Genomic DNA, 144,179 nt, shown 5'->3' with positions numbered 1-144,179 from the left:
ATTGTTTGGAATGTTGGAATACTTATGTAAAATAGTAAAATGATGAGTTTCATGTCCACAAATGTCACATTATTCATTAGTGGACGTACCTTCAAAATTGGGAAACACATGATACTAAGTATGTCCCTGGTAAGGAACACTTATGGAAACCTGTACGACTCCAGTCGTAGGTCCTGGTGGTGGTGGAGGTAGTCCCATAGGCACACTAGAAGGGTACGCACCTTATATCCTTGGGCATTCAGTAGCATGATTCCCTTCAACATGACAATTAGTGCACCATACTTGTGGATGAAAAGGTCATGCAACATGCATACCCTTCAATCTCTTTTCCAGATATGCAATTTGATGTTGTAAGCCAATAATAATAGGATCACTAGAAGTATTACTTGACTTGTACTCATGAGGGTATCCCACCATTTCCTTAATCTTCATAGCTTATTCTAACGCGTCTTGTAAGGTATCAATCTTCAGTTCTATCAAAGGAGTTCTAGTTAATGGGAATATCGCCTTAATGAACCAATATCTTTGATGATGAGGATCAATAGGATAAGTTAATTTCCCAATTGCGTCTTTAAATTTTTGCATGCACTCCCATGCAATCTGTCCCTCACACTATTTATTATCCCACAACTCTGCTAAACCATGTTGGTTTGTATGAGGATGCTTGAATTATTTAATAAACTCTCATTTAACTATATCAAGAGTTGGATTGGGATTTAAATCAGGCCACTTAATGCACCATTAGAGTGATCAATTCCACAAGTTCGTCCAAAACTCAATGATCTTAGTGGCATTTAGGGTCTGTCTATCCCTCCATATGGCTTCACGTAGACACAAATGCTGCTCTACATCTTCCTTTCCTTGGCCCAAGAATTTAGGATATCGAGTGAACAAACCTGCTACATTTCCTGCCATTCTTGTTTAAACAGGTAGAACTAATACAAAACCATGTGATCTAGGTTGAGAAAAGACTGTTGAATTTGTTTGAACACTACTACCAGAACTACCAATTCCACTAGAGCTACCAACTACGTATCTTCTATGAACTTTATGAAATTTTAAAGTTTTAACTAATTTGGAAAGAAAATTAACATGATTATGATAAAGTAGTAGGGGGAGGTTAGGGAGAGAGTTAGTTGCATTACTAATTTGCAAATTACTGCATGTGGGGACTGAATCATCTTCAAGGAATAGTTTCCTCATCATGGAGTCCATCTCTTGATGTATGGGAGTATTTCGATCGATCGTTGCAAATGGTTGTCTGGGGATTTTAGGTGTTCAAACTTGTTCTGACTCTTGGTAGGTTTCACTTCCTCTATGAAGGTCTCCTATCATATCTCATCTAGCAACTCCTATTTCACCAATATGAGATCCTTCTCCTACATCACTATTCTGCAACTTTGGGCTAGCCATTCCTCCTATCCTCAACCTAGAACTACTCAATGCTTCACCTATCCGCTGCAACTCTCTTCTCCTTCTCCTAATCTCTCACAACTTCTTTTCCTACCACTCGTCAGATATCCATTCCCTTCTAAGTGCCCTAAAATCCCATGCCTTTTGTATCTCTTTCTGCATCCATCAAAATGTCCCCTCATCTTCTACAACTGAGTAGAATCCCTCTCTTGAACCCTACTCCTAGTACCTAGGGTTTTACACTTCCATGTTGGTTTCTTGGAATGGTAATAATCTCACTTCAACCATAAGAAATTTGATCTAAAGGGGTATTTCTTTTAATAATCTCCGTCGCATCCCATACTTTAATAATGCTTGAACTTTGGAAAAGGATTAGTGGATCTCTATAACAAATTCAGAAACTTATCCTTCTAAAGTCACTTGGATCCAAAAATAAACAACTATGTCTAACTCAATGTGTAGCCGGTGCAACATAACGAAATAAATTGTGGTCCAAATTATGATTATTCAACCATGACTTCAAATTCATACCTTATGTCACCATCTACTCAACCAATTCTATAACTCGTCAAGAAACTTACACCAGGAAATACCATACTAGTCACCTATAGGTTCTGCAAATAATATCTCCTCTTTAACCCACTCTAAGTTATTTTGCCTCAACTAAGCTTGTTGTAGAATAAAATAATCACGCTTCTTGTACCATCGCTCTTGAATATCACCCTTGAGAATCCTTGACACCATGATCTATATCCCCTCAGAACACTCGGGTCTCGTAAACCAAACCATTTGTTGGCGGAATTTTTTATCAGGTAGACCTAGGGTTCGGCCACAAGTTTCCAACAAATATCTCGTTGTAGTCTAGCGTAATGCTGAAATTTGCATTCCTCCATAAGGGATAAATATCTCACCCAAGGCATGACAAGACTTCTTAGATGTTATAGGGGAGTTTAGATGGTGTTAGAATTTAGATTATTTTCATGCATTAATATTTTAATTATTTAGTCACATGGAAAGCTCAAACATTCTTGCATATAGTACACATATATACAACTTACTATCTACTAAATAATTTTAATTTTTTTAAGGAGAGATGCATAACATAAAAATATTCATTCATACAATGCACAGATATAGCCATGCAACACCTTCAAGATATTAGATTAAGAACCAAAATATCACAATACATATCTACAAAATCTATGCTAGATCTTCTCTAGATCCCATCAAAGGAATTAGAACAAGTATGGATTATAGTAACAATATATTCAAAGAGAATCAAATCTATTTATTATAGCATGTTATCCTAGCTCTTTTTCATCCTCTCTTCAGCTCGATCTATGCGTCTTTTATAGACTTCCTCCACTATCTTGATCTCGCTCACTTAATCTAGTCCAATTTGATCACTATGATAAGATCTAACCTCTTGGTCCACTTCCACTTTGATTGCTTCAAAATTAACAACTAGATCCTTCTTTCCCAACTTTGAAAAATTCCAAGATATCCCCTTTTGATCTCCACTTAGTGCTTTCTCTTCTCTATTCTCGGCTTCCAACATATTTCTCCATTTAATTTTCTTGATTCTTCCAATTACTTCCACAATTTTTTCTAGCCAAAAATTGATCAAAACTTCCCAAAAACACAAAGGACCCAACATTGGTGCTTGCACTTATTAGAGGTTGTTTCCTCTAGGAAAGTTGGTGCTTGCTAAAATTTTTAGGGGTTTGAGGCCTCCCATGAGTAGTTTCTCACAGATAATTTATGTAATCGGAGTTGGTGCTTTTGATTCACATCATAATATAAAAAAAGATTTGTTCTTTTTTCTCCTAGAAGGGTTTCAAGTTTAAACCATTGTGCTCAAGTGTTATGTGATTGTTCTTTTCTCATCTATTGCTAAACGATTTACAATTAAATGTATAATTACTTAAAGATAATAAACAAAAAATGTAAATTACTAAGTCACCCCCCCACGCTTCTCAGTAATTCTGGATTCCCAATAGATATGTGTCTCTTGTATTTGGGATTTTGGCCAGTCAAAATTTGCCATTTGTCCCTTCCACATATCACACCCTGGTGATGCCATGTCACCTTGCTAACATCAACAAATGACGTGTCATGCCATGTGTACATGAAACCTATATTATTATGCCACATGTCTAGGATGCCAAGCCACCACATCAAGCCAATCTGAGCTTTCCACATGCCAATCTAGAGGGTCCACATAATATCCTATGAAAATTTTCCAAATATCATCATTTGATTGGGCTTGTAGGACTAGTTAAATATGATGCAACTCTCAACATCATCCACCATTAAATCTCTTCATCTAGTTTTCAAATTCATTCAATCTACAAAAGATGGTTGATGTTTAGTAGTGTTAAATATCATGCATGGTTTTTGCATATCCATTGTTGACCAAATTACTATACCATGGATCCATCCAAAAGCTTCACAACCTTTAACAAATATGGTGTCAGGGGTTTTCGCGTTATAGTTTAGGTCCTTTTCTTAATGTCGATCTTCAAATGGACATAACTTCTCATTCAAGAGGGGTTTTTTACATAAGGATATATTGTTGGAAAGGTATCGATGAGACCTACGTAACCATGTCTTTTATGGGATCATTAGTGCACCATAACTACAAAAAAACTCAAATAAATTCAAGCTCCTTTAACTTCACTTAATGATATCATGTAAGATACCCAGTTGTCATACAACTTAATAGAGAGAATTTTTGCTTGCTTAGGCATCATGAATGTATTTCTAGCATCTTGGACATCCCATCTAACATAAATGACATATTGTTTTCATCAATGAAAAAAAATGTGAAAAAATTCCCTGGTTGACTCTATAACTTGAGGAGGGACCCCAAAAGACTAGAGGTAGTGCTAGGAAGAAGGGGGTGACAACCTATTACGAGGATGGATGTAGAGAGAAATAGATATCATTCATCAAGATGATATAGAATGGTGATGATGTTTGAATGTGAATCGAGGAACCCATGGGGTGCACCTATGACTGATGATCATTGAACCCACTATGAACCAATGACTTGGGAACCATGTGTATGTATTTCATGCACAAAAAACATTGGAAAGTGGGAGGATCACGAATGGAACCATAATAAGTGGTGAAAGGGTCTCCCTTTGTGTTGTGTAATCCCTTATTAGCCTTACTTTGTGATGTGAATACCTAGTTGTGTTAGATGAGGAAACCAATGAACAACCTAAGCCTAAGTTAGGTAACCCAAAAATAAGATTGTTATCTAGTTTTCTATGCATGAAATGAAATAGAAAGAGTTAGGATCATTAAGGGAACCACATGAAGTAGTGAAAGGGTTTCCCTTTGTGTTATGAAAGAACCTATTTTCCGTACTCTGTTGTGTGAATAACCCATACTCAGTGCTTGAGAGGCAACACTCCTATTTCTTATTTCCTATTTTTCATAAGTGAAGGAGAATGACCTTCATTATCTATACCATAAAATGAACCATTGGTTGAAACTCCCTAAGAGAAGCATGATTCATACATTGGATTTGGCTCAAAGGTGGCCAACTACAAGAAATTTGTAGCGTAGCTATGAATATGGTTGGATGGAGAGTGGTTGTCCCTTCTTCAACTTCCAATGATTTTAAGAGGAATAGATAAGTGCATTCCTTTCTTGCAAATGAACTATAATTTTTGTTCGATATTTTATTTCTAAATATTATGCTAGATTCACTATGTATGTGTGCAATGGTAGGATGAAAAATATGATATTGTTATATTTAATATGCATGATCAATGTGTTAAGAAATTTGTTGGCATTGATGTTGTGATGTAGCTTTGATGTTGTGATGTAGTGTGGATGATTGGCATTGATGTCAAACTGATGGCATGAGTTGTTGATATCATATGATGCAGAGGATGTGGAGTTGCTTCACCAAGTTGACAATGATGGAGATTGTCAAGTCATGTTTATCGTACTTGGTGTGTGTGTGGACGATCTTGGCTAGTATGATCAATTGCAGAGTCTCACAGGGCTTATCATTGATGATTTTATGGCTTAAGTGTTAGTGTAGCTGATGGATGGAATTCAAGTCAACTTAGTTTGACTTGTGATGATTTTGTTGATGTGGCAGTGGTTTTCTGATGTCTTGCAAAGGTTATAGTGGCTTCCTGAGAACTTACTGATGATGATTCAACTATGGAAGAAGATTGGGTAGACTTTGAGCAAAGGAAAGTTGTTTTTGGTCATCCTCTGCCCTAGTTGTTTGAATGGCAATGTTGTGGGAGAAACTAAAAGTCCCAGTCATTGGTTGGCAGTCTTATGGGAGCGATTGTAGTCGAGTTTGTTTAGGCTTGTGGGTGCAGCTGAGACTTAGAGATAAAATTTCTCTACATTCCTCATGCTCATCATATGTTTATTTGTTTTTCCAACTCATCTTCTTCGGGACTCATCATGTAAAGGTCAGAAAAAGGTTATTGAACTTCTAAAAGATGGTTAAAAGAGAATATTCATTAGTAAATGAAGTTAGTGGCTAGATTGAGTCAAGAAGCAATGAACCAAACCACTTCCAACATATGAACAAAGCTGCACTATAGAATCGGAATTAATTTATTTAATCATCTTCAGAAATTACAAATATATGGATAAAGGTTGCTAATTGGGTTGGTTCTCTTGGGTGTGAAAATTGTCATAGTGTTTTGGAGAGCCAGCGGTGAGAAGTGTGAATTTTCTATAATAGAGTGTGCATGGAGGTATAGTTTTAGTAGAGACAAAAGTATGCATGGTTGGAGACTATTTATATGTAGAAGAAAAGTGATAGGGTCGCACAGGAGTTTGCTAATGCATTTGTGATTGTAGGGGCATAATTTGTATTTGAGTTTATATATGCTGTTGATATGATTATGATAGATTGGCTATAATAGTGTCTCATGTTTTTATATGGAATTTATATATTGCATCATTGAGTTTGTGCATCTCGTTTATTTGCAAAAAATGTATTGAGGCTATGTGAGTTGAAGATGATGTATGAAAGTGAGAGATGCCTATGATTTGTTTCTGATTCAGTGATTGATGTTTTGTATTGAGAATGTTGATAATGTGCTACAAAGATCTTGTTGTTGTGATGTTCATGTTCAACGTCTCTAGGATTCCAATTTGAAAATGCATGAAAGGTGAACCACATAAAGAAGTGGGATGGGTGCTCCAACAAAAAAAGTATTGAGAACAAATTTCTTCATAAGTCCAATGGGTGTTGGGCAAGACCTGTTGATCCGATGGGTGTTTGTAGATTTGTGAGATGGAGATAAAAGTTCCTTTCAAATAGTTTCCATATTGTACTCTCTATGTAATGATTTTCTTGTCAGATAATAAAATATATTGAGTAGTGCAGCAACAACAAGGGTGGTTTTTTACCTAGAGGGGGTTTTCCACCAGAAAAATATTGTGTCCTCTTGTGCATGATTCTTTGGTTATTTCTTATGGTTCTCATGTGTTTTGATATATGATTTAATCTACTGATGGGTTAATGAATGTTGTGTTTCAATATTTGAAAAATATTTAAAAGTTAATAAATACAGTCACTACTGATTCATCCCCCCTCTATTAGTAGTGAACACTGTTATAGACATTTTTGGGCACTGCAACCCCAATCATATATGTCCATAAACCAAGGACTCCGGAGTCCCTAAAAGTGTTGTTTCATGCCCCAAAGGAACAAGGTCAGCTGATTACGTCATCTCCCAAAAGTTCCCCACAGAAAACTGCTCAGAACTGGTCAAAACTGGACCATACAAGTTGCTTAGTGCTAAGGGTGTGATGCATCTCACCTGCCCAGTGTAAAAGGTGCGATGCATACTGGAAAGCCCTTCTGTAGGGTGCGATGGGCGAGAGTGGACAAATGGCAGAGACAATTTGCGAGGTGGATGATCATGGAATCTTCTAGAAACTTCTCATGTGACACTTGCCTCTCTGAATTCGCCCAGGGATGAGTAAGAGATCATCAATCTCCAAGTGGAATCAAGAACTATCAGAGAGAAGACACTAATCAAAATCCCAGAAGCTGACTCACCTCCCTGCAATCATCTATATATGGATCCCTCATCCCAGAGATCCAGAGGCTGGAATTTTGTATCTTGTGAGGAAGTGCTGTTGGTTTCTTGGTGGAATATCATATTGTTGGGTGATCTAAGCTTTTCATGAGGTGAAGAAGGGCTTTCATGCTGGGAGGATGACGATGGGTCAGATCAATGGGTTGTAATCCTCTCTTCTAATCTTTATATCAATAAAACTATTCAAGTTTTCCTCCACATTCTTGTATGTCTGACAATATATGCATTTGTGTGGTCAATATATATCTGGTCCTATATTGTTTATGGTTGTAGATCTTTGCACTTTGAAGGTATTATGATGCTTTGACTTTACAGGTACTCTTTGAAGCGGAGTGGTCAAGGGAGAAGCAACAAAGATCTATTGGTGAGGAGAAGGAACAAGCAAAGAACCAAGCGCAAGATCGAGGTTGGTATTCTTTGGTCCTCTCTTATCTACTTCTCATAAAGGAAAATGAAAGTAACTTTAATCTGTTTGTTTCTAAGATAGCTACCCGTCTTAGTGGGACTAGCAGCTCTGCATAGACACTAGATTTCCCGATAACAAAATGGCGACTCCACTGGGGAGTGAATAGATTGTTTGCTTGTCTATACTTGTTTGCTTTATAAACTTACAGACGAAGCCTGAAGTTAAGCCAGCTAGCCTTCGAACTGCATTTGCTATGCAAGTGCAAAGTAGACCAATGCTGCTTTAGTCTATCTCCGGGTTTTGTTTATAAACTGAACAATTGATTTGGAAACATCCTAATTTCCCTAGTGGTGGCTCTAGTAACCTCATTAGATCAGCCCCTATGATTTCTATTTACTGAAAATCATTAGCTCGACCTAAATCCCTGAACTAAGTTGCAAACTGTGACCAAGAACCAAGTTGAAGTCTTGTCCCTGGACCATCGCACTTTCTCCTCTTGGGAATCTGGATGCATTGCACCTCCCGTGCATCGCACTTTGCTTGTGTTGCAGGTGCGTTGATCAGATAAGACCTCTTCTGCTTCCATATTTTGGTTTCTTTTTTCACTCTCTTCAGCTTTATTAAGGAGTTTTGCTGTCTATGATCAGTATACCACTGTGGAAACTCCATTCCTTTGCATGATTCCACCTCCATAGTACAAAGAATTGTGAATGTTTTTATGTATTGTGCGCCATTTACAGTTCTCTTTTACAAAAGTAGCATAATTAAGCTGTCGTATTTTGATTTGGAAGTGTTGCAAGTGTCGTTTTCAGTCAAAGAAAATAATTCTATTGTTCTTGATGGTCAATTATACGGTTACTCTTGTATTTAATTTGAATTAGAAGTTTTTCAAGTGTCGAAAGCAGTTTTCAATTCAAAGTCGCAAAGTGTCGTCATTATCTTCCTTTTGTTTTTGAAGAGAAATTTGTTAGTAGTGTCGCTTTGAAAAGATAATTCAGATTTGTACTTAGCATTCTTCTTGTCATTCACACATTAAGAAGGTGGAAAACAAATACATGCATGTGCATTTGCATTTAGACTGCTTGTTGGTTTGATTTAGGACTGTGCATCTAGTGTGTGCTCTCTGCTCTATGTTGAAAGAATATCATCTCTCTTTCCTTAGTAGCTAGGATTTTCATTGCAAAAAGAAGATTAAACGATTGTTTATCATCTTAGATTGCATTTTAGGAATTGTATATCTACATCACGCAGTGAACCTGAAAGGAAAATTTCTTAAGAAAGATCAACTGTAAAATAAATTCAATGAACATAAAAACGCTTTGGAACCTAACGCACAACATTTCGAAGTCTAGGCTAGAGACGTATTCCGGCATCGGAAAGCCTGGTAACTATCGCTTTCATTGCTGGTTGGGTGATTCCTTCGCTTTGAGACGACAAGTTCCAGTACAGACTTTTGCTCCCACGTATCGTCGAGTATATATTGGGAGACCACAATAGGCTATATCCTTTATCCATAGCAAGCTATGTTTTCCACCTTATCGATCACAATGCACTGAACACAACATTCGGGAAGATTGACTGCCGTACTGTAAAAAGTATTCTGCAGTTTTGCGATTGGTTTGGTAATCCCTCTGTCTAGATTTCCAGAGTAGTCCCTTTCATTCCTTTTCAGACTCCTTAAAGGAAAAGGTCCATCTGATCACTTGTCACTTCGGGCTCATTAAAAATCGAAGGCGACTAGAGTCATCTTTTGTTTTTTCTCGACTCTTAAAAATTGAAAAAACAAGTTGTGTCAAAGCGTCTAAAATTTATTTTAATCAGAATAACGTCACTATTCCTGTGTTGGTCTTAGGTTGAGGAAAATGGAGTCCACCAACCAAGGATTTCCCCTTGGGGGAAATCCTGGTCCTTTCTCCTCTTGGGGAGATGTTGGTGCACCTCATATGGCCACATTGTCACTTCCAGGATTGATGATTGGCTTGCCAATATGGCTCTTCTCGACCTCCGTCGTTCAGAACACCGTGATTCCTGAACAATCAAGTCAGCAACTAGATGATACTAAAGTTACCCCCCAACCTTCTACTTCATCCGATTCTCCCTCTCCTCCTTCCTCTTCGCTTGATGAAGCTGGTAAAGCCAAAAATCAAGTAACTAAGAAGGAGAAGAAGGGGAAGGAGAAGAAGGAAAAGAAGAAGAAGGAGCCAAAGGCAAAAAGGGGTAACCGTGCGTTGTCTAGTGAAAATCCACACACTGCACCGTCCAAGCCTAAATCTCCATGTGTCATTTGCAAAGGAGACCACTATCATTGAGATTGTCCTTGTATCCCTCGGATCTTAAGGGACTGGTCTCCTCGTTTGCACAATCCGGTGTCATCAACCTCTGAAAATCATGTTGAAAGTACACCATCAACTAGTGAAAGCGAAGCATTTGGACAGAAAAGGAAATGTAAATTTCCTTGTAAACTGTGTGAAGGTGATCACGTCGTCCACCGTTGTCCCTTCCTAGACAAAGCAAAAAGAGTCTTGGATAACCGTCCCGCTTCACCGCTGCGGCTTCCTCCTGGATACAAGAAACTCTTGTCGAGTCCATCGCTAGTTGAAAATCCGACCAACACAACTTTTTCGATCGAAGAATCTATGATTGAAGATAAACCCACTGAATCCATACCAGACGAAAGTCAAAAGGTTGAGGCGGCAGTCGACTCGGTCTTGTCTTCGGAAGGTCCATCTTCAGATGATACAATCACCGAAGAGAATGAGAATGACACCGTTCAAATTCTTTTCGTAAACACAGACTCCGATGAACATGGGGGCAATCTACCCATTCCTTTACCATAGGAAGGAAGTTCACCAGAGTCATATCCGGCCGTCTATTCGGTCCCACCTCCAAGCAACCTAGTGGTTTCCTTCGATTGGAATCTACTAGGCAGACCTTGTCTACCGTCTAATGTACCATTCTGAATCATTGTACAAGCTTACAGAATGGTCATGGTCGGTACTATCATAGATGAAGGGGCTTCTGTGAGTATCCTTTCCTCGACTGCTTGGAAAGCGCTTGGTTCGCCATCGCTTATGCCTGAGATGAGAAATCTGACAGGCTTCGACAAAGGAACCAGTCGACCGTTAGGGATCCTTCCAAATGTGCCTATAACTTTGAGAAGGAAAACCGTGTATATGAACGTAATGGTAGTCCAAGGGCCTTTAGATTACAATCTACTCCTTGGGCATGACTATATTTATTGCATGGGAGCCATTGTCTCCTCACTCTTTCGAGTAATGTGTTTTCTGCATGAAGGCAGAGTGGTCCAACTCGTAGACCAACTTTCGTTCCCCGGCTCACACATGGCAAATAGTCAAATACCATCCCTAAATGGTCTTTTCATGCAAGGAATGTCTCATTAATCTCCAGTTCGTCCACCTGAAGAATGCGAGTAATTCGGGGGTCAGACCGAAACCTAGGAGGCATGCACCCTGTTCTGCTTCGGCAGGAAAACTCTGGGTATAGGGTAGGTTTCTGCGAAGGATATATGACTAGTCTGACACCCGTCTGTATAGGAAAATGGGATTAGACCGGATAAGATACCTCCGTTAGAAGGTATGCCTTTCCTGATAGAACAAATGTTTTGTTTGCAAATTGAGGGGTAACCTGTAAAAGGTAGGCCTTTCCTGACAAAGCAAATGTTTTGTTTGCAAATTGAGGGGTAACCTCGAAACTCTACTTCACTATACCTGGGGTCATGCAAACCTTTTTGCATGCAAGTGAAGAGCGACCATTTATTTTCTTAGTTTGTAGGTTCTCAAACCCTTTAAACTCGTAGGATTGGTCGTTCCTAGCTTACATAAAGGAAGGATACGGAGCAAAGCTTTGAAAGGTGCAAGCTCCATAAAAATGGAATCTATCGATGAGATGTCCTTATTATACGACTGGAACGAGCAGTTTTTATGTGAATTTCAAGCTCGTTAAAAATTAAACCTAAGCAATGAGCAAATGTTTCCCCCAAAGTTTAAGCTCATTAAAAAATGAACCAATCTCCGGTAAATAACCATTGTGAATGCATTATCATCAGCTCCTGAGCCTTGGTCGTGTTCTCATCATTACCTCCACTCTGTTTTAGCCGATAATTCACCTCCATTTGATTATTTACCCCTTTTAGAGGAACAGCTACGAAGAGTGATCCTGTTAGCCATCCTTGCGACACTGCTGTGATTGGAAAATTCCAAACCTTACCTGGAATCAGCTGCTACCTGAAATTGTCACTCGTTCCTCAAAAAACGAGTCCCCTTTAAGCTCTTTTCGTCTGACTCGTAAAATATGAAAATATTTCCTAGCAGTTGGCCTCTCCAGCTCATTAAAGCTACCATGAGTGTTATCCCTCCTATAGATTTTAATCTTTTTGGACCTGAGGGATTATTAAACAAAAAGATCGAGTGCTTGTTTTGTTCGGCTCGTTAAAATTATCGAAAATTCATCCCTTTTGTATTATTTTATACTTTTTCAGACTTAAGGGATTATATGACGAAAAAGGATTATTGGAGTTTCCTTTACGTTCCTTTTCAGACTCTCTAAAATTGAAAAGGACCAAGTTATCTTTGTTGTTAAACTCGTTAAAACCAATAGCGACAAACTTGTCCATATAGAGAAGAACGAGTTTCACTGTCGCTAGGCTCGTTAAAACATAGCGACGGGTTTGCCCAAAGGGAAAATTATAGAACAAGCATATGTTATCCTCCTCAAGCTTGATAAAAATAAAGAGGTACTGGTCAACAATGACTGGGGAAAAATTGGGAAGAAAACTTGAAGAAACTTTATTGGTAGCAAAGTCGCTCTTGAACATGACACTTTCAATCCATGTCTGAGTCGGGTTGGGTTATTCCGTTCACCGATCATATTACCATTGGTCCACCGTACCATCCATCTTTGGGGTCAAAGCTACCAATCCATTTCAAGTGTCGCCAATATGTTCAAGAGAAGTCGATCAAAGAATTCACCAACCCATCTTGTGTCTCATCCGCTGCAATACCTTTATGCTTCATTCCTTCATGATCGCCACCCTGAACCCTATATCATCAGATCGTTTTCACCTCCAAAAATCATTTGCTCCGTTCCGTGTCATAGATGTGGGATTCATTAAGGCCTTCCTACGACGGGTCACTTCTTGTCGACATCAGTTCGTTATCTAAGAAGTTGACCTAGGAACAACCATTTTAGTACTTTGAAGCTTGCATGCCTCAATGGCAAGTTTCTCACTTTCGGCGACAGGTTTACATCAATGACCTTCGACCGAGAGATTTTGCGTGGTGTTTGACGCCAAGTCTCATTTTCACACCACGCGAATTGTACTGTCGTACCTTGAGGGTCATCATCATTATCGGTGATTCCTCTTGTGCCTGTTAACAGCTCACATCATTGGCTGGTAATTAGGCGATTTCTTTCCATGTTCGACTCTAGAACATTTTTCACATGGATCGACTTGTACTTTGGGCGAAGATTGGACGAGTTTGAAGACCCGGATCTAGTTTCATCCATCCGGGCTACGATATATTCAGGAAAATAAAGACATCAAATGTACATCATTGCTGCACAGATGATCATCCAAATCAAAGGATGATGGCTCTATCAGAATCATCAGTCTGCCACAAAGATGGTTGTCTGTCCCATCTACATGAAAATGAATTTATAAAGCTGAGCATGGGAATGTCCGCCTCAGCTAGATCATGAAAATATTATGAAGATAATGTATTGTATCTTATTACAGGTCGCCTTCCGGTTCGAAAGACCTCAGATCCTCATGATAAAGCATTTCACCCGACATCAAAAGATTAACGACCTCATGCTTTAGGGGGCAACTGTTATAGACATTTTTGGGCACTGCAACCCCAATCATATATGTCCATAAACCAAGGTATCCTGAGTCCCTAAAAGTGTTTTTTCATGCCCTAAAGGAACAAGGTCAGCTGATTACATCATCTCCCAGAAGTTCTCCACAGAAAACTACTCAGAACTGGTCAAAACTGGACCATACAAGTTGCTCAGTGCTAAGGGTGTGATGCATCTCACCTGCCCAGTGTAAAAGGTGCGATGCATACTGGAAAGCCCTTCTGTAGGGTGCAATGGGCGAGAGTGGACAAATGGCATAGATAGTTTGCGAGGTGGATGATCATGGAATCTTCTAGAAACTTCTCCTCTGACACTTGCCTCTCTGAATTCGCCCATGGATGAGTAAGAGATCATCAATCTCCAAGTGGAATCAAGAACTATCAGAGAGAAGACACTAATCAAAATCCCAGAAGCTGAGTTACCTCCCTGCAATCATCTATATATGGATCCCTCATCCCAGTGATCCAGAGGATGGAATTTTGTATCTTGTAAAGAAGTGTTGTTGGTTTCCTGGTGGAATATCATAGTGTTGGGTGATCTAAGCTTTTCATGAGGTGAAGAAGGGCTTTCATGCTGGGAGGATGACGCTGGGTCAGATCAATGGGTTGTAATCCTCTCTTCTAATATTTATATCAATAAATCTATTCAAGTTTTCCTCCACATTCTTGTATGTCTGACAATATATGCATTTGTGTGGTCAATATATATCTGGTCCTATATTGTTTATGATTGTAGATCTTTGCACTTTGAAGGTATTATGCTGCTTCGACTTTACAGGTACTCTTTGAAGCGGAGTGGTTAAGGGAGAAGCGGCAAATATCTATCGGTGAGGAGAAGGAATAAGCAAAGAACCAAGTGCAAGATCGAGGTTGGTATTCTTTGGTCCTCTCTTATCTACTTCTCATAAAGGAAAACGAAAGTAACTTTAATCTGTTTGTTTCTAAGATAGCTACCCGTCTTAGTGGGACTAGCAGCTCTGCATAGACACTAGATTTCCCGATAACAAACACATTTCCAACAATTGGTATCAGAGCAAGGTTCTCTCAGTGAAGCTTGATCGCTTGAGAGAATATAGTGGGATTATGGAAAAGAATAAGAAGAAGAAAACTAAGAAAAGGAAGAGTTGCAAACAATCCAAGAATGCTGCAAAAAATGGAGAACCTCTTATGTTGGTAAAAGTTATGGCCAATCGTATTTTCAGTCATGGACATTTTCATTGCCAATCTAGTGATGAAGGTTTTGGGCTTATTGAAGAAGTTGATGATAATTTTTTTAAGTTGATTCCTCAAGAAGTGCGGAAGGTGTATTTGCGGAAGTTGTATTTCCATTGTAGGAATCTGAAGGTGGAGATTAAAAGAATAGTGACCCTTGAAGCCAAAAATAAAGCTCAAGAAAGGTTGATTGAACAACTTAAGATGGAGAACAAAGACCTGAAGACAATTATTCAAATTCTTGAAGAGAGAGAGTATATTTTCAAAGAAGAGGTTTCTGATCTAAAAAATCAGTTGGAGAAAGTAAGGAAAATTGAAGAGGAGATTGGTAGCCAGCTTAATTCAGCCACTGTGAAAAACTAGAATTTGAATTAGGAAAAAGAATCAAGAGAAAAAATGAGGCAACAGTTAAGAGTCCAAAGCAAAAAGTTAGAGAAGCAATGAAGGAAATCGTTAGAAAATTTGATTGCCAAGTCAAGAGCCCAAAAATGTGCCAAGGAAAGATATGATAAATGTTGAGTGTTTTAGTTGTAAAAAATTTGGGCACATTTCAACGAATTGTAGGAACAATAAGATAATTCATTTCAAGAAACATAAGCAACCAAAGAAGGATCATCCTCAAAGATCAACGCCATTAGTTTTAAGCTATATACATTTCTTTTATGAGTATTGTTTCTTATGTAATGATTTTGGTCATAAAAGTATTGATTGTAGGACCTATGGAGCAAGGAGTAGAAATCAGATCAACAAAATATCTGAACATTTTCCGACATTTCTTGGTCACATTAGATGTTATGTTTGTGATAATTTTGGCCATAAGACCAAGGATTCAAACTTTCCATGTGTTTTAGGAAATCAAATGAAAGGAAGAAAGTCATGCAAATCCAATCAATCAAGAAGCCAAATAAGAATATGCATGCCAAGGATCAACCTCACAAAATTTGGAGAAGAAAGGAGCAACAAATCACTCCCACTAAAAATTGAGGCTTGCATGGTCTTAGGGGGAGCATATGGTTGCATTATGGATTGCATGCGGATCATTAAAAGTGTTGCCATATTGGAAAGTTTGAATGAGAATTAAGTTGCATGATTTTGTAGCTCTGATAGTTGTTGTTGCAGGAGATTATTTAGAGATGACACATGTGTAGGGGGAGCATCTCACATGCTTTCATTTTCTAGTGGGTTATTGATGGAATCATGGTCCATGAGATTGTTTGGAGGAGGTTGCTATGTTTCTCATGATTATATATTTATCTAACATTGGCCATTACAGGAGCTATTAGAGGTTGAGGAGAACTGCCTTGAGTTTATATGACCTATATGATTCTCCATAGTCTTGTATCAGTTGCATGTAGTTGATTATTTTCAGATTGATGGTTGTTTTGAGCATTCATGCAAAATTTCCTTTATATGAACACATTGTGTATGTTATCAGTGAGAGAGATCAACATGCATTAGTTCTAGTGATTAGAAGCCACAATATATTTGCAGATGAGATGATTTTTTTATTCAGCTATGTTGTTGGTGTTTATGCTCCATATGCATGCTTTTGGATTCTCTACTGTTGCTAGTTTTTGTTACATATGATGTGATGTTAGTGCCATCAGATATTGATCCATTGGTCACATGATCTCTCACCTATGTTCATTGCTATCATTGAGGAGATTGGTGGTTACTTGGCCTATGTTGCATTTAGTAGATCTCCTTATGGTTCATTATTGCTCCATGTTGAAGATTATTAGTTGTTGCTTAATTGTTGGCATTATGCATATATGGCTTGGTGGTTACCAGTGACATGATATGCTGGTACTTGTTGGAGGTTTTGTTGATCAGATTTATTGTTTCATGGATCTATTGTTTGTTGCCATAATAGTTTGAGGTTTATCTTATGATGTGAGATGTGTTGACTTGATTTATGCTATCTTGAGTGGTTGGTTTCCTCCTTCTGTAAATGGTGCACATATTTTTGACATGTTTATTGCTGCCACCATATAGAGTGTTGGTTGGTGCATTGTGGATGATGTGAAATTACAGTCATATGTTGGTGCTGCAAGATCATGAGCTATATTTATGTTGCTTAGTTGATGTTCATGGTTATTTGCAACGGATGCTCATTATTTCATATCTCATGATGATTGGTTACATTTGTTATCACTTCATTATCTTCTCAATGATGGTGCATTGATGTAGAGGGATATATCTTATCCATGTGAATGGTTGTATGCATGATGGGATTTATACATTGCTGATCACTCACCATCTTGTTGATTGGCCTATATCTTTGTAGTGATGGTCAAGGAGATTATTTGAGTATGTCTTGGTGAGAGGCATGAGTTTTGGTCATGTATTGAAAAATTTGAGTATCAATAATTATCTTATTTATGAATCCATGTAATCAAGTGTTCAAGTCATTGAGTTCATGTTGTCATGAGTTGGTGATAGGAAGGCTAAGAGTCATGACAAGTTTGTGTTGTCGTGAGTTGTTTCAGCCACCTTTGGGTTGTTGTATATCATGTCATAGTCATTTTGTAGCCTTGTATCTCATTATACATCCATGTACTACATTGTATTGCATATCATTTGTCATGGTCATATTGGAGAGAGAGTTTTGGTTTCTAGTATCTTTTGATGAGGGATGAACCAACCATTCATGCAGGTTGATGAGTGTTGTTTCAATCATGTATTGTATATCGGTCATTTCATGTGGTCAATCCCTTGATCCTTGAGGTGTAGCCTTCAACTAGAATTCATTGGTTTACGATGATGATAATGGTCAGGGGGAGCATGTCTAGTATTATGTTGCTAATGAGATATGGTTTGTTGTTGTTGCTGCTACACTATCTTGTTGCTAATGGTCACCATATGCTTCTCTACTATTGATGTTGATGTAGATCACATGCTTGTTACTATTGTTACTGACTATGGTATGTTGTTGCATGCGAGGATGTTGTTGCTATTTCCCAGACTATGTTATCATTGATGGTTGTAGTTTAGTACTGCTTATGATGTGTTGATTCTCATGTTATACTAGTGCGGCTAATGGTTATGCTATGCTACTGATGGAGAGAGTGTTGATACTCATGGTATTTTGTTGTTGTTTCTCATGCTACTGTTGAGTTGAGTGTTGCTTCTCTTGGTTGAGAGTTGTGTTCATGGAGAATTTTTTGCTGCTGCTTCAAGAGAGAGAGAGAGAGAGAGAGAGAGAGAGAGAGAGAGAGAGAGCTATTGCTACTATTATTTTGTTGTCATGCTGACATGAGGAGTGTTGTTTGTTGATGCATTATAAACTGACCTAGCTATTGTCTAGGGGGAGTATTGTCTATTCAGTTATGGCTACTCAAATGAGCTCAACCCTTTGCCATTGATGTCAAAGGGGGAGTGAGTGAGGAGTTTTTAGAGGCTAGTTGGATGTTTTAGCCGAGGTTTGCATCAATACCAAAGGGGGAGACTTTTGTAATTGATGTTATGATGTAGATTTGATGTTGTGATGAAGTATGGATGGTTGACATTGATGTCAACTTGACGGCATGAGTTGTTGATATCATATGATGCAAATGATGTCGAATTTCTTCACTTAGTTGACAATACTGGAAACCGTCAAGTCATGTTTATGGTACTTGGTTTGTGTGTGGATGATCTTGGCTAGTATGATTAGTTGTAGAGTCTTGCAGGGCCTATCATTGATGATTTGATGACTTAAGTGTTAGTGCAACTGATGGATGTCATTTAAGTCAATTTAGTTAGACTTGTGATGATGTTAGTGATGTGGCAGTGGTTTGCTGATGTGTTGCAGAGGTTACAATGTCTTTCTAAGGAATTAATGATGATGATTCAACTATGGAAGAAGATTGGGAAGACTCTGAGCAAAGGAAAGTTTTTTTTGGTCATCCTCTACCCCAGTTGCTTGCATGAAAATGTTGTGGGAGCGATTGAAAGTCTCAATCATTGGTTGGTAGTGTTATGGGAGCGACTATAGTCGAGTTTGTGCAGGCTTGTGTGTGCAACCTAGACTTAGAGCTAAAATTTCTCTGCATTCCTCATGCTCATCAGATGTTTATTTGTTTTTTCGGCTTGCCTTGTTCGAGACTCATCATGTAAAGGTCAAAAAAAGGTTATTGAACTTCTAGAAGATGGTTAAAAGAGAATATTCATTAGTAAATGAAGTTAGTGGCTATATTGAGTCAAGAAGGAATGAACCAAAGAACTTCCAACATATGATCAAAGCTCCACTACAAAATTGTAATTAATTGATTTAATCATCTTCAAAAATTACAAATATGTGGAGAAAGGTTGCTCATTGGATTGGTTCTCTTGGGTGAGAAAATTGTCATAGTGTTGTCAAGAGCCAGTGGTGAGGAGTGAGAATTTTCTGTAATAGAGTGTGCATGGAGGTATAGTTGTAGCAGAGATGGAGCTATGCATGGTTGATGTCTATTTATATGCAGAACAAAAGTGGCAGGGTCACAAAGGAGTTTTCTAATGCATTTGTGATTGTAGGGGCATAATTTTTATTTGAGTTTATATATGCTACAGATATGATTATGATAGATTAGTTGCATTAGTGTCTCATGTTTTTATATGGAAGTTTTACATTGCATCATTGAGTTTTTCCATCTAGTTTATTTGCAGAAAATGTATTGAGGCTATGTGATTTGAGGATGATGTATGAAAGTGAGAGATGACTACGATTTGAGTTTGATTCAGTGATTGATGTTTTTTATTAAGAATGTTGATAATGTGCTATGAAGATCTTGTTGTTGTGATGTTCATGATGAGCATCTCTGGGGTTCCATTTTGAAAATGCATGAAAGGTGAACCATAAAGAGAAGTGGGGTGGGTGCTCCGGTAAAACAAGTATTGAGAACAAATTTCTTCATAAGTCTAATGGGTGTTGGGAAAGTCTTGTTGATCAGATGGGTGTTTGTGGAGTCGTGAGCTGGATATCAGAGTTCCTTTCTGATAGTTTCCATATTGTAATCTCTATGTAATGATTTACTTAACAAATAATAAAACATATTGGGAAGTGCAACAAAAACAAGGGTCGTTTTTGACCCGGAGGGGGTTTTCCACCAGAAAAATCACATGTCCTCTTGTGAATGATTCATTAGTTATTTCTTATGGTTATCATGTGTTTTGATATATGATTTAATATATTGATGGGTTAATGAATGCTTTGTTTTAGACTGTTAGATTTTTGGTCCTAATTTTGTTTGAGTTTTTGGTAATATCCTTGTTCACTATGAGTTTGAATCAATAAGCTTATTCTTCATTGGATAGGTCAAAAGAGACCTATGTTTGAAGATAGGATGGAAAGGCCATGCTAATGATGGGACTTAAAAGAAAAATTGGAAGCCTTGATGAGAAAGGAGAGATTCAAGAAGACAAAAGTTGTCTTAGAACATTTGATGTTCATTATCAGGAAGAGTTCACCAGAAAACACATGATTTGGTGGAAGTCTAAAGGTGAAGAGCTTGAGTGGCCGAAGGAAAATTTAAGAGTTTAACCCCTTTGTTTCAAGCCATCAGGAAATATGGGGAATGAACCAATTTGCTAACTTTAATTGAAATTTTGGGGTTCAAATTAGTCCCTATTAGGTAAACTTGGTGAAATAGTAAAACTTTCTTAGTCAAAACAATGGTGGTTTTGTGTAGATGGTTTTGGTTTCTCATGGTTTTGTACCCATGGATGTAATGAAGGCTTTAAAAGGCTTGGGAAGACTTCATTGTAATATGCTAGTGAGGTGAGTAGTGAAGGCTGACTTGGATAGCTTGGTCGGGTTTTGGCCAAGGGACTAATATAATTCTATTAGTTGGTTTTTTCCCCAAATTAATATTTTCCAATATAAACATTGTGTTTATGATTTGTGATTTGTTTTTGGTTATTTTTAGTCTTATTTCAGTTAATTTATATTTTTCTCTGGTAATTTTAACATGCTATTATAGAAAATTTTTGGCTTCCAAGGGACGCTTTTGTTGTCAAGGGTTTATTTGTTCTAGTGGATGTCAAAGATCGACAATTGGTGTTGGGAAGTAGTTTCTCTATTGCAAATTAGAAATTTTGTATGAATGAATTGATTGAGACAAATGTCTGATGGGGTAAGAAGGAAGTGGTAGTTGCAGAGGGGATTGATGGGGTTTTGATCATGGGACATGTGGAAGTGCAGTAATGTTACCTTTAGAATGGATTCATACCTATAATAGATCTACAAAAATGACAATAGAAGGAGATAATGTGTTTTAGAGGCTATGTGAAAAATAACCATGACAAAAATATAGCAATAGTAATAATAAATATAAAGAAAAAAATATTATGATGGAGTTGAAAATTTTAAATTGCATGTAAATGGGCATACAATTGTAAGACTTGGTAAGGCATGAATATCTTTTGGAAATTACCAATAAAGTTTGAAGTTAGACCTAGGTGATAGGGGGGCATGCCAAATTTATTTAGGGTGAGTAGGGTTTAGAGGTGAGCGATGTTGGGTCACTTGGATGGTTTGGCCATATTTGGTCAAGGGAAACCCTAAGTCAAATTTTAAGGAGTGGTTGTTAGGTAAAATTGTCTCGGTGAAAGAGTAAAAGTTTCTTGGTTAAATAATGGTGGTTTTTGGCACATGGTTTTGATCACCCATGACATTTTTCTTATGGATTACATGTAATGCATACTTTAAAAGGCTTAGGAAAAAAACATTATAATGTGCCCAAGAGATGAGTAGTGAAGGCTCACTTGGCTAGCTTGGCCAGGGTTTGGCCAAGGGATTAATAGAATTATGTTAGCTGGTTTTTTCCTCGAATTGGGGATTTTTTAGGATAAATGTTGTGTTTATGATTTTTGATTTGTTGTTGTTTTATTTTTCATCTTCTCTCAATAAATTTATATTTCTATCCAAAAATTTTAATATCCCTATCCTTAACCGTAGTCACATGGCCCGACAAGATCTAGGACCAAGAGCTAGTCAAAAGGGAGCCACATGGATATTGGCATAATGGACCCTAGAAATTTTAGTATAGAATGTTATGGGAAAGGCCCAGTATGGCATGGCCATGGGAGATGGCCGAAAATTGCTAGAAAAATGTTCTGTTAACTAGGTGCATCTAATGATGGCCTTGAAATATTGAAAGTATTGGAGTATCTAGAGTTCGTAGAGGGTGATGTCATGATGAAATCACACATGATGATGTGTAAATGCCATGTGTATGGCACGTGTCACCTGGGTTGAGATTTTTTGTTATTTTGGTTGTACAAATATAGGTGACGTGTGGGACACATCTGTAAGTGAGACATGTTAGAGGGAATGTCAACACTTTCCAAGTGTTAGGTAGTGATAGAATGTTGGAGGATGATGTGGTAGGCTAAGTTGTCATATAGGAAGATCTACATATTGGGACTTATGATGGATTGTGCCTTGGAAAGTCATTGACATCCTAATATTATGATATACACATCAGCAATGTATATGGAACATTAGCCCTTTCTATGTGGTGGGATGTGATTGGGTGTCAGAGGTATGAGGTGAGAAGGAAAACTAGATACTGGCCTATTAACTTGTCCATGTTTTGTGAAAGTTTGTAGCTATAGAGAAATTTCCATATTTTCATTATTCCATGTTGGAGTAACACCATATTGGCATACTAAAGGGTTTAAGCCCATATCAGATTACTAGCATATCATAATTTGCAACCACAACTATACCAACACGTCAACATACATCTATACCCGAATATCAACATTCGGCTATACCATTATTTCTACATATCAAAACCCTTGGGGTTTGGATGATGCATGACTTGGGAGATTTTTGATAATTCAAAGTTATGATATAATGAGAAGTCAACATATGTGGACCTTTGTATGGAGGACATGTGGCTAAGGGTTGCCACATGATAACCACATGGTTGTATGGATGATGAAGTGACCCTTTAAAGGGGAGAAACTTCAAAGGGGCATAAATTTGTGTTTGGAGCTTAGATTGATATGCAATTTATATCATTGGATTTTTTTTAATGAGGTGAAGACCATGGAAATATCAAAAATGTGTTTTGTGATGAGAAATAAATAGTATTTTTGGATAACCCCATCTTAAAAATGTACCTTCAAGGCCAAGTGTAATTACATCCCATAACTCTAATATTGAAATGGGGTTTTGGGTGTGTTATAGAGTGGTATCAGAGATAAAACTTCATCACTAGGACTAGAGGGCCAAAATACATCAAAAAGGAAAAATTTTGAGCTTTAACGTGGAGTGATATTAGAGTTGAGGTTTCGTCCTAAAGTTGAATGGATTTAGGAAAAGTAAAGTCATGAGTAGTTGTGGTTCATATACTAGTCCTAGTGGGCTAGAGATGCACTACAAGGATGAAAGTAGTACTTTACTACAAACTAGTATCATAATGGTTCACAGAGGTACCACTATGCTACAAAATTCTATCTACTACTACTTCACTATAGAATGGTAAAATAAAAAATTTAGCAAGGGAATTGAATGGGTCAAGAAGATATAATACAAAGTAGAGTTGCTAGAGTAATAGAATAGAGGTTCCAATGCAAGCAATAGAATACTAAGGATATACAACATGGAACCAAAATAATTTGGTACAATAGAATTCTTGTATAGACCCTATCCTGTGATATTTACAGAATGGCTTTGAGACAAGAGTAACAAATATTTGTTAAGGGATTGAGGTAGGACTGCTGAATATGCAATAAAAGAAGAGATCCATTGGAATGTTGATTACCAAGGTTGTGACATAGGACACAGTGGGGATGTTGATTACATTTCCCTTAAACAACTTAATGAATTCTAAATAAAGAATAACATGGTTAAGTGATATAACCATTATTATGAAGTGGAATCTTTCAACTTATCTCTTGTTGTTTGAATTCCTTTTCTTCAAACTTTGTAAGGGCTCTAATATGTTGATAAATAAAAGAATATACATGATGACATGGCAACAGAATAAATAGCTAGACTAGATATGCATCAATAGTCATGAGGATAGAGAATTGTTAAATGCATATAGATATGTCATGGTGCATATATTAGTTGAACATACATCTCATATGATTTTGAACTTGAAGTAGTGTGTTGTCATAAGATGATTATAATGACTAACCATGAATTGGTTGATTATATGGCTAGAGAAGTTGATGAGGATGTTGTGTAGAGTTGATAATAAAGTATTAATCAAAATCTTGGTGAATAGGAGTGTAAGAACACTCCTTGAGACACTAGTTGTTCATGTAGCATTCAATAACTACTAGCAACCAAGCAGGTATGCTTAAAGTTTTGAGAGGAAATTAGGTAAGCCTTAGAAAAAAAATTAATAAAATCAACGATATGAATGCAAGTATGGCAAGTAAATCAAGAGCTTACATTAGATATTCTTGGGGGTAGTGTTAATAGTCACCTGATCACTTCATGATATTGGGATTGGATGATTATTTTTTTGTTGTTGTCTTGTGAAACAAGAAATCATGTTATACCTATGAGACATGTCATTGAACATATATAAGTTATGATAGAATAGGTTTATTTTACATTTTATGAATGTATATGATGAATGAGAAAGTTGCATGCAGTGCACAAGCATGTACATATGCATGACTCATGTATTGTTTGAATGAATGGTTGAATGCATAATCTAAATGCATGTTTTTGATTATGCATCTGAAATACGTTGGTAAGTATATGAAATAATTAGAGTTGATACTAACTCATAAAATTGATATTATCTCAGGGATGTTGGACATTGCAACTAGGGAAGGATTACATGTTGATATGATCACATGTGAATGTACTTTTAGAAATATCCAACTAAGGATACATAACTATAAATAGGAATAATAAATAAATAATGATTTATTTAAATATTCCAAGGTGATTAATTCAAAAGTGGTGAGAAATAATTATCAAATAATGATTTAATAATTATTTCTAAAGAACATTAAATAAATAATGACTTATTTAATTATTCTCATGGGATTTTTGGATTTTAATGAGAAATAATTTAGGAAAAGTGGTTTACCAAATTATTTCCTATGGTGAAAGTGGGTTTACCATGGTAAAACCTTTCCTACATGGTGTATTTCAATCAACCTAGTAAGCAATAGTTAGCTGATCATTTTTTAGATGATAACAAATTTCCCCCCAACATAAGAGTGTTAGGAGAAAATCGTATGACCGAAATACGTTATAAGTTACACCTTCATGAGACACCAGAGGTGATTCATAGAGAGAGAGAGAGAGAGAGAGAGAGAGCTGAAGCAAGGCATGGAAGGAATGAGAATGGACTGGGCAATACCTATTTAGCTGATAGAAGTCTCCTTTTATTGGTAAGTACATAATCTCAAATGAGGATTTGAGCAACAAAGTACATGATATATGATATGTCGGCATCAGTGGGACAAAACGTAATATAACGATACAATGAGTCCCATATACATAATGTGCCTGGGGAAACAAAGGTCATGACTGAATATAATAACATATGCTGATCTGAGTACACGAGACATAATGCCCCTCAAGATGACATGGTGAGGGGAGATCACAACCAAAGAAGCCTTGCTAAATAAGAAAAGGCTTTGAATATCTAAATGAACCATCTAAAGGAGATGACCATGCAGTGAGCATTGTGATCGACAGAGACCGAACCAGTCAAATCAATGGAACTACATCTAAGGCTAGATCTTGAGATGTTGAAATCCAGGCATGTGTGGGGTTACTTGAAGGGCCACCCCCTCATGAGGTCTGGAACATCTCACACACACCTAGGAAATGCTGGTACAATCTGCTGGATCACTGGACCATCAAGTGTACAATTCTCAATCATGCGATAATGAATTGGATTCAATCACATGAGAACCAAAAAAGGCAAAGGGAAATGATGATTCCCTTCGCTTGATTCGAGGCATCAAATAATTATGAAATCTTGGGACCAAGGTACACAACCCTTTATACCTCTCAACTGGAATAAATGTGTTGAAGTCGACAGACGAGGGCTCACTAGAGTTGAGGCAATGATGATTACACAACAAAGGAATGAGGGATATAGTAGTGTGACTAATAGACTAACACCAGGGATGATAATGGAGGCATAATTTGAGTGGTAGGCTGATGAATTCCCTTGTGAGAGCATATTATGCATAGTTGACATGGAAACCACTGACTCTATTCCAGAGGGGATGGTCAATTACTTAGACATAAGATTTTCAATGAAAAATCAGTATAGATGGAGGCCAAATATGAGTGAAATAGGATGAATATGACAGAAAGATGGATGATGTACTGTAACAAGACTTGATGGGACTCAGAATAGATTCCATGGATGCAAGCGTGACTCATCTTTGATGCTATGAACAAGGGTGATTGTATTATGCTTCCACATTGCAGAGGTCCAAAGGGGACCGCAAAAACATCAGTAAGTGATGGTTTCTCATGATGAAACTCAACACCTAAGTCAACAAGTCTAGGGGAAAAGTGGTTCAAGAGTACATGTAACTCATATGAAGATATTTGATTTGAATAGGCGACAAAGTGAGACCTCATGGAAAAAATGGCTCTCGAGCAAAGTTTCAAATTTACCAAAAACGAAGGGAGACCCATAATAGAGCTTGGTGAGAGATTTCCAATGGTGTTGATGGTTCTTCAAACTGAGTTATTGCTCACTCGTAATGGTCAATGAAAAAACTAGAGTTTTTATTATAAAAGGGCTTATTTCTCCCGAATCCAATTCATTTTCACATTAAGCTGTTGGAGAATTCAGAGAGGAGGAGGGGGCCCTAAATATTGGAAAGATCATAGCAGAAAAAATGATTATTAGAATATGAATCTGTGGCATTCAGGTTTATGGCCTTACTTGTCTAAAAATGGCATTACTGCTTCTTGGAAGGATGGGTCCTAGTGAAGAATCAAGCTAAGAAAGGAATACAAGAATGAACTACTAGAGAAGGTCTAGGGTCTCCCCCACCCACCAAGTCAAACATGGGGACTTGGTGATAAGTGTGGTATCACATAGAGTAGAATATTTGAAGATATGGTATCAAGCATCTATGATATGCGATGTGTATATGATCCGGATTTAAACAGGAACGCAACAAATTACAGAGATAACCATATACACAAAGATGCAGCGGAATAATACTTCATTTCATTAATGGAAAATACTGAAATATGCTTACAATCAGAAATGGAAATAAACCAGCTAGGGCGATGGTAGCTTATCTCTGAGAAGAGATGTGATGGCTACATGCCTCTGAACTGTCTTACAATGAGGCTCGAAGGCCTATTTATTGTTGAGAAACAATGGAAAACCCTTAACATTCCAAAACCTAACCCTAGGAGATGAAACACCAAACTATGGGCCCCGTTTGGGGGTAAGTTGGTACATCAACTTCCCGGGGTCGTAACTTTGGCACATGATCTCCGTTTGACGCGTACAATAGCTCATTAGAAAGATCTATCCGAGCACTATCATTGTTGGAACGGGCAACATGGGTCCATTCCATGGACCCATGTTGCTCCCAGATTCCCCAAAAAACGTCGTTTAGGGCCTCAAAACGGCTCCGGAAGTTCAGGACCCGAAAAACTGCTAAAAATAGTAAGTTGTGCTACAATGAAGGAAACTGAAAATGCTGAGAAGACAATGGTGGGGGTCCAGGTGGACTTGGAATATCCACCTGGATTAGTATATGGCTTTCCGAAGAGGTTGGTAGGACAAACTATCCAAGGAATGAAAGGATAATCGATACAAAGATTGTTGAGGTCCAGGCTAAGAATTATGTTAATTAAGTGAGAAGGTGGCTAGGGGTGTCATCATTCCCCCAAGCATGAGATATTCCCCCCCAACATATGGTTATGGAGGGGAATTTTCGGGTATTCGAAGGTGGGAATGATTCCCCTAGATGGAGGAATTTATGGAGTGCCATTGTGTTCCAAGTATTCAAATAAGGGATTCAAGCATTTGGCCATACTGGCATGATATCCTCCAGAGGATTATGAGTAGATGTAGGGCATAGGTGCCCCCCATTTTTGTATGTGTGGTTGTAGCATGTTGTGGGTGTGGAAATTCTGCAAATTCTCTACAAATCTCACTCTAAGATCATATAGAAAATCTGACTGTAGATTAACCCGATAATGCAATATACCAAAGCAAAATACTATAATCTACTTCTACTATCAATTTGCGGAAGCTTAAAGTTTGAGCAAGATCAAGCTGAACACATATAACCAGAAGAAGAAGAATAAATGCACATGAAACACAAAAAATACTTAGGGGAAAGCCTCAGCTAAAAACCCCACTATTTGTATTATCATACAAGGTGGAAATACATCAGAATTATACAAAGCCTTAGCTCTTACAGCTAGTGAACTCTCAGTACAATCCTCCTGGATGCTCACAGGAAATCAAAGCTTCTCTCAAGCCTTCCTCTCTACCCTCCAAGCTCCTATTTCCTTGTGCAATTCCTCTGGGATGATCTCCTTCACCCAGTGGAACACTGCTCTCGCACACTGCTCTAACGCACTGTCAGAACTGCGCAATCGTCAAGGAACCTTTCCTTGACTGCATGCATGAGTTTCCTTTATAGGAGAAAACATGCAACTGATAGTACACTGTCCTTGAAATTTAGCTCAACTGGGTCTTTCTCAAAATAGACATGCATGAGTTTATGATGAGGGAATCTTCAGTTATCTAGAGTACACGCATGCATGCATCAACTGACTGATAACTCACAATTAGTTCCTCAAACAGTTTGGAACTAATTTAACTGGACTTAACTCAGTAAACTGAGCTAACTAATTACAACTCAAATATAACTATTTCTTATCTCCTTAATTTAAGGGATTACTGTTGCATGACTTCAAAAAGACTTCTAACATGAATTTCTCCAACTAATTAATCCATAATGAATTAATTAATTATTTCCAAGCAGCTGGTGAGACTAAATTTGATATTAATTCACAATTTTAATTCAAGGACAAATTAAAATTGGAATTTCTGGATTCTTTTTATCATTTCTTGTTGCTATTTTCAATAGTGGGCATGCTGAATGTATTTAGAATAATGAACTCTAAACACATGCTATGGAGGTACATAATACGGTTATGCATAGTGTGGTGTTGTTGCCATTTTTTTTTTATGGATGTATTCTTATGGGAAGAATAGATAGATACAATTGGAGAAAGGAAATGGTGGATTGACAATCTTGCTTGGCACTGCATATATGAGTCAAAGGGACTGAATTTTTGGGCTCGCATACATGGTGCACCATACCAAAGAGTGGATTTGAATATAATGAATTGATGCTCACCTAGATGACACTAGGGTTGAAAACCAATAATTTCTAAGGGGCTGGGTTGTTGATAAAAGAGGCGAGAATGATTAAATGGATCATCCCCAAGGTGATATGGAGTGAAATGGGACTCTAGAGGTTCTTCAAAGCGGTGAAGAACAATGGCACTAGATTCAACACTACCAGATGCACTATGACGATTAGGTAGAATTAATTCTCCTGGACTTTCAAAAATGGATGCCCCCTTACCCAAACATTGGGTGGCAATGTCATGGCCATAAGATGGATGTGGCACGAATTTGTGGGTTCGATGTAAGGGGTGATTGAACCAATCATCATCATGGGAGGCAAGGTTCACATATGCAACGTCTTCGATGGTACACTGATGACAAGTGGATCCAAGGTCCACCGATGTTGATACTGAAGCAAACAACATAGTTACCGATTAAATGAGAAAATTACCGATTACCCGTTTTTTTGAGGTAGCAAAAAATCATCCGATTTTGAAAAGTAATGATTCAGAATACACATTTTTTTTGGAGCATATTTTTGACACTTTAAATTTTCTCAGGTATCAAGTATGAACATTTTTTTTAAATGTGAGTGATTTTCATGTGATTTTAAAAAGTGTTTATGAAACATCAACCCCCTTTTTTAGAGGGTTTATTTTTGACACTAAATTTTCTAATGTCTTCTTCTTCCCTAAGATATTTATTTTTAAATGTATTTATGTATTTGTGATTTTTTATTTTTCTTTTCAATATATGTATATATATATATATATATATATATATATATATATATATATATATATATATTATGAAATATTAATTTTTTCATAGTTAAAAAATGGGTCAATATTTTAAAGTTAGTATTTTCTATATGTTTATGTAATGTTAATTAATATTTCAATGCATATCAAATAATTGTCACTAAAAAAATAATAATTTTAAGCATTTGACAAAAAATACACATTTTCAATATAAATATAATGGAAAAAAACACATTTTGAGACCTTTTTTTTTTTGTCAAAAATGACATGTCAAAGAAACGATTTTATGGGAAAATCCTATAAAAAAAAACTTTAAAAAACATTTTTTTTTAATGAATTTTATGTTAAAAATTAATAGTAATCACAATTTTTTTACAAAAAAAAATGATTCACATAAAAATTAAAGTGAAAATCAGATAATACAAATATTGAACATATAACAACAATAATCAAATGCTCATTCTTCTCATAAAATCTCAAAGTCAAAACATTACAAGTAAAACTAATGAATATCTCTCAAAATTGAGCTTGATTTGCAAGCATAACTTAAAGTTCATCAACAATATCATATAATCCATGTTCATCATCTTCTACAACTTCATTATTTTCTTCTTCTACAATATTTTTTGCTTCAGTTTCCTCATTTTCCTCTTCTAATGGATCTTACATGTCTGCAAATCTCCCAGAGTGTCTGTTTCCAATCATTCCGTATAATGGTGGTTGAGGTTCCTTTGCCTTTTTTGCCACACATGATTCTAAAATCTCCTTTCCTCAAACCAACTTCTTGCATTGCATATGGAAGAAATTGAAGAGCATTAATTCTTTGTTGAATAAAATTACATTGTAGTGGGTCTTTTTCAATTGCAATGCAATTTATTCCTTTTTGTAGACAACATACTAGTGTTGTACCTAACTGTCAAGCACAAAAGAAATAAGTAAGTAAATTAGTATAAACACATAAAAATTAAAAAAGAAAATATTAAAATTCAATTTTATATAATAAAACTTACCTGAACCTGAAAATAAATCCAAAACCCAATCTCCTTCATTTGAACATAAATCTATAAGATAGTTAATCAATGCTTGCGGTTTTTTATAAATGTTAACTATCTCTACTTTTGCATCTTTATCCTCATATGTTAACTTTCTTACGACAACATCATGAACCAGTACTTGGCTATGACTCTTTCCATCTACTCGATTAAGAAGAATAGGCTTATAGCTATCATCTTTTGTCCAACATTCAACATGGATGAACTCACAATCACTTATAATTGGTTGATCTCCAGAAGAAATAAGATTTTACTTTTTCCTATAACATGACATAGTAAAAGTTTAATTAAATTGTACATAAATAAGTTTTTTTAACATTAATCAAACATACAATTTCAATGTCTTACCATGTAAGCTGCATCCTTGAGTTTGTTTTTCTCTTGAAGCTTGTTAATAAAATTGCAAATTGTGTGTCTGAACGAAATGTCACAAATCTCCAAAGTGGTGATGTTGTGACTTCTTGAAATGCCTTAACCACTTTATTAAAAGCTTGATAAGTATATGGATCACTATCATATCCAATGTCTGGGAAATTGAAACCATGAGGAATGTCTGTAATAACCAAGGCATATTCCCTTTTAGATATGAGTTTTGCAATGTCTTCAGAATCACCTTGTATTATTTGATATTGGATAATGTCCATCCCATTCCAAATGAAATTAGTAAGAGTAGGATTAAGTTCAACATTCCTAAGACGATGTTTTCTTAGCCTTTCTAACTTAATTTTTTCAATAAATCATCCAAAAGTATTTGGTATTCCATATGCATATTTCTTTGACATCTTTAATGAAATAAACAAATTTATGTATAAGTAATAAAATAATTTTCTTTTACATATGAATAGAATGAATGTAAACATCAACATACCTTTTTGAATACAAGATAAAAATATTTAACTGTTACTGTAGAACTTGATTCTGGGTAGTTGCCTACAACGTCATCCCAACTCTCTTCATTCAACATTTTAACCATATGTTCTTGTATTTTAACATAAATTTGACTGAATAAATAAAGTAAAAATTGTTAATATATTCATATGTATAACGAATACTACCAACAACAATATGTTATATTTAAAAGAAAATTATAATCCAAGAAAAAGTAAAAATAATTCAACAAACTTACTTTGAAATTCCGAGCACATTTCGTCCAATGACAATTCACCTGACTTCACATGACATAGTATTGATTTGACTAGTTTGTCATCCTTCACTCCTTGCAATGTTCTCCAAGGTGTGATAGTCATATCATCTGGAAGTTGCTTCATTTCAGGACCTGTCTTACTGTTGGTACATATTATGGGTTTAGACTTTTTAACCTTCTGATTTTTTATGGCAATATTCTCCCACATGTTGAAAATATCATCAATCAATTCCCATATCTCCCTAGTTCTAAATGCCAACTGGAAAATGTTATCAATTCCTTTGAATAAATTTGAATTTAATTTGCCATGTTTTTAATTGATTTTATCCTCAATTTGATAACCCGTTTCCATACAACATTCCTTCCGAAAGCTTAAACTGACTTTTGTCTTATCCCCACCATATTTTTCTACAAATTCATTATGAATAAATCTAACCCTTTAGATGAAATTCATAGACATTCTATACTCATTATCTACATTATGATCCCATGCCAATAAATTTGCCTCTGTTTTTGTTAAACCAGCATAAATGATGCATTTCACTGTTTCAAAAAGAGAGTTATTGGGATATTCCTCGATCAATTGTCTTTTGGCCTTTGCTGAATGGTTCCCTCCAATTACATAATATTTGTATTCAAAACATCGTGTCCTATCAAATGCCTCTTTGTTGGGAACTTGATTTGGATCAACAAGAACCACATAATCCACCACATGTGCATATGGATTGTACCTGAATAATGTTTTCAAATTATGGACATATAGTTCATGTGTATTTTTAATTTGATATTGAGATTGTCCTTCATCTATAGAATTGGCTAACATTAATTTGAAATGTTTTGCCACCATTAATTAATTTATTCTTCATTAAGTGATCTCGAATGACATTTTTTTTTTTTTTAATAATGCCATCCTCTAAATCAACACCTGGTATTATGATTTCTCTACTGCCTTTAGAAATTTCACTTTGATCTTCATTGTTTCCCATGATTTGAACATATTGACCAACTTTTGATTTCTTCTTCTTATTGGTTAACATATATTCTTCTACATAAAAAATCTCCTCATCATCAAATAGAAGAGAGACATTCGTGGTCATTTTTATTTTTGGTGTTTTATTTATTTTCTCCTTTTGAACAACAGTTCTAATATTCTCCTCACTAATGGTAACATATTTTCAACTTCAGCTTTAGTTTCCACATATTTTCTAGATTGACCCACCTTAGGGATTCTTTGATGATCCCATGTATGTACTATTGTAGTGTCATGAATTATTTCTCTTTGCTTCCTTCTCCTTTCTTCTTCTGTCTCTGTATGGAAACTGCTGATCACATTCATAATATTTGGCTCTAGATAATAAATACCCTCCAACATCATTGAAAGACTCTCAGAAAAATCTTATCAAACAAAATACAATATGTCAATGATCAATAGAAAATCTTGATCATGCACTGAACTATTGTACTCCACCTCTAACACCTGTCTCCACTGAATTGTCCATGCATTGAGTTAACTGATGTATTCTTTAGTTGCTTTATGAGTTAATAATTAGTGAATTAACTAAAAATTAATTCACATCACTCATCACTAGTGTATTTGCAGTTAAACTAAATACAACTAGTTCAACCAAGTCAAACTGAACTCAACTCCATCAACTCCTCAATCAACTCCACCAAACATCAACCACATGAGTTCTAACTGAAGTCCACCATGCAATAGCTCAACTGACCCACAAGAAAAGCGTATTTCCTTCTGACAGCTACATGTGCCACATCTGTAGCTCAAACTGAAGTGCTCCAAGAGGATAAGATAATGTTTATAGTCCAAATATTATTATGAGCTAATAATATTTGACTGTTCTATTTTTAGCCTGGCAATATAAAAATAGAAACTGCCCATATGTCTAAAAATAGAAGTCCATCTATCTTTACCAACATGACCAATCATCCACAAATAGCATCCTGCAACTCATAGACCATGATCCATATGTCTAAAAATAGACATAGTCTAAAAATAGACTTTGCGCCAAAAATAGCCTGCGGGCCCACTTAGTGAAGGCGACTTCTTTCCACTAAGCTCCATCATCTTGTTGCATTCTCAACACTCCCTCTCAACAAGATATGGATTATCAGCAACCCCTATCCTACCTCGGTGGTATTCGAATTTGCTCCTGGTGAGCGCCTTCGTCAAGATATCAGCATCCTGATCCTCCGTTGGAATGTATGAAAGTAACATGATTCTCCGCTGCACACAATCTCTGATATGATGGTACCTGATGTCAATGTGCTTGGATCTATCATGAAATAATGGATTAGCCAAGAGTTTAATGCAACTCTGGTTATCACAATAAATCACTGTAGGCTCCAAGTATGAACCGAACAACCCGACCAGGATCTTCCTCATCCATATAGCCTCGCATGCAGCCAAACTTGCTGCCATATACTCGGCCTCTGCTGAACTGAGTGCCACGGATCTCTGCTTCCTAATGTACCAAGAAACTACTGTCGACCTGATACTGAAGACCCCTCTAGATGTTCTCTTTCTGTCCGTTGGGCTCCTTGCCCAATCTGCATCCGTGAAGCCACATAGCTTCACCTCATCCTCCTGTCTATACCACAATCCATATCCCGATGTGCCTCTGAGATAACGCAATACATGCTTGCCTGCCTTCCAAAAGAGCTTGGTTGGCTTAACCATAGCTTGTGAAAGCTGGTTAACAGCATAGCATATATCGGGTAGTGTATTGACCAGATACATAAGCGACCCCACCAACTGTCGATAAACAGTGGAATCCACTACTTCTGCTGAAGTAACGTCCTCCTTCCTCCAACCTCCAAGAAGAGGAGTATCAACAGGCTTGCAGCCATGCATGTTGAACTTCTCCAGTATCTCCTGAGCATACTTACCCTGAGAAAAAAATAGTCCATCACTGCGCTGCCAAATTTCCAATCCCAGGAAATAATTAAGGAACCCCAAGTCCTTCATCTCAAACTCCTTAGCAAGATCATCCTTGCATGAAAGTATCAACAGCTCATCACCTGTTAGAATCAAATCATCTACATAAAGTACAATGATAAGCAACTTACCCTCCACCAAAATCTGGTATAGGTTAGGATCCGCCTCACTCTTGGAGAATCCAAGTCTGGTGAAATAACTGTCTATCCGTGTGTACCAAGCACGTGGTGCTTGTTTCAACCCATACAACGCTCTCTTGAGCCTGCACACATGCAACTCGCTGTTGAATATCTCGAAACCTTCGGGCTGCTCAATGTACACCTCCTCCTCAATGACTCTGTTGAGGAACGCAGTCTTCACATCCATCTGATGAATCTGACACCCCATCTGCGCTGAGAGAGCAAGAATCGTCTGTATGGAAGAATACCTTGCGACGGGTGCAAAGGTATCCTCATAATCGATCCCCTCTATCTGTGAAAAGCCTTGGGCAACAAATCTTGCCTTGTACTTCTCCACACTCTCGTCAGCTGCCTGCTTCAATTTGTAGATCCATCTTGAACCCACCACTGATTTCCCTTCCGGTCTTGGGACAATCTCCCATGCACTGTTTGTGACAATCGAATCATACTCTTCCACCATGGCATCTACCCATGTGGGATCCTCCACAACTTCCTTGAAAGAGGATGGCTGAGTCACAACACATTTGCTCACAAGAGCCATGTATCCAGTGTACCGATCAGGTGACTGTCTCTGTCTACGTTGAGCTATAGGTGGTCCTACAACCTTCTCTGCATCTTGAGCTAGTCGCTCAGCTTCTGTCAAGCGCTTTCGCCCTGTGATGGTTGGCGCTGCATGAGTGGTCTCTTCCACTCCATGAACTTCGTCCTGTGGCTGATCCACATCCTGAAGCTCATCCTTAGGAACTAATAGCTCCTCATCTGCATGCAAGTGTGGCTCCCTCTCAAGCGAACACTTCATGGCTTTCTCCTTCTGAAATTTTATATCCCATCGCACAATAGTCTTGCGACTGTTTGGAAAATACACACGATAGTTGTGGGGCATATCAGTGTACCCCACAAATATCCCAACCTCTGTGGTCGGCTCCAGCTTATTCCTGGCATCCTTAGTCACATGCATGTAAACGTTAGAACCAAAAATCCTCAAATGAGAAAGATCAAGCCTCTTACCAGAATAAGCCTCCTCGGGTGTACTCATGCCAAGTATCCTGTGAGGACAATGGTTTTGCACATATATTGCAGTATTGCATGCTTCTACCCACAAGTGAAGGGGTAGGCCCTGATCATGCAACATCACTCGTGTAGCACCCATGATCGTTCTGTTCTTCCGCTCAGCAACCCCTTTTTTCTGTGGGTTATGGGGAGTTATGAGCTCTCTTCGAATCCCTTCTGCGCTGCAGAAGTCCTTGAACTCGCCAGAGATGAATTCACCACCATTTTCGCTCCTAAGAGCCTTCAACTTCTTCCCCAACTCCTTCTCGACTAGTGCTTTGAACTCACAGAACTTTGAGTATGTCTCGCTGCTCTTCTGCATGAAGAAGATCCAGCACTTTCGAGAGAAATCATCAACAAAGATCACATAATACCTGTGCTTTGCTATCGAAGCTACTGAGAAAGGTCCACACACGTCTGTGTGAATTCTCTCAAGGATCGTCGTGGCACGACTATCCTTCTCGTGAAAGGTGGATTTCACAAATTTTCCCAAAGTACATCCCTTGCACTGATCTAACTGCGCAAGAGTGCCTTTAGGAAGCCCTGTAGTAATCTGCTGCAGTATCTTCAAGGCTCCATGGTGAAGATGACCCAATCTCTTGTGCCACAGCTCACCATCATCCTGGCTCACCAATCCTTCTGCCTTGCATGCCATTGCTGCACAACCATCTACATGCAACTGATAAAGGTTCCTGACTCGAACCCCTATCTTCCAGGTTTCTCTAGTTGTCTTACTGCGCAGAAAAGCCTTTCCCTCGCTGAAAACAACATCATATCCCTTGTCTTCTAACATTGCCACAGAGATAAGATTCTTCTTCAATCCTGGAACATAAATCACTTCCTTCAATACGAAGGGTTTAATAGACTCCCTCTCAAAGGAAATGGTACCGATACCGGTCGCACTATATCTACCATCATTGCCCATCTCGATGTGCACTCCAAGATCTTTCTCCTCCAGATCAGAAAACAAATCTCGATCTCCTATCATGTGAAAAGATGCACCACTTTCCAAGAACCATACCAATCCCATCAAACTTGATACCAAGCATGCGATCAATGAAAAATCAAGCTCAAACTGCGAGGCTAAGGCCTCTCCCACTGCAGATCCAACAACTTGCTTATTTTTCTTCTTCTGCAGACAATTTGTGGCATAATGTCCATGCTGGTGACAGTGAAAGCACTTCACCTTGGACATGTCCTACTTCTTGCCTTTCGCACCGGAATGAGAAGCTTTCTTGTTCTTCCCCTTTTTTGCTTTGGCAGCCAAAGCGCAATTTTCTTCATCAGTTGCCTTTGATGAAGATCCGTCCCTGGTATTCTGCCTGATCTCCTCCTGCACAAGATCTGACCAAAGTCTCTCCCATCCTGACAATTTCTCCTGACCATTGACAGAGTCCTGATAGGAATGCCAACTCTTTGGAAGACCAAGGAGAGCCAAGCTCACCAAGTCCTCATCATCGACAGTCACCCCCACACTTCCCAGCTCATCCCTGCACTGAGTGAACTTCGTGAGATACTTGGGCATACTGTATCCTTTCTCACACTTAATGTTTCTAAGTTTATCCTTGAGTGCCAACTTCCTCTGATCACTCTTGCTTTGGAATAGATCTGTCAATGCTTTCCACATCAAGTATGGAGAAGCCTTTCTATGCAGGCTGGACACAATGTGATCCTTCACGCCTTCCAACAGAATCCTTCGACACTTTGCTGTCTTCTTTTGCCAAGCATCAACTTGCGCAGTATCAGTAGGCTTTGGGACCTCAGCCTCTATGAACTCCTTCAACCCATTGTCATCTAACACTGCCTCCATCCTATCTTTCCATGCAATATAATTCGAGATGCCCTCAAGAGCATACTCCAATCGCAATCCATTGAAAGACATTGCAACGTTGACACCAAGAAAACACTGCTGCAAATTTGAATTCCACCAGCTCAAAACTCAATCGCCTCTGATCTAAAATTCGTGAGAACAAAGTATTTCTCATACAAAGATTGACTGTATGGGCTTTTACCGGATATCTGACCTTCCAAAGGAAGGATGAATCCAGAGGCTATCTCACCTGATTACAGACTCTGCCTGAAGAAATAAAATGTAAACACTTTCTGAATAATAGATCCGATGATCAACAACTCTGATACCATGTAGAAATTTTGAATAATTAAACACTTATTCACAAAGATTATCCTGATTATACACTATTGCGGAATACATGCATAATACATAACCTCCTCTACGTTGATCATCAATTTAGCAGCATTAAAAACAATGAAACATCAATCACATGCACACATTAACACAGTATGTAACCCAGGGAAAGCATACAGCTAAAAACCCCACACTATCTGTATATTATAATGATTGAGAACATGTAACAATACATAGTATAATACTCCTCACAAGAACTCAATACTATCTCCACCTGTTACACACAAACTAGCTCAGATCTGATGCCTCAAATCTCCTCCACTGTTTGCCTACCTCCACTGCACAATCCTGCATGAGAATAATGATGAATGGCTGAACCAAACTCGTATTTCCTTGGCTGAACCACGCAATCCTCATTGGCATTATCAATCCCATTGATTGTGCAAGATATCATGCACAACTATAGTCACAACTGATAGCAATCTCAACCTCTAACGCCTGTCTCCACTGAACTGTCCATGCACTGAGTTAACTGATGTATTCTTTAGTTGCTTTATGAGTTAATAATTAGTGAATTAATTAACAATTAATTCACATCACTCATAACTAGTGTATTTGCATTTAAACTAAGTACAACTAGTTCAACCAAGTCAAACTGAACACAACTCCATCAACTCCTCAATCAACTCCACCAAACATCAACCACATGAGTTCTAACTGAAGTCCACCATGCAGTAGCTCAACTGACCCACAAGAAAAGCGTATTTCCTTCTGACAGCTACATGTGCCACATCTGTATCTCAAACTGAAGTGCTACAAGAGGATAAGATAATGTTTATAGTCCAAATATTATTATGAGCTAATAATATTCGACTGTTCTATTTTTAGCCTGGCAATCTAAAAATAGAAACCGCCCATATGTATAAAAATAGAAGTCCATCTATTTTTACCAACATGACCAATCATCCACAAATAGCATCCTGCAACTCATAGACCATGATCCATATGTCTAAAAATAGACATAGTCTAAAAATAGACTTTGCGCCAAAAATAGCCTGCGGGCCTACTTAGTGAAGGCGACTTCTTTCCACTAAGCTCCATCATCTTGTTGCATTCTCAAGACTTTTCTGCATGAGAAATATCCAGCATTTACAAGAATAGTCATCAAAAAATATAACATAATACCTGTGTTTGGCCATGGATGCTGTTGAGAATGGTCCACACACATCTGAATGGACTCTCTCTAGAATAGACTCTGCTCGACTGTCTCTTTCTCCAAAGGAAGACTTGGTGTATTTTCCCAAAGTACACCCCTTGCATGTATCAACTTGCTCAAGCGTACCTTTGGGAAGACTGGTAGATATCTGCTGCAATATCTTCAAAGCCCCATGGTGCAAGTGGCCCAATCACCTATGCCAGAACTCGCCAAAATTTCAGCTCTACATCCTTTCTGATTTTGAGCTCAAAGAAACACATTGCTCTACCTCCAACTTATCGAGATCCTTCACCCAAATCCCTATCTTCTTTACTTGACTCGTGGCTATGTTTCGAAGGAACACCTTTCCTTTCAAGAAGATCACATCATAGCCTCTATACTCAAGCATCGAAATGGATACCAAGTTCTTCTTCAACTTGAGCACATACATAACATTCTTCAAGGTGAGTGGAGCCCCATGCTCCCTTTGAAAAGTAATCGTGCCCAATCCAGTAACACTATACTTCCCGTTGTCACCCATCTCGATATGCATCTGGAGATCTTTCTCCTCTAGGTCACTGAATAACTCTTTGTCACCAGTCATGTGGAATGAAGCTCCACTGTTTAAGTACCATACATTTTCCATCTTTGATGACACCATGCATGCAATGAGGGAAAATTCCAATTCGAATTGAGAGGCCAAAGCCTCACCCGCCGCTCCTCTTGAGGACTTCTTCTTGGACTTCTTGAGTGGACAATTTGTAGCAAAATGGCCCAGCTCATGACAATGAAAGCACTTAACTTTCATCATATATTTCTTCTTACCTCCATGATAAGAATCTGAGTTGGAATGGGAAGCGTTCCCTTTCCCCTTCTTCGCCTTAATCGCTAAGGTACAATTCTCTTCATCATCAGTATTTGATGAAGAGTCATCCCTGATGTTCCTCCTAATCTCCTCCGACATCAATTCTGACCACAGTCGTTCCCAATCTGGCAGCTTCTCCCAACCATTGACAGAGTATTGATAACTATGCCAACTCTTTGAGAGTCCCAGAAGAGAAATACTCACCATATCTTCTTCAAAAACCATGATTCCAAAACTTCCAAGTTCATTATGATATTGAGTGAACTTGGTCAAGTATTTGGAAATAGTCTCGCCTTTCTCCATTTTTATTTTTCGAAGTTTATCCTTCAGTGCCAATTTCCTTTGTTCACTGTTGTTATGATACAAGTCTGTCAATGTTTTCCACATAACATACAGAGTTTCCTTGCCATGGAGACTTGAGACAATGTGATATCGAACTCCCTCAAGAATTATCCTCCTTTCCTTTGCCACACACTTCTTCCATTCGGCCAAATTTTGTGCATCCGATGCTATTGGCTTAGGGATTTCTTGGTCAATGAATTCCTTCAAGGCATTATCTTCTAGCAGAACCTCCATTTTGTCCCTCCAGGCTATAAAATTCAAGCTTCCTTCCAATGCATACTCAAGCTGCAAACCATAGAATGCCATCTGCTGATCGTGAAGTATGAAATGCAAATTCGAATTTCACCTATAACCATGAACTCAAAACTTCGAAATCTCCTCTAATATACTGTTCTCACCTCTGATACCATGTATAAAGTCTTGTAGATTCACAAGTGCATGCAATGTACTAAAGCACATGACAAGAATCTACTTCTACTTTAATTCAGTGGAAGCCAATAGATTGATGAAAATAATAATCGACAAGAGGAAGATAATCAAATACACATAACATAATAAATATCCAGGGAAAGCCATAGCTCAAAACCCCACTATCTGTATTGCATATATCAGAAATCCAAGATGATAATACAATGCTTGTTCTCACAAGAATAATCCCAACACTCAGTAAAATCAATCTCCAACTCACAAGCAAACTCTTGGCCAACACTTAGCCAATTTTGCAGCTCTCCAAGTCCCTATTTCCTTGCGCAATTCCTATGGCTGATTAGCCCATATTAATGGGAAACCAGTGCATCCAAAATTGTGCAATCCCTTCAAGGTTCAATTCCTGATTGCATGCATGATTTATACAACTCAGTAAATCATACAATTGATAGTACACTGTCCCTACACTCTAGTCTCAACTAGGTATTTCTCAGAATCGACATGCATGAGCTTCTGATGAGGGAATCTTCTGTTAACTGGAGTAGTGCTAGTTAATGCATTAGTGCACCAACTGATTGTTAACTCACTATTGGTTCCTCAAATAGTTTGGAACTAATTTAATTGAACTTAACTCAGTAAAATGAGTTATCTAATTACAACTCATACTTAACTCATCCTGGACCCCTATAATAGAGGGAGAACATATACATGACTTCAGAAAGACTTCCAACTCGAAATTCCTAAGCTAATTAAGTTAATTAAACTTAATTAACTATTTACAAGTTGCTATGAGAATAGAATTCGATTTTAATTCTCAGTTTAATTCAAGTACAAATTAAACTGGAATTTCTTGTTGCCATTTCTCAACACACACACACACACATATATATATGTATTTTAAAACAATATAAATTAAATAAATTATAAATAAATTTTTTTTCTTAATAAAACAAACAAAATTAAAATATATAAATTGAAAAGAAAATTGACTTTTTTTAATTGGGGGCCGAAGGCCTGCAGGCAGGCCCACCCACTAGGTCGAGGGGCCGATTTCCAGAATTGACCCCTCGGCCCAACGTGGGGCCGAAGACCCGTGGGCAGGCCTACACGACCTCAGGCCTGGTAGGCCCGCGCCAAGCCTTCATCCCCCATTTTCAAAATAAAATAAAATAAAATAAAATAACTAATGTTTAATTTTTTTTTTTAGTAGTTGATTTTTTTTTTTAAACAATACTTATATTGTTTTTATTAAAAAATCAATTTAATATATATATATAATTTTGCATTTTTGAAAAAAACGAATAAATGAAACTTTTTTTTAATGGAATATTTTTGTTTTTGTACAGGAATTGAAATGCCCCCAAGACAAATTAAAAAATAAAATTTAACACCCGTTTTTGCATTTCAAAGGCATTAAAATATACTTTTTCTTAACTTTTCTCTTCAAAATCCTACAAATTTGAGTTTTTTCATTTTCTTCGCTATTAAAATATAAAAAAATAGGGTTTTTAATGTGGTTTTTCCCGTAAAATATGATAGTGCAAAAAAAACTTCAAAAAAAAAAATAGTAAAAATAAATAAATTTGGAGCATAAAGACCATAAAACAACAAATTTTCCCCAAATTCCTCTTTAAATAGTCAAAATAGAAGGAAAACTAACCTTTCAAATGCGAAAAACTCCCATTGAATGTGTTATCGATGACAATGCAACTCCTCCGCAAAATTGCTCCAAATTTTTTAACAAAACCTAGAAGACTTGATGTGATGTGACGAATAGAAACAATGAATGTTATTATATAGCGAAGATTGTGGGATTGCTTTAGCGTTTCTCGAATGTGGGATTAAAATTAAAATTAAAAAATTAATATATAGTTAATATTATAGGTTTAGATTAACTTTTATTCATTGTGGGATAAAAAATAAAATATTAATTATAAAAATTAATTTAGTTACGTAGTCAATGTTAAATAATTTAAATAAAAAAATATTTTAATTTCGAAGGAATGCATTAAACGAAAATTTCTGTGGATATTTTGATTAGAAAATAGGGTGAAATTTTTCAATACCAAAAGTTTAGTAATATGTTTTCAAGTAAATTTTAGACAAATTTTGGAGGGAAATATTTCAAACGAAATTTTTGAAGGAGAATTTTCAGTAAAAGTTTTTGGGGGGAAACTTTGGAGGGAAAATTTTCAGCGAAAACTTTTTGGGGGAAACTTTAGAGGGAAACTTTCAATCTTTAAGCTATAATTTTTCATTGGGAGAGAATGCATTTGTATCATTCGACGTCTTCTGGTTGAAGGTCATGGATTCTTCTGATAATGAAGTTTTTCTTTCTATAGCATCAACATTTCATCATGCAACAAATCTGTTCATTTTGATGAATATAACAGGAATTCTTTCACTATGAATAGAGAGACAAATTTTCCACTTGGTCTTAATCCTAAGAATGATGAGAGCAACATTGATGAAGGGAAGCAAAAATAATTTCTTGTGAATAGAGAGTTAGTGTTTCCACTTAGTCCTAATCCTAAAGATTATGAGAGCACTAATGATGAAGGACAAGATAAATAATTTCCAATAAATAGAGAGTAAAATTTTCCACATAGTCCGAATCCTAAGGATTATGAGAGCACCACCGAGGAAGGGGAGGGGGAGGACGAACAATTTCCAATAAATAGAGATTCAAATTTTCCACTTAGTCCTAATCCTAAGGATTATGAGAGCACCATTGATGAAGGGGAGGATGAAGAATTTCCATTAAATAGAAATTCAAAGTTTCCACTTAGTCCTAATCCCAAGGATTATGAGACCACCATTGATGAAGGGGAGGATGAAAAATTTCCAACAAATGATAATTTGACTATGAATAGAGAGTCATATTTTCCACTTAGTCCTAATCCTAAGGATTATGCGAGCACCAATTATGAAGGGGAGGATGAAGATTTTCTTGCAAATGATAATTTTAGAGGCACATATGTGAATAATGCATTTTCTCTAAGTGAGTGTTTCAAAGGAACTCATGGTGATGACGAATTGAATCCTCCAAGGGAGGATTTCAAAAGCACGGATGAAGATGGTGAATAATTTCATCCGAGTCAGGATTTCAAAAGCGCAGATGTTGGTAGTGAAGAATTTCCTTCAGGTGAGGATGGTAATGAATATTTTCCAAGCAATGATGGTGATGAATTTTCTAACTATGTTCAAAATGATCATAGTGAGGATAATATTCCTCCTAATGATGATGAAAATGCTTCTACAGAGAATAATGAAATGATGGAGACGTTGCAAGCAAATATTGTATCTAGGAGTAGGAGTAGACCTTTTCATATCAATCCAAAATATTCCAGTTATACAAGGCTTAGGACATAATATCTCACAAGTATAAGCTCTATCGATGATTTTATTTCAAGTGAATGTTGTCGAAAGGATTGCTTGAAACATATGGATTTCAAGTTTGCTTTGGAGCAAAGGAAGAGATATTTGTCAATGAATAAAAGCATGCAAAATTCATATTTAGTGGGTTGCATGCAATCTACACTAGCAGGTTATGATTATCATATTGGGAATGTATTGCTTTGTAGAAAGGCTTTCAAAATGTTGCATTCAATTGGTAATTTTTATTTGTCAAGAATCCAAGAAAGAATAGAAAAAGATCCTACATTTTATTCAGAAGTATGTTATAGAAGAGAGGTTGGGCCATCAACAATTACTGCAATGTCATGGATGAAATACTTCTTTTCAAAGCATGGAGAGTGTATGCCAAATAAAGACAATACATGTTCTAGATAATTTTTCAAGACGATAAATCTACAACTTATATAAAGAATATGCAGAAGCTGCTGAAGGAGATAGTAATTTTATTACATATTCATATTTTACAAGGATACGAAAGAACGAATTCAACAATGTTCATATTCCTAAGAATACAAGGATGGGGGTTTGCAGTACATGTGTTTCTCTTAAATAAAAAAGGGACAAATTTCAAGGGGCAGAAAGAGGTATACATTCATAACATTATTTTTAAAATTTGGATAGTTATCAACTATGAAAATATATTTATTAATAGATTTCTTTTATTTTATGTGCAGATTCCATTGCCAAATCACTTTAAGAGCATCGCAATCAACAAACAAGTGAAAGACAAAAATTGTATAAGCATCGAAATAAGTGTTATGATAATCCAAATAAATATTTGGGTTTGATAATTGATGGTATGGACCAAAAGAAAACACTTCTGCCACATTTTTTCTGCACACCAAAAAGTTTACAGGAGGAAAGTTTTATTCAGTTTCACTTGGTTGGTTGTATGGTCTTTAATGGGAAGATGTTGCCAAGGGTTTACTTCACACCTCTACATATTCATAATGATGCAAATATGACCATAACTATAATCCATGATGTGGTTTCTCATTGGTTTGGTATTCTTCCTGAAGTTTTGTATCTGCAATTAGACAACACAAGCCGTGAAAACAAAAATCAAGTTGTTTTTGGATATCTAAAAATGCTTGTTGAATTGGGAATTCGAAAAAAGGTAAGGGTTGGTTTCCTTCTTGTTTGGCACACTCATGACCATATTGATCATATTTTTAGTCGTTTTTCAGTAACATTGAGGAGGAATGATGTTGGCAGCCTACCATCATTAATTTAATGTATTAAGAAATCATACATTCCAGAGCCTGTTTTTCATGTGTTGGAAGAAACTATTGACATGCAAAGGTTTATTATAGGATCACATGGTGAGGATAAATGCATTGAACAACTTAATGACATTAGCTTCCAACATCAATTTCATATCAAAAAAAATGATTGGAAAACACTTATATGGGACAAGAAGTATTCAACTGTTGCAGAATGGGGCTCGTCATCAGGTTTAGCATTTTTGAAGTTCATTCTAGATCATCCAATACTTTTTCCAAAGGAAAAAGCGAAGACTTTTTATTAAGATTTATAAAAAGTTTACATTGAAAATGCTGAGCATCACTGATTCGTCAGAGGGATTACCGAAACCTGTTTTACAAAGAAAAACTGCTGATTTGAACCTCAGTTGTTTCATAGTAAGCTGCTGATTCTGTACTGATACCTCTGAAAAGAGGTGCCATTCATATACTGCAAAAAACACGGGACTGTTTGCACAAAAATTATAACAGAAAATATATCCACAGCAAGCCGGGCCTCCTCAGCTGGCCCGACACCTGGATTGGAAGTTTTTAAGCGACTCTACCAAACACTGTTTTGTTTATGTGGAAAAACAGAATTTTGGAGCAATGTAATAGAACAAGAAAAAAACGCTCGAGAGTCAGGGAGGCTGATGGTATGGCGGCTGTATCGATCTTCTAATTTGACCTTGTTCTTCTTCTACGATCACCCAGCTACCCAAATCCTGTTGAAGACCATCTTTAGAAAGCTGGTCTGCTGATTCATTTCTTTCCCTGAAAATGTGGCGAAGGGTGAAGCTATTAAAATATGATTTTAATCTCTGAACTTCTCCCAAGATTTGTTTTAGAAGTTGGTTCCTGCACGTACTTTGTCCATTTACCCATCTGATCACTATTTGGGAGTCTCCAAAAATTTGAATTGTGAGGGTACGCCTTTGAATGAGCCAACAGATGAGGAATTTCAAGGCCATAAGTTCAGCATAGTTGTTAGAGCCAGATCCAAGGCCCACCGATGCTTTTAGAACAGATAAAGGGGATTCATTGATGACTAAACCTGCTCCGGCTTTATTGTTCTGAGAAGCGCCGTCGAAGAAAGCACAGGGGATTCCTTCTGTGATCTGCATTTCTGGGATGATTCTTTGGGCATGGGCTTCCTTAGGCTCGGGGATGCTGGAGTAGATGGCAGTACTCTGGCTTGCGGTGATTGAAATAGGAGTTTCCTTATCCTGAAAGATACTTCTGTTCCTACTTATCCAAATACCCCAACTGATGATGAGGGGGAGATTGCGCAAGTTCCCATTGGGATGGGAGTCCCACCATTTTTGCCAAGCTTCTTGCACAGTATGTCCGTCCCATTCTAACTTTTTGTTCATGAGGTTCCCTACCTCACCCCAAATTTTAATGGCTTCTGAGCATTTTAAAAAGAGATGGTTTATTGTCTCAGCTTCTAATTTACACAGTGTGCACCTCCCAGGCCCGTACATGAATCTTGTCTGCAAGTAGTCCCAAGTTGGAATTCTGCTTTTAAGTATACACCAGAACAGGATTTTTGACTTTGGGGGGCTCTTAAGTTTCCATAGATGTTTTGACCACCACTCAGGATTCTCCCATCCTTTTCTTGACATAAGGAAACTATACCCATTCTTTGGAGCATATTCCCCAGTGTCTGCATGGGACCAAATTAACTCATCCTGTCTATCATTCAACCGGACATTTGTTCTGGAGAGATCTTGAGTAAAAGTACTCCATTCGATCCACCATCTTTGCTCCAGATCCAACTCTTCACCGTTCTTCCACGCTTGACCCCAGATGGATGAAAGTCCCGGATTTGCCACTTGGCTAAGATAGAGAAGCCCTTTATCCTCTAACTGCTGAATCAGTTCAGGGTTAAGGGCAAAACTTTCTGAACAGCCAACCCAAGGGTCCTTTCCTATCTTAACCTTTTCTCCATTCCCGATTTTCCAAGCTAGGCCTTGTTCAATTACTTTAAAAGACTCCAGAGTTGCTTTCCAAATTACCGACACATTCTTATGGCTCTTGACTGGGTTCCTGATCCAGACTTCCAAAGGAGTTGGATCTATATATTTCCTTTTAACTGTTCTGGTCCAGAGATTTTCCATCTTGATGAGGCGCCACCCTGATTTTGCCGACAAAGAAAGTCTGAAATCGGGTAAATTTTTTATCCCCCAACCGCCCCAGTCTTTTGGTCTCGCCACTTTCTCCCATGCAACCTAGGGGAGAACCGAGGATTCTTTGGATCCTGCCCACAAGAATCTGCTACAGATCCTTCGAATTTTCTCCAGCACACCTTTTGGGACCCAAGTTAAAGCTGCCCAATATACTGGAATGGCTAGTAACACTGATTTAATCAGGGTCAATCTCCCTGCTCTGGAAAGCCATTTGAAGCTCCAGTGTCTGATTCTGGCTTCAATTTTTGCAATTAGCCAAGACCAGTCCTCCTTCCTATAATTGTTTGGCTTCAACCAGAAACCCAGGTACTTGAATGGGGATGCCATATTGCACATTTCATATGGAAAATACAAGCTGAAATGTTCCTTTTCCTGTCTACTTAGCCCTTCCATGATGATTTGTGATTTCCTGGGGTTTATCTGCATTCCGGTAGCTTTCAAAAAGAGGTCAAAGATATTTTTAAGCTCCTTTAAATCATTTGTGGATCCACTAGTAAAAACCAGAATATCGTCTACAAAGAGAAGATGGGATATGAATAGGTTTACAGCTACCTCAATACCTTTTATCTTGCCTTCCCTTCTGCTTTTATGAATCAGCTGGCTTAGACCTTCAGCTACCAAAAGGAACAGCAGGGGGGATAAGGGGCAGCCTTGCCTCAGTCCTTTTTGTCCTTTGAAGAAAGGGGTAGCAGCTCCATTTATGAGTAATGCATAACTGACATCCGTGATGCATCCCATAACCCATCTGATGAAATCCACTTTGAATCCTAGGTGCGTTAGGAGCAAGCGGATATATGTCCAGTTTATCCGGTCATAGGCCTTAGATAAATCAATTTTTATTACAGCTCCCTTCTTGTTTTTCATCTTTACACTATGAAGGACCTCCTGCGCCACTCCTATTGCTTCATGAATTTGTCTCCCATTCAGAAACCCAAATTGTTCAGGAGATATATGCCTTGATAGAATTGGTTTGATCCTGAGAGCTATCACTTTTGCAATAATTTTATAAATACTGTTACAGAGGGAGATGGGTCTAAAGTCCTCAAAAGATTCCGGTGCTTCCTTTTTTGGAATGAGAGCTATAAAAGTTGTATTAAAAGGACTGTAAATTTCTCCCTTTTGTCTTGATTCCTCCACAACATCTGATATTTCGTCTCCTATCTGCTCAAAGAAATGTAAGAAAAGCTCTACCGTCCAACCGTCCTGCCCGGGGCTTTTCTCTTTTGCCATGGATTTTATAACACTTTCCACTTCTTCCTTCGTTACCGGCTCCATTAGAGAATCTGCATCTTCCTCCTCCACGTAGCTGTGGAAACATTGCGCTGTTTGAATGACTTCCGCTATGTTGATCTCTCCATTGTCTTTGAATAAAGATTGGAAGTGGTTTACCCCGAGAGATGATAGCGCTTCAAAGGTCTTAGCCTCCCTTCCATCTTCTGACTTTAATTGCCAAATGGTGTTTGCACTCTTCCTTCCTTTCGCATAATTATGGAAAAACCTGGTGTTATCATCCCCTGCTTTGAGCCAGATTGCCCTGCTCTTAAGCCTCCATTCTTCCTCTCTTGCCAGCAGAATTTGATTTTTGTGCTTTTCTAGAGCAACAATTTTCTCCTTTGATTCCTGGGTCGCATATCCATCTGCCTCTATGCATTCTAGAGATTGGAGTTCCTCTGATATCTTGGATAGGTCTTCGTTCTGCTTAAGTTTCCTATCCTTAGCCCACGAAATAGTTGCCTTTTTCAGTCTTTTAAGGTTTTCCATAAGAAGAAAACCTTTATTCTCTTGAGATCCTCTGGCTGTATGTGTCCATGTTTCTTGGAACAGTTTAGTGTAGGAATCTTCTTGGAGCCAAGAGGCGTTGAATTTGAAAGGAGCTGGAGGTTTTGAGGGGCCTTTGGATAGCTCAAGATAAATCGGAAAATGATCCGAAGGGCCCCCTTCTTCTACCCATTGCCTGAATAAAGGAATTGCATCTGATAAAGCCTCATTAATTATGAAACGATCTAATCTCTTCGCCACTCTGGCAGCTCCTACTCTTTTGTTCCTCCATGTTGGTTTCAACTTGATGAGATTAGATTCAATAAGATTATTTGAGGTTAAAAGATCCATAAAAAATTCTGATTGCGGATCCTCTCTTGCAGCAGGGCCCCAAGCTTCCGCTCTTCCTAGAGAGAAATTTAGATCTCCTCCCATCACCAGGAAGTTATTCTTCATAAACGAGGTTCCCATCAAATTGTTCCAGAATGGAATCCTTCCTTGGCACGGCCCATAAATATTGATGATTGTTAAAGGAGATTCGAATTCAGTGGACTGGCATTCTATCCCCAACACCTGCTTCATTCCCCACCGGTTCCAGATCCTAATTTTACTTTCTCTGATTCCCACAGCCAAGCCTCCCGAATGGCCGTCAGAATCCATTGCTATAAAGGACCATCCTGGAAGGAGAGCATTAAGCATTGATTCAATGTCCTCCCCTTTCCCCAAAGTCTCCTGAAGAAGGAGAACGTCAGCTTTGGAGTTCAACACTAGCTCCCTAAGGGCCAGTTTTTTGGGTTTACTGGCTAAACCCCTACAATTCCAGGATGTAATGATCATTTAGAAAATAGCTGTGGGGCTTTGCACTGCTCTAAGTGCCCCAGTTATGGAGAGTTGTTTCCCGTCTGCCACATCGAAGATAGCCTGGACTTTGGCTTCAGAGAGCTTAGATTTCCTACCCCTTTTTTTCCTTGGCAGACTCTGAGATGAGGCTGGGTCAATGCCCCCTACGGCAATCGAGGAAACAGGCTTGATTACTAGGGAGCGGAGATTGTAGGGGCATAGAGGTTGCTGATCCAGGGCAGAAGAGGTAAGAGCGCACCCATCACAATTTGAATCCAGGGAGGGAATGGCTGCCGATAAGTTTCCAATTGAGTTTTCCAGATTCCCTTCTTCCAACATAACAGTTTTAGCATTTTGATCAGAGGGAGGAGTTTTAGATGATGGATCATCAGATAAACATTTAACCATACATTTGTCTTTATTTTCAACAAAAGGAAGAGGAGAATCTGGATTTATACCCTTTTGATCCTCTGCAGGCCTTGGGTCTGCGGATGGTGGTGCATCTTCAGTGACCTTCATAGCTTCCTCTGGTTCCGGATCGATGAGAAAACTTTCCTTTGGTGGTGCCTGTGTTCCAGCTTCCTGACCTTGGCTCCCCTGTAGAATGTCTGTATCCATATGTTCATCCTCCTGAACTGCTGGGAACTCCTTGTTTGGCTGGAAATGAGGGCGTCTGTAGGTCCTTTCCGCCCACTCCTTAGGTCTCTGAAACCTTCTCCTGCGTCTTCCTAGAGGGCATTCCTTAACCAAGTGCCCATATTCATGGCATCTATGACAGCGAAACGACAAATATTCATAGTCCAAGATTTGTTCAAAAACATAGTCCTTGTACTGAAGGTTGATTTTCTCTGCCAATCCTCCACTGGGCTTAAGGTTAACCAGGATCCGAGCCATTGCCCTGTTGTGGGTTTCCAGGAAAGACATATCAGCCTCCAAATAAGTTCCTAGCTGGTTCCCGATCGCCTTGAACACTGATTCGACCCATAGGAACGATGGCAGCCCTGGTGCTCTTACCCATACCGGGAAGACATCAGCCTTTTCATGGTCTGCATCAAACATGGGGCTCCAGTTTTTGAAAAGCACCGGGATGTTTTCAATCGACCAATATCTCTTCATAACCCAATCTGCTGCCTCTTTATTATCGAACCTGACTGAGAACCATCCTTTAGCCAAGGTCAGAACCCTAAAGTTTCTAATTGAATCCGAATGCCATTTCAGCTTCCCCCAGGCTTGAATGAACTCGGAAGAGAATTTCTTCCCTCTGGCTCTGCCTACCAGGGTACATTCAGCGACCTCCAAAACTTCTTCAATCTGGACATCCATCCCAAGCACCAGGTTCCCTTCTACCCCTTGGGATTTGATCAATCTCTGCTTTTTCCTCTGCCCTTCTGAGGCTTTGGTTCCCCTAGATGTATTCCTTAGGACTTTGTCTGTCTGCAATCCTTTATGAAGATCTGAACCAGCGATCCGAGGAGAAATTTCGGCCTCCGGTCTGATCTCCTTCTCAAAGGCAATCGGAGAATTTAGGGGTTCTGTCAGAGGGGGATTAAAAACCTGAGACCCATGAGCAGATCGCCTTTCATCCTCCCTTGACCCTTGGATTCCTTCGAAGCTCTGAGCCGGTCTCTCAGTCTCTTTAGGGCTGTTCCTGCTAGATGCTAGTGAAACTCTTGAGATAGGTGCTGAGATTCCGACATCTCCAGTCGGCCTTTGCCCTAGCTTTGAGCCTAGGGTTTCGAGATCTTCCAGACCGCCGGAAAGAAACGGCCCTGAGAACCCCGGCTTCCCTTTATTTTCGAAAAGAGGAATGGATGAGCTTGTCTGTTGTAAACCCTTGGACGATCTTGGCAAACGATGCTGCAACTTTCCATCATGGGGCTCTACTGCCGTCGCAAGCTTTTCTTTGGACTCGATTGAGAAGTTTTGAGGGGTTCTATCAGAGTCCGAAACAAACGGAGAAAAAGCTGGTATTTCCACCGTTCCAAAGTAACGGACGATGTTCTCAGATGAAGGGTCCTTTCCCCAGACGGAGAGAATATCTTCCAGAGCTGGGTTCAGGTCAATACCCTCCTCCGGATTAACCATGGTTCCTGTGCTAATCACGGTTTGTTGTCGACTTGTCGAGTGCTGAGAAGTCACTGACGGTAACATACAATTCCTTTTTACCCCAGAGGGATTAAACTTCTCCTTTCACTGTAACAGAGGTCGCCAGGGGTCCTTCCTCGTGAGCCGTTCCACCTGCCGAGAACTACCTCCCTTAAGCCTGAACGGGTTCAGTCTGCTACTGTCTACGCCCTGTCCGATCAATGGTGGACCCTAACCTCGGCCCTGCGGGCCTAGGTCTGGCCCCTGTTGCCGACGAGAACTCCTGCTGCGCTCCTCCTCCATCGTTTCTGATCATCCAATACTTGGATCAAAGATATTATTACAATTAGTTGCTGAACTCCATAATGCACGAAGGCATAAGAGTGATATAAATTATTCTGAATTCTTGGAAGAAATTAAAGGATGTATTAGAGATACATATGAGTATTTTGATGTTGCTGATTTAGTTTGGTGGGAGCCTTTTTTCAATAATCAAGGTGATATAATTTCAAGATCAATAAATTAAGATACACTTTTGAAGACTCCATTTATTTGGCCACAAAGTATGCCAAATGAACAGGAGGAAAGACACATTGTTGAACAATAACAATCTCAAGGCATTATTAAATCTCCATAGGTAGAGGAAAGAGATATTGGTTCTAGAAGATCACATGCACACTATGAAGCCATGGAAGACCTTTACAGGGGTTTTGTGCAGGATTTTAAGGAGGGTTGCATGATAGAAATATTAGTAGAGGGAGATCCACTTGGCTATCCATTTTGGGTTGCCAAGGTTATAAAGGTAATTAAAGAAAATGAAGATATTACAACCGTTGAAGTACATTGGTATGCCACAAACCCACCCACCAAAGATGGTAGTTGATAAACAAATTGGCAGAAATAGAAAAATAAAGGGTACACATATAAATCATCACCCTCTTAAAATTGGAAGATGTTGACATACTTGTCCATGGCTTCAATTTAACAAAGAGAGGAACTCTTCACTTAAGGACCATTGATAGTTTGAAGAAGTTTCTATCAAAAGGAAAAATGTTGAGATGAGAGTCTGCTGAACCTAGTTGTAGATCTAGAAGAATTTTGAAACCTGAAATGGTGGGCATGCATGTCGACTCATATGGGGCTCTAGTTGATGAAAAAGAAGAATATGGGTCATCTTCATCTTCATCTAGTCATTCATCTGAAGATGTAGATTTTGATGGTGTGCCAGAACCTATGAGTGATTTTGAATAATGTATAAGACATTTTATGTAAATGATGTTTGCATGGTAAATTGAAATAAATATTTTGACTTCCATATGATCTTACATGAAGTTATAAGTCATTTATATGTTTTAATTATGAAGAATTCATCTCTTTAGAATATCCACAATGCAATGTGAATGCAATAATGAATTACAAAAATAATGTATGTTATATTCAATCTACCAAAGTTAATATTTTGATTAAAAGTAAAGAAATATTAGAAATTAGTGTTGATTTTTAAAATTATATAGTGATATTGCCATGCTATTATTTATTGTTATCATTTCGTATAAGATAGTTTAAAAAATGTTGAAATTTTAATGCCTCATTAAAATAGGATAGCATTTTGATGGTTGATTTTTAGGTTTTCGTTGCAATAGGATAAGTTGTTTTAGGCTAAGATTTGAAAAGAGCTATAGTTTTGGCCTTTAAAATAAAAGTTACTCTTGGAATAATGAATCTTTCATTTACATGTTCATTTAAAAAAAAATGTTTTAGTCAATAATTTGTCCATAATTTCATCGTTGAAATATGTTAAAAACTTAAGGTTTTTAATTCCATGGTTGAAAATTTGTCAAAATATTAAGGTTTTTTTGAGTTATGATATTTTGTCTTTAATGTTATTGTTGAAAACAATTACAATTTTAGGGTTTTTTAGAGTCAAGATGTTTTATCTTAACAATATGGATGGAAATTGTTGGAATTATAAGGCTTTGAGACATGATGTTTTATCTTTAACATCATGTCTGAGAATTGTTGGAATTTTACGGTTTTTCAAAGTCCTGATATTTTATCTTTAATTCCATTGCTAAAAAGTGTCAAAATTGTAACCCAGTTTTTTGTTGTTGTTGTTCCCACATCAATAATTATTGTTCTGAGGGTGTTCTTTTCATCCATTTCACAAAAAAAAATTGGTTTTTACTTGCATTTAAAAAAAATGTTGAAAATTTAACCTTAAAAAAACATCGTTCTGGCATACACAATTTTCTTTTTTGGGTTGTGTTTTCATGTTTTTTTGGGGTTTTTGGGCTAGAGTTCTTGTTTTGAGGTAATAGTTCTCGTTTGATCGATAACTTTTTTAAATTCAGAAGGTGGATCTAAACATGCACATTCAAAAACTCCTAGGGTGTATGAATAAGTTGATCCCATAGATGATAACATGTAGAGAATGGGAGCTAAACTATCTATCATCTCAACATCAGTAGGGGCAATCACGATGGTGGTTTGAAAAACCTCTTGTCTTGGCGAAGCACTAGGGTCAAAACCCACAAGTAGAGGAGAATTAGAGTCATCCCAAGTGTCATCTAACTCGCGAAGCACTTGAAGTGTATCACAAACGTTTTCGAGACATGGACAATGATGGGAATAATGTCCATACGTATCACACAAAGCACAAGGGTGATTCGTGCGTAAGGTTTTTTTCTTCTTGGTGTACTCAGGTAAGGTAACATGGACCTTAGGAATTTTAGGGTCAGGAAAAGTATCAGAGACCACATTCCTAATATCATGGAGTTAAGGACAAATATTGGAGGCATGCACAACAACATCACATAAAGCACATGGAGGAAAAGGCTTAGGTGGCTTGGGAGGAGTAGGATTTACTTGGGGTGCCTTGTCTTTGTTTCCATTTTTCGAGGATTTTCCCCCCTTCACCAAATGCTTTTGAAACATGAGTGGCTTCCTGTTGAGGTTGTTGTGGAACTAAAGCAAAGGAAGGGAAGGGAACGCCAGGTTGAACTGGAGTCAAATATGTGTAAGGTTTGAGTTGGTTGGAGGGAGTGTTTACAAGAGGATCAATGTACTATAATGGGATCCCCAAAGTGATGTTAGGAAGACTTAACATGGCCATTATAGGGGTAGAAAAGATTCATAGTGGCAGGAATAATAAAGGTATCTGACCAGAGGGGTAATGACCTGGAGGAATAGTTTCTGGTTGAAACAAACTAGGAGAGATACTAGGGATAGTTCTTGATTGAACAATGGCATTTTTTACTGAGACTGGTATCTAAAAAGAAACACAAGAAGGAAGTGGAGGTTGTTCCACCTTATCAACATCAAATATGATCAAGCAATCATCAAGAGGATCCACGCCGGCCAGAGAAGAAAATAGAGCTTTCCATTAGAAGGGGCACATCTAGAGGAATTCAAGCGTTGACATGGAAATAGGAGATTACACCAAGTCATTTGCTATACTCTATGTCTCAATGACTTTAGAAGAAGTAACATTTCGATGTAATGGACCTTCGGTGATCTTCGAGTGAATCTCTACCTTAGGTGGAGAATCTGTAAGGTACCATTTGGTGACAACAAAGGCTAAGTGGAACTCTTGGAATGGGACTCGGGTGTTGACTTATCATGAGGATTGTCATATTGGCGTGACCAAGTATGTATGTTGATTTCTTCGAAATCCATCATGAGAGTCTAGTAATTTCCATTTCCAGATTGATGAGGTTGAAGGGTTGTAATACTCTGCATGGGTTGGGAAACCACATAACCTTGATGAGGAAATGGATTGGTAAGAACTATCAATTGTGAAGAATCAGGAGCGGGAGAAGGTGGAGGGATGGGCTGAGGTCCTCTAGAGATAGCTTCTTGAGCTTCCCATGCATGATGCATCTGAGGTAGAAGGGGACATTCATGAGTATAATGGCCAAAAACTCTGCAAAAAAGAACAAGGTTTATTTGTTCTAAGATGCTTGTTCTTCTTGGGTTGTTCGCTCTGTTGCTGGGTTGCAAGATTAGGCTTGTCACCCTTAGGGGAATTAGGTTGTGTACGTTGATTACCTTGGTTACCTTGAGGTTGTTGGTTCTGGTTATCTTTCCCCTTATTCCTTCTCTTGGGGTTAGGGGGATTGGTAGTACTATGTTGAGCATACACTTGAATCTCAAGAGGTGGTTGTTGTTGTGGCAGAGGTGGTGGAGGCATGGAAGGTTGAGGTGCTGGTGCTAGTAGGGCTAGAACGCTAAGCTATGCATAAGGATAGTAAGGATTTGCGACAACATTTTGATAAACAGGTTGAGAAACAATTGGCCCTATAATCAACTAATGTGGATGGGGAAATGCATGTGATGTGCTTGTACCTTATTAAAAGTTGACACATAAAGGAACATGAAGGGGATAATTGTAAGAGGAACTAGTCCCCCCTTGGGGTTGACAATAACCCATAGGAGGTTGAGAATATGGTGGTGGTTGAGGGTGGTAAAGAGATCTAACAATACCATCAACGACATGAGATGCCCTCGGTGCACTAGTAGCACCAGGCTAAGGTAGACCAGGGAGGAAAATATAAACATGACATGATTGTGTATAGATCAGATCATATTTCAAGGCTATCTAGAGAGATTCATCCTCAGTCCGAGGGAAGTGGGACACAACATATTTACTGATGGGGGCCAATAGGGTTCTCGAAAACCAATACATATACTCATGGTCTTCAAACTCAGGGGCTTTACAAATTCTCCTTCTTTTGCGCCATTCTTGTACATGGTCAGAGAGGTGGGTGGTAGAAGTTTGACTAAAAGAGATCAATAGTTTGGTTCCAGTGTCATATCAAAGAGGTAGTTGGAAATATGAAAGAAAGACACTGGTGAGAGTCACAAAGGTGGAATGAGAGGCATGCAGTTGGTCCACATACCATTTGGAAGCAACTCTAATTAGGGTGCACTGGAAGAGACAAAGAAAAATGGAGTCTTTAGTAATGGAATTTGATGAACACCACATTTGGAAAGAGAGAACATGGTTGGTTGGGTCTTCTCTAGGATTACCTTCAAACTTGGGAATGCCTAAAGGAATTTTGGTGGGCATGGGAGGCCAATTTGAGTTATGGAGAAGAGGATTGTTGATGAGTTGGCTTAAGTTAGGGAGGCTCAAACCAACCATATAGGAAAGAAATGGAGGGTTGGTGGCCATAGCTGAAGAGGTTTCTCTTGTAGAGCTACCTTGGTTAGGACCTTTGTTACCACCTTGGTTTCCACCACCCACATTAGTGCCTGACATGGTGGAAAAATAAGGTTGGGAAAATGTGGAATCAGAGGAAGAACTAGAAAAATCAAAAGAACTAGAGTTGGTATGGGGACTCAATGGAGGACTAGGAGGATGGATCCTAACTCGACGATCAGAAGTAAGAGAATGTCCTAAAGGAAACTGGGGGTAAAGGCCACGAAGTCTCCAAAAAAAATGCCTAGGGGGTGAAATGGTGTCAAGACAAAGATGAATCAAGAGGCTAAAAGGTGATGATAGGAGAAAAGAGTAAAAAAATAGCAAGAAAACACCTAGTGCATTGGTGCCAAGTGTAAAACAACTATAATGGTATGCTACTTTATCTCAAGCAAACACATCCTATAAAAAAAATGACGTCTAGCCTAAAGGTGATATAGATCCCCAAATAACACCTAGTTCTACTATTTTAGATGGCCTTCCAATAAGACTTCTTACTTGACGAAATATGATACCTAAAAGCATAGATGTTTATAGAAAGGTGGGGTAGAGGACCAATTCCTTACCCTTAGCCAGTCCTATACAGTTTTTCCCTAAGATTGGTCACTAAGGTTACCTTTGTCCCACGAGGGCGGTCGAGTATTTAGCTTCTTGGTGATCAACCATTGCATGGAATTCCCTACCACGAGTTAGGTAGCCTAGAGGAGAACTACTCGCACTGTGATCTAGCCTAACCCCCTCTGAATTGGGTTTTTGACATGCTTTGGTTTTGACTGTGGGATGGTGAAGGATTTTAAGCTCCCTAATATGTAAAATTTCTATGTCTGAATGTAAGTGATCAATGGGTGTTATTGGAATCCTATCCCTTTGATACTCCATCTAACTACAAATATTGTTTTTGCCTTGGTGCCCAAGTGGGCTTAATCTATGTGAGTTAAGTTATTAAGGTGGAGTGTTTCAAGTATTAGCTTGGTTGTGATAACCAACCTCATGTTCACTTAGGGTGTGTGTGCATGAAAAAATGTGTCAAGTTGATGAGTTAATTAAGAATGTCTTGATGATTCCAATGCTTATGAAAGTAAAGTGCATAAACTATAAATAGTACTGAGAATGAACAACAAATTAAAGTAAAAATATTCTGAAAATGGTGAAGAAAAACAATAAAATATAGAGGTGAAAATGATGGAAAAAGAAAACTAAGAAGCTACAAAAGAAAGAATACACAAGGGGAACCTGAGTGGGAAAGGAAACACAAGATTCTAAAGGGAATAAAGTGTTGTAAAATTCTGTCTAAAATGATTGTAAAATAATGGACAAAACACTGAAAAATGTGGCACACTAGACTCCTCAACTTGACAATTATCTTAGCAAATGATGGAGGTGTACTCTAAAACCTAGGGGGATTTTTCCTTCTTCAATGAGAAAGTACTAAGTGGATTCATTCCTAGAGGTGACTCAGGAAATAAAATAACCCTTTTCGACACACATGCAACAGTCTCTAACAAAATCTGGAAAATATGAAAAAAAAATCTGAAAAATTGCAAAGTGCAGACACTGACTTGGAAAGTGCACCCAGTGCAGATTTGGGATAAGAAGTGTTTTGCTTGTAGAAAAAGGGCCAAAAAGTGCACATTGTTCCTACTTCTTTCACTCAATAGATCTGACCTAGATTGTGTTGTCTCCTGCTCAGCTAGTACTTGTGACCTTGGAAATATACGAAACCCCAACAAAAATGAATTTTTTTTTTCCAGAAAAATGAAGATATCTAAAAACAAAAATTGAGAGGAGTAAAAATTATGGAAAAGAAATTGAATATTGTTGAAACAACAACCACCAAGGTTCTTAATTACTACACCAGTGGAGTTGCCATTTGTTTGATGAATAAGTAGTTAAAGACCCAATGGAGTCACCATTGGTTAGTGTAAAGTATTTTTGAAAGTGAGAAAAAATCCCTTACTTAAGTTATAGGTCACTTATAATCCTAAAAACAAAATATGGATGCTTCTATGCTTCATATCTGCAAGGAAACATGAGAGAAAACCTTGCAACAAAATAAATCATGCAAATTGAAACATATAATAGAAAAAATTTAAATTGTAATAACCTAATGAAAAACTTGAATAAATGATAATTTTATTAATGAATAGACCTGGCGAGGAGAAATTACAAAATGGGGCTATAGTTCCCCCTCCGTGGGATGGGTCCTATTCTTGTCCTTGTGCTTTAACAACATGCTTCTCCCTCTCAATTTGCAATGAGCAGAAAAACCAAAAAATGTGCTTGAACTCAAGTGGGAGCTCAAATGCTATGGGGAGATAGTGTTGATGATGAAAATGGTCATGGTGAATAATGGATAGAAAACCCTCTATTTGTAGTAAAATATTGAGCTAAATTAGGAATTAGAAAATAATAAAATATTATTGACTAAATCAAAATCTAGCCATTGTGGATATTTTATTATATTTTTTGAGAGAGAAAAGATATTCAAAATGGTCAAATATCTTTATTTAGAAAGTGGTTGAAGTAATTAACAAATAAAAATGATTTATTAATCACTTTGTGAGAATTAAGGAAAATATGAATTTGAAATAATTATTAAATAATGATTTAACAATTATCTCAGAAAAGAAAATATGGAATAAACAAGAATAATAAATAAATAGTTATTTATTTAAAAATTCCAAGGTGATTAATTCAAAAGTGGTGAGAAATAATTAGCAAATAATGATTCAATAATTATTTCTAGAGAATATTAAATAATGGTTTATTTAATTATTTTCATGGTATTTTGGATTTTAATGCCAAAATAATTTAGGAAAAGTGGTTTACCAAATTATTCCCTATGGTGAAAGTGGGATTTCCTTGGTAAAACCTATCCTACATGGTGTATTTCGATCAACCTAGTAAGAAATGGCTAGGTGTTTAGATGATAAAAAACGGGTCAATAGAGGGCCTTTGAGGAGTTAAAGAAGAATATCATTCAAGCACCAGTTCTAGCATCATCAAATTCGTAAAATCCCTTCAATTGGGAGAAAGATGCAAGAAGGTATGCTATGGGAGCACTAACGATGTAGGGAGGAAAACATGCATGCTACCAATCTGAAGCATTTAATGAGGTAGTTCTTAACTCCCCTACCTATGAAAAGAAGCTTTATGCCCTTGTGCAAGTTTTGAAGAAGTGGAAGCACTATCTGATGGAAAAGTAGATGGTAATCCACAAAGATCAACAACCAATATAGTACATGCATGCCCAAAGTAAGATATAATATACTAGGTATTACAAGTCGATGGGGTTTCTATAAAATTTTCATTTAGTGCTTAAGTAAAATAAGGAAAACAAAAACAAGTTGGCCAACATGCTTTCAAGGCCACCCACATCAAAGATCATAGCTTTGGGAACTCTAATGCACATGGAGCCATTCACCCATGATGGATACAAAGAGTCATATTCAGAGGATGAGGACTTCAAGGATGCATTTCAGCAGTTGCAGATTCAGTGTCATGTGCCAAAAGACAAAACTATCATTGACTACCATCTCTAGAATAGTTACTCTACAGGTTGGATAAGTTATGTGTTCCTAAAGATGAGCGATTTCAGCTGATTAGAGAGATTAACACATCCAAGGTTGAGGGAACTTTGTTGTAGGGAAGGTAATGACCAACTTGCATAGGTATGTGTATTGGCCTAAGATGTAAGAATAGGTAGCTAGGTTCATAAGAGTATGCATGATTTGTTGTAATGACAAGAAGATATGGAAAATCCATATACAGGTATAGGAGATAGTACATAAGTCATAAGAAAAATATGAAGTCGGGCATGATCAACATAGTGTAACAAACCTTTTTCGTTACCCCCTTGTAAATATTTTTTATGTACAATTGTAAATAATTGTCAATATAAAAGTGACTAGATTGAGAGAGAGGACACAAATTCAAAATCCGGTAGGAGAAGCTGCTTGAGAATTGCTTGGGGAAATAGGAAAGCTCATAAGTGGCATTTAATTGGCCTCCTATCTCCTTAATGAACTGAAGGCAAGTTGTTATATGCATTAAAAAGTGTGTATGGGAAAGATGATGAGCTAGTCTTGTTCTGGGGAGAAGTTTTGACCTTGGTCAACAAACAATATAAACTATGGAAAATGATAGATCCTCGACAGATGGAGAGAAGAGCAAGATATAAGAGAAACACTCTCACAAAGAGAGCACTCAAATAAGAGGAGTGACTACTGTGGTATCAACAAGAACTCTAAAATTGGCACGAAAGAATTCTAGTGCAGGTTAGTGCAACAACAAACAGACTGCATAATAGTAGTGCGTGAGAATGTAACAACCCCGGGTTAAAAATCCATGTAATAAAGTTAATAAAGGAAAAATATGACCAAGGTCATGGGACATTTATTCCAAGTTGAATGTTGGGAAAAACATCCTAGTGGGTGTTCATTTGGTTATTATGGCTAGGAGAAATTGGAAAATGCAATGACAAAGGTTTGAAAAGGTAAGAGGCATTAATTGGCATTTTATTTATGAAAATAATGAAAATTAGGAGAAAAAAAGGTGAAAGGTCACAGGTTTGTGAGGAGGAAAATGAAGGAAAATAATGGAAATTGAAGAAAATAGAGGCCTCAATGATAAAAATACTTCTGGGGACCAGTTCACAAACTTTTGTCAGTTTTAGGTTGGAGCTCTCTCTATTCTCTCTATTCTCTCATACTCTTACACACTTAGAGTATTCTTGGAGCACTCTAGCATTGGAGAAAGGAAAACAAAGGAAGGACAAGGAAGGACAATGAAAGAAAACATCAAGAAAGGAAGACCTGAATCAAGTGGCTACAACGAGATTTCTTGCAGGTATCGAGTTGCATATATGGTTTCCTTGCTATTTTTGGAATGCATGGTTTATGGATATGTGTATTTGGTTCCTTTGTTGTCATTAGCATGGGTTTTTCCAAGTGTGATAGTGGTTTTTCAGCCTTTCCTTTCCATTTTCGGATAGCCATGGTGTGATGGGGTTCTTTCATTTGGTTCAGCTAGATTGTCGGATGGGTTTGAAACTGAGTGAGGTGGTCGTAGGAAAAATCACAAGGCCTAGGAATCCCTAGACCGATAAAGGTGGGATTGTGGTAAACCCTGATTTTGTATACCCTCATTGGGCCTTGGAGCTCTCAATCGATAAATTGTAGGATATACTATAAAGCCTAGAGGGTGGATATGAAAAAATTCCTCACGGTTTAGGTGGAGAGATCTGGAGGCATCCATGCTTATATAGGCCTAGTGTTCCCTGGGCTAGTATGTGGTGGGATTGTGGTAAAGCCTGGTAGTGTATATTTCTTGTTTGGGCCTAGGAATCCCTTGGTGGGATATATGGAAAAGCCTGGTAGTATAGGTGCTTACTTCAGGCCTATAAATCCTTGACCGATTCTGGCGAGATATGCGGCAAAGCTTGGAAAGCACAATTGGTTTTGTTGAGTCCCACATTCATTCTTGGAATAAGGCATGGGGGTGATTGGCTGAAAGAAAGATTTTGTTTAGCCCAATCTATGGTCGAGAAGTACGTGGAAGTCCCTGACTTGGTAGGATTTGTGTATGTTAATAAGAGCTCTTTTCCTCTTGTGTATTATGTGTAAATTTACTTATTATTATGTGGCTATGATGGTTGTTATATTATTATTGTTTATCTAGTTATATGTTTGTTACAAGCATGGTTAATGACATATTTGAGTTATGGATATCATCATGTTTTGGTTAGTAGATGAAATGTTAATGAATGGATAACCTAATGGATGATAATGCAGCTATTGTGAGCATCTGACCTTATTGATGAATCTCAGATAAGTATTAGGGCCCTATGTTTAGATGTGTTTTTCTGACCTATACATTACATGTTCATGATGTGTTTGACGAACTTCCTAACATGGTTAGGATGAGCTAGGTTAGGCCCTTATTCAAATTTTTCTTTAGAGTCATTATTTTCTTCTTATTTACCATTCTTAAGAGTTTTATCAAGTTCTAGGCAGTGTTCTAGAGACTAGCCTGAAAAAGTGGCTTAAATCTTGCATTCACTGGCATAGAGCTAGGTGAAAAAGTCTGCAGTAGCATGGAGGCCTTGTTGTGGGAGCAACTGGAGGGTTACATTCACATGGAGATATTGTCATGGGAGTGACTAGGGGTTTATTTCAGTTAAAAAGCAAGTTAACTTAGGGGTTGGGAGCCTGGACTGGTTGGTTAGCCCCTATAGGTCTTGTAGCTCTTTAGGAAGGTCATTTTGGTTTTGGTTTGTTGATTCCACTTCCTTAACTGTACTTGGGGAGTTGAATCACATCATAGTAACTCTTCTTCACATATTTACTCGTGTGGACCAGTTAGCTTGGGTAAGTGTTATCTCTCCAGGAAACTCTCTGAGGTTGTAAATCAGAGATGCCTGGTAACATATAATCTTCAATATTGTTCTCTGAACTATTGGAATGAAAGATGGCTTGGATCAAGTCGGATAAGCATTCCAGATCTATTCACACTTAAGACATGCATGAACACCCCCAACAACACAAGGCTTTAGATTGCTAATGCTCAATAGTTTGTAGATTAATGGATAGATGGAGAACACTGACTATGCCGGAAGATAGCATACATGGACCTATATGAATGGCTAGTTATAGGCAGTAAAAGAACTCACTGACTATACTGGCAGATGCACATATAATCGCACATATAAATGGCTAGCCATAGGCAGCAAATAAGCTTGCAAATCTAGTATATCAAAGCAGAGATAAGATGACAATTATCTGACCTTAAACACACAGAAAACCTGAACAAACTGTTCAAGTGCAAGCATAGAACATAAGAGAAATGGACATTAAACATGTAGCAGAAAAAGAAGCTTGTATTACTAAAGACTGCAGATGAGAAGCTTGAGAAAACAGGGGAGGAATAATCTCCAAAAGTTGAACCCTTGTTACATTTAGTTTTCTGCCTTTTATAGGTCCTTTACAATGCTCCTGAGCCCTTTAGAAGGCTCGGAGTCTTAAACTTGTCTGATCTGTCCCATAACCGTTTGATTCCCTCAATAGGCAGGCATGGCTTGGAGGTTTTCCTCTTCTGACAGAGGAATAACCATACTCAGATATTTTGGGCGGCCTGCTGTGATGTATGGGAGCTCCCTCGTGCCAAAGATGCCCCATCATGTTTGTTAGGATGACTGCTGCACTGGCAGGGTCGTTAAGCTCCATGATTTTATTTGATTTGGTTTGAGGCATGTAGTGGCCCTTCTCCTTCCCTTTCCGGGTTCTGTTTACTAGCCGCTGTCCCTCTGCTGAATCCTTCTTCTGGTATGTAATCATAACTACATGATTTCTTTAAGGATGGCTTGCCACTTGAACCTGCAATGGAGTGGCTATCATTCCTATGAAATCCCTGCACCAGTCCCTTTCAGACAATAGTTGCGAATGTTTCTTTTCTGTTATTGTGTCTGTTTGGGTCATAAACAGCGAAAACGCTGCAATACTGCTAAATCCCGCCCATTTCTGCTTCTTTCGGACTTCAAAAATCCTCAAACATGGTTTAACTTTCCATCGGGTCCGCCTTTCGGGTCGCAGTGCATATCGCATGTGAAGGCCCTGCCCCTTTGGCTATCCCGATAGCGATATTGCGATGCGATATCCGCCGTTGATCCGGATGCGCGATCGACGGTCCTCATGGAATCGCCGATCACCGTTTCCATCGCCCCCTTTGAAAGCGCCGATGTGATACGCCGATGCGATATCGGCGATCGCTCATCGCAAAATATAAAAGCCCAGACCTCTTCGTAAGTCCTCCATTGCGACTCGCCGACGCGATATCGGCGATCGCTCATCGGCGATGTCTTGTGCCCCGATCCTTGGTGAAGCGCCGATGCCATATCCGCCGATGAGATCTGGACCGTTGATCGGCCAGATCGAACGACTGTGGTTCATTTGGACCTTTAAGCCTGTAACTTGGGGTTTTTTTTACTGTTTTGGAGTGTTCTTTGCCTCCCGATAGTGTATTTCCACCTTCCCAAGGGCTCTCCTCTTGCGATGGTTTTGATCGGTGGAAGGCCTTTAACCCAAACTTGGAGATTTCAACAACATGCATGGATCCTTTTTTATCCCTTTGTATAGCAGAGCTAACAGTAAGTATGGGAGGAGGGTGTTATAGAGTGGTATCAGAGAAGGTTTCATTCTCTTTGGGTGATGTCTATTTTCCGTTCTCTTTGGGTTATGTTTGGTTTCCATTCTCTTTGGGTGATTACTGATACCACAGAGTGGTATCAAAGCATGGTTCATCCCTTGGACTAGATGGGTGGAATGTTTTTGTCATGCATGCATGTAGATTGTATATGTGCTTGATGTGTATGCATGGTGATGGTCAGTGTTGCAGTTGTGTGGTCATGTAGAATTTGAAGGTGTTGTTCTTAGGATATGTTTGTCGTGAATTCATGTTAGTTTTATATGCATTTGATATGCATGTCAGTGTTTATATGATGTTATGCATGCATCGTGTCTAGTTTGTGTTATATCTTGTGACATCATGCACGAGAACTAGATGATGATTGAGATAATGTCTATATACTTGTATGATTATGGTTATACATGTATCATGCTAATTGTTAGAAAATTATATATTACGGAGCAATGGAACACATAAAATATTGCAGAAATATAAACACAGAAAATGCACAAAACAAGAGAGACACAGATATACGTGGTTCACCCAGTTTGGGCTACGTCCACCCTGAACAGCCAGTCCTTCCTTTCTATTATCCAGCAATATGAAGAGATACAACCTACAGCAAATCCGCTGTAATATCCTCTGTTTTCTCTCACAGTCTCACCTCTCTATTTCTCGCTCACAGAATACACATCTATATCTCAGCCTCAAATACAATGCGCTCATACAAAGAGAGGGGTTGCCTTCTAGGGAAAAAAACCCTAAACTAAACATAAGTTCTACCGTCAGATCATCTTCCTAATGAACGACCCAGATTGACTAGAAATTACTATACTTTTACAAGGCAACTTTACATTTGTTTTTAGCTTCAGGGGCGCTGCCCCTGAGCCCCCACCGGGGGACCACTGGCCCCCAAACCCCCCAGCCGGGGGGGATCGGCCCCCCCCGTACCCCCGCAGGGGGGACACGTGCCCCCCGCACCCCCCCGCGTGGAGGGGTGTACAAACTTCCTGGGGTATACATCCGGCTGAAACAAAGACCTCTGAACAATCATGCTCCACACACAACAATCTCCCACTTGGAGAATGATTGTAGAAACTCCACCGCTGCTTCATTTGCTGGACAATGACTCCTCTTTGGACCTGTCTATTTCTCATCTTCATCGTCATCCTTGAAGACCAATTGAAACTGAGCATATTCTCAGTTTCTCCCTGGTTACAACTTTTGTTAGCATATCTGCAGTATTCTGGCTAGTGTGTATCTTTTCCAGCTTCAACTCTCCATCTTCCAACACTGATCGTATGAAATGGTACTTGAGCTGTATGTGTTTAGTCCTGGAATGAAATGCTGAATTCTTTGCAAGATGAATGGCACTTTGGCTATCACTGTATAATGTGCCCATATCATGCTCCTTACCCAATTCACCCATAAACCTTTGTAACCAAATCATTTCTTTACTAGCCTCTGTAGCAGCAACATACTCTACTTCTGTTGTTGAAAGTGCAACAACACTTTGGATTTTTTGAAACTCAACTGACAATTGTTCCTCCAACAGTACATACATATCCTGTAGTGCTCCTCCTGTTATCTCTGTCACCTGCCATATCTGCATCAACATATCCTTGTAGGGGGATGTTTGAACCACCAAAGCATAATGCTTGATTTGTGGTACCTTTCAAATATCTGAGAATCCATTTCACTGACATCCAATGTTCCTTTCCTGGATTGTTCATGTACCTGCTTACAACTCCCACTGCATGTGCAATATCAGGCCTTGTGCAGACCATTACATACATTAAGCTTCCAACTGCTGATGCATATGGAACTTTATACATATAATCCATGTCTTCTTGGGTCTTTGGGCACATTTCCTTGCTAAGTTTGAAATGGCTAGCAAAAGGTGTACTAACTGGTTTTGCATTGTGCATGTTAAGTCTTTTCAACACCTTTTGTATGTACTCATTCTGAGACAATGTTAATTTACGATTTTTCCTGTCTCTAGTTATTCTCATACCAAGGATTTGTTTTGCAGCTCCCAAATCCTTCATTGCAAATGAATTTGCCAATTTTCTTTTGAGCACATTTATTTCCTGCATGTTAGATCCTGCAACAAGCATGTCATCTACATACAGTAACAATATAATATAGCTGCCATCATTTTGCTTTTTCAAATAAACACAATGATCAGAGTGACATCTAGTATAACCTTGTTCAGACATAAACTTGTCAAATTTTAGATACCACTTCCTTGGAGCCTGTTTTAAGCCATACAAGCTCTTCTTCAACCTGCACACTAGTTTCTCCTTCCCTTTCACCTCATATCCTTGTGGCTGCTGCATATATATCTCTTCCTCCAAATCCCCATGGAGAAAGGCTGTCTTTACATCTAACTGCTCAAGATGCAAAGCTTCAGCTGCTACAAGACTTAAAATAGTTCTGATTGAAGTCATTTTAACAACAGGAGAAAATATTTCATCAAAATCAATACCTTTCTTCTGTGCAAACCCCTTCACCACAAGTCTAGCTTTATACCTCTGTTTTCCTCCATCTTCTTCCTTCAACCTGTAAACCCATTTATTCTTCAATGTAGTTTTTCCTACAGGCAACCTGACTAAATCCCAAGTCTGGTTATGCATCAAGGAGTCCATCTCTTCTTCCATGGCTACCTCCCACTTCTTCCTGCTTTCAACTTGCATTGCTTCTTCATAACATTTGGGTCCACCGGAATCAGTCAACAATAAATAATATAATGAAGGAGAGTATCGTTCACGGGTTCTACTTATCCTGGTAGATCTTCTAACATCGCTTTCAAGTGTTTGGGGTGCCTGTTGTTGTTGTGGTTGTTGTTGTTGTTGTAGTTGTTGATTATTATTATTTTCAGGCACCTTTACTTTTTCAGTGATTTCATCAAGAACTGCGTATTCCTTGTTTTCCTTTTCCTGTTTCTTTTCCTGCAACTGATTCTTATACAAGACCTTTTCATTGAATATTACATCTCTGCTCCTAATAATTTTTTGATTTTCGTAATCATATAAGCGATAACCAAAACCATTAACACCATATCCAATAAAGGTACATTTCTTTGACTTTGCCTCAAGCTTTGTTCTATTTTCTTTATCAATATGGACAAAGGCCTCACAACCAAAAGGCTTTAAAATAGAGTAGTTTACCTTTTTACCTGTCCATGCTTCCTCTGGAACACCACCATCCAAGGAACTTGAAGGCCCTCTGTTTATCAGATAAACAGTAGTATCTACAACATCTGCCCAAAACTGTAAAGGAAATCCTGCATGCAATCTCATGCACCTTGCATGCTCCATGATTGTTCTGTTCATCCTTTTTGACACACCATTTTCTTGTGGTGTTCTTGGAACTGTCTTCTCTCTGCGAATTCCATGCTCTGAATAGTACCTATCAAACTCTTTGCTGCAATATTCACCTCCATTGTCTGATCTACGACACTTCAATTTCTTTCCTGTCTCAATCTCAACCAAAGCTTTCCATTTCTTCAAAGTATCAAATACATCAGATTTATTCTTAATACAATAAATCCAAGTTTTTCTAGTTGCATCATCAATAAAAGTAACATAATAATGAGAGCCACCGAGAGATGATACCTTAGCAGGTCCCCATACATCTGTATGCACAAGCTCTAATTTTTCATTCTTCTTTTCTTTCCCAACTCTGAGAAATTTGACTCTCTTCTGTTTTCCATAAATGCAATTCTCACAGAAGTCCAAATCAACATTCTTCAAACCCGGCAACAAATTTCTTGAGTGAAGAATCTTCATCCCCTTTTCACTCATGTGTCCGAGCCTATGATGCCATAATGCTGCATCTACTCCTTTGGAAGTTAAAGTATTAACAGAGTTAGAAATACCATTGCATAAATACAATGTACCAACCTTTTCGCCTTTTGCTATTACCAAGGATCCTTTGGTGACCTTCCAAGCTTTATCTGTGAAAGTTGTCACACAACCTTCACCGCCTAACTACCCTGTTGAAATCAGATTTTTCTTTAGATCTGGAACATTCCTTACCTCCTTTAATAGCCATTGGTTTCCATTCTGCTGTTTTACAAGAACCTTACCCATTCCAACGATTTTACAGTGTTTATCATCACCCAGACGAACTTGTCCAAAATCTCCTTGAACATAGTCATGAAAGTATTTCTTATCAGGTGTGGCATGGAATGAAGCCCCTGAATCTACCACCCAGGAATCAGTAATATTTTCGAAAGAAAGAATCAAAGCATCTTGTAACACCTCACCTGTCACATTTGCTTCATGATTGTTTTCTTGCTGTGCATCTCCTTCTTTTCCCTTCTAAGATCTACAGTCTTTCTTTAGGTGTCCTTTCTTTCCACATTTCCAGCACACTATCCCCGATCTGGACTTGGATATGCCTTTCCTTGATTTATTGCGATATCCTGAGCTCTTTCCTCTTTCCATTTTTCTTCCTCTAGACTCTGCACTCAAAGCATTTCCCGATGTCTCACCGGAGCTTTTTCGTCGCGTTTCCTGGCTAAGGATAGCACCGACAACATCATCAAACTTTAAAGTACTAGATCCAGAAATGGAGTTACTAATGGCCATTACCAAACCATTCCAACTTTCTGGTAATGAGCACAAGAATAACAGAGCTCTAACTTCATCATCAAAGTTTACCCCTACAGAACTTAACTAACTTGTAACTGTATTAAAATCATTTAAATGGTTTGCAACAGATCCACCTTCCGACATATTCATGTTAAATAACCGTTTCATAAGAAATACCTTGTTTGAGGCCGAGGGTTTTTCATATAGTTTCGGCAACGTCTGCATCAAACCCTCTGTCGTGGTTTCCTTCGAAATGTTGAAGGCAACTGATGCAGCAAGGCACAACCGTATTGTTCCGAGTGCCTTTCTATTGAGAAGGTTCCATTCTTCGTCTTTCATACCCGTCGGCATCTTTGTTTTTCCGCCCAATGGTAGGTATAGATCTTTATGATACAAATAATCTTCCATCTGCATCTTCCACAGCGAGAAGTTTTGGCCGTTAAATTTCTCGACCCTAAACTTACCATCTTCCGCCATTACTCCCACTCGAACCAGGAACCCTTCTTTCCTGCGAGTTTATCAGCCAAATAGAACTTCGGCTCTGATACCAGTTGTTAAGAAATTTACTACATAACATAAATAATTACTGAGAGGAATAAATATAAAAATAACCAGCAACAACCATAAACACATAAACACAAATGTTTATCTGGGAAAACCCCAAATTCGGGGAAAAACCCAACCTAATAAGATCTCATTAGCATTGGCCAAAACCCTGGTCAATCCGACCAAGTGAGCCTTCACCGCTCACCTCCAGGTCGTGAATTCATGTTAGTTTTATATGCATTTGATATGCATGTCAATGTTTATATGATGTTATGCATGCATCGTGTCTAGTTTGTGTTATATCTTGTGACATCATGCACGAGAACTAGATGATGATTGAGATAATGTCTATATACTTTTATGATTATGATTATACATGTATCATGCTAATATGATTGATCATAGAGACAATATATCCTCCCTTGAACTATATTGAGGTACATTGATTATGTTTATATTTTGGTTTAGCTGATATGGTATACTTGCAAGAAGAAGAAGAAGATCAAAGATGACTAACAAGCTGCTGGATTATAGTTCATGAGATTCTCCCTATAGATCGGATGAGCAACATGGTGATAGGTAATCTCTTGATATAGCAGACACTTTCAGAAGTTTGAAGGAAGGAATAAGAAGTTACAAGGAGGATAATGACAAAATCATTTGAGCACAAGATAAATAAGTAGAGGTCAATGCAGTCATCCTTCAGATTTTGTCAAACTTGTAGAGACAGGGATCACTTAGGATCAGTCATGGACATGAGGACAAGAATAATGGGGCATATGGAAGTATTTCTCATGGTGGGAACAAAAGAAAAATTACCAAAGATATTAACTTATTTATTGAGAGAGAAATTAATAAAAACAACAACAACAATAATAAAACATACACAGTGCACATTCCTTGGGAAAAATCCAAACTCCAGGGAAAACCCACCATAATGAAATTTCATTATCCTTGGCTAAAACACTGACCAGCCAAGCCAAGTGAACCTTCACCACTCACCTCCCTGGTCTACATTACAATGAAGTTCTCCCAGCCTTTTCTAGGCTCCATTACATGTAATACCATGGGTACACAATATCACGTTCCCCAAAATCACCATTGTTTAACTCAGTCAAACTTGACTCTAACCCTGAGTCAATTTTACCTAACATTCCCCCCTTAAACTTGACTTGGGGTTCCTTTGACTAAAATCTAGCCAACCTTGCCAAGTGAGTCAACCCAACCCTGCTCACTCTGGTCCTTACCCCCCTCAAAGTTTAATACCTAGGTTATCTGTTAACCTGACATACCCGCTATCACCTAGGTCTAACCTAGACTTTACCAGTGATTACCCAGGGGTACGCATGCCTTACCAGGTCTTACAACAGTATGCCCATTTACATGCAATAAAATATTTTTAACTTCATTATAATTTTAAATCCCTTGTTGCTATCTTTATATGACCATCCTTTGGATTTTGATACACTTGAAACATGATGCTCTCCTTATCCTTGTACCACCACACTCTAAGTACTTTGATTGACACATTTTTTCAAATACTTTGCATACAACCTGCCCATGATTTCACTCCATGCATTTAAACATTGCAACCTCACTCTCACTTGCCCAATGCATGTCACCTTACAATTTAATTCATATCCACGCAACACAACACATGAGCGTGGTCTCTTGCATCGACCCCAATAACATTACGTGCATTATGTCTTGTTCCAGACTATCCACAAGCAACTCATCCACTCATTATGATTTTACTGCACCTATCCACAAGTTGTTTTTCCAATATCTGACCATACAACTGCTCATATGTAAATGTCTTGTATTATATAACTGATTCATCCTTTATTTCCCGTGGTCAATCCATGATTCCCCAATCATGTTAGCTGCTAATTGACCATGGGAGAGGCTTTAGACAAACCACTGCATTGCTCTGATTCTAGCCATTGCCATCTGTAGGAGGACTGCAAAAATCCTCCATGTAGATTTACGAACTTCATCTCTTTATCAATCCCATGACCACTATGTATTTCACCTCCACATTGGGCACCTGGAGTGAAATATATAGTCTTCGTTGGGGTTTCTCGTAATTGTTGTATCTCTTGGCCACATGCCAACACAACCACGACTACTATGGTTTGAAATGTCGACGTTGGATCTTCAAGACAATCCTCATATGATATTTGCCTTAGATTCACTCTACCGTAGGAGGATTTCACCCATTTGATGGTCACAAGACAACTCCCTTCATAATGATGGAAATTCAACTTGCCTGATGATATCAGGTTGCATACTCCAAGCCACATGGTTAGTGTCCACAATAAAAAACTTATACAATTCACACCACACTCTTATCATACAAGTTGCAAGTCGATTAACCTTGGATATCTAACTGATAGAGCCTACGCTTGCGGATCAAACGTGACTCATGAATGACACTCCTTGATCAACCTGATCCTCACAAGGCTCTCAATCCCTTTCACGAACTCGTGCGCTTGTCGCACTTACTGAAACTGCTTCTCCACAATTTTGCAAATTTGGACACGGAGCTCCAAAGCGTTTCTCTTCATTCAGGGCGTCCACAAGCACCTGATCCACCTCCATGAACCATATGCAGATCCACGCTTGTGCCATAGCTTCAATAGTTCTAGAGCTTTTCTCGCTGGCCCTCATTAACTAATGAGCATGCTTTTCTCAGTTCGTTCTTTGAGGCCAAGTTGTTGTCTGGTGTGAGAAACAACTTCCCTCTCTCTTACCACATAGCGACTCCTTTCCTCATGCCTTCTGAGCTATGCACTGTTGCGGCTTCGGTTTCCTCCCTATTTGAAAACTGCCAGTGTTCATTCTATTTTTTATTTTTTTTTCTCAGTGATTGGATACATATTCCAGCACTTCTAACCATTACATTCCAGATCTAGATCCAATGCATCAGTGTAGCAAATCATATCCCCTTCATTCACCAGGCCAATAAAACCCTTAGCAATAGAAGCGTCCCTCTAAAGCCAACATTTGGCTCTGATACCAAATGAAGAAAAATTACCGGAGATATTAACTTATTTACCGAGAGAGAAATTAATAAACATAGAAACAATAATAAAACATACACAATGCACAAAATATTTTTCCCTGGGAAAAGCCCCAACTCTGGGGAAAACCCACCATAATGAAATTTCATTATCCTTGGCCAAAACCCTATCCAACCCACCCAAGTGAGCCTTCACTGCTCACCTCCCTGTCTTGCATTACAATGAAGTCCTCCCAGCCTTTTATAGGCTCCATTACATGTAATTTCATGGGTAGAAAACCATGGGTACGCAATACCATGTGCCCCAAAATCACCATTATTTAACTTGGTTAAACTTGACTCTAACCCGAAGTCAATTTTACCTAACAAGAATAGGTCAGATAGGGATGAAAAAATTAGAGATGGCAGATTCTTGGATATGCCAGATAGAAGAGGAGATGGAGACAGGTTCTATTCTAGTTTTGGTTCTGATAGGTACCATGGTCATCATCATTATCATCCTTATAAAAGGAATGACATGGGATATTTTCTAGATGAGTTTAAGAAATCCAAGCCACCTACCTTTAATGGAGATTTGAAGAAGCTAGAAGATGCAGAGGCATGGTTACTTGGGATGAAGAAATTCTTTGAGTTGCATGATTACACAGAAAACATGAAGGCCATAATACTTATATTTAGCCTCAAAGGGAAAGTAGACATCTAGTGGGAAGATGTGAAGCGGTTTAGAGACATCGGGACAAAGGAGTTGAGTTGGCATGGATTCAAGAGGATTTTTAGGAAGAAGTACTTGTCAGAAATGTATTATGACAGTGAAGCCAAGGAATTATATGAGCTAAAGATGGGATCAACGATAGATGAAGAGTATACGACCAAGTTCCTGGAATCGTTGAGGCATGTACCATATCTTAAGGATGATAAAGCCAAAGTTCATAGGTTTGTTAGTGGATTTCCATTAGCATTTAGAGATTGGATTGAGTATGATGAGCCTCGGTCACTTGAAGAAGTCATTGGGAATTTAAAACGCTATTATGAGTAATCAAAGCGTGAGACAGAATATCAGCAAGGTTTGAAAGGGAAACATAAGAATAAAGGTAAGTGACAACTGAAAAGGACAAGACCCCAGGATGCAGGTGACAAAGATAATGATGTACCTTACAAGAAGTTTAATGGATCTTAGCCGAGAGAAAAATAGAATAGAGGTGACGGTAGGAGACAATTGCAGTGTTGGACATGTGGTAAGGAGCATCTTAAGAAAGATTGCTTGCAAAATCAGGGTGGTAGGCCTTAGATCTATAGTGCTTGGGAGGCGCAGACAGTTGGGGATGTTGGGCAGAGTATTCCATAGATTTATGCAACATTGGATAATAGGCAGGCGGATCATTAGACATCTATTATTGAGATGGAAGGTAATATTTGTGATCAAGTTGTTTCTATTTTGATTGACCCTGGATCTAATTATAGTTATGTTAACCTTGACCTGGATAAGATTGGTTTAAATAAAGAAGTGCATGCTGAGTCTTGGTTAGTGTAGTTGGATATAGGTGCTAAGAAGTGATTTCATCATTGGGTAAGGGCTTGTGAATTTGAGTTGAATGGTATGCCTACATCACACATATGAATGTACTTCCGTTGGGATCATATAGTATTCTTTTGGGTATGGATTGGCTATACCTTCATAGGACCAAAGTAGATTTCCATGAAAAGGATATTGAGTGCTTGGATGAAAATGGGAACAAAGAATCTTGCAGGGCAAGAAAGAGGCAACATTAGTCATAATGGTCACAACTATTCAGGAAAAGCACAGCTGTAGGAAAGGGTGCATGTTATTTGCATTTCATATTTCCAATGACAAAGGTAAATATGTTGAGGATGCAGAAGTCTTGAACATGTACCCAGTTCTACAATAGTTTCAGGATGTGTTCCTAGTAGAGATTTCAAGTTACCGCCTCACAGGGAAGTGGAATTTTCTATTGAGTTGGTACTAGGGGAAACACCAACATCCAAGGCATCGTACATGATGAGCACTTTGGAGTTAGTGGAATTGAAGTTGTAGTTGAAGGAAATTCTTGAAAAAGGATACAATAGGCCAAGTGTATCGCCTTGGGGTACATAAGTATTGTTTGTGAAGAAGAAGGATGGTACTCTTAGGTTATGCTTTGATTACAAACATTTGAGCAAGGGGACAATTATGAACAAGTATATGATGTCAAGGATTGATGACTTGTTTGCTCAGTTGAAGGGAGAAACAATTTTCTCGAAGATTGAACTAAGATTAGGATATCATCAAGTACACATCAAAGAAGAGGATATCTACAAGAGTTCTTTTGGGACTAGGTATGGGAATTATGAGTTTGTTGTAGTTCCTTTCGGTTTGACTAATGCTACAACTAATTTTATGTGCTTGATGGATAGTGTATTGCATCCTTATCTGAAGAATTTTTTTATTGTATTCATTTATGATATATTGATATATTCTGATAATGAGGAAGAGCATGCTGAACACTTAGCAAAAGTATTGAGATTGCTAAGAGAGCATCAATTGTATGCCAAGATTAGAAAATGAAATTTCTTTCAAATAGAGGTACATTACTTGGGCATGTTGTTTCCAAGAAAGGCATAGTAATGGATCCAGAAAAGATAAAAGCTATCATGAAATGGGCAACTCCTATGATTGTGGATGAGGTAAGGTCATTTATGGGGTTATCAGGTTACTTCAGGAGGTTCATTAGGAACTTCTCGTGAATTACATATCCTATCACATCATTGCAGTGAAAAGGGAAGACATTTGAATGGACAAAGGAATATTCAACAAGTTTTGAGCAGTTGAAACAATTGTTGACAAATGATCCATTTATAAATATTGTGGATCCAGATAACGAGTTTGTGGTGTGTACAAATGCTTGTAAACGGGGACTTGGTGGAGTCCTGATGCAGGAGGGACAGTTGGTATGTTATAAATCAAGCAAACTGAATGAGCATGAGCAGAACTATGTGACACATGATCTTGAGTGGGTAGCGATCATTCATGCTTTGAATATGTGGAAACACTATCTTCTTAGCAGGTGGTTCATGTTAGGAAACCAGCTCAAGAAAAGATAGAAAAGAGAGATCAATGCCTTAGAATTTAGCCTCTTCGAGGGGGCAACCTCCTTTACATTACATAAATGAACAATTCTGGGATGATACAAATGAAAGGACATCCTTTCTATATATAGGAGTCTAAGGGGTCATAACATAATCAGAGCCGACATAACAATAATAATGTAAGGGCACAATAATAACAATAGTGGCTTCTATGGGGCACAATAGTAACAATATGGGCACTACATGGGTACATCAATATAATAAGTGGGTTGTACTAATAACAATAAGGGGTTACACTAGTAGTATAGAGGCCTAACATGCCCCTTTCCTTCAAAAAGTGTTGTCCTCAATGCTTGAGTAGTTCTTGATGCTTCTGTATAAAATTCTTGTCCTCCCATGTGGAATCTTCAGCGGGTAAGTTCTTCCACTTGATGAGATACTCTGAAATTGATCGATTTCATCGCTGTCGGGTTCTTGTTTCCGTGACTGCTCCAGGTTCCAATATGATTTTTCCTTCCTTTTCAATTTCTAGCAATATTGTTTGAATTGGGATCTTTTGCAACTTTTGAATAAGTGGCCATACTTCTTCATCCTTCTTCCATTCATCCCTTGCTTCGTTTATCCAATCTGGTTGGATAATAGAAATAGCACAAAACAATGCTTCCACATCCTCATCCTTGAAGATTCTTCCCATTTGGTAAGGTTGCCATTTTTTAAGTGCATGCAGTATTGCCAACATTTCCTTCTCATAAATAGCTTGCTTGAGATGTAGCAGTAAAAATACCCAATCACCTACATCAAAACCTTTTTCACTATGATGTTTATCTACCTGTTGTTTCATTTGATTTTGCATCGAAGTGGCGTTATCCTTTAAAAGTTGGAGAACTTGTTGTTGATGCTTGATGTGATCTTTCACTGCTTGAACCTTTTTCTTCTTGATATGTCCTTCTATCTCTAGAGTTTGAGGAGTGGAAATTTCTTCCAATCCTTTACAAGATATGGTCAGATTCATTTCTTGATGCTCGATGTGATCTTTCACTTCTTGAACATTTTTCTTCTTGATATGTCCTTCTATCTTGATAGTTTGAGGAGTGGTAATTTTGACCAATGAATTACAAGATATGGTTGGATTATTTCTTCTTTCTTGATGTGATCTTTAACTTCTTGCACCTTTTTCTGCTTGATATGTCCTTCTATATTGAGAGTTTGAGGAGTGGTAATTCTTGCCAATGCTTTACAAGATATGGTCTGATTCATTTCTTCTTTCTCTGGGGTGGGGTCCTGGCGTATATCCTCTTCTTTTGGTGTTTCTTGATCCTTTTCTTCCTCCTCTTCATATTCTATGTAAAATAATTTCTTCTCAGCACACTTATGACCTTTAGTGCATTTGCTATCACAATTGTAACAAAGCCCTTTTTCTCTTTTTTCTTCCAATTGTTGTGGTGTAACCATTGTAGGTTGTGGAAGGCTAGGAGAAACAACACTTCCATCTTTATAGTTGTGAGGGGTATGCTTCTTGGTTTCCATAATTTTTCTTTCCAATATGTCACAAAGCCCTTTTACTCTTTCCAATTGTTGTGGTGTTGCTCTCAAGAAGGTGTTGCTCTTTGTATCCTCATAATGTGCTACCATTTCCTCTGTGAAAATTAACCACGTAACAAGTTGTTTACGAGAACAAAGCCCTCCATACCACAAAAATTGATCTGGTTCTAAATATGAAGATGCAATACATACCTTTTGTAACAGTGGTACACCATGTAGATCAAAATATTGCTCCATCTGAAGTATCCAATTTATCGGATCCTTGCCATCAAACTTCCTCATCTTGCTTTTTCTTGATTTTAGGAGCTCGATCTTGAAATGACTGTAACTCTGTACTTTTGAATCTTTAAGTTCTGAAATTGTGACTTGTAGTAGCCCTCTGTGTCCTCTTTCCAATGCCACCAGTCTGATCCAAATTGGATTCTCCAAGAAAGAATTATGCACAATCTCCCAAGATGACTTGATTATATAACTTTCCAGAAGAGCGAACTTGTATGAAGTGCCACGTGTCACTGTATCGACCTTTGGCTCTGAAAAATATATACATGAAACTAAAGTCCGTCCTCTTTCTGTACCTTCTAACTAAATTTCAATCCTATGCTCAGAGAGAAAGTTATGACAATTTTCCCTAGGTCACCTGTTTGGAATTTAATTCAGGAGTCTTCAAAAAGACCAACTTCCTCAGATCATATCTCCGCAAATATAGTGCGAAAAGCTCTGAAATTCGGACCCAAGGTTCAGTGTGATTTCTTCTCAAATGGGTTTTGTTTTAGCTTCTGAAACATCGTAGAAACAAAAGTTATAGCGAAAATTACACCATGACCTATTTGGAGCAGCGAAACCCTAGAATCCAAAGCTCTAATACCAAATGTTATGAAACCAGCTCAAGAAAAGATATAAAAGAGAGATCAACGCCTTAGAATTTAGCCTCTTCGAGGGGGCAACCTCCTTTACATTACATAAATGAACAATTCTTGGATGATACAAATGAAAGGACATCCTTTCTATATATAGGAGTCTAAGGGGTCATAACATAATCAGAGCTGACATAACAATAATAATGTAAGGGCACAATAATAACAATAGTGGCTTCTATGGGGCACAATAGTAACAATATGGACACTGCATGGGTACATCAATGTAATAAGTGGGTTGTACTAATAACAATAAGGGGTTACACTAGTAGTATAGAGGCCTAACAGTTCATCTTAATGATTGATCAAAGTAGATTGAGATACTTATTTGACCAACAGAATTTGAATGCCAGACAAGCTAGATGGTTGGTGATGATAAGTGAGTTTGACTTCGATATTAGGTGCATTAAATGGAAGGAAAACATGGTTTCATATGCTCTTAGCAGAAGAGTACATGTGAATGACATAACATCTTTGAGTTCATATGGGACAAATTTACAGGATTAGATATTACAGGAAGGACAATGGGATGACAAGTATAGGGAGATTAGGCACATGTTACAATAGTAGGGTATAAGTGATCAGGATATGGAATATCATCTCACGACAGATGGTTTGATCAGATTTAGGGACAAGATCTATGTGCCAGACAAAAGTGAGCTCAAGAATCTTATCTTGATGAATTTTCATGTTAATTTGTATTCAAGCCATCCAGGATATTAAAAGACATTGAAAACGGTGAAGAAGTTCTACTATTGGTCAAATATTAAGAAGGAAGTAGAAGAGTTTGTGGCGTGTTTAGATTATCAATAGGTAATAGTAGAGTGTAAGCATCCAGGTGGTATACTATATCCGATTCTGATTCTAGAGTGGAAATGGGAGGTCATTTCTATGGATTTGCAATTTTTCCAAGGACATCTAGACAACATGATTCCATCATGGTTGTGGTGGACTAGTGACAAAGGTAGCTCACTTCATAGCGGTTAGCTCTACGTATTCATCTAGTGATGTAGCATAGGTGTTCATAAGAGATATAGTGAGGTTGCATTGTGTATTGAAGAATATTGTGTTAGACAGGGATTCTAAGTTCACTTCTAGGTTCTAGGAGTTATTTGTAGGTTTGGGTACATATTTGGCCTTCAGTACAACTTTTCATTTGTAGATAAATGGATAGACAAAGAGGGTCAATAGGATTTTGGAGGACATGTTGAGAATGTATGCTATGCATCAGTAGTGAAAGTGGGAAGAATATCTGCCTCTGGTTGAGTTTGCTTACAACAATGGGTATTAATAGTCACTAAGGATGAGTTCGTTTGAGGCAATGTATTGCTGGAGTTGTAATACTGCTATTAGTTGGAGTGTTCCAGTGAGCAGGGTATTGTTAGGGTCAGACATGTTGGTAGAGATGGAACAAGAAATGTAGGTTATCAAGAAGAATATGAAGGTGGCATAGGACATGCATAAGAGTTACACAGATCAGCACAGGGTGTTCAAGGAGTTTTAGGTTGGGTAACATGTGTATTTACAGATCAAGCCCAAGAAGAGATCCTTGAGGATTGGATCATGTGCGAAGCTAGCACCTTGATATTGTGAGCCTTTTGAGATCCTTGAGAGGATTGGACTAGTGGTCTACAGACTTTCATTGCCTCTGACAGTGAAATTCCATGATGTTTCAATGGTTAAAATATATGTAAAGGATGTTGATCATGTTATTGACTGGTATGTATTGCAGGTGGAGCTAGAAGGAGAATTCCAACTAGAACCTCTGTGAATTTTGTAGAGAAAGATGCTCAATTGAGCAAGTTAAAGTGTAGTGGAAGCACTTTGGGCCCCATGAAGCTACATGGGAGATGGTTGATCAGATCCAGACTATGTATCCTTCATTGTTTGCTAGTTGAGGCAAAGTATTTTTGGTATATGTATCTATGTATATGTATGTAAATACCACAATGAGTTGTGTTATAAAGCTCCAATAAGTGGTATGGGTGTCATGATGTTATGATTGTCATGTTGTTATGTTTGTCATGTTGGTTTGCTTTTCAGTGGGTTGATAATTGTAAATACTACATCGATCTAAGTTATAAATCTCCATGGGCAATATGTTTTGGTTTTCAACGGTTTTGCAGGTTGTAGGCATCATTGAAAACTGAGGGCAATGTTCCCCTAAGGGGGAGGGGTTTGTAACAACCCAAGGTTAAAAATCCATGAAATAAAGTTAATAAAGGCAAAATAAGACCAAGGTTATGGACATGTATTCCAAGATGAATGTTGGGAAAAACATCCTACTAGGAATTCATTTGGTTATTATGGCTAGGGAAAATTGGCAAAGGCAATGGAAAAGGCTTTGAAAAGGCAAGAGGTGTCAATTGGCATTTTATTTATGAAAATAATGGAAATTAAGAGAAAAGGAAGGTTAAAGGTCATAGGTTGCGCATGAGGAGGAAAATGAAGGAAAATAATGGAAATTGAATAAAATAGATGCCTCAATGATAAAAAGGCTTCTGAGGATCAATTCACAACCTTTTGTTAGTTTTAGCTTGGATCTCTCTCTATTCTCTCTATTCTCTCATACTCTTGCACACTTAGAGCATTCTTGGAGCACTCTAGCATTGGAGAAATGAAAATAAAGTAAGGATACAAAAGGAAAAGGAAAGGAAATATCAAGCAAGGAATACTTGGGTCAAGCAACTACAGTGGGATTTCTTGCAGGTATCGAGTTACATGTATTATTTCCTTGCTAGGTTTGGCATGCATGGTATATGCATGTAGGTATTTGGTTCATTTGTTGTCATTGGCATGGGTTTTTCCAGGTTTGATTGTGGTTTTAAGCCTTTCCTTGCCATTTCCATATAGTCATAGTGTGATGGGGTTCTTTCATTTGGTTGAGCTAGATTGCCAGATGGGTTCAAAACTGAGTGAGGTGGTCTTAGGAAAAATCACAAGGCCTGGGAATCCTTAGATCGGTAAAGGTGGGATTGCAATAAAGTATAATTGTGTATACCACCATTGGGCATATGAATCCTTGAATGGTAAAAGGTGGGATATACAGTAAATAATAGAGGGTGGAGATAGAAAAATTCCTCACGGTTTAGGTGGAGAGATCCAGAGGAATCCTTGCTTCTATAGGCCTAGTGATCCCTTGACTGGTATGTGGTGGGATTGTGGTAAAGACTGGTAGGGTATGTATCTTGATTGGGCCTAGGAATACCTTGGTGGGATATATGGTAAAGCCTGGTTGTATAGGTGCTTGCTTCAGACCTAGAAATCCTTGATCGGTTCTGGCAGGATATGTGGTAAAACCTGAGAAGCATGGTTGGTTTTGTTGTAAGTCCCATATTCATGCTTGGAATATGGCACGGGGGTGACTGACTAAAAATATTTGGCTCATCCCAATATATGGTCAGGTGGTACATGGAAGTACCTGACTTGGTTGGATTTGCATATGTTAATAATAACTCTTTTCCTCTTGTGTATTATGTGTAGATGTACTTATTATTATGTGGCTATGATGGTTGTTATATTATTGTTTTTTATCTGGTTATATGCTGGTTACAAGCATGGCTAATGAGAAATTTGAGTTATGGCTCTCATCCTGTTTTGGTTAGTAGATGAAATTTTAATGAATGGATGACCTAATAGATGATAATGCAGCTATTATGAGAGGGAATCAAACCTTATTGATGAATCTAAGATGAGTATGAGGCCCCTATGTTTAGATGTGTTTTTATGGCCTGTACATTACATGTTCTTGATGTGTTTGATGAAATTCCTTTCATGGTTAGGATGAGTTAGGGTAGGTCCTTATTCAAGTTTTTCATTAGAGGCATTGTCTTCTTGTTATTTATCATTCTTGAGAGTTTTATGAATTTCTGGGCAATGGTTTGGAGACTAGCCTAAAGAAGTGGCTTAAATCTTGCAGTTGCTAGCATAGAACTGGGTGAAAAAGTTTGCAGTTACATGGAGGCCTTGTTGTGGGAGTGAATGGAGGGTTACAGTCGCATGGAGGGCTTGTCATGGGAGCGATTAGGGGTTTATTTTAGTTAAAAATCAAGTTAACTTAGGGTTTGGGCACCTGGGGTGTTTAGTTAGCCCCTAGGGATTTTGTAGCTCCTCAGGAAGGTCAGTTTGGTTTTGGTTTTACGACTCCACTTCCTTAACTCTACTTGGGGAGTTGAATAATATCATAGTAACTCTTCATCACCTATTTACCCTAGTGGATCAATTAGCTTGGGTAAGTGTGGTAGGAGGATGTTACAGAGAAGCACTGGAATAGCTAAGTGGGAGCTCAAGCTAAAGTGTGGTGTTGAGAAGGTAGAGTGTTAGTGGAATCTGGACTCCTTCCTAGAAGGTGGAGACACTGGGAAATATGGGACTTCTCTTGGTGTTTTCATAGGTGGAGAACCTAAAGGTGTAATCCATATTGCCATGAAAGCTGTTAGGTGGAGGCACAGTGTGCTCTAGATTCTTATTGGATTGCAGGTGGAGGCACTGTGGGCTTAGGATTCCTGTAGTGTGAATCAAGTGGAGACAACATGGGCTCTAGATTCCTATAAGTGACTATTGGTGGAGGCACTATGTGCTCTAGACTCAAGTTGGAATTATAGATGGATGCACTCTATGTTCTAGACTCTTGTCAAAATTGCAAGTGGAGTTGTGCACTACATCCCTGGAAGTGATTGTTTGGGTGGAGACATATGTTCTATGGAATCCTGTCGGAATGTAGGTGTAGGCATTGTGTGCTCTACATTCACATTTGTTATGAATAACTAGTATTGTGAATTTCCCTTAAGAACTTCACTCCTCAAATTTTGAATGCAGCTCAGGGGTGGTTAACTACAAGAAATAATAGTAGTGTAGTTGGCCTATGGTTAGGAGGAAAGTTGAAGTCCCTTTCTCAATTTCTAGTCATTTAACTAATAATATAAGTGGTTTATTTGTACCTATTTGTATATCTATTGAACTTGAATAATAAATATTGTTTTTACATAACCATGAGTGTATAAGCATTGTTAATCAATGAATGAGTATTCTTGTATGTGTTTGCAATGAGATGTGTTGCATGATTATGCTATTGATATGGGGAACGTGTAGAGCCATGAAACTATTGATACATTCTTATCTATTTGCATAATTTCTAATTATTGTTAATAATTCAATTGAATTGTTATTGTGTGTGAAATTCCATGGTTTATCTACTATAACTATTATAGGATCTATGTGTTTGAGAATCAAAGAGTATTGTTGTTGAGGAATTTTATGAGGCTTGTTATAATTTAACATGGATATTTTTCATGCTTGACTTATTGTTATTTTCCTTACTTATGGAGTGATTAAAGGAATAAGGTTATGTACATATATGTGGATGAAAGGAACCTAGTATTATTGTGATTCAAATCATAGCATGTTGTAGCCATGGATTAGTTAGGTATAAAATATGTTGATAGTTGGACTTCTGCCTTTGTACCTGCATTCTATTAATAGCCAACAATTTACTTGTTGTGCTCAATTTAAGGTTATAATTTCTACAACTGTGCATATTTTGGGTAGAACCATGCCCTCCATGGAAGCATAGTTAAATCCTTGAAACACTCAAGGAATACTTAGAAAGTCACTTTGGTCTGTTAAGGTGGAAATTGCCTTATATTTGGGCCAGACTTAGGCTAGTCCAAAAATCTCCAGGAGTATGATCACTTGAGGAAAAGAAAAGTGTTAAGTCTCAGTATAACTAGATTCCAAATGGGATAGACCAAGTTTGATGTGGGAGTTCAATGGACTGGATAAGGCATATCTGGCGTGGGACCCTTCAGGGTTAGTGAATTTTGGTATTCAGGGCCAAATCCCTTCGCAAATGGAACTTCAATGGAAGTCTGGGTTGTGGATCACGCAACAAAAGATGGTACAAGGCCATAATTAAACCAGATCTAGTTTGAAAGTTTGGAAGATTTTGGGCGGGTGCAAGGAAGTAAGGTTGAAAGGACGGAATGTGGGTCAGGCCCAAATACACTCATGGTGAGGAACCAGTTTTCTTACTCTAGAGGTTTGAGAGTCTAGAAATTTTGGCAAGTGCTAGTACATGGAAATGTCATATTATTAAGGAGTTGGATATAACGTGAATTAGCATGTTTGTGTGCTAAGGGCCAAATTTGTGGGCTCATGATCAAGGTGATGTGGCAGATGCCACTTGAGTTGAACCATATTCACGTTGGCATACAAGTGACATGGAACCACCTAATTTTGGTGGGGTTTCCATCTGGGTTCCATGTAGGTGTCATGTGGGTGCCATGTGGTAGGTCCTTTCCTATGTGGTAAGGTTTAAGGGGTCAAATTTTAAATTGGCATATCTTTTGATCTAGGAACTAGATCGGGATAAAATTTATATCATCGAAAATATCTCAACAAAATGAATGCAATGGTGTTATCCAAAGTGAGTTCTGCACACTTTTGGTGAGAGGAAATTTTGTAACCCCATTTCCATGATGAGATAATGGAGGTTTCATTAATTGAAAGTAACACCTCCCAGTCGACCTAAAACAAGCTAGGGGGTGGGAGGGAGTGTTATAGGGTGTTACCAAAGCCTTAAATTCAATACTAGACCTTTGGAGGTAAAAATTTGGAAGTCTAGAGTAGTATGGTAACGTGTCAGAGTATATTATAGAGTAATATCAAAGCACCTAGGTTCAACACTTGGGTTGAATGGGCCGAGGAGGATGACTCTTAAACTTCGTTACAAATGTAGTAATGATATTGATTACTCATTCTATGTTTCTTGTAGAATTTGATTGTAAACTGTATACTATATGCAAGTATTGATTTCAATATGTTTTTATTTTCTCATAGGCATGCTAACTTGAGAATTGGTGTTTCAGAGATCCATATATCGGTAGACCTATTGCAACTGCGCCAAGGTGATGGTAAATATTATTACTTATATTTTTATTGGCTAATAGTTGTGTGTGTATGGAAACACATAGGAAGACATCAAAGGAAAAAACAAAGAGAAAAAATAATGAACAACAAAATGGTGTAGTATAGCATTGATAAATCCCAACATGTACATGAAAAGGAGTCAGTGGAGAAAAGGATGGAGAAAGACTCCCTTGAGTGCACGGATACTCTCAAAAGTTTAAGGGATGAGCTAAGAAGTTGCAAGGATGAAAATGAGAATATTTTCAAATCCTAGGTAAAGTAGGAAGAAGTAAATGCAGTCATACTGCAAATCCTATGAGATCTGTAAAGACAAAAGTAGTATGAATTAGGTGCCAATTACAAGTTTAGGAAGGTTTCATCAAGACTTTGGAAATAGGAGTTGAGGACTGATAGTGAAAAAGGTAGCAGGTCTAAAAAAAGGCATAGGTAGGCAAACAAGGATACAATGAGAGGTGGAACTCCTCTAAGTACTCTAGTGAGGAGGAAAAGTAGTCATAAGAAGTTGTCTAGTGCTACAAATAAGAGGTATTATCAGCAAAAAAAGGAAGGAAAAGAATTTCATGAGAAGCATTTAGGAAGGCAAAGCGTCCTACATTTGATGGAGAGGCAAGGAAGGCTAAGGAAGCAGAGGAATTCCTACTAGGAATCAAAAAGTATTTTTGGGTTCATAATTACTCTAAAAATATGAAGGAAAGAGTGGTCATCTTCAACCTAAAGGTAAAGGCTGATATCTAGTAGGAATATTTGAGAATGTAAAAGATATCATAGAGAAATAATTGTCTTGGAGGAGATTTGGGAGGTGTTTCAGGGAAAATTTCTTATCTAAGAGGTACTATGACAACAAGGCCAAGGAATTTTATGAGCACAAACTAGGATAATTGTTAGCTGATGAATATACAACCAAATACTTGGAGTTGTTGAGGTACATGCCTTACATCAAGGATGAGAAGATGAAGATATAAAGGTATCTTAGTGGGTTGACACACACATTCTTGGACATAATAGAATTTAATAAGAATAAAACCTTGGAAGATTCCATTAGGGAGATGAGGTATTGTTATGAACAATCCAAGCATAATTCTGTTTTAAGTTCTGAATGGAAGACAAATGGAAAAACCAATTTTAAGGGGAAAGGATAGAAATATACAAGAAATTAACAAAGAGGAAAAAACATGAAGTTTTTGGCCACCACTACCAAGGGTGATATTCAACAGAAGACTTATACTACTGTTGATAAGGAATGGCTTACAAGGCATACAGGAGAAGAAGCTGAGAGGTCTAGAGGAGGGTTGATGCAGTTTTGGACTTGTGGAGAGGACCACCAACAAATATATTGTCCTTAGTGACAATGAAGTGGTTACAGATTATACAATCTACAATCAACAAAATCGGTAAGGGATGTGGCTCAAAGTGTGCCATGGTTTTATGGTACATTGGATAACTGTCAGGTTGATCACCAAGCACTATGGTTGAGATGGAAGAGATGAACAATAACCATGCGTTTTTAATTTCAATGGACTGAGGTTCTCATTTTAGTTATGTTAGCCCTAGTATTGCAGAGAAGTGTGCATTACCAAAGAAAGAAAACGCGGAATTATGGTTAGTCTAGTTGGACACTAGGACTAAGAAACAAGTTAAACATGTGATGAATTCATCCCCAATTATAATAGATAGAATTCCCACGTCAGTTGATTTTAAATTACTACCATTGGGTTCATATGACGTATTAATATCTCAACAACACATGGAAAAAGGTGAAGCTACAAGGAAAAATAAAACTAATGATAGTTCAATGAATAATAGCATTGTAGTTGAAGCAGTGTAGTGGGAAGGGATGTGAGTTGTTCGATGTCTAAGTGACCAACACCTTAGAAATTAGTAGAAACATCTTGGTAGAGAACTCAATTTTAAAATAATTTGATGTGTTCCCTGAGGAGATTCCAAGATTGTTTCCACATAGGTAAATCAATTTTCCATAGAATTATTGCCATGATATGCACCAATGTTGAAAGCACCATACTAAATGAGTATACTAAAACTGGTAACCTTGAAATTACAAGTAAAGGAGATGTTGGACATGGGATATATTACACCCAACATATCACCCTGGGGAGCTCCAATGTTGTTCATGAAGCCTAAGACAGATAGTGGACGGATAACACATTAAGGTTGTGCATTGATTACATACAATTAAATAGGCCCCGATAAGTCATATATATCCTTTGTCAAGGATTGATGATCTGTTTGACTAGCTAAGGGGAGTTTCGGTCTTCTCAAAGATTGATTTAAGTTTTATGTACCATAAGGTACACATCAAAGATGAAGATGTTCATAAAATGACATTTAGAACTAGGTATGGGCACTATGAGTTTATGGTCATACCGTTTGGACTAACAAATGCCCAAGTAATATTGATGTGTTTATTGAACAATATGCTCAATCCATATTTGGACAAATTTGTAATAGTTTTTATTGATGGAATCTTAGCTTATTAAAAAACCAAGGAGTACAAAGAACATCTGGAATTTGTATTGTAATTGTTGAGAGAGCACATGATCTATGAAAAACTTAGCAAATGTGACTTCTTCCAGTCAAATTCAGTATTTGGGACATATTGTTTCCAAGGAAGGAGTGACAGTGGATCCATAAAATATCAAAGCTATTATGGACTAGCCTACTCCTTAGAATGTGGCACAAGTTAGATCCTTTATGGGTTTGGATGGTTAGTATTGGAGGTTTATCAATAATTTCTCAAATACTAGGCACCCAATCATAGTGTTGCAAAAGAAGGGAATTAAATTTCAATGGTCAACTGAGTGTGCAACCAACTTTGAAAAATTAAAGTAATTTCTCATGTAAGAACCAATATTAATGATAGCAGATCCAAATAAATATTTTGTGGTGTGCATGAATGCTTGCAAAGAATGGATCAGATGAGTCCTCATGCAAGAATAACAAGTGGTCTATTATGAGTCAAGGAATTTGAATGAGAATTATAAAAATTATGTCACTCGTGACTTGGAGTTAGCAATGATAGGGCATGAAATGAAGAGGTGGAAGCATTACCTCCTCGAAAGGAATTTTATCTTGATGTTAGATCATGGATGAATAAGGTATCTATTTTACCAACACAATTTGAATGCAAGACAAGAAAGGTGGCCATCCTTGATTAGTGAGTTCAATTTTGATATAAAATACATCAAAGGAAAGGAAAACAAGGTAGTTGGTGCACTTAGTAGAAGGTTGCAGACAGCTCATGTAGAATCTATAAGTTCTTGTGAAGTTGACATCCAAGAAAATATTAATGAAGGAATGCAGTAGGATGAGAACTACTGGCAAGTGAAAGGATACTTGTAATAATATCTAGGAGGGGCATTGAGAAAAAACAACTCCCTCATGGAGGATGTTTGTTAAAGTCTGAAGGAAAGTGGTATATACCTTGCATGGGTGACTTGAAGAAGCTCACTTCTGATGAGTTCCATAAAATACCATATTTAGGTCATCAAGATTATCAAAAAATAATAACAACTATCAAGAAGTTATATTATTAGACACGTGTTAAAAGGGGTGTAGCTAAGTATATTGCTAAATTCTTGGAGTGTCAATAGGTAAAAGTGGAATTAGAAATCCATTGGGATAACTACATTTAATCCCCATTCCTGAATGGAAATGGGAATTCATCTCGTTGGACTTCATCATGGGACTGCTAAGGACAACAAGGTAGCATGAATCCATCATGGCGGTGGTATATAAGCTTAGTAAGGTAGCTCATTTTGTAATTGTCAAGTCCACTAACCAAGCAAGCAACATTTCCTAGGTTTTTATAAAAGAAATAATAAGGTTACATGGTGTACCCAAGAAGATTATTTTGGATTGAGATGCTAAGTTTATATCTGAGTTTTGGAAGGTGTTGTTTGCTAGTTTTAGGATAGAGTTAGTCTTCACAACATACCGTCCTTAGACAATTGGGTAGACCAAAAGAGTCAATAGAGTGTTGGAAGACATGTTCAGAATGTATGTCATTCATTAGCCTAAAATGTGGGAAGAGTTTCGACCTTTGGTAGATTTTTCCTACAATAATGGGTACTAGGAACCGCTAAAGATGAGTCCAAGCTTGAGGCTATTTATGGAAAGAAATGTAACATACCTATCAAATCGAATAATATAGTGAATAAGGTACATAATGGGCTAGATATGCTAAGGGAAATAGAACAATAAGTAATTTCCATTAGGCGACAATTGAAAACATATTAGGATAGGAAAAAGAGATATGCATATCAACAAAGGATTCATAAAGAGTTCCAAGTGGGGGAACATGTTTACCTACACATCAAACCAAGGAAAATTTCATTAAATATTGGATCCTATGCCAAATTTGGAACCAATGTTTTGTGGACCATTTTATATCTTAGAGAGAATGGGGCTAGTGACCTACATATTGGCCTTGCCACTTGTAATGAAGGCACATGATGAATTCCATATTTCTTTACTTAAAAAGTATGCACATGATGCTAATAATGTTGTTGATTGGTCTATGATACATGTGGAATCTGGGGGAGAATTCCATCTAGAACCATTGTGTATTTTTGATCGAAGGCAGATCGTCCTCCAGAATTGAGTAATCGAGTAGGTCAAAGTGTAGTGGAGGCACTTTGGACCAAATGAAGTCACTTGGGAGATGGATCAGCAAAAGAGGGTATCATACCCATTTTTGTTTGAACATGATTTTTTAATGTATCTTCAATTTTTATTAATGTGGGTCTTATTATAAGTATGCATGATGGATACTCATTGGATGTGGAATTTAATTTGCATCGAAAGAGTGTTTAAACTTGAAATCTCAACACACTTTTAATGTATCTTCAATTTTTATCAATGTGCGTCTACTTAGAAGTATGCATAATGGGTACTCGTTGGATGTGGCTCTTCTCAAGAGTTACTCATGTTTTCATGGTCCCCATTGGGCCTCAGTTAGGTTCTCCTTTATACTGATGTATACTTCTCAAGAGATACTCATGTTTTCATGGTCCCCAGCAGGCCTCCCCCATGTGGCAGCATCATCGAGTCACCTTTGTTCAGAGTATCTGAGATGTGTCACCCTTGTACTTATAGAATCTGTTCCGAGTCCCCATTACATCCTATTACAATGTTTCATTCATCGTCACGCCACATTTCTTCCATTTTTTGGCCTCCATACCTTCTGCTCCATCTGTATCGAACCCCCGTTTGAGTCATCGACCATCCCCTCTGGAATTGAGTTAGTTGCTGCCAGGTCAACCGTTTTCTCTGACAAGGGAAGTCATCAATTCGCCATCCATTTAGTTTCCTTCCATCATCATCCCTGGTATCAATCCATTAGTCACTCTACTATTTTCCCTCGTGACTTTGTTGAGGATTCCTCATTGCCTTAACTCCGATAGGCTCTCTTCTATCGACCTCAACACATTTATTCTAGAAGAGTAGTCTAGAGGGCGGTGTACCTTGGTTCCACCTCCCATATTTTTTCGATACCTCAGATCAAGCAAAGGGATTCATTATTTCCCTTTGACTTGGTTGTTTCTCACGTTCTCAACATTAGATCCTTAACGCACGATTGAGATTCGTACACTTGACAGTTTGGTGATCTAGATGATTATCCCATTGCTTCCCAGGTGTGTGTGAGATGTTTCAGACCTCATGAGGGGGTGGCCCTTCAGGTAGCCCCCCACATGCTCAAATGACCACAGATTTTGATGCATGTCTCCTTCAGATGATCCATTCAGATCTTCATATTCCTTCCCTATTCAACAGAGCTTCTTCGATTGTGATCCCCCCTCCCCATGTTAGTTTGAGGGGAACTATACCTCATGTACTCAGATGTTATTGTATTCAATCCTAGCCTATGTTTTTCCAGGCGCATCATGTATATGCGATTCATTGTATTATTTTCTGGCCCATTGATGCCAGTGTATCATGTATCATGTACTTTGTAGCTCAGTCCCACATTGCTGGGCTCACCATTATTCTTTGTACTCAGTTACCTCAGCAGGTATGGGTATGTCTTCCCTGCCTCATTTGAGATCATGTGCTACCACATAAATGGAGACTTCTATTAGTATTGTAGGTCTCACCCCCTCCATTATTTGTACATCCTTGACTTTCTTCAGATCTCTCTCTGACTCCCCCTTTGGTGTCTTGTGGAAGTGTAATCTACAATGTATTTTAGTCATACGATTTTCTCCTAACACTCATACGTTTGGGGGCATTTTTTTGTCACAAAAAATGATCACCTAGCCATTTCTAGCTAGGTGGATCGAAATACACCATGTGGCTTTAATTTTACCATAGTAAAATCACTTTCACTGTGGAAAATAATTTAGTAAACCACTTTTATTAAATTATTTTATGATTTAAATAAAAAAACCCCATGAGAATAATTAGATAAATCATTATTTATTTAATTTTCTCTAGGAATTATTATTAAATCATTATTTAATAATTATTCCTTGTCACATTTGACTAAATCCCTTAGGAATATTTAAATAAATCATTATTTATTTGAATTTCCTTATTTTTGTTATTAGAATAATTATTAAATCACTATTTAATAATTATTTTGATTTCACACCTTTATTGTTTCTCGTGAAATAATTAATAAATCATTTTATCTGTTAATTATTTCTAAATAAAGGAATTTAACCATTTTAAATTCATTTTCCCTCTCCAATAAATATAATGAAGTATTCCAAGTAGTTAGATCTGAATTTGGTCAATAATATTTTTTTATTCTCAATTTTCAAGATTAACTCCATACTTTGCTATATAAAGGAGGGTTTTCCATCCATTCTTCACCATGATCATTGTTGGCTTGATGGGCCCTAACCCAAGTTTAGTGTTAAGCAGCCAAGCAAATCCCTACACTACTGGCCCTTTCGGCATCAATCCGCAGAGCACGGACTGAAGTCTTACCTGAAGAAGTATGGGGGGATGCAGGAACCAAGTTTTCGCACCCTGATATGGTTGTGGTGTCAGTTATTTGCCCTAACCTTTATTCGTGGAGGTCGATAATCCCTTTAGGGCTTATCAAAGTACTTCTCTTATTCGTCCTCGAAGCCTCCGCGAAAGTCTCCGGTCGTCCTTCGTGGGCCCTAAATGGATAAATTAGGCACTTACATGCCCTTATAATTACTCTTACTTCTGTATCTACCCAGATTCGCTTAAGTATTGGTTACTTTAACATGCATTTATGGTTATCTTCACGTAAACATATATCTCTACTTGCGGTCATATAAAACAGAGAAACATATAGATTCGCGCATCAGAGTAGCATTAAAACATAAAACCAGTATTCAACATAACATAATCGCATGCAATGAACAAAAGTAAAATACACAGGTAATTTCATAATACTCCTCTTTACACATTCTTTACACAAAACTTGGGCCTTTAGCCCCAAAAATTGGGCTTTTAACCCCAAAATTGACCCCAGGGGACCTGTTCCCAATAGGCCCCCAACACAAATCTGCTGACTCACCCTCGAGTCACTCTATTGGCGCAGAGATCTTGTCATGAAGACCTCCCAGCTCCACCTGTAGCACTGCAACTTCGGCGGTGCACTATGTTTCCGCCTGGTTCATCTGGTCGACCAGCTGGTCCGTCGTTGGCCCTATGCCATCTGCTTGTACATGTTGCTATGTTTCCTGCAGACTAGCCAGTTTTCCTTCGATGGTGGCTGTGAGCACATAGGCTTCATCAAGTCGAGGCCTTATTTTGGCCTTGAGGATGCCCTCTTTGCGCTGCGCTGCATCCACCTACTCCTTTAGCACTTTTACCTCCTGCAGTTTTGCTAGCCTCTGCGTAAGGGCAATGGTGCGCGCCATCATTTTGACTTAATCATATCTCTGTTGTAGCTCCTGGGCCTCCATTTCCAACTTTTGCAAGGTGGGATCCTCTTGCAAATTGGTAACCACTTCGAGCGCCTAATCGAAGAGCGCTATGCACTTCTTCACCGCGCTATCTACAGCAGCTACTGCATCTCTGACAACAGAGTCACAATGCTCCTTTACCTCTGGTGGAGTCGAGGGCTGGTCCCTCAATGCAAGTTCTGTGTTCTTAAGGTTCAGGTCCAACTAAACCTTGGCGAGCTCTGATCTCGCTTCGCGCACTCTGGTAGGGAGCTTCCGAATTCGTTCGTCCACTAGCGCATCTTCAGGAATATCCATCTCAGGGACAGACCTGCATGCCTCCGCCACTACCTTGGTAGTGCACTCATTCTTCGCCATGATAGCCTTAAAGAGCTCGATGGCAGAATTATTCTCGGAAAACATTTGGGCGTTGTTAACCTTCTTCTCACTAATGACGTTCAATGATCGTTTTTCCTGAGCTCAAAGTTCTACAATCACACCATCATGAAGGGTGTAAAGGGCTTCTCTTGGAAGTGTGGTCAAGTCTAGCTTGACCTTTTGGAGGGCGTGGATAGTGGCTTGATCAGCTTCTGCTTCCGCAGTTAGTGCTCCATTTGGCAACGCGATAAACCGAGAATCCAAGGGGCGAACCATTTCTGTTGCTTCAACTATACCAAGCGCCAAGCTGGCTGACGCCGCTATACTGCAACCCACACTGGTCTGCACTTGTGATTCCTGGATCTACAACTCATACAGACCCATCTGAATGGCGCCCAAGACTTGCTTCTACTTCTACTGAAACTGTTGTAGCAGTTCTGCAGTGGCATCCCTCACCGTATCAGCAATGTCATTCATTCACCTTCTGTCAAGGTGATCGAGTCGAGGGAGGTCTTGCTTGCCTTAGACTTCTTCCATGGCCCTACTTTCTCTGGTTCCCTGTTGTGCTTAATCCATAATGTGTTAGTCTCTGGGTTCGCTCCTCCCTGCCTTATCTGCTGTTCCTCCTCCTCTTCTGTTTCTGGGGAAGGTGACTTCTGACTCCTATCAGAGTCATGCTCCTCTTCTTCCTCTGTCTATTTTTCAGCAGCACACTCTGCCCTAGCTTTGTCCTTAGCCTCCTTCTTCCTCTTTTCTGCTAGTTGTTCCATCTTCTGCTTGGCCTCTTCCTTCTTTCGCTGCACTGCAAACTTTCTAGACCCAACTGTCAAGTCTGAAGCAGTGTGCCAATCTGCCGGCCAACGGTCAAGGACTGCTGTGATCATGCCATCTGTGGCCAAGTATGGAAGGTCATACCACTTTTGTTTAGGATCCTTCCAAGCGTGCATGGAGACATGGTGGAAGTTTGCCTTGAACTCCACATACTTTGTTAGCTGATCAAAAACTGTCGGCGATAACTGCGACTTGTGGTTGATGGCCATGTGGATACTCATCTCCAACAAGATCCAAAAGATCTTGCTGTCCTTGACCCTTTGGGGGTCCTTCGTAGCCTAGAGTGAAGTGAATTTTGCTACTTCCGGGACTAGAGGAAACTCACTATCCTCTGGTAACTCCCATGCGACCAACACTATGGATAACAGTAACCATGCATAGTGAAATGTTTTGCTTTGATCCTGCGACTCTCTACATTAGCAAGCAATTCGCTGCAAAGGTAGCATGCCCAATTGAACTGTATGGCCTTCACGCACTGGGCCGCTAAAGACACTACTGGCACTTCATCTGCGCGACACTTCTGCATAATCTTGCCAGCCGGGATCTAAGAAGCTACCTTAACTGCAGGGTTGGTTATACTAGTGATGGAGTAGCCACGCGGCTTCTTTGCAAGCTTAAATTTATCCTTAATTGCTTCGGTGAGGTCACACTCACCTGTCTTTCCGTCAAATTCCATGGCCGGATTTTTCCTGCGTGCGGCAGCCTAGTGATCTTATGGATCAACATGTCAATGATTGGTATTGGCTCCTCTAGCCACAGGCACCCATCATGCACCAAGCACAACAACTGCTTGATCACTACCTTGGTTATGGGCGTGTGGTTGTAATGCAGTACCCACAACAAGTTTAACAAACCCGCCTTATCCACCCCTTTTACCCACTTTCTTGGCTCCAACATGGTCACACTCGAGTCTTTGTAGAAGACGCGGTGCATGAGTTGATTCATGGGAAAGTGTTCCGTATCATCCAGCCCAATCCTCCAATTTTAAATTGGGGACATGCCCAAGGTGCAGTCCTTCAAAGACGATTTTGTCCGACAGTAAGGGTGTATGTAGTGTGACCTTACTTTCATCAATGTCCTTCAGAACCTTTGTTTTTCCTCTGCACGAAGGAATGTATTCGGGTAGTTTGGAGATAGGGTTAGACCCCTCAATGTCAACATCCTCCTCCCCCATGTTAATGTCTTCCTCACCCATATGGAGTTCTTCAAAATTTGCCTCAGGCTCTATGTCAATTACCTTGCCCTTCTCCTGCGCTTTGGGCTTCTCCTTCCGTGGGTGCTTTCTAGGTGATGCGCGCACCGGCTGTGGTGCCTTCTGCTTATATTTCTTTGCTTTTGGGCCCTCCTTGGTTAGTGTAGGCTTCGGCCTGGGTGTCCTCGGTGATTTAGGCACTTCGGCTGGTACTTTGATGCTCTAAACCTTTGGGGTAGCTCCCTCAGCTGCCATTGCTACCTCCGGGGCAGCTCCCTCAGTTGCCATTGCTTCTCCTGCAATCATGGTTTCTGTGGGTGTCGACATAATACTGGAAAACAACTCCTACGTCTCTTTTGGCAACCTCTCAAACACTGAACTTGCTATCAAAGCTTCAAAGTTCTCACGGTTCATGCGCGCCTGAGAGCTCAACACCTTAATTCTCAAAATGCCAAGTGTTTTTCGCTGGGTAGCCACTTGTAATTTATAGGCATTTTTGAATTCAAATCCGACCGTTCCCCCAAAAATTCATTCATAAATGCTAGATTGGTGGTAGATTTTCACAAATCTTGCCTTTAAATTCCGACTTAAATTTCACCCCCCACTCCATTTGGTTGTTTTCCCATTGTCAAGTCATCAATAGTGACCATAATGGTCACTTTCCAGCTGTCCTGCGCGGTCTGTTCTTGGATAGCACAGCTCCCTGCGTGTTTCTAATTACACAGTGACATTCCTTCATTCCACGTAGTCCCGCAATCATGCATCTCCCCAACCTGGCCAGTGTAGTTTATAGTCTCGCGCCTCCTTTCAACTATCTGGAGTGCTAAGACTGTGCTTCCACCATGTAGTCATCTAGCCAAATTGCTGGTGTATGGCTTCAATCGGCTACCATTCACTTGCCCTGGGAATGGTTCTCCATTCAACTTTACCAATTGAACTGCTCCACCATCGGTAATCTCCTTGATGACATATGGCCCCAGCCAATGCATCCGAAATTTTCCTGGAAATTTATCAAACTTGCTGTCATATAATAGAACTAAATCATTTACCTTGAAGGTGCGTAGTTTGATGTGCTGATCATGCCATGCCTTTTTGCGCTCCTTTTGAACTTGTTGATGGAATCCAGCTAGAAATATATCTTCTTCAAGCTCTGTTAGCTGCATGAGCCTCTCCTCCAGGGCTCTGTGATCCACCATTCCTATGAATGCCGCTATGCACAGACTAGGTACAATGTACTCCATCGACATCACAGCTTCCACGCCATAAACCAGTCTGAACGACATTTGTCCAGTCAACTTCTTGCAAGTCGTTCTATAATCCCATAGCACCGTGGGCATGCGAACATCCCAGTCATTTCTTTGAGCATTGCAAACCTTTATGAGCGTGCTCTCCAATATTTTATTAAACGCTTCCACCGTCAAATTATCCTGAGGATGATATAGCGTGCTCTTCTGATGGTAGACATGAAATTCCTCTATCATCGCACTAATCTTCTCATTAAGAAAGTGTGTACCGCGGTCACTCATTAAAATTTTTGGACAGCCAAACCTTGTCAGCACGTCCTCAAAGATGAATTTGGTTGCTGTCGCGCTTGTACAATCCTGCATAGGCTGTGCGTCCGCCCATCTAGTTAAGTACTCAGTCGTGTTGATGATGTACCGCACACCCATCTTCTTCCCTAGAGGGTGAATTGGTCCTACAAAGTCAATTGCCCACTTCTCAAAGGGTTGTAGTGATATCTATAGATTCAATGACATCTCACCCCTGCACGAGGATCTGCCCATCCTTTGGCATGTGTCGCATGCCCTACAATATACTTTTGAATCCTTATGCAAGGTTGGCCACCACAACCCAGCACATAGAATCTTCTGTTTTGTTGCCTTTCCTGCATAATGACCTCCCATGGCTCCACCATGTGCCTTAGCGAGGATGCTATTTCGTTCAAATTCTGGCACATAACGTTGCAATATTTCATCTGATCCCATTTTTTACAAGTGCCTTGCAATGATAGAAAATTCTATCGCGCACACCACTAGTTCCTTCTTCTGTTGGCTTGTATATCCTTCCAGAGTCGTACCTGTCATCAAGAAGTGTATAATATCTTCAAAGTGGCTATCCGCGAGGTGTACTGCAAAGAGCTACGCATCGGGTAGTCCTTCCTCCAAATTTGTAGGTTCCTCTCCTTGGCACCTCCAAATTGATTATGACCGTGATCTTCGCAGGGTCTACCATCAAGCCTTGTCTGCATACCACATGGCCCAGCAAGATCCCAAAAGGGACACAAAACAAACATTTCTTCAGATTGAGCGTGATCTGGTACCTCCAGCATGTATCTAGCATCAAGCGCAAACTTTCCACATGGCGCTTCACCAGTCTGAACACTGTCTAATCATCAAAGTATACTTCCAAAAATTTATGAATGAAATCCTTGAATGCTGCGATGACTACGCACGAAAAGATTGCCAGTGCATTCTTCAGCCCAAAAGGCATCACCATATACTGGAAGCATCCCCATTCAGTCGTGAAGGTCGTCTTACTTCTATCCACTAGTGCGATCTTGATCTAATGGTATCCAAAGAACCCATCAGTGAACGAATATGCTTCCTGGCCGCCAACATTATTTAGGACCTCATCGGTGAACGGAGTTAGGAAGGGATCATGCGCACAGGCATTGTTCAATTTCCTGAGATCTATGCATATCCTCATTTCTTCCTTCTGCTTCTTTTCCTGAACTACTATTGGGCTTACCCAATCAGATTCTTCCACTGGTTCAATAATACCTGCCACAAGCATCTTGTCTAACTCTAAGCGGACCCTTTCTTTATACTTTGGATTGAGGTGGTAAGGTCTTTGCTTCACAGGTTTCACGTCTGGTTTTAGGGTGATCTTCATGACACCCAGGTCCCCTATTATCCCTTTCAGATCTGAAAACTTTGTGGGAAACAGATCCTGATATTCACAGAGTAGTTCAACGACCTTATCTACTGTCGCGTCGTCCCAATAGTCCCCAATATTTGCAAACTTCGGCTCTGACTCCGTGCTAATGTTCACTTGCCTAGTTTTGAGTGGCTCAGTTATGTTTGGGTTCTCTAACTGTGGTCCTTCAACTTCACGGTGTCCTTCAGTCTCTGGAATATTAATCTTCCTCGGGTCTTCGTCTTCTTCTTCTGCTGTGACATTGTAGCACTCCAGCGTGTGGCTCAGCTGGGTGGTCCAATCAGGTTGAATCAAATCTAGAGGATCTTGCAGTATCCTAAAAATTGTCATCTTAACCTCCTGCAACGCTTCATCGATAGATTCAAATCCATCCTCAAAACTGAACGTCATAAAAAATCCCTGGTGCAAAATATCCCATTCTTCAGTGCCATGGCAGAGTTCCGTCTCCAAGTACCAATTCATTGGTATAACATCCAAGGTATGAAAAAACAGATGGACCCATTCCAGTTGAGGCTTCATTCTATACACTTTAGTCCATTTTGCCAAATGTTTGCGTGAATCGTTTCTCCCATCATTTTTTTCTGTTAATTGCACCTTCGGATGACCAAAGCGTACCCTCAACATCCTCCTATATTTGCACCAATCATCAAAACTATCTTTGTGCATACCCCACCATCTTATTGCCATAGCGCCTAATCTAATGCCTGGAAGTGATGCTTCTCTGGTACTTCCATTTCAAATGCATCCCAAAAGTGATCAACATCAGTTAACCCATCATAGTAAGGCAGATTTATTACCTCTGATGATACACAACGCAACAACTTGGTCATCATGTTACAGCACAGCATAGATACTTCATGCAGTCGATTTTGCGAGTGCTCTAGTTCTTAGTCTGAATTTGATGTGCAGGAGTTCTCGCGTTCCCATGCAATACGTCTATCTGCTGTTGGATTCACCCAATCCTGATCTTGTGCCATTATCTTGTAAATCTGGTTCAAATCGTCATCACTTTCATAATCACGGATTGGTTCAATATAGCGCGGTTCTTCTGCAGGGTCTAGTGGCATCACTACACAGAGTGATTTCTTCTCAAATATCATCTTTCGCTTCTTCAGGTTGATTACCCCATTCATGTTAGTGGCCCAATCGATCCCAAGGAGCGCGGGGTAGGGATTGCTGTCATCCACAATCTCTATCACTTGAAAATCCGCTAGTACACTTGTGCTTTCGATATCAACTGTTACCCCCTATAACCTCCCCATTGGGATAGTTTTCTGTTGATTCATCATCCTTAACTGAATCAGATAACACTGTAGCATAGGTCTCCCCATTCTTTCTCATGTCTATTTCGACAAAAAATTCACGTCAGACCCTAGGTCCAAGATAACTTGGTCCATTTCGTATTCTCATATCTGTGCGGCGAGTCTCATCTCACGTCCAATTCATACCTTATGCTTACCAAGCTTCCTACCTATGCATAGTCTGTCAGTAGCAGTTTCCTTGCTAGCGCACATATTGATCAGCGCCCGTAGTCCCTTCACAGCCTTACTATTGCAAAGCAGTTTCATGCAGGTCTCCAAGAACGTGGTAATCATGGACGGGTCCATTTCTTCAATTGGTTTCTCCTGACTCCCTGAGGTAGAGGCCTCAACGAAACTTTTCTTTGCTTCCATAAATGTTTCTTTTTACACGTTCTAGATCAAACCCGGTCTCCTTTTCTGGTGCTTTGTGGACCCACTCACCTTCTTTGGGCTGCTTCCCCTTATCCTCACCAGTCGTCACTCCACTCTGCAACACAATATTTACCTTGGGGTCTTCCTCACGAGGCTCAACCCTCATCATCTGTAGGTTCTGAGTCGGTTGCTGAGGCTGTGCCCCCTTCTCACGTATCTTGGCTAATAATATAGGGCAATCCTCCATCGCATGGTCAAACTAAGTACAATAGTGGCATGACAGCCGCGTCAGATTCAGGCAGTCTCGCGCGTAGTGTCCTAGTCCTCCACAATTGTAACAAATAATCTACCCTTGACCTCTACCAGGTCCTCCTCCACCTTGGCCTCGGCTGCGCCCCTGATACTCGCCTCGTGCTCCTCCAGCGCCTTGGTCCGGAGGCCATGTTTCTACTTGAACCCTGTATGCAGATGCCTTGTCCATCATTAATTCGTAACTTCAGCAATTGCGCTCATCATGACCCACTTATTGACAAAACTTGCAGAAGAGTTGTTGCGGTGTCTGTACGAATTTCTGTAGAAAATGGAAATTGTCTGTCGCATGTTTCCTAGCTACCTGACAGATAGCACACAATAGCATGGGCCCTGTACTTGGCCCTACTGTATCTTCTAACCTTAGAGGCATTGGTCCCCCTACTGCGACATAATTCATGAAAACCAGACGGTGATCTTTGTCATGCCCCTGGCTTTTTCACTTTAGGCACCATACTTCTTCGTGCGCCTCTAGCCGAGCTATTTTGTCTCTTTTCACACTTCGCATTTCGAGGCAAAGGTTTTGCAACTGTGCATGAATATCCTGAACCCCCAGATTATCATCTTGCATCGGCGTCTCGTGTAATCTCATCGCGATTTCCAGAGCTTCCGCCTGGGTCCCAATCTTCTGTTGTGATAGCGCAACCCTTAGATGAGGCAAGAGTGAGGCCACAACCCATTCGCGGTATTGTCCATCAGTCAGGTTGATATTTGCTTCATGGATTGAACACTTCAATCTCTAATCCAAATCCCAGGTTGTCTCACCAGGATTCACCATGATCTCTTTGAATCCCACAATTGATTGTGCCTCAGACTTAGGTCTACTAAATTCCTTATTCAGCGCAGTCTGGATATCTACCAACACGAATGTCGGGTTATCAGTGCAGTACTTAATATACCATGTTAGCGCGCGGTCTTGCAAAGCACTAATCAACGTAGCTTTCTTCATTTGATCATTCATGATACCCTGAGCTTCCCACATAGCCTTCGTGACGAACCAAAACTGGTTCGGATCTTCATTTCCTACACCTTTGAACATAGGTAGCTTTATGGAGTTCGCCATGTTGAACGGTAGTGAAGGTGGCGTCGGTGTGGGTGAGGGGGTAAGCAGTGGAGGTGAGGATGGAGGCAGTGTGGATGGATGAGGTGAGGCTAGAGGCGGTGTAGGTATTCACACGAACCCTTGTATTATCAACTGAATAGTGCTCAACAAGCTTGTGTTGCTCCTTCATCATCACTCAGAGGAGGATCAATAAACGGGCTATATTCAGGGCCTTTTCTTCCTCCGTCCATGAAAGTCCTTCCACTTCACGTAGCCCCAAACATCAAGGTAACTGCATAACCTGCTTTTTACAGAAGAGCATCTTAATCCAGGTATTTAATGATTTCAAATAATTACCTCGCAACCCCTTGAAGAAGCGGCACTCTGTTTCGCTATAACTAACTGAAGTATTGACCGCGAACTCTGTCACAAACCCTCCTATGATACATTCGAGCCAATTATTGATAGCGCACATGATCTTATCTTCAGAGGCTTCAATTTTTCGCACTAACTCCGGGGTCCAGACAATCGGACCGTCAAGCCTCCACCTCCCTTGGCCGTCTCCTAACTTCAGGAACCACTTGTATAATTCAACCGGGAAGGAAAATAAGAATATTTCATGTATCTCTATGTACAAATATCTATCCAACCATTGTTATTTCGTCAATTGTAGATTCTTGTTTTCTTGTGCCGCGAACTCGTGGATCTTTCTATCCAACCGGTCTTCAATCTCTTTCTTAGTTGGATTCCAATAATGCAACATCACATATCTTGTTATGTAGATCCTAGTCCCAATAACAGAACCATTTTTTGGCTTGATGGGCCTTGACCCAGGTTTAAAGTTAAGTAGCCAAGCAAATCCCTACACTACTGGCCCTTTTGACATCAATCCATGGAGTGCGGATTGAAGTCTCACTCCAAGCAGTATGGGGGGATGTAGGAACCAATTTTCCACACCCTGAGATGGTTGTGAATTCAGCTATTTTCCCTAACCTTCCTTTGCCCAGATCGATAAGCCCTTTAGGGCTTATCAAAGTACTTCTCTTATTCATCCTTTAAGCCTCCGTGAAAGTCTCCAGTCGTCCTTCGCGGGCCCTAAATAGATAGATCAACCACTTACGTACCCATGTAATTACTCTTAGTTCTATATCTACCCAAATTTTCTTAAGTATTGGTTACTTTAACATGCATTTATGGTTATCTTCGTGTAAACATATATCTCTACCTGTGGTCATATAAAATAGAGAAACATATAGATTCGTGCATCATAGTAGCATTAAAACATAAATCCAGTATTTAACATAACATAATCGCATGCAATGAACATAAGTAAAATACACAAGTAATTTCAGAATACTCCTCTTTATTATTGATTCAAATATCCAGTACAAACTCTAACTACCCTATGCACACAGTTGCAGGGGTCCGCGCACTCAGCTGCGGACTTCTACCCTAGGCCTCTGCGCACTCAGCTGCAGAGCCTCTTCCTACACTAAGACTCTTCGCTCTTAGCTCTCACAGACCCATACATAAAACATAACATGAAAAATCCTTACTAAAAACTGCCTTAGACTCTTCTAAGACTCCATTTTTATACAATCCCGTGGTCCGCGGACCATGGGTAGATCTCTAAAGCCGACATGACTTATACAAAAGAAGGGCGAAAAACCCTTAGTAACTCTTTACATCTTCGTGCTCTGTAGCCACAAAATGTAGAGACTTTACATTCTTTACACAAAAATTGGGCCTTTAGCCCCAAAACTTGGGCTTTTAACCCCAAAATTGACCCCAGGGGACCTGTTTCCAACAATCATTATCATCGTCAACATTATCGCCATTTTTCTTGAGCTCCCACTTTGAGTTCTTCACATTTTTTTGGGTTTTTCACATTGAGAGAGAGAATCAATTTTTTGAAATGTCAAAGATATCAAAGGACCCATCCCACAAGGGGGAATTACAGACCAATCTGTAGATCTCCTTCACCAAGCGTTATCAATAAAGGATTAATTCATTTAAAATTGTCTTTCCAATTGGGTTATTATTTTGGATACATTATTTTGCTACTATTTGTTTTGGATCTTGTTTTCTTTTACTGCAGATTTTCCATTTATATTGCAGATCTAGAATGACAGTAGCCATAAAATTGTTGTTAGGGTCATTTGTCACCTAGTGACTTAAGAGAGGATTTTTGGTACACCTTCCAGGAATTTTCACACTAACACAAGCATTCAGAGCACCAACAAAGATGAATTCTAAGCTACTTACATCCAATTTAGACATGAAGAATTAACATTTAAATGGCATAGACAGAGAGTAAACATACACATAATAAGGGAAACACATAACTAGAAAATCACACCACATGAATCTCTGGCAAAGTGTTGAATGTTCTACACTGATAAATTTATTTATGTTCAAAAAATAAAAACACATACATAACCTTATTTTCCCAATTCGAACCCTTTTCTCTTATTTTGTTTAATTTAAATACATTAGGCATATTGAGCAATCAAAATAAGATACAATGTATCTTTCATCCAATTGAGAGGATCGAATCATCTTCAATTTAGAAACATCAATCTTTGAAAGAAAAAAACTACGATAAAGCTAAAAATAAAACTGAAACACCTTTTCTGATTAAATTAGCTTTATATTATCTACTTATATGATCCCTATCCATTCCTTTCTATCCATGTCACTAACATCATTCTGGATATCTATACGTTTCCACATTTTCAAATCGAAATCCAAAAAATTCATCATTTTGTCAACGAAAACTGTGAAAATAGGCCTCGAAGAAACACATGTAGCTATGAAATGGTAGAACCTTTGTAAAAATGGAAGGAGGTTATTATATATGAACTTGTCATGGAGATAAAACTCTCTCATTTTCTTCAAATGCGGCCCCATATCCTTAGAAAATCCTTTGCAAAACAATGACTAAAACAAGCAATTTGCATAGTCCGAAAAATATGCTTTGAAGATGCATTCAAATGTCCCGATAAATGACACCTGTGAAAATACTAGAAGAGGTTATTATTATTTGGCACGTCCTTGAGAAAACCCTCTTTCAATTTCCCAAAATTCACCTCCATGTGATAGAAAATTATTTTGTAAAAGGATGGCTAAACATAGTATTTGTGCAGTAGTGAGTCCCAGTAGCCCTCCATGCTCTGTATGGTTGCACACCTCCTCTGGAAAAATGAATCAAATGGGTAGGATTTAAACTTATGTGTGATGGTGTATAACTCTTGAAGTATTTTCTCCAACTCTTGAAAACCTCCTAAATGGTTGATACCCACTTGCAAAACGGTTGCGCAACGACCATGACTCCCATTAACTTGACACTCCTTCCTGCTTTTAGTGAACCCTTGATGACAAAAAATTGACAATGATGGATAGTGATGTTTGAGAATATGATAGCAACAGTGGTCATAGAATCAACTTATTAAAAAACTCAAAATTAAAGGACATGGAAAATAGATTTGACGATGAAAACTACTAACCCTAACAGAGGGTTATTCACAGTTACATGGACCATGACTAGAATTTTATGAATTTTAGATTAACTGATATAAATCCCATGAAACTCCACATGGTATACCCAAAGAAACCTACTTTGATACCAATATGATCCATAAAATTCGATGGATATTCCACTAGAAAGTTCTTCACAACAAATTTGATAAAATTAGGCTTAAAATCCTAAATCTACACTATGAGTGTTTATTACTCCTTTGATTTCTAGATCTGTAAATTACTATTTATTGTGTATGCATGCAAATTATAATTATGCACAAAATATAGAACAATGAAATGAAACTCACAAACCACAACATAACACAAGATATCACTTGGGAAACACTTTTGAAAGAAAACCCCACTAGAAGGTGAGGTCGCTCTACTCTTGTTCTTTGAATGGAAAATGGATGAAAGTACAAAGAAGTGAAGTTTGTTGCTAGTGTGATGATAAAAAACACAAATACTGTCTTTTTTCTCTCTCCCTATCTAAACTCGGCTACTCTTCTCATCTATGGAACACAATCCACTCAAATAGAATGGAACTCATTTTCCTCCCAATGGTCTGGTTATAACACAACACGATAACCTACTAGTGGTTAGGTTTGACTCCTTCAACTCTTGACTAGAGTTACAATATGGAATCTTCTAGAGTCTTCTTCATTATTATCACATCCTTTTCCCATTTTCCATGGCATTGTTTGGAATTATGATGGTCAAAATAGGAAGGTCAACTTCCAAGTGGCATGACTTTTGCATACGAACTCTAATTGAGGAGCTTCTTATGCCATTAGAATGGTATTTTTGCGTATAATAGCATAAAAAGCTTCATCACTTAAATGAAAACGTTTTTCCACTATATATATATATATATATATTTGATGCCTTAAACTGATCCTAGAAGGTTTCAAACCCTAATTTTCCAAATTGGGTCTCGCAAGTAAAAATGGTCCTGTGAGATGATCCCTCCATTTTTTCCATTCTAAAGGAATTGATATGGATTAAAAAACAATATAATGATTTAATCTAGATCATTCTAGTCCATGGACCCCTTTCAAATATAACCCTTGGTTGTCTATAAAGGATTAATTTCAATATATTTTTAAGGATAATTGGTGTAAAATCTCTCTTGATACTAATTCATCAACCTCTAAGCAAATTCTCTTCATCACTAAAACTTGTAAAGGAGAAGGTGGTTCAGTAGTTATAAGAGAGTTTTAGTGATGGAGATACAATTATTGATGATGTTGAAAATTATTTGGAGGATCTAGTCCTAGAAAATGACTACGAAATTTACAATGAGGAGTGTTTAAAGAACCTCAAGCACCTAGGAAATCTAACTTTCTATTGGAAAAATAGTTTGATTGGTAAATGAAGAGTCAAGCCACTTCAATTAAAGCTAAAGAACAAAAAAAAAACTTTCATTTTTTTATAGTCATAGGAAAAGCATTAACGACATTTTGAAGATGACCAATACTAAAGATAATAAGGTGAGAGGATTCAAGGAATTGGAAAATCTTGGAATACAACATTCCAAGGGCATATTTAAGGAACTTGGTGGTGAAAATATTGGCAAAATTTTGAGGCTAATTTAATTATTTCCTGGGCTAGTAAATGAAGAGGATAATGAGAATATGTTAATGTCTATCACAAAGGAGGAATTATATATGTATCTTCTTCTTTTAAAAAGGATAGGAATTTACGTTTGGATGGATGGATAGTCAAATTATATCTAGATTTATTTAACCTTTGGTTATAGGATCTACCTTAGGTGGTTGTCTAGGTTATAAGGCGAGGGAATTTCCCTATCAAATTAATATAATTTTTACTACACTAATTTCTAAGGTGGATTATGCTGAGAGATTTGAAGGATTCAAATCCATTTATTTATGCAAATATCTCTATAAGATAAATTTTATGGTATTGGAAGTAATACTTAAACCACTACGCTCAAATGTCAAGTCAATAGAACAATTTGGGTTCCTAGAGGGTAGGCAAATCGATGAACCCATTGATAGAACACAAGAAGGAATTAATTCTATTAATATTTCAAATGATCCAAATGTTGTTGTCAAACCTTATCTATCTAAGGCATATGAAAGGGTTCGTAGATATATCTAAGATTATTATTACTTTATATTGGTTTTCTCTCTCCTTAAAACCAACTAGATTATGGCATTTCTAACATCTATCTCTTTTTCAGTTTTAATTAATGGTTCAACCTCTAGTTTTTTAAGGTCCTCTAGGGGGTTGAGACAAGGTTATCATTTATCCTCCTACCCTTTTATTCTTGTGGTACAAGATCTCAATGGAGCTCTAGATTATGCTAAAAGGAGTATAAATATGCAAAGTATAAGGGTTGGAAGGTAGGAGAGACCGATCCATAATTTTTGGGTCACAATTAAAATTTCTATTTATCCATATAATATCAATGATGGAATTGATGCAACTATTTATAGATATCTTCCATTCCATACATTAGACATCAATGTAGGGTAAAGTATATAGGGTTCCATTTGAAACCAAATAATTATTTGAATAATGACTAGTATTAACTAACTAAGAAATTGGAAAAAAGGATTTCATAATGGTGTAATATATTTCCATCAAGATGATTCCATATAGTTCTGGTAAAATTTGTGTTAGAGACTATTCTATTATATTGGTGTACTCTGACCCATATCTCAAAAGCAATCATAGAAATTATTAGGAAGTATTCTTTCAATTTCCTGTGGTAGGATAGTAGTGATTAAATGGGTACGCACTAGATAAATTGGAGAATATTTCATCCCAAAAGGAATTAGGATGATGGGGTCTAAGGGATACACATATATTCATCCACTCCCTTGTTGCAAAATCATTGTGGAATATGATCGCTAAAGGTAGTGTATGGAGAAGGATTTTGATTCAAAATTACACAGTCTTGGTATATTGATGGGTTGGATTAGGAGGGAAGGGAAAATCATCCAGAATATGTCAAATCAATAAAGAGCTCTAATCTTGGCTTTTTGTATGATTGACTCCTTCCTAGCCTATAATTTTGCAATGGGTCTCAAGCTAGAGTGGGTGCAAATGTTATAATTGGTTATGACATAAGTATATTTATTATTGGAGGATTTATTTACCATTTTAAAATGATTGGTAAAGTTACATTAAATTTTATGTCAAATTCAGAAATCTTCACCATCTAGTCACAAGATTGGTTGGGTGCCATTGATTTAAATTTGATGAGGGGGAAGATGATTGAAATAACTACACAACCACCTTTAGAGGGAACACATTATACTTTATCCATGTGAGAATGAATTGATTTGGGGGTAAATATGGTTGGAGGTAGTTATTTATCTAAACTAGGTTGTGAGGCCCTATTTGGTCCAAGGATACATGATGAAGCTTGGCGATAGAAGAAAAATTGAAAAGTTAAAACTCCCCCAAAAACGAATTTATTAATGTGGCTTTCTCTTAATGATAATGTACTTATATAGGAGAGTTTAAAGAAATAAACAAGGAGGCACTTGGTATTTTTCTTCTTTTTAGGAGAAATGAGGGAAAAAATATGCCTCTTTTTCTATATTGTATTTATTATCAACAAATTTGGAGGGATCTTGAAGGTAACTTGGGTTACACAAACAGATGGAATATGGATTTAATAGAAGGTTTATTATTTTTATGGTTATCCAACATCACCTTAATCTTGAGGTGTTATATTCTTTGGAGAGGAAACTTGGTTGACTCAAGTGTATCTCATCAACTAGTTAGTCAAGGTGGATCTACTAGGATTAAACTCAGTTGACTAGAGTATAGTTGGTTGATTAGCTAGTTAAGTTAGATGGCTAGGATGAAACTCAATAATATAGTCAAGGTGGATCGACTATGTTTTATGGATGATTTCCTTCTACGGATAGAAGAAAAATCCCTAGACCTAGTGGATTTATCTAGAAACAACCAAGACAAAATTGCTTTTCTTTTCTTCGAAAAATTTGTAATATGGAAGAAAGACTTACTTGGAAACCAATGTAGACTTTCTTCTTCTCCCTACTTTAAAGCCTTAGCTCTGACTTCAAATGATATAAGTGGAACCTGCAAAACTTCTAAAACAAGTAAGAGAACCAAAACATGCAAATAACATATTCAAATATCTCTAAACAATAAGCCAAGGAGTCATTTTTCTACATATTTATAAATGAAACATGATTTACATGAAAATAAGGCATTTTTGTCAATTAAGTAGGAGAAGATTAAAACCCTTTGAAAACCTTGACCTTATGGATCTCTCCTAGTTATCTTGTCCTTCCTTTGTAAAAATAGCAATCCTTTAATCATTCCTCAAGTACATGGATGGATTATGGACCTCTATACCTAAACCAACAACATGAGGGCATAACTAAGAGTCTCCAAAATCCAATCCAGTCCCAATAGCAGTCAATGAGTTTATGGGAGAAACGAGGAGGTTGTAGATCCATTAAATTAGGGTAAGATCCACTTTAGAAGGGGATAAGCTCCATAGGATAAGAGATAAGACCTCGTTTGTAGGAATTCATGGACATCCTTAATAGAGAATGGAAACTTCCGCAATAGAAGCCTCTAAAAGCAGAAGCTTCAAAATATTTTTTAATTTTTTACTTGTTTCAAGGGTCATCACACTTTTAGTGAAATCAATTGGCACTAACCAACACTTTTCTCTTTGATGCAACCTACATCATCGCATTGTCTGAACTAGGAAAGTGTGATGGGGACCTAAATTAGGGTTTTTAGCTAATATAAAGTATAATTGTTGGAACTTTTGGAAACGAGATGCTTTTTCCTTTGCAGGGGATAATTGCAACATGTGAATGGATGATGATTGATCCAGGTCCAAGGTCATTTGGTTGAATTTGACAAAGTCACATGTAATGGGTTGCCCCCTAAAGTACAAAATCAGAAGCATTGGCCGAGGACTTGAAGTGCTTTACCATGTGAAAATTTTAGATCAATAATAGACTAGCTGAGATCATCACTTGACTGTTATAATACATTATCATCATGATATAATTGTTGAGGTACACATACCCATACTTAAAGTATAAGCCATTTTACATGTACAACGATAAAAGTCACGTCCATTGATGACATATTGTGGACCCATGCTTGGATGACTTTCTACGTGATTATATCAATTATACTTTGTAATCTTCTATGAATCTTGAAATTGCAGCGTGGATGGAAGAAACTAGATCCTAGGTCTTGTTATAGACATATTTGGGCACTGCAACCCCAAACTCATATGTCCATAAAATAAGGGCTCCTTAAGTCCCTAAAAGTGTTGTTTCATACCCTAAAAGATCATGGTCAACTGATTACATCATTTCCCATAAGTTCCACCTGAAAAACTACTCAAAACTGGCCAAAACTGGACCATACTGACTACTCCATGGACAAGGTGTGATGCATACTGACTGCCTCACTATCCAAGTGCGATGCATACTGAAATGGCCTTCTGTGGGATGCGATGAGCGAGAATAGACAAATGGCAGAGACAATTTGCTAAGTGGATGATCATGGAATCTTCCAGAAACTTCTCCTGTGACACTTGCCTCTCTAAATTCACCCAGGGATGAGTAAGAGATCAATGAAATCTCCAAGTGGAACCAAGAACTATCAGTGGAATGACACTAATCAAAAACCCAAAGATGACTCACACCCTTGCAAGACATCTATAAATGGATCCCTCATCTGAGAGATCTGGAGGCTGGAATTTTGTATTTTGTAAGGAAGTGCTGTTGGTTTATTTGTGGGAAGAGACATTGAATTGTTGGGTGATTTGCTTGTTGATGAGGTGAAGAGGGCTTCTACACTGGGAGGATGATGCTGGATCAAACAGCTGGGTTGTAATCCTCTCTTACACTACTATTAATAAAGTTCTTTGAGTTTTCCTCCATATAATCGTGTGTTTATGAATCTTATTGTTTATGAATGCAACTGTATGGTCAATGTGTTTTTGATTCCACATTGTTTATGATGTTTTAGATGGAGATGCTTTTGTGGTTTGCTGTTATTTTGAATTTACAGGTACTCTTTGAAGCAGGACAAGTAGGAGAGGAGTGGCAAATTCTATCAAGGAAAGGAGAAATCGAGCTAGGATCAAAGCAGAAGATCCAGGTTGGTCCTCTTTTCTTCCCTCTAATCTATCACACTTAAAGGAACTCTTGAAAAGCTTTCATTGTTTTTTTCTAAGATAGTTAACCATCTTAGTTGGACTAGCAGTTCGAATCGACACTAGTTTTCCCTGAAACAAAATGGCGACTCCACTTGGGAACAAATAGTTTTTGTTTTTTTGTTTATTGTTTGCTTTATAAACTACAAACAGAGCCTGAAGTTAGCCAGCTAGCCTTCGAAATGCCTTTTCTATGCAATTGCGAAGTAGATGAATGCTGCTTCAGTCAATCTCCGGGTTGGTTTATGAACTGAAGATCTGACTTACAAAGCATTCTAAGTGCCCTTGTGGTAGCTCAGAACCTCATAAGATCTTACCCCTATGCTTTGTTTTTACTGTCTATCATTACTCAGCCTAAATCACTAAACTTAGCTGCAAATTTTGAGCAAAAACCAAGCTCAGTTTCACTCCCTGGTCCATCACACTGTCTGTAATTGTGCAACCTGGATTCATCGCACCTCCCGTGTGTTGCAGGTGAGATGCATCCCTGTTTCCCTATGTTGCAAGTGCGATGATTGAGTGATACTGTTTTCTTCTCTGAAAGTTTGTTTTTTCTCCTTGTTTTCAACTCTATTCAGTAATTTTGTTGTACATGATTAGTATCTTCTTGCTGGAACCTTCTTCCTTCACATATTTCAGCCTCCATCAGTTAGGAATTGTAAATATTTTTGTGTATTTGTGAATCATTTACAGTCTTCCTTTGTCAAAAGTAGCTTAATCGAACTGTTGTTTTTGATGAAGTATCGTAATTGTCATTTTGAATCAAAAGAAGAGTGTCGTAAAGTCTTACTCTTCTAGATAGTTGATTGTACTTTTGTCATTGTACTTGATTTGAGTTATTAGTATTTGAAGTGTCAAAAAATAGTTTTCAATTCGAAATCGAAAAGTGTCGTCTCAGTCTTCCTTTCATTTTGAAAAGAGATTATTAGAAATGTCACTTTGAAAGAAAATAGTTCAGATTTGTACTTAGCTTTCCTTCTTGGCATTCACACATTAAGGAAGCAGAAAAAAAATACATGCATGTGCATTTGCATTTTGACTACATGCGTAATTTGATTTAGGAAAGTGCATTTAGTGTGTGCTATATGCTCTCAGCTGAAAGAAAAATCATAATCTTCTTTCCTTTGTAGCTAGGATTTTCATTGCTAAAAGAACATAAATGAATGTTTATCATTTTAGATTGCATATTTAGGAATTTCACATCTACATCACGTGGTGAACCTTGAAGGAAAAACTTCTAAGCAAGATCAACTCTAAAATAAATCTCAATGAACATAAAAACGCTTTGGAACCTAACGCAACACATCTAGAAGTCTAGGCTAGAGATGTTTTCCGGCGTCGTAAAACCTGGTAACTATCGTTTTCATCGAAGGTTGGGTGATTCCTCCTCTTTGATACAACAAGTGCCAGTACGGACTTGTGCTCCCCGTACCATCGAGTATATATTGGGAGACCACAATAGGCTGATATTCTTTATCCTTAGGAAGCCGTGTTTGCCGCCTTATCGATCGCAATGCACTAAACACAACATTCGGGAAGATTGACTGCCGTACATAAGTCCTTGGTAATTTCTCTATCATTTATCACCAAGGTGTATTTTGTAGTTTTGCGATCGGTTTGGTAATCCCTCTGTCTAGATTTCCAGAGTAGTCACTTTCGTTCCTTTTTGACTCCTTAAAAGAAAAGGTCCATCTGAGCACTTGTCACTTCAGGCTCATTAAAAATAAAAGGCGACCAGAGTCACCTTTAGATTTTTCTCGACTCTTAAAAATTGAAAAATCAAGTTGCGTCAAAGTGTCTTAAAATTCATTTAAATCGGAATAATTTTTTCCCTTTTATTTTGAGTTATCAAGTAATCCGTAATCATGGAAGAAAGTCAATCAAAACCCCATCGTTCGCAGAGACTAGCGAGTCAACCGTCTTTGACTCCGGAAACGAAACCATCCCGGGAAAAATAGTCTCATTTAACTGAGTCCAATTCACCTGATTTATTTGAAACTTGTGTTTCAACATTGTCAGAGACTACAGTTACTCCGATTATCTCTGGTACACCTACCTTTACAGAAAAAGTTCTGCAGTTACAAGAGGACATTAGAACTGATCCTAGTGTAACGGTAGACACCTCTATTCCTGAAGCAGCTCCACCTAGGACTGATCCAGAAACTGAAGTTCACTTGCCTGAACATTTGGAAGTTGAGTTCCAGAATTCAGAAGGTGTCACCCCTCCAGTATCTGTTACTGTAGAAGCTACACTTTCTTCGGCTCCAGAAATATTTTACGGACCTGACGGTCTACCTCTTCCACCTGGGTTGATTACCATAGAAGAGATAGTAGAGGATCTTCCACCCAGTACTCTAGTGCATTTTGGAACTGGGATCCACCTACATCCTTCTATTATAGAAGTTAGTTCTTGTAATCATCCTTCATCGCAAGTTCTTGTCGAATCACTAGGAAATCTTTTGGATAGACTAAATATGTCTAAACAACCATCAACATCTAGGACTATGTCAACTGACACGGCTATGGTAGAGCTTCCTGCTGCCATTCCTACAATGTTGATGGTATACCATCCATCCTGGCTAGTTATCAATAGCTAGCTGGAGTCCATTCAGGAAATGTTTCGACAACATGGTCCGTTCCTATTTCTTCATCCAGAATCTCATCTGGTATTTCTTATGTTGAAACTCAACAAGTTGATCCAATATGTCTTCAAAGGCCGATCTACCCTTTAAGCACTGGATTACCACCATATGGGGGGAAATATGCCTTTTCATTGTTCCCTCCTGGAGAACAACCATATGAGAGTTTACAACAAAATTCAGGTCAAACTGGAATTACATCCAGCGGTTGGGTACCAATACTGCCTCAACAACCAAGGGTTGTATATTCAATGCAACCAGTCCATCCTGTGTCGAATATTCCCACTACACCTGCTATTGTGACTATATCGCAAGTACAAGCGCTACCTGTTGTATGTCAACCTCAAGTCTCTCAGGTTGCAATACAACAACCTCTCGTCTCCGCGATTCAATCACAACCTCAGGTTAGTGTCTCCTTACTTGGAACGAATCAGGCTCAAACAGGTACTATCACTCCGCATCTTGGTCAATCATCCAGTATTGGACAACAGCAAATGGTCCAACAACCATGGCTGGTGCAATATCAACAACCACAATTCCAGCAATCATACCAAGGACCTGAGCAACAAGGCTTTGTAAGTAATGGGCAACTGCATTTCCAAAATGGTTATCAACAACCATACTATAATGGTTACACCCATCAACCTTATCAAAGTTACCAGCATCAGATACATTATGCTAGTATGCAAAGACCTACTGCTCAGGCGATTCCATCTTATTCTGGGTATGTTTCACCTAACCTGAATCAACAGTTGCCCTTTGTAGCAACTCTAGAATTACCAGATGACGAATGATCCAATTGCTTATGCCCCTTGGTGGCCAGCGATTCCTCATAAACTTCCCTCTGATATTCCTAAATTCAATGGAAATCCAGGTGAAGATCCATCAAATCATGTAATGACATTCCATTTGTGGTGCTCATCCAACACCCTGATGATGATTCGATTAGGCTTCGCATTTTTCAATGAATGCTAATTAGTCCAACCAAAAAATGGTATATTGAATTGCCTATAGCTTCGTTTGATAACTTCAGCACCCTTGCCACTACCTTTTTAACCCATTTTCAGTTACCCATAAGGTACGAAACAGGGACAGAACTCCTTACCAACTTTAAACAGACGACAACCACTCACATATCTGATCATATTCATGAGTGGCAACGTCATCGAAGAATGGTGAAGACATATGTTCCTAATCAGCTTTTAGTTGAATGGTTTATAAATTCATTATTACCCTCTATTACAGAGGATGTGGCTAAGGGAGGAGTTGTAACTGAAGAGCAAGTCATTGCTCGTGCACAATATTTAGACTTGATCTATACTTAGTCTGGCACGCTCTATAACAAAATTCCTGACGCTTCTAGACCAAAATTTTCCATTCCTCCCCCTCCTAAATCAAACAAGGACTCTCATGCCAATGATGGCGTGATTGGTACAACAAGCACGAAAACCGCAAAGGTTACATCTAAAAAAGCCTGTATGGTTTCTAGTAAAAAAAAAGATGAAGAACCTTCTGCCTTAGAGATTAATGCCGTGTCAATAGAAAAGGGCAAAAATCCTAAGCAACCAGGGGGCAAGAAGAAAGGGACAAACAAAAAGAAGAAACAGGAAGATTCAACTCCTGAGAAATCTTCTGGAAACACTACTGGAAAGAAGAAACCTAATTAGCCATGTTTCATATGTGATGAGGACCATTACACGAAAGATTGTCCACATCGAGCTGAGGTCACAAAGTTTTTCAAAAAGACTTCAAATACCTTAGCGGTATTGACTGATCCGTTTCCAAACCCAGAAACTAATCTGGTTGCTAGTGATCGTGCTTCCCCATCCCAAGTGCTTATGCTATCCATCTCAAAACAACAAAATGATTCTTTGATATCTACAAGGAATAAAGATTATGGAAATCCATAGTCGTCGAACAACAAGGCTACATATCAACCCAGTAGTTCGACAACAACTTCATCAGAAGTTGTTCCACCAATCATTCCTGAATTAACAATAAAACCACCTAAGGGAGTAGTACATAAATCGACATTTAATCCTCATGCTCGAGCAACACATAATTATAATATAGTGGAAGATCTGGCCCAATCACCATTCGCTATGTCGACACTTGAAGTACTGCAGAATTGTCCCTCCCAAAAACAGGCTTTGTTATTAGCGATAGGTGGGATTGATCTAGCAGATTCCAATCTAGTGGCCTTTAATCATAAAGGATACGAACCTCAGTTACTAGCACAACTCGCTTTCCTCATACAGGTAAAAGCCCTCAACAAAACTGTTCATCGAACAATCATTGATGAGGGAGCATCTACCTATATTATGTCAATGAGTTGCTGGAAAACTTTAGGCTCTCCACCCTTGTCACGATCATCAACGACATTAAAAGCATTTGATGGAAGAACATACATGCCATATGGGATATTAAGTAACTTGCAAATCGAACTGGGGGGCAAGACAGTAGAAATTGAAGTTGAGGTCATTGATGGAAACCTTGACTACAACATCCTACTGGGCAGGCCCTAGATTTATGCTATGGCTGTTGTTGTGTCAACATATTTTAGAAAGATTCCATTCCCCTTTCAAGGCGGAATCACAATCATTGACCAACTAACCTTCCTCCCCAACAGTTCTCAAGTTACCGGAAGCATTCCATTGATCCATGGAAGCTCTCAATTGCTTCAAAATATCGGAGTAGGTCTCCTAAAAGACCCTTCCTTAATGGGTACTTTTGCCCTTCCGCCTCTGAGTAATCTGGCAGAAGTGGCCACAGTGGAAACCTGTCACATGATATCTTCTACATTGTCAAAGATTAAGAAGAATTCTGAACATTTTGTTAGCATGGATCATCGCCAGGTGTTGCCCCCAAGCCCTATAGAATTGTTGTAGCAATCAATATTCTGGGCATGGGTAGCAAACCCAAATCAATGCTCGGCAAGCATTTGGATAGATAGGTCTCTAGAGTATGGTACCTCTTCTGATCCTTGGTCTCATGTACATTCTACAGATGAAGGAATCATTTAGTCAATGATGATAGGAGAGATACCATGGGAAGATCACCACCATCGTTCCCGACCTCAAGATAACAACGAGGATTATTCTAACGACCTTAATCATCCTTCAGTTTTTGATTTTCTATCGAATACTGTAAATACGGTGGATTCAGAGTGAAATCTATCCAATATTGAAGAAACTATTGCCATTAATATCTCGACCAAACCAAATGTTGTAGAGAATATACATGTTGGCAAATCTTGTTCTCCTTCAGAACTGGAAATATACTGCGCTCTCTTTCGCGAATTCAGAGATGTCTTTGCTTGGTCATATGAAGAAATGCCAGGCATCGACTCGAGCATTGTTGAACATGAAATCAAGATGTATCCAGATGTCAAACCAGTACGACAACGGCTTTGACCGGTTCACCCAAAGAAAGCCGCTGCCATTAAGGCAGAAGTTGAAAAAATTTTACATGCTGGTTTCATTTACCCCGTTCCTCTCACTGATTGGGTATCGAATATTGTTCCTGTGATGAAAAATCAAGGAACAATTAGAGTGTGCATCGATTACAGGGATGTAAATCAAGATTGTCCAAAGGACAACTACCCTACACCCTTCATCGACCAAATTATTGATGAATGTGTCAAATGTGAAGTCTTTTCATTTATTGATGGATTTTCTGGATACAATCAAATCAATATCTGCCCACAGGACTAGTCGAAGATTGCATTTATATGTCCATGGGGCACATTCGTGTACCGCAAACTACCTTTCGGTTTGAAGAACACAGGGGCAACATTTTAGAGGGCAATGAACTATGCATTCCACGACATCAAACACATCGTTCAACTGTATCTCGGCGATTTACCAGCTCATTCACGAAAGCGGACTGATCATCCACATCATTTGAGAGCTATATTTCTACGTTGCCGACACTGCAAGATGCGACTTAATCCACACAAGTGTGTGTTTTGTGTTGGTTCTGGTCGGTTACTTGGTTTCGTAGTTTCTAAGGACGGAATTCAACTCGACCCATGTAAGGTTCATGCAATCATCGACATGCCTCCACCTTCAAATTTGCTTCAGATTCAGAAACTCCAAGGGAAAGCAAACTTTCTAAGGAGGTTCATTCCAAATTACATCGAACTTGCTAAAGGTTATACACGTCTTTTGAAAAAAGAAGTACCCTTCAACTGGGATTAGGTTGCGCAAGCTTCCTTTGATGCTTTGAAAAGTTCCCTAGTAAAAGCATCATTAATGTATGCTCCTGACTATCAAAAAGACTTTAACCTGTATCTCGCTGCCATAGATACAACCATCGCGATGGTTTTAGTACAAGAAGACAATGGAATAGAACATCCTGTGTATTATTTAAGCCGCAACTTAAATGATATGGAAAGCAAGTACTCCTATGTTGAAAAGCTGGCTTTGGTAGCTGTTCAAGCAGTACAGAGATTTCGACACTATATACTCTTTCGCAAAACTACCATCTTGTCAGATTGCAACCCTATGACCTACATCCTGTCGCGTTAGTTGCTAGGGGGCAAGTATTCAAAATGGATAGCCATTTTGCAAGAGTTTGATCTGGAATTCACCAAATCCAAATCAAAGAAATCTATAGTCTTCACGGAGTTACTTTGTGACCTCCCATCATCGTCCAACAATTTAACATTTAAAGCATCGATCGTGGATGAAACATTGTTTCTGATATCATCAAGCGACCCGTGGTACAGAGATATACTAATCTATCTCCAAACCCAAACCTTTAGGCCTAACACCTCTCGCTCAGAACAACGACGTACTCGATACCAAGAAAAAGACTACATGATCGTCGGTGATACACTTTACCGTCATGGTGTCGATACAGTTCTGCGAAGGTGCCTCACGCATGAGGAGGCCGAAAAAGTCCTGAATGACTGTCATTCAGGCGCATGTGGGGGGCATCTATCTGGTTACACTACTGCACAAAAAATCTTATGAGCTGGTTACTTCTGGCCTACTATATTCAAAGATTGCATAATAGCAGTCAGAAGTTGCCATGCTTGTCAAATTTTTGATCGCAAAACCAAATTACCACCTGCACCACTGCATCCAGTAGTTGCTGTTGGGCCATTCGCCAAATGGGGCATAGATTTCATGACATGTAACCCCACCTCGGCTAGGGGGCATGGGTATATCATAGTCGCTGTCAACTATTTTACAAAATGGGCCGAGGCGATGCCTACATTAAACAACAGCGGTGAAACGACTGCTCTTTTCTTTTTCAATCATGTAGTCTCTAGGTTCGGTGTTCCACAGGCTATAGTCACAGATCATGGATTGCATTTTCACAATCACATGATGGTTGAATTGACTACCAAATTAGGACTGTCCCACGATAGTTCTACTCCATATTATCCACAGGCTAACAGACAGGTTGAAGCGATCAACAAAGTCCTCAAGCGCATGTTGCAGAGAATGATTGGAGTCCACAAACGGGATTGGCATTTAATCCTATACTTAGCTCTATGGGCATATAGGACCTCGGTGAGAAATGCAACTGGATTTACGCCTTTTCAATTGGTGTATGGCCAGGAAGTTGTCTTACCAATTTAGTGTGAGATTTCATCTCTAAATCTCGCAATCGATCTACTTCCTGAAACTTCAGAGGAAGAGGCTTGTTTCTGGGAATTAATATGCTTGGATGAAACCCGTCGTGACACTGCGCTAGCTAATGAAATGCATAAGAAACGTGTCAAAGCGAAATTTGACAAAAATGTCAAGCCTCATGTCTTCTCAGAAGGTGACCTGGTCTTACTCTATGATCAGGACTCTGATAAATTGGGAGCAGGTAAGTTCCAATCATTATGGATGGGCCCCTACATTGTTAAATGGGTATTAGCAAAAGGAGCCTACGAGCTGGTAGATTATGATGGAATTCCACTGTCGCAACCCCGAAACGGGTTGTATCTTAAGTGATACTATGCTTGATCAAGTGTAGTAATCTCTTTATAGATATGCTTTTGTTTCATTTTTGTTTTCGTCAAGAGTTGTCATTTTGGTTAAGTAATCCACTTTGCATTTATTGCAGATGTCGGACTTTTTGGAAACATTCGTTGGGTACACCGACGAAGCTAGTCGTAGAACGCGAAACCTATCTTCTGCAGCCTAGGCCATCTTTGATCCAAGCGGTGAGTTAGTGAGTTTCAGAGGGATATGCATGGGTCAATAAATGAACAACATCGCTGAGTATAGCGCGTTGATGGAGCTTCTCTCTGATGCCATTTCACATGGCATACGCCGACTTGTTGTCAGTCTAGATTTGCAACTTGTCATTCTATAGCTTACTGGCATCTATTCAGTTTGGAACCCAACTATCTATCGTATGTTCCTAAGGGTCAAGATTTTGGAAAGGCAATTTGATTCCATTCAATATCAACACATTTCTAAAAACTTAAACACATTAACTGATTCATTAGTGAATTATGTGTTAAACAAACATTTGCTGCATTTGTAAAGAAAAGCATTTCATATCAACATTTGCAACTGGAGCACATAACTTAACCTAAATAAACTTCGAAAATCAAAAATATATAATTGTTTATAGTTTCACATAATGTTTTGTGTACAAGGCAAAATCGGTCATGCGACCAAGAAACTCAAAAGTAAATTCAGAAAATCATCCTATACTAATGATGTTGGTGATAACATGTCACTGCCTGTGCGATCATATGCAAGAGCCTAGTCCATCGACTCAGAATGCCAATAGTATGGCACTGTAGCCTCAAAGGTAACTCGTTGGTCCTCACATCCTGAATACCAAGGGTAAGACCCTCGATTTGATCCTGCAATACAGCTAGGGTCTCTACTATGTCCAGATCACGAAGGATAGCCCTCCCTACAGCCTCTCCTACTGGAACGCCAGCTGCCGCCCTTGGGCATGCTGCTGGTCGCACTCGCCCGACATCTGCACAAGTACATGGGTTCAATTAGTCTTGATAAATCACAAAAATATTATAAAATTGATAAACAAAAATATAGTCAAATCATCTTTACCTATCACACCCCACTGCTCGCCAGCCAACAATGCCAAATCTGGGTCACCTCGGAAGTCCATCCCGACATATGGATACTCTGAGAAGACCATCTCTTGACGGTCGAACCACTCAAAGAAGGCATCAAAGAAAGTAATCTGTGGCTGACCAGCATGTCTGGCCATGAGATCAACCCATCTCTGCATCCTGGGTTCCCTCAGTGCTGGAAATCCTAGTGAAATATGTTGCGGCTGCATCAGTGGGATCCTCTCTAAGGCAAAAGCAGTCAAAATGGAACCGTAGCCAAAGTTCTTGGATCTTCCATTCTTTACCTTAGAGAGCTATTCTTTTATCACCGGAAGTACTGCCTCACACCAGTTGAATACCTTTGGTTCCAAGCATTCTAAAGCATACTGCACATAAGATCTGTTTGCCAAATGAAGAGCCGCGCTACCAGCCAATCTAGAAAAGGTGAATAAAATGGTCCTCAGAGACCGATCAGTGATGTCCTGGATATTGATCTTGCCATCTCTACTAGGCTGAGATCCATCTCTACAAAGCTGACGGATATAATCTCTCACCGATTCGCCCCCACGGGCGGATCCCGACAGTGAAAGAGGGGCACCATGCCTTGATAACCCCGTCAAAAAGTAGATATCCTCAACTGTCAGTGGAATAGATTTGCCTCTAATCTAGAATACCTGGTTGATCGGATCCCATGCATCGAGAAAATACTGCAACAAATTGATTTGTTTCCTCATGCTAGATATACGGAAGAATTTGAGTAAACCACAGTTTCGAAATGCAGTAACATTACCCTGATCATGTAAGGCAATCATGTCTTCTTCTTCATGCTCACGTTCATGCCATGTAACGACCATCTTGATCCAGCAAATATCTGAGTCACAGACAAAAGATGAATTAGGATCCAAATTTGAGCAAAAACAAGCAAAAATTTCATGAAAAATTATTGTGCAAAGTTTCCCTTCTGCGCCCATCGCACCCTACCTTTGGACTAGGTGAGATGCATACTGACTGGCCAGTGTACAGCTCAGTATGCATCGCACCTTTCGATATAGGGCAGGTGCGATGATGGGAGAACGATTTCTTCAAACCCTAGGGGCTCAGAAGAAAGGGAAAACTTGCTCAAAATCAGAAAAAGATGGAATGAAAATGAAGAGCTCAGGGTTAGCTCCTACCTGGTCCTAACGGCGCGGAGAATAGTCCACCGGATCTCCTGAAATTAGCTGATGAAGTTTGAGGGGGAAAACCACTCCAGAGCTCCAAAATCCCAAATTTGAAATGAAATGGTAAAAATGAGAGGTAAAACTACTTTTTATGTTACTATTCACGTACTTCAAGTAAAATGTTAGTTTTTTATTCATTTTTCAGGCATATATATGTATATTTCTAATCAATTTGATGGAGCAATTGAGCAGGTTGAATGACCGAGAAAAGAATCTAATGTGTTAAATGGTAAACTGAATATCTTTGACTAATATCAAGAGCAATGTTCCTGCAAGGTTCAAGCTCGTTAAAAAATCAACCTGCATTGAGCATAGTTTTCTCCTGGTTCAAGCTCATTAAAAAATGAAACCACCTTTGGTAAATAACCTTTGTGATCGCCATGCTATCAGCCCTTTTGAACCTTGGTTGTGTTCCTACTGTCACCTCCATTCATTTGGCCGACCATACGCTTCCACTTGATTGTTTACCCTTTTGAGGAACATCTGCGACGAGTGATTCTGATTGCCACCCTCTTCACACTGCCATGTTTTGAGAAGTTCCAAACTTACCTGGAACCGGTTGCTACCCGAAAATACCACTCGTTCCTAAAAAATGAGTCCCTTTTAAAATCTTTTTAGACTCGTTAAAATAAAAAGATTGTCGAGCCATTGGCCTTTCCAGCTCGTTAAAGTAAAGGGAATGCCATCCCTCTCATATATTTTAATCTTTTTGGACCTGAGGGATTATTAAACAAAAAGATCGAGCGCTTGTCTTTGTCGGCTCATTAAAGCTATCGAAAAGTCATCCCTTTCGTATTATTTTATACTTTTTCGGACTTAAGGGATTATGCCACAAAAAAGGACTGTTGGAGTCTCCTTTTTGTCCCTTTTCAAACTCTCTAAACATGAAAAGGACCGAGTTATCTTTGTCGTTAAACTCGTTAAAACAATAGCGACAAACTTGTCCACCCAGACAAGAACGAGTCTCACTGACGCTAGGCTCGCTAAACACAAAACAATAGGCTTGCTCGAAGGGAAAATTATAGACCAAGCATATGTTATCCTCCTCAAGCTTGACAAAAATAAAGAGGTACTGGTCAGCAATGACTAGGGAAAAATGGGAAGAAAACTTGAAGAACTTTATTGGTAGCAGGTCGCTCTTGAACATGACACTTTCACTCCATCACCGTGATTGAGTTGGGTTGGGTTTTTTCGTTCACCATCACCATTGGTCCTATGTACCATCCATGGAGTTAACACTACCAGTCCATATCAGTGTCGCCATATGTTCAAGAGAAGTCATTCGAAGAATTCACCATCCAGCAAATGCCTCATCCACTGCAATACCTCCACCCTTCATTTTTCATGATGGCCATTCCTGAGCCTTATATCATCAGATCGTTTTCACCTCCACAAAAATCATTTGCTCCGTTTCGCGTCATAGATTTGGTATACATCAAGGCCCTCCTACGATAGGTCACTTCTTGTCAACATCAGCTCATTATCCAAGAAGTTGACTTAGAAACAACCCTTTCAGTACTTTGAAGCTTGCATGCCTCAATGGCAAGTTTCTCACTTCCGGCGACAGGTTTACATCAATGACCTTCGACCGAAATATTTTGCGTGGTGTTCACCATCGACTCATATATTCACACCACGTGAATTGTACTGTAGTACCTTGAGGGCCATCATCATTATCGGTGACTCCTCTCGCATCTGTTAACAACTTACATCATTGGTTGGTAATCAGGCAATGTCTTTCCATGTTCGACTTAAGAACATCTTTTCACATGGATCGACTTATACATTGGGCGAAGATTGAACGAGTTTTGAAGACCCCGGATCTAGCTTCATCCATCCAGGCTCCGATATATTCAGGAAAATAAAGAAATCAATTGTACACAGAAGTTGCACAGATAGTCATCTAAGCCAAGGAAGATGACTCTTCATGCGAAGAATCACCAGTCTGCAACAGCAGACGATTGTTTGTCCTATGTACATGAAAATGAATTTATAAAGCTGAGCATGGGAATGCCCGCCTCAGCTAGATCATGAAAATAATATGATGATTATGTATTGTATTGTATCTTATACAAGTCACCTTCCAGTACGAATACCTCAGATCCTCATGATAAAGCATTTCACCTGACATCAGAAGATTTAAGACCTCATGCTTTAGGAGGCAGCTGTTATAGACATATTTGGGCACTGCAACCCCAAACTCATATGTCCATAAACTAAGGGCTCCTTAAGTCCCTAAAAGTGTTGTTTCATACCCTAAAGGATCATGGTCAACTGATTACATCATTTCCCATAAGTTCCACCTGAAAAACTACTCAGAACTGGCCAAAACTGGACCATACTGACTGCTCCATGGACAAGGTGTGATGCACACTGACTGCCTCACTATCCAGGTGCGATGCATAATGAAATGGCCTTCTGTGGGGTGCGATGAGCGAGAATAGACAAATGGCAGAGATAGTTTGCTAAGTGGATGACCATGGAATCTTCCAGAAACTTCTCCTGTAACACTTGCCTCTCTGAATTCGCCTAGGGATGAGTAAGAGATCAATGAAATCTCCAAGTGGAACCAAGAACTATCAGTGGAATGACACTAATCAAAAACCCAAATCTGACTCACACCCTTGCAAGACATCTATAAATGGATCCCTCATCTGAGAGATCTGGAGGCTGGAATTTTGTATTTTGTAAGGAAGTGTTGTTGGTTTATCTGTGGGAAGAGACATTGAATTGTTCGGCGATTTGCTTGTTGATGAGGTGAAGAGGGCTTCTACACTGGGAGGATGATGCTGGATCAAACAACTGGGTTGTAATCCTCTCTTACACTACTATTAATAAAGTTCTTTGAGTTTTACTCCATATAATTGTGTGTTTATGAATCTTATTGTTTATGAATGCAACTGTATGGTCAATGTGTTTCTGATTCCGCATTGTTTGTGATGTTTTATATGGATATGCTTTGATGGTTTGCTGTTACTTTGACTTTACAGGTACTCTTTGAAGCGGGACAAGTAGGAGAGGAGTGGCAAATTCTATCAAGGAAAGGAGAAATCGAGCTAGGATCAAAGTGGAAGATCCAGGTTGGTCCTCTTTTCTTCCCTCTAATCTATCACACTTAAAGGAACTCTTGAAACGCTTTCATTGTTTGTTTCTAAGATAACTACCCATCTTAGTGGGACTAGCAGTTCGAATTGACATTAGTTTTCCCTGAAACAAGTCTTCTACCTCATCACTTGATAGTACGAGTCTAACCATGTTAACAAATGTGTTAGAGTTAAACATGGTAGACACCATCTAATTATCAGCTAATGATGAAAGTCATTAACAGACGCGATAGGAACCACTAATAATGATAACAAACCTCAAGGTACTAATCACAATATATGAGGTGTGAATGAATGAGCTGAAGTCAAACACCACATGGAATCTTCCAGTTGAAGGCCAATGATGAAAACCTATCACTGAAGTCAAGGACACTTTCCATTGAGGCATGCAAGCTCCAAGGCATTGCAGGGAGTTTCTATTTCAATTTCCAGATAACGTGTTGATGTTAATAGAAAGCGACCCATCACAGGAGGGCCTTAATGTATCCCCCACCAATGACACGAAATGTGTATCAAGATTTGAGAAATAATTTTGATGATTCAAAGATGGTTCAGGGGCGAAATACATGAAATAAGGCTTAAGGTATTATAGAAAATGTCAACTGAGGGTGGAATTACTCTTGAACATATTGGTGACAATTTATGGAGTTGTTAGCGTTAACTCAAAGACCCATCAGGAAGGATTTCATTAAGGTGTGATCAACAAATATGAAATATGATTCTCCAACCCAAAACAATCATGGAGGTGAAAGAGTGTTATGTCCAAGAGCGACTCGCTGCCATAAATAGGTATGATTCCATGTTTCTCCAATTTCCCAACCATTTCTGGTCAGTACCTCTTTATTTTTTACACGCTTGAGGAGGATAACATATGATTGATTTATAAGTTCATCCTTTGGATGAATCCCTCTAAGTATTTTTAATGAACCCTGAAAAGGAGTGGTTCAGTCTCGTCATGTTCGACGAGTCCTACACTATTTAATGGTTTTATGAGTCCAATGAAGGTATAATTGAATTTTTGTTTCATGTTTAGAGAGGTTTAAAAAAAGGAGAAAAATAAAACTCTAAGAGGTTCCTTTTCGTAAATTTGTCTCTTGGGCCCGAAAAGGCATAAAAAAGTACCCAGGAGAACCTTTTATCTATGTTCAACTAAAATATTCCTTTTTCGTAAATAGTCCGTCCAATCCGGAAAAGGATTAAACTTTTGCTGGGTAGATTCATCTTCATTTACATTAACGTGTTTGAAAAGACAAGTGATTGGTAATATTTTCATGTTTTGGGAGTTTGAAAAAGAGCTTAAAGAGGACACCAGGGGGTTATCTTTTTGTAAGTTTTACAAGCCCGAAAAGTGATAAAAGTGTATTCATTTGTCAAAATGACCTACATTTACAATTTCAATATATATAACCTGCATTTCATTCTTCATTTGTCATTTAAATTGCTTAGAGCACCATAAAAACATAAAAAATACATGATATATGGAAAAATTAGGTTTAAAACATTAAAAAATTAAAATAGCGATTTGTTTTGACCATAAAAAGGTAAAAGAAACTTTATTTTACCATTTATCATTTTACCATCTTGAGAGAGTTCTGAGTGGTTTTTACCTTGATTCTTTAGTAGAAGATTGTGGCCCATCTTTTGGACTATTTTCATTGTCGTTAGTTCTAGGTAATATATCTGTCCTTCCTCATCATTTTCACGGTTTTCATTTTCAATTTTATGCGTTTTTTGGGAAATTTTTGGAGATTTTAGGAACTAGAAATTGTCCTTGGCCCCACGTACTCTTCCTATATCAAGAGGTGTGATGCATCTATTTAATTCACACTGAAAAGTGCAACCCAACGCACATACCAAGGAGTGTAAGTGTGATGGGATGTACTGTCTAGGAATGGGTAGTGCGATGGGCACAAAGAAGGTTTCAAAATTTGAGTTTTGAGCTAATTTTCCCCAAAATATTTCACACTTGTGATTTAATGTGTCTTTTCCTTGTTATTTACATGTATTTGTTGGAGTGAAAATGGTATTATCATGGAGAGAAAGGGAATGTGAGATGCAAGGCATGATGGCAACAAATTATCTAACCACAGTTCAGGAATTGAGAAAATATGGGCTACTTAAGTTCTTTCAGATTTTGGGCATGAGGGCTTAGTTAGAGTTGTTGTAGTATTTGGTAAGAGCCTGGGAAATAGAGGGGAAATTATTTAGGATTGGTGAGCATATTTCACAATAGACATTGAGGACATTTATTTCCTGATAGGGCTTTCATGTAGAGGGGATTCCATTTCTTTATATGGATATAGGAGATGCGAAGAGACAATGAGGGATTACATAGATATCCATTATCAACGTCATGCTCAACCTCAAAAGGATGGGAAAATCGAGATTAAAATTTTCCGTGAACTTCCCCTCAAGACAATCGTTTTCACCATTACATGATTAGCTAGTAGCGTTGCTCCTCACATGGCTATCAAGACTCAAATGCCGTACGCTTTGGAGTGTCTAGAAACTACAATATTCAACTGTTGTGAATGGATTTTGGTCAATGTGAGGGAACAAGTGAATAGGGAAAAGACTGGATGGTTAAAAATTTGTGGGTACAACTCCATTTAAGTATCATTTTCTTTGCAGATGGTACCATAACTACGACCTCATGGGATATCCCATCACCTTGACCTAGAGAGCCTCACATGAGGTAGTTGGTAGACTTGATGGCTCGACATGGAGGAGGGCCTATGATGAGGTTCACTCCTACTTTCTTCAGATGGATGCAAGAGCAGATGATCATGATTGAGGACTACCCTTATGCTGGAGCATATTTCTATGGAGATCCAGAGCTTATTTTATTTGAGGGTGAGTAATGGGGTGACACAGGTAAAAATCATTGTCATTTTGGATATTTTTGGTTTTTGAAGTTTTACAACTTTTTTTTTTAATGTATCAGAGACTAACTATCGGTTTTACATGTAGATATCAGATCAGTGAGACTAGTGGGCATGTCCCCACTCCATTGAAAAGTGCAGCCACAACTAAGATAGGCCTAAGTCGGTGGGGCAGAGATGGAGGATATAGGAGATACAGACTTGGCAGAGGCATTAGTCAACTTTGAGCACCATGCAGAGGGATTCACCCGCACTATTCCGAATACTGTGGTTGATGATATCCCAATTCATTTATAGAGATACACTGTAGGGGTGCCAACTCAGATCAACCGATTGCTGCACAAGATTTCCTGTGTGGCATGTATTCAGGTATTGTAGGCCATGAGCCATATGTGTCTCCGACAAATTTTTTGTAAAACTAAAACACTATTTATATATATAATCTATGGATGATTTCTACTTTATTTTGCTATCTTATACAATGTGTGATGATGATTGTATTTACAAAAGCTGCAAATGTTTGTCTGAAATATAATATTAATGCATTTGTTAACGTATTTAGACTTCTTGGGACATGTTGATATTCAATGTAGTAAAAATGTCTTTCAGCTAAGAGGCGAACTCTCAAGAACGTTTGTAACATAGTTAGACTTCTTATTGAATAAACATTATTGAAATGTAGCACCAATACTTGTGAATCAAGTATGACAACCAAATGATAAATAACACATGAAACTACATCAAACAATAGTTCGATCAATGTGTTATATTCAACGATATTATTAATTGAGCGACTGATGCAAATTCCTTGCAAACTCACTAAATTGTCATTAGGAGCATAGATTTCCCATGCTACGGAGGAAACGTTTCGGGTACTATGACTAGCACTATCAACATAACCAACATATGGTTGAGGGAACGTCAACATATGCAAATCAAATGTGATCCAAGATGACTAGAGGCAGTAGAAAACTCTCAAGAAAAAACATTGCAAACACACCAACACACCTATATAGTTTGTACATAGTGAGTATGTAGAAAAATTCTAAGCATAGTGTTTTTTGAGGTACAACCCATTTCGGAGTTGCGCTAAGGGAATTCCATCAAAGTCTACATGCTCATAGGTCCTTTCCGCAAGTACATGTTTTAGTATATATGGACCTAACCACATTGGTTCGAGTTTCCTCACTCCTAACTTATCGACTTCTTGGTCATATAAGAGGACCAGATCACCTTCGAAGAAGGCATGAGGTTTAACATTTTGGTCAAATTTTGCTTTGATTTGTTTTTTATGAGCCTCATTAGCTATCACGTCGAGTCTCATCTAGACAAGATAAGTTCAAAAAACATTCTTCTTCGGCGGGGGTAGCAGGGAGAAGTTCGATGGCAAGTTCCAATGACATAATTTCACATTCAATTGGAAGAACGACTTCCAGACCATACACCGGCTAGAAAGGTGTGAATCTAGTCGTAGTTCAGATAGAGGTATGGTATTCCCACAAAGCTGAAAAGATGATAGTGTGCCAATTCATTTTATGAATCCCTACCATGCGTTGAAGCATTGTTTTCAAGACCTTATTGATGGCTTCTACTTGACCATTAGATTGTGGGTAGTAGGGAGTTGAGATATCATGCAGTAAGCCCAACTTGGCAGTCATTTCAGACATCATGTAATTGCGAAAATGTTTCCCATGGTCCATGACCATAGATTTTGGTACACTAAATATGGAAATAATGTGGTTAAAGAGGAATAATGTAGTTATTTTGTCAATGTTGTCATATGTAGGCATCGCTTCGACCCATTTAGTAAAATAATCTACTGTAATGATTATGTAACCACGCCCCTGACCGAGTGAGGGTTATAGTCATGAAGTCGATACCCCATTTGGAAAAGGGTCCAACAACTACAACTAGATGAAATGGAGAAAGTGGAGCATGGGCTTTATAGTTATGGACCTGACATGCATGACACTTTTGGACTGCTAGGATACAATCTCTGAACATAGTCAGCCAAAAGTAACCAACACATAAGATTTTTTGGTCGGTAGCATATCCAGACATATGTCCACCACACACTCCAGCATGACAATCATTTAAAGCTTTCTTGGCCTCCTCATGAGTGAGTCACTGTCAGAAGATCATATCAACACCACGAAGATAAAGAGTGTCGCTGATTATGATATAATGGTGAGCCTGGTATCAAATTTGACATTGATTAGAATGACTGGTTTCAGGCCAAATTTTTTTGGTCTGGAGATAAATGATGATATCTCCATACCATGGATCAAAGGAGTCAATCAGAAACAATGTTTCATCAGGGAGAAAGTCATCAGTTGTTGATTCTAACGTAGAGGAGGGAATATCTCATATCAGTTCAACAAAGACTAAGTATTTCTTAGAATTGGATTTAATGAAATCCAAATCAAACTCTTGGAGGATAACGATCCACTTTGAGTATTTCCCCCCAACAATTGATGTGACAAGATGTAGGTCATAGGGTTGCAATTAGAAACTACAGTAGTCTTGCAAAGAAGAATATAGTGGTGAAATATTTAAAGATATTGCACAACTGCCAAAGCTAACTTTTCAACATGAGAGTACTTGGCTTTAGTATCAGTCAAATTATGACTCAAGTAGTAAATAGGGTGTTTGTCACCTAAATCATCTTCTTGTACCAATACCATAGCAATAGTGGTAATAGTTGTAGCAAGATACAAGAAATAGTCTCGATGATAATCATGGGGATACAGTAATGATGCTCAGGCTAATACATCTTTCAAGGCATCAAAATCCTTTTGAGTGGTATCATCCCAATGAAAGGGAACCCCTTTTTTCAATAAATGAGTAAATCCTTTGGTAAGTTATGCATAATTAGGAATGAAACATCGTATAAAGTTAGCCTTCCCTTGTAGGCGTTGTAACTAAATGAGAGTGGAAGGAGCAGGAAAATAAATAGTTTCCTGGACTTTCAAGGGATCAATATGAATCCCTTGCTTAGACACAATGAATCCTAAAAGTCGACCCATTATTAGCACATAAGACACATTTGTGCGAGTTTAATCATATGTTATAATGTCGACAATGCAAGAATATTTCTCTGAGATGCATTGGATGGTATTGACGACGTTTAGAATGGGTAGGAAAATCATCAAGATATGGTTGCATGATATGCTTAATTTTGTGAAAAGCATAGTTCATTGCCCATTGGAAAGTTTCTCCTGCATTCTTAAGACTGAAAGGAAGTTTGCAATAAGAAAATATACTCATGGATAGATGAAAATAGTCTTATGATGGTATGAAGGGAGTATGTTTATCTGATTGTATCCAGAGAATTCATCCATACATGATAAAATCTCACTTTTGGCACAATCATCAATAATTTGGTTGATAAAAGGGGGTTGGGTAATTGTCTTTGGGACAAGCTCGGTTAATATAATGATAATCAACACACACTCAGATCATACCTTGTTTCTTCATTAAGAGAACTACATTCGAGACCCAATCGGTTAAAGGGACATGATAAATGAAACTAACATGTAAAATTTTCTCAACTTCTACTTTAATTGTAACAACTTTCTTAGGGAGGATTGGACGTAGAAGTTGACAAACAGGTTTGGCATACAGGTATGTTTTGATTTCATAAACCATGATATTTGAATCCAATACCTAGCATATCTTCATAGGTCCAAGAAAATACATCACAATTTTTTTGAAACAGGGCCTTGTAAATTTTAATCTCATCTGGGGAACAAGAGGCACCTATGTGGACGTTTTCAACAATTTCAGGATTGACCAAGATATCAAGGGGAACAGTTTCCTCGATATTCACTATATTATTCTTAGAATCAACCTCATGAATGGAGATGTGATTCTAAAGTTCCTCAATAATCTTGGGTGATAGAAAACCTTGAAAATCATTCTCAATAATTTCTGGTTGAGGAAAGGAACGATGATGACTATCGTCCCAGGGTTTCTCATCTAATATCATGATCTCCATGATGCTTTCTTCAGTGTTAAAGATGTAGTTGAAAGGGTTATAACACTAGTATAAAATGGATAATTAGATACTAAAAAAAAGACTAAAATTTGCATATAAATGACCAGTTTTCAGTTGGTGACCAATAATAGCTAATTTACAGTATCTTATAACGCGACCAAATTTTAGTCATTTTTAGCTTAGCCATTAATTGGTTGTTTCAATTTTATAGTCTAGTAGTATATTTAGTCATAAATTTGGTCATTGATTTAGTAATTAATGTCACAACTAATTACCAAATACACAACAAAATATACTACTCGATGATCACACGAGAAAACCAATTAATGACCAAAATGTTGATTGTGTTATAAGATACTGTAAATTAGCTACTAATGGTCATATACATGCAAATTTTAGTCATCGTTTAAAACCAATTAATGACCAAAGAAATATGACTAAATTTTGGTTGTGTTATAAGACACTATAAATTAGTTACTAATAGTCGTATATATGCAAAATTTAGTCGTCATTTGTAACAAATTTATCATTTACAACAGTCATTTATCTTTTTTGGTAGTTTCATATTCATTATATAAATGACTGATTTAGTAGTTTATATTAATTTCATTTACTTTCATTAATAATCATTATAAACGACTAATTTAGTCGTATATTCATTTTATTTGTGTTCATCATTAATCAATATAAACTACTAATTTAGTTGTTCTAAATTGATTTTATGTGTTCATTATTAATCAACATAAATGAATTAATATGATTTTGTGACTAAATTAAAAAAAATTCATACAATGTGCATGATTATCTAATATGAAAACACAAAGTTACATATGTTAATTACAATACTAAATAATATCAAGTACAAATATAAATAATTTCAACCACATAAATTATATTATATGAAATGTAAAGTATTACAATATGAGTTTCCAACTTAATACCGGTAGGACAACAATTTAATACACTTGAAATATTGTTTCATTGCTTCAAAAACTATCATTGTGTTGTCAAGGCAATGCAGGTGAATTCACCAACTCTCAAGACTTTACCATCAATCTCTATTTGTGTGTCTCGTGTGGGATATTAGCTTTAATGGTACCACTAGACTGGTTCTCTTCTCTCTCTCTCTATGCATTTGTCACTCTAGTGTTATTGTTCTCCTATTTCTTCAATTCCTACTTCTTACCATCAATACTAAGTTCCTCTTCTGAAAACAAATGAATGTACAATGCAAAGTATAAGACATGAAAGATGATGATCATTGGAATATAAATTAAAGTAGACTATAAATCATTTATACGACATATGCCTCAACATCAACAATGGCAATGCCATTTTCCTCCAGAAAAGAAAGAAACTCGAATACGTTTTCTTCAATTGGGTGATAGTGGCCACTAAGTGGCCAGATGACTTGTATAAATAAAAAAATTAAAACATCACCATAGAAAATAACACCTTAGTAACTTAGTATTCAACCTTCAGTGAAAGCTTAGGCACAATCATGCCAACTAAGTTACATGCTAAAAAGTTTAGGCTATAGATAACTTGTGAAACAAATAATCTAAGGTGTGATGTCTAATCTTTGCCATTTTATTCGCAACAACATTTCATTCTCTAACGCATGAACTTGGTCAAGTATATAAACAACATGTGCTCAAATAACAACATGAAAGTAAACTTTTCTAATAGTCATGAAAATATTTTAACACAAAACAACTAAAAGGATTTCAATCAATATCATGTAATACTAATTTCATCTTCAAGCTTTGGTTGTTGTTTAAATGGACATGATACCAAGTATTTTCAATTTTATAGTTACAAGACAAAAAAATCAAAAGAAATGTTCAAAATACAATCAAACAATAAAGAGAAGATATCATGGAATGGATATTGCAATTATAAAAAAATTGTTTACCTGTCCACCTATGTCTTGTCTGGCATTCCTAAAACATTTGATTTCCCAAAATAACTAATGAGGTGAAAGAATCACAACATTAAAATCCATAGGAATCCATACTAGAAACATTTCCAAAGTCGATGGCTCAAGTGCCTGAAGGATATCCAACAACAAACGAATCATATCCAACTCATGCTCGACATTGTCTCCCCATGGAGACACCTCTAGCGACCAACTAGAGGAAGGAGGATGCCACTTTAGGTGAAGAAGTGGATGCTACTATTTATTAACAGCTAGTGGGTTCACTAATGTATCTTGTGAACACATGACCAAATATGTGATATGTAGTAAACCAATTGAGCCAAGCTGTGGTTAAGAAAACCAAATTATTTTGGAAGGCAGCTAAGCATGGTTTACGGTACCTCAGAGGCACTACCTAGTTTAGACTATGCTACAAACAGACAAAGGGAGTGAAGTTGTGTGGCTTCACAGATGCAGATTGGGCAGGGATTCCATTAGACCGGAAGAGTACATCAGGTGGAATTTTTAGTGTTGGGTCCACAACTATTTCCTGGTACGACAGGAAGTAAATATTTGTGGCGCTCAGCTCAACAAAACCAAAATACATGGCTGCAAGTCAAGCAACATGTGAGGCGATATGGATGAGAAAGATACTTGTTGGATTATTTGGTCAGATGATGGATCCAACTATGATCTACTGTGATAATCAGAGTTGCATCAAGCTCTATGAGAATCTTGTATTTCACGATCGATCCAAGCATATAGATATCTAGTACCACCAATTATGATATTGTGTACAAAGGAGGATAATGTTGCTTTAGTACATTCCAATAAAGGAACAAGATTTTGACATTTTGACAAAATATTTATCAAGAGGGAAGTTTGAGTACCATAGGTGAAGGATAAGGGAAGTTGATAATCTCTTTCTTATTGAGAGGGAGTGTTGAAAAATGTAGCAAAAAATTCTCAATTTGATTTTTCCTTGATTAAATTGAGAAAATTTGAATTTCCACATCAGCAGACAACTTGGATGAAGTTAACTTGTGTGATATGTCTTGTGTCACCCAATTTACTCTATAAATTTGAGCTGGAAGATTTTAGAGTTCAGTTAAGCATGTATGATTAATAATTTATAGCAATCAAGGTTAGTTATCTCAAGTTGTTTTCAGTTAAACTAGTTACAACTGTTGGAGGAACTAGTGGAAAGTCAGTTGTGCAGTGGAACTTTAGTCAAACTCAGTGATCATTGAGTTAACTAATCAATCTGCCCAAAATAGCTACTACATGCAGTGAATTTGAGTTCCCCAGCTGTGGTGGAGATTCCAAGGCAGTGTAACATCAATTGTAGACTAGCCTTGAGTGTAAAAGTGTTGCATGCAGTTAGATGATCAACCTTGGGAATTTCACAATCCATTTTGGAGAAATTCCTATATAATAAGGGCCTAATTTCTCAAGGAATTGTGCAAGGAAATAGGGGCTCAAGCAGAGGTAGAAATTGACTAAGTCTGGGTTAGATATTTTCAGTGAGTAGAGAGATAGGTTATTCACTTGTCTTATTTGAGAAAAAAAATTGTAATACATCTCTATTCATCATATTAATGCAATAAGACATTGGGGTTTTTAGCAAATTGTTTTTTCTAGGAAAACTACTGACCTGTGCATGTGTGTTATTTCTTATTTCATGTCTGAAATTTTTGTTTTAAATTGTGAATTAACTTTCGCGGAGTAGTAGAGTAGATTTGTGTCTTGTGATTTTGGTTAAAAATTCATGAGCATTTTCAAATATACACCATAATTTCTACACTATTCTAGTCACTAACTTGGGGTTTTAATACAAACATATGAAGGTGAATAAGCACAAATGAAGGACAATAACTTAGTGGGAAAATTCAAGCCCATAGGAATTTAATCGAATTCTAGAGGTGTCCGATAGATTAATATCTTCTTGGATGTAGATGTTAATGGCATCCTCAACATTTATATCAAATATAAAACTAAAGGAATGACGGATCAAAGCTTGGGTAGAATTTTGAATTTTAGCTAGAATAGGGAAAGAAGCACATGACCAATAGATTTTGACATTTGAGGTAATCATTTTCACCAAGAAGCGTGGAACAAGCACATAAAGCTATGGTAGGAGCTCAGGAAACATTTGAGAATCTATATTAAGCAATGTAGACAGAGCCCAAGAGGATGGAAGAGAAACACCTAAAATAGCAAAATGGATAGATATGAGGGGGAAGGGTGTTTATCCTAGCCCTAATACCTAATTTTAGAATGCACCAAAAATGAAAGATAAGCATGATTTACTTTTTAATTAATATAATACACATTTAATTAAATCATTTTGACCATTGGATTCATCTTCCTAGGTCTTTTGGACTCATGATAATGGTTCATGTCGCACATCATAACCATAATTGATCAAATGTCTAACGGAAAAATCCCACATTTTCTCTTTTCAAGGTCTCCTTCTCATTCTATTGTAACCTCACATCTCTCATGAAAAGATACTAGTTCTATAATCATTTGTTGGCTCAAAAGTGAAAACGATGGTTCATTGTGGTTTTCACCTAATCAATGTAATACTACACTAATATATCAATCCCTCATATATGGAAATTCTCACCTACAATTAATTATTAACAATTATATAATGTAGCATGAATATTATAAATGATTAAAAAAACACAATATTAATAATGATCATTATTTTTTTTTACCTCTGATTGGGTTGTGAGCTAGACAACACTCCCATCATGGAAATTTAATGACAATTTCCTTGGGGTACAAACCCACCACCCTCCACATGCTTGAGGTGATAGGTGCGGTGGCTCCATGCATGCAGGTTGTAAATACTCCTGCAGGAGGTGGCAGTATAAATGAGTCTTGGGTTTGGCATTTTGTTAAACGCTCTGAGAGACATGCTGATAAATATTATGTTCATGGTAAAGGAGTGAGGGAGGGTGGTGCTGAGCTCAGTGGAACGAAGCAGATCCAGGCGAGGTGATGGGCTAATCTTCTCCGTGCGAGGGTAAACTAGTATGTGACCTGTCATTCCTTTCTCTCCTCCATGAAACAACTTATATGTTTAAGGGATTTGGGACTGCATGGTGTTGATTTGCCGGCGTTTGGGAGAAAGTGAGGTTCCATGAAGCTGCATGCGTATGTCTCCCTACTATAGCAGGCCCTTTGGCCTGACATGGTCTCTGTGTCTGTTCAAGTTAGAATTCTCCTATCTAGGATGGGGTTATACGAGGTTTGTATCTCAATGGTCAGCCCCTGGGACTCCCTTCTAGTTCGGCCCTGCATTATGGAGGCTCGGGGATGTGTTGTCAATTGCGCCACCTTTGGGTTTTGTCTTACTGTATCTCCCGGGAAAGGGTTGAGGTTTTTTCTCTATTTGTTCTGGAGTGGAATTGATTGTGTGAGAGCTAATTTCCATGACCTTCGCCCTTGTGGGAGTCTTTTCGGGCATATAACTGTGGCTCTGCAATGGTCTAGGTACTGGGTTAATTCTTATGGTATAAGCCCTGTTGTTTTCTTCAAAACTTTTTTTAACTATTATGTTAATGGGCTCTGGGTTGTGGAGGTTGTTTCTCTATTTGGGTCGGATGGTAAGGATGGCATGCATTGGAAGAGAAGGGAGGAAGTCCCTCAGATTCTATATTGGAAATCACCATTTCATGCTTCTCCCTTGGCAAGTGTGTGGGGCAGTAGTGTCACCTGGAAGTGGGAAGCTTCTAGGCTCAGGCTACCACCTGTGCAATCAATTCACCCTACCCTTGTCTTCGTTGCACACTACAAGTATGTGACAATGGCCCAGACGATGACTACAAGAGGTCATGGTAGGAAAACCAGGGGGACAACGAAGGCAGAGCAACCCAACTCCTCTGGGGGAAAATCGAGGGGATGCAAACCAGTTTCCAGCATCATAAATGATGTGGCCATAACATACTGTGAAGGAACGAGCGAGGAAATCTGACAGTTAATCGAGGAATGGGAAGAAAACTTGAACCGATAGGCTGGGTCAATGGAAATTGAGGTGGAGGATTGGTGGGCTATGGTGCCGGACCCAGGGCACACCCGTGGTTGTGTTACTCAGTTCAAATAGACCTTGTACCTGTACTGGTCCATGAAGAGTATCTTGGGAAAGGCCTTGGAGCAGGTCTCTATGAGCATGGCAACAATGGTGCAAGACTTTCCTAACTATAAACAAGATTTTTAGAAGCTCTAGTTTCAGATGCAAAAAAAAGATGGTTGCCTTCGTCGAATTGAAGATCACCTCCCTTGCATTCTCTCATAGATAGAGCTTCCAGGCTCTAATGCTAAGAACCTGGCTCTAGTGGAGTATGCGTCGACCGAGGGACAAGAGTAGTCTGCTTGCTGGTTTCTCAATTTTTTGTTTTATTTTGTATGCGGGAAGCTTTTAATTTTAAGAATGTTTCTCCTTTTGTTTATAGGCAAGTCGTATCTAGGAAAGGCAAAGACATACATGCTTATGTAGCTTGGTTAGAAATATTGATTTTTTTTTTGGATGACATATCAAGCTGTTAGGTGGCTAACAGACTTGGTTTCCTTAAAGGCAAGTTGAGGCCACCTAACTATTTGTTATGTGAATGTAAATTGCTTTTATATTAATGAAAATAGAAGGATCTACCAAATTTACACAAAAAATAAAAAAACAATGATTTTTTTTTTAAATCCTATATTTTATCTATGTTCCATAAAATTCCAATCATAATATATGTAACACTCAAAATAAAAAGACAACATTCTCACAAATAAAACATTACCTTTAACACATATGCAACCATCAACCACCATATTTTATACAAGTTATCATGTTTATCGCTGATGAATAATAACCTTTTCATTTTTATTAACTTAAGGTCACGTTAATATTCCAATCATAATCAATATAAAATTCAAATGCGTGTAATATTAAAAAATAAAGAGACATCATCTTCATAAATAAAACATTACCTTTAACTTACATGCAACCATCAACCACTTTTCTTTTATCGAAATTAGTAGTGCGTATTTCTTTGATAGCCTTTGTTTTATCCTTAGAAGTTATTGTGGCTAATGATAAATGACTTTGTTTTTTTGTATTTTTATTGAAATAAAGTCACTTTAATATTTCATCAATTTTCTATTATGATTATCGAATTTGATAAAATTTTCAATTAATGATTAATGAATATTTTTTTTTTAAATTACAAAACCACTTTAATATCGCATCATTTGCTATTATAATACTCCATGCTATTACAATTAAATGCGAAATCTTATATTTCTTTGTTCATAACTCTCTAAAATTTATATTCTTGTTTTGTAAATTCATCTTTTCTAATTTAATTATAATAAAGACAATGCCAACCTAAAACGAAAACACAATTAAAATAAATAATACTTTAAAACACTAAAATCACATTATAAGGTGCTAAATAAGGATAGGAAAACAACCTATAAAAAATATTAGGTTATAGTACATAAGTGCCTATAAAATAGATTTTAAAAGCACATAATTGCTCATTACAAATGTTATTACGCAAAAACATTAACCAATTAAAGAATATATATATATATATATATATTATTTATTTTTATTTTTTTTTCAGCACAAAAAAAACTATATAGTTGTATTGTATTCATTTAAAAACATATATATACAGCTATGTTGATATGGAACTAGAAATATCTAAAAAGGAAAAAAAGAAGGGCGGTATATCTGCATAGAGAGATAAAGTAATGGAGCCGAAACAGATCAGAAACATAAAGGGTACTGTGCCAAGAAATATGTGTGGAGAAATAAGACAGGAAATGAGGAATGTATTGAGGAAAATACATACTAGATTGGCAGCACCAAAATGAAAAGCTATATACCAGGCATGGAAAAGCCCTGGATCAAGTGGCAGACGCTGTCCACAGTAACCTGCATCCGCCAAGAACCTTGAGGCAGTGATAAACCCATCTTAGATAAAGCATCCGCTCTCCGATTTTTGTCCCTGACAATATGGGAAATTGTGAAGTCTTTGCTGTTGGACCACAATGCCCCAAGTCTATTCAACCATCCGGAGAGATGTATATTTTTTATAATATGTTTAGACAGCACATGGTCGATGGTGATTTTCGAGTCTCCAAAAATATGAAGGTTTTGAAGACCAAGGAAGGCAGAGATAGAGAGAAGTCCAGCCAGGGCCATAATTTCTGCTTTGTTATTTGTTCCCGGACCACCATTCCAATAGATGTCAATAGACTGACCATCTACAGGGAAAATGGAAACTCCACAGGCACAAGAATTCTGCAGAGCAGCACCATCAAAAAAAGCGCAGGGGTATCCATGGAATTTGCAGGGCTGTTTGCACCTACCATGACTGAGAACAGATTGACGTGGCCGATCAAGCTTCTCATATAAACAGAGGATTGATTCAAAAATACTAGAACTCGGTTCTTTTTTAGAATCAAAGATCGTCTGGTTCCACCATTTCCATATGGCCCAGATTGTTAGTAATGGGATGGGTCTCCACTTGCAATGCATTTTGCTCCATGCTATAAATGCTTCATAGATAGAAGGGGCGCTGACAAATATGAAACCAAAATGAGCAGACAAGGTTTGCCAAATCAACTGGACCTGAGGGCATTGTAGAAAAAGATGTAAATTGTTTTCAGAATTTGTTCTGCAAAGGGAGCAAATGGCAGGTCCATGCCAATTGCGCTTCTGGAGGTTCTGCCAGGTGAGGTTCCTGTCATGAAAAACTAGCCAGGCAAAAATAATGATTTTTAAAGGGCATCCTGACTTCCAAAAAACAGGCAGAAAGATGTTACCACTTGAATCCGATTCAGATAATAGAATTTGAAGATATATGTGCTTCGCTTGAACAATCGATGAGCCACCAAGACCTTTCCAAGAAAGACTATCCCTGTCCGACGTGCGGAACAAACCAGACGATTTTATGGAAGCGATTATGGCATTCCATTGGGATTCCAAAGCACCATGAAATTGCAATTCTGAGGCTGATTTCCAGATTGGAATCGGACCATCCCATTTTTGTATCACGCTGGCCCAATAGAAATATCCCCTGTAGTGTAAATTTCTCAAGAGCTGCGGAGGAATATGTATCCTTTCTCCCGCTCCTGCAAAAGTATCTATTCCAATGATGATATTGGAACCGGATTGGAAATTCCAAATCAAGTTTTCTCTGAAGAAAGGTTCCAATCTTTGAAAACCTCTCCATATATATGAACCGGTGGAAGATCCTGTGGTTTGCTGTCTGTACCAATATGTCATGTCTAGATTCTTCATGTATTTGGCTCTAATGGTCTTGCTCCAATAGGATTCACCCATAATCGCTTTCCACATAGATTTGCATAATAGCGCTCTTCTGAAGGAGTGAAGGTCTAGTATACCCCATCCACCAAGTTTTTTCGGTCGTGACAACTTCGAAAGTCTGCACAGATGATATTTCTTCTTGTCTTTCTATCCACCCCATATAAAGTTGGCTATCATGCGGTTTAAACATTTGATAATGGATGATGGGATGTAGAAAAGGAGCGCCCAATAAACCATGATTTGGGCCAACACAGATTGTGTGAGAATGGCGCGGCCTCCCATGGATAAGCACTTGAATTCCCATGCAGATATACGCTTGTAGAACCGATCCGTAATCCAGGCCCAATCAGCGAGTCTGTAGCCCGCAGGTTTCAAATTGAAGCCCAAATATTTGAAACCTTTCTTGATAGGAAAAGCTTTGATGTTGAAGAGCTCTGTGAGAAAAGAAATAATATCTCCATTTACATTTTCGACATAAAAGGATGATTTAGTATCATTGATGCACATGCCGGTGGCTTTATGGAAATTTACCATGATTTCATGGATGCATATCCATGTAGTTCTGCAGAGTAAAGCTGACAGAAGGATATCGTCGACAAATAGGTTGTGCGACATGAGGATATCCCTGCAAATGGGGAGAGGCTTGATTCTCTCTTGAAGGATAGCTCTCTTTATGTGAAGGCTCAGAGATTCCATTACAAGTATGAAAAGGAGAGGAGATAGGGAACAGCCCTGTCGGAGGCCCCTGGCCGCCTTGAAGAAAGAAGAAGGGACTCCATTAATTAGGATAGCATATCTAACGTCTACCACACAGGCCATGATCCATCTGATACACTTAATATCCAAGCCAATCCTAGCTAGTAGGCATCGGATAAAACCCCAATTGACACAGTTGTACGCTTTCTTAAGATCGATTTTTAAAAGAGCTGCTTCAATTTTCCTGCTATGAACGGAGTGTAAGCATTCTTGGGCAAGAGCCACCGCTTCTGAAATATTCCTATCTTTGAGAAACCCATGTTGCTCAGCAGATAGGTGAAGAGATAGGGTGTTCCTTATTCGGATGGCCATAATTTTAGAAATGACCTTGTATAACACATTGCACAATGAGATAGGCCGATAATTAGAGAATGA

General features: G+C 38.3%; 1 protein-coding gene across 1 annotated transcript; it reads right to left on the bottom strand.

The window, feature by feature from the left end:
* Positions 1 to 46,714: 46,714 nt before the first annotated feature.
* LOC149141663 (uncharacterized) lies at positions 46,715 to 48,193 on the bottom strand. The gene has a single exon (XM_089451298.1). The coding sequence runs from the start codon at positions 48,191 to 48,193 to the stop codon at positions 46,715 to 46,717; it is 1,479 nt and encodes a 492-aa protein (XP_089307424.1).
* Between the last annotated feature and the right edge of the window lie 95,986 nt (positions 48,194 to 144,179).

Source organism: Pinus tabuliformis, chromosome X, assembly GCF_031772625.1.
Source record: "Pinus tabuliformis cultivar Carrire ecotype Pingquan chromosome X, CPIR1, whole genome shotgun sequence".
Lineage (NCBI taxonomy): Eukaryota > Viridiplantae > Streptophyta > Pinopsida > Pinales > Pinaceae > Pinus > Pinus tabuliformis.
Note: the sequence above shows the minus strand (reverse complement) of the source record. Positions and strands in the feature narration are given on the sequence as shown.

What these genes read in the sequence shown, in the direction of transcription:
- LOC149141663 (XM_089451298.1), bottom strand. Translation starts at nt 48,193, where the DNA reads ATGGAAAATCTCTGGACCAGAACAGTTAAAAGGAAATATATAGATCCA.